The sequence below is a fragment of the Motacilla alba genome, chromosome 3, assembly GCF_015832195.1.
Source record: "Motacilla alba alba isolate MOTALB_02 chromosome 3, Motacilla_alba_V1.0_pri, whole genome shotgun sequence".
NCBI classification, from domain to species: Eukaryota; Metazoa; Chordata; class Aves; order Passeriformes; family Motacillidae; genus Motacilla; species Motacilla alba.
Window position 1 is genome coordinate 47,143,101 of NC_052018.1, and position 144,179 is coordinate 47,287,279.

The following is a 144,179-nucleotide window of genomic DNA, read 5'->3' on the forward strand; positions in this document are numbered from 1 at the left end:
TGATGAAAGCAAGAGTGGAGAAACAAAGTTTTCAGGTGATCTGATGTCAGAGGACCTTGCCACTGTCATTGCTGATGTATTTTGTTGTTTCCATTCACAGTGGCAAATCAAAACTGAGAAATCTGAGAGATGTTTAAAAAGTATGTACGGTGATACTCCATGTAATGTGATATAGCAGTCTGGATATGTGGCATCTCTGAAATTGCTTTAATAGTAAAATTAATGCACCTCTATCCTTCATGAAGAGTCCTGCTGACTGTTCCTAGTGACTTGAAAGGAGAAATAAATTTGCATTAAGAAATTAAGAGTGATAAATGGGTAGGAGAAGATAATTCTGTTTTGAGAAGATAGTTCCATTTTGATAGTTCCAGAATAAAATTTGGTCTGTTTCTCTGTGACCCTATCTCATAATTTTCAGTTGATATCTTCACTTCTTGTTTTTCCACAGGAAACCAACACATTGTCTCCATTAAGCTGTCTAATATTAAAAATGAACCCAGTAGTAGCTGTCAGTCCAGGGCACATACATCTCTAGTAGCAGTGAACCTAATTAAAGTGATGTATTAAAACAATCGCAAGGGACACCCGTAACACAGCACACATTAAGGCGGGCTGGGGGCTGGGAGGGCTTTCAAACACTTTGGATGGCTTCAGAGTTGAGATTAGATTGCCAGGCACCAACTACTAAGAAAAAGCTTTTACTGGACTGCAAGCAAAAAGCAGGCAGCAGAGACACAGCCCAGGGGCATGCCCAAGCTGTCATGCAACCACACTCCAAGCTCAACTTCATAGAACCACAGCACCATAGAATTGTTTAGGTTGGAAGGAACCTTAAAGATCATTTGGCTCCAATCCCTCTGCAATGGCCAGTGGCATCTTCTATTACACCAGGTCACTCAAAGCCGTATCCAGGCCTGACTCTGAACACATCTAGGGATGGGGCAACCACAGCTTCTCTGGGCAGCCTGTTCCAGCTTCTCACAAACCTCAGAGTAGAAAATCTCTTCCTATTCACATTTTTAGTTGTTGCCAAGCTCTGCATCACAACGCCCAAGTTCTTTTGAGAGCTAGAGCTTTTGTCCTGAAAAATCAATGTATATAAGCATGTTTTTGCAGAAGAGTTCAGAAAATGTACAGAAGGAATGAATCTCAAACATTGCTCCTACATGGACTGGAGGAAGCCTGTTTGTTCCCTCATGTTGGATAACACGGAAGAAACACATTAGTAGGAAGAGTGGGAGACTACACATGCCATCAAAGCTAAGCTGAAGAAATTATATGGACCTTTTGCTCCCTTCTACAATCTCAGTGGCCCTTTTAAAGCCCAGGGAAAAAGCAAGCACAGATTCACTCGGACACAGTGTTTTTCCTCCCACATATACTGATCAAAGAGAAAACTGCATCACCCACAGCCACAGTAAAACATTTGTTTTTATCTGTAGCTGTTTGTTGGCAGAAAGTGATCAGAACGATTGCACTTCAACAGTAACAGAGTTAGAGTTTATTATTATTATTATCATTTTTAATGTAAAGCAATTGTCCTTGCAGGGTGAAATTTAAAGATAACAAGCTGGAACCATGCACAGCTTTATTAACAGAGAGCTGAATTCCTCTCTCCCTTCCAAACACAAACCCACGCTGGGCCTGTGAAATGAAAGCTGTCTTTAATGAAACAAGGAAATGACATGACTGAATGAATGGAGCTGCCTAACAGACCCATGTCTGGTAACTGAAGAAACTCTTGCTGAGAGAAATGAACTGTGAATAGTCATTACAAAAACACCGATTAAGAGATGAAGGACAACAATCTGACTCCAAAACAAATGTTGTTTAATATCTGTCCTCAATCATCTTTTTATCCTCACCTATATATTTCTCTTGAAATATTGGAGTCATGTCATCTAAAGGGCTTTCTCAAAGAGTGCTGGCAATTTCAGCAAGGGTCATCCTTAATTGGGGTTATTGTCTGGAAATTAAAGTTAAGTACATACTTCTGTGTGTTTTAGGAGATTACCTCTAATTATTGGGAGAATATATACTTATCAGCATCTCAGACATGAATATACTATATTTTATTTGTTCACATATGGATTTGCTCTTATTTTTTTTTCCACACCTTCTTCCTTCAGGGCTGTCTTGAAAAATTAGTATCAGTATGTGCAGCTATACAATACCACTGTATCCAGTACACTCTTTTCATAGAATAAGAAGGGCATAACCCTGGTGGTTATGTGAACAAGGAGAGGATTGGATCCCTGTACTGTACTCACCCATCCAATTTGGTAAATCATAGCATCCTTTATTTATTTATTTATTTTAAATGAATTATTTGGTTTAGTTTCTCTTCTTTAACAATTCATTTTGTGATAGTTTTTATCTTTTTTTAGAACAGATTTTTTTTCACAGCTTTCCTGATTTTATAGATTTCATTAATTTCTTATTTCTCTTTCTTTACCATCTGCCCGTCAATTTTCACTAAGTTTTCTTAAGAATATAAGTAAAAATGAGTGCAGTAGTTCTGACCAAATATTTAATTATCTTATTAACCCTCTGGTAGTCATTGGTAGTGAATATTAAAGAAAGCAGGTATGCAAGAGTATGGCATTCACATTCTCTGAAAAAATTCCTTTGCCCAGGGTTTTTCTTCTGGGAAGCTGAAAGGCAGTGAGAAAGGCCTCAGAGAAAAGGAAAACAGCTCTTATCTCATTTGCTTCTCCTGTGCTCGTGTGGAATGTGTTTGGGGATTGTTTACCCAAAGGCAATTGCTTCATTGGACTCTGGTGTGAGTTGTTTAGACTCATTGGCCAATTAGGGCCAAGCTGTGTCGGGACTCTGGAAAGAGTCACAAGTTTTCATTATTATCTTTTTAGCATTCAGTAAGTATCTTTTTTGTATTCTTTAGTATAGTATGGTATAGTATTCTTCAATATAATATAGTATAATAAAGTAATAAATTAGCCTTCTGAGAACATGGAGTCAGATGCATAATTCTCCCCCCTCGTCAGTGGACCTGCATTTTACAATAGAAGAGTTCTTCCCTCTACATGGCTTCCTGGCTTGTAGCAGTTAGCAATTTAAGGACTTCCTTTGCAGTAGATTGTGTCCAGGCCATTGACTTTATAAACCTGCTCACAGCCTCTCTTCCATCTATTATTTTTCTAGTTTATATCTATTTTTAGTCTACACAACATCCTGATCCTGTGGCACTACTGGCACAATGTGTGCGAAGAAGTTATTCCTTTTATTTTGATTGTAATCATGCTACTTGCTAATTTAATTGGATGACTTCATACTTGGGCACTGTGGGAAATACCACAACCTCATTCATGATTTTGTGAATCACGATTTTCTTGACCTGTACTATACTAACTTTTAGATATTCTCTGTCAGATAAGACTTTTGCGCTTTTTGCTTTTTACTTTGTGATTCTTCTTGGATGAAGTCTGCAGTACCTCTGGTCATTCTTGTTTCAGTGTTGTTCCTTTTGCGTATAACTGCATCATTTTTGGGATTAGGAAACTAGAATTGCATGCAGCATTCAAGAACAGCTGCAAAATATTTTTTGTGTTTTCTTGCTTGAATGTTTTCCTTTATTGCTTCTTAAATGTATCTGAACTTTGTGTGTGGCACTTTTTAGCAAAAATGTTTCCCTCAAACAGTGCTCCCTGGAAATCTTTTCTACCTCCTTTAATGGACATCATCATAAGTGTATCTAAGTAGGATAAATTTAGGATAAATTTGTCTGCAATGTACATTGATTTGCACTCATGAATACTGAATTCAAATTAATATTTTAAATAGTAATTTCTAAGTTTGACTACCCTGAAAGATTTTGTATCCAATGTGTTGTAATGAAAATTAAAATAATATGCTAACCCTATTGGTAGATAATTTATTTTGTATTAGAATTTTGTTTGACTTTTTTGGTAAATAATGTCTGGTAATTATGATCTGATAGCATTCTTTCTGTTCATTTTTCTAAAATCCTTTCTATAATTGGAAGGGGGGGTTGTGGGGTAGAAATGGTGTTTGGATCAGATAACCTTCAGAGGTCCTTTCCAACCTCAACCATTCTGTAGTTCTGCACTTCTATTACTTATTTTTGACATTTTTTCACTGCACAGCCAGGTAATGGTATGGAAACTCCCTATATCCCTCCATCAATAAATAGTCCACCTAATTTTTCTGTCTTATTTTCCTTTAGTTCCTCTTTTCAACTGAATTGCCCATACCAGCTCTCAGCAAGCTACCTACTCATGAGAATTTAAAAATGACATAAAATAGATTTTATGCCTCTAGCAAGTTGACCAGAAAAATATTTTCTGGCTGACCTTATTATAGTTTACATTTAATCTCTTTTCCATTTTCTTCAGTTAAATATTACTTCTGATTTTGTGGCATGCCTTTTATTCTTTTGGTGGCTTCATGGTGAGCATATTTACTGTGAGATTCTAATTTGATGACTTTTACATCTTTTTTGTTCTCATCTTTCAAGTAAAAATGTCTCTCTTTATATCATAAAAATCTTCTTGAAGTAAAGATTCTAATGAACAAATGTCACGCAGTAGATTTCAGACTATTTTTTTCTTCTTCATTTATTAAGACTGTTTCATTCATGTATATGATGGTTACTGTTAGAGAATAAATCTTCCAGAATAGGATTTATGGTTTTTCAGTTATTTTCTTTTATCTCTAAGAATTGTCGAGAGTGTCACTTGGGCTTGTTAGTCCTCAGGGGTGTGACTGTAAGTTAGTTCTTCAACTAACTCCAAAAAGCAAAACACCACCTCCTTCCATGTACTACAACTGACTCCACAGACAGTTATAGCCTTCCCTGTTGAGGGATTTGCTTCTTTATCATATAAATGGAGTATATAGTAGGTAACATGTACTTTTACTGAAAATTCTACCCAAATTGTATCAAGAAATGAATTTTTTAAATTAAGACAACATGAAAATTCCTTTCAAAATCTGATTCATGGTTCTTCCTAGCAGCAAACAAATGAGATTCCTTCCCCTCCCCTCATTATATTATTTTTGGAGAGTTTTTTTGTTGTTTATAGAAAAAAATAAGCTAATATAACTTGCTGAGTAAAATGTCCCTTTGGCAACTATCCTAGAACAGCAACTATAAACACATGTTTAGGTTTTAAGTAGTGTTATACACTAGATAATTTATCATCTCCCTGCTATAACCATTTCACTTTAAGTCATTAGTCAGACCAGTATAAATAAATCTCAACTAACAAAATGTTAATAATCCATATAAAGGAAATGGCATTCTTGTCTTTTCTGTATTTGCAGAGAAAACTCATAAGGAAAATTTAATAGAGGTGTAAAATGCTTACTTTGCTTTCTAGGTTATTAAATTAAATTCCTGGATATTTTGTTTCTCCAGGGAATTTGGCCTTTCGATAGCACCGGTCTTATTTCCCTGATTTCAAGCACACATTCCTTTGTGTTTGGCTTGGCTGAGGAACCCTTCCCTCTCTCTTCTATCTTGTGGGTTAGTCATCGTATTTCCCCAATTACTTGGAGAGCAGAATATGCTTTTCAGGGTGCATATCATATAAATCTAGCAGGTAGGCTGATGAGAAAGAGTTCGACTTCTGCCGGCTGAGGTTTTTTTCACCAAGAATCAGTGAAGATTTAGAGCACAGTTCATCTCCAGTTTGAAAGAGAAATATAGGCATTTGAATGTGGCCCATTGCTGATTGCTGTCTGCAGTATTGTGCTGATTGTGTGAGCGCTCCCAGCAATAATTTTGGGGTTTGCCTTAATAAGAGAGGCTATTATCAATAATTTAAAGGAAAATGAAAAAGGAATATATAAAAACCCCAAACCCAAAAAACCTTCCAAGTCAATTTCAACCATGATTCTCAGCCATGGGATAGGTTTTTTAATTCTTTAAGCAAAGCAAATGGTTTTACAAACACTTTCTAATTATGCAACCATAATCCTGTCTTTATTCTTCAGGGATGCCTTGTTCTAGAAAGTAGCTCTAAGAAAATGACTGCACAACTTACGAAATCTCAATTTTAAATACACCAAAAAGTTTTTCAAATAGCTTAAAGAAGTGTTTTTATCCAAGCATTTCAAATGAGACCAGGGTGGGCTAAGGAAAAGCCTATCAACCCAAACCCATTAAGACTGTCATGAATGAAGGGAGGGCAGTGGAGACGACAGGGGGATTGTCTTTCATGAGCCTTCTGTTTGATTGTGATTATATTTAAGTTTAAGCGCTTATTATATTTACAGCTGTGGCTACGTTGCTATGACAGCAGCAACACTACCACCCCTTTCACAGTAAAAGGGCCACTACTTCCATATCCCCTCACAGAGCTTGAATTTCATTCCTTTCTTACAGAGATTTCCATTGTGACTTATGAATGAATACACTTTGCCTCTCCCCCTCACCTGTCTTTCTTTCCCAGAAACTGGGGAAAGTTTAAATAGCTGAGATGGAAGTAGTTGGGCAGGGAGCAGTAGTTGCTTAAAGCCTTCTGAGGTTTTAGCTCTCAACACTTTGCTTTAATTTTCACCCTTTCTGCCCTGGCACCCAAACAGTGCTGCACGCCCTGCTTTCAGCCACACATGCTCCTGTCCTCATCATCACAATAACCCAGCTCAAGAGCAAGCAAGACACTCTCTTGTTTCTTGGAAAGAGAGGCCCGTCTGCCTGTCGGTCTGTCTGTCAACTGTGTGAGCTCCTGCTGCTCCCCAGAGTGCGAGCAGAAAGCAAATCTCATTTGGCCTGCCATTTCCTAGCCAACACCAGCACAATGGAGAGCATGTAAACAGTTGGCTGGGCTGATTGTTACAACGACTGAAGCAAATCAAGGGCAGCTTTGTCATGAACAATGAAATCTGCACTCTGTATGCAAATTCCTCCCTGCTTTCACTTCTGTTTCTCATCTGTGCCAGCACGCTCTTAGCGAACCTCCTATGAACTACCTAACAAGTTGCAAAATCTTGCAGATCACTGGACTTTTATTAAAAGCTTTCAGTTTCACTTTACACAAAACATGCCTGGGAGCAGAACCGAGGCTGCACAGCTGTACTCTTTCAGGCATCTCTAGTTTCCCCACCCCATTTTTTTTTAATACTGGGCTTAGTCTTCTTATTTGCAGTGTTATTAAATTAAGCGATAGAAAAATGTGACAAAGAAACGGTGTCTGCATTCTGTGAATTCCAAGATTCTCCCTATTTTACTGCTAATCACAGCACAGACTGGCTATTAGGTTTACCAGAGTCATTATGGATCAGAAATGCCTTAGTCATTTTGGAAATAGCATCATTTTTACCTTTCTTGCAGAAATAACCTGATGTGTCAGTGCTGAGGTCCCAGCACCTGCTTTACTCTTTGCTATGTGTGAATGGCCACATGCCAGGTGCTGAATTTAAGCATGTGCTCTGCTCACTGATGTGAAGCTTGAGAGGTTCAAGAGGCCAATTTGCTGGCTTTCAATGTTGAGCTAAACTGCCCCATGCAAGCTGTTCTTTTGTGCTGCTGGAAACACATTGGTCATATCAGGGCCCTTATGCTGAAATAGATTTATATCCTCAATGCAGTTATAATTATTTCTGCTTTTTCAGGATATGCATTTTCACTCAGCCCCTTCTTTTATGTAATTGTAATTGGGATGGTTTGTTTTGATTGTTAGCAGTCATTGCTGAAAGAACTTCAACGGGCACTCTTTGTTATTAGTGTGAGTTTGAAGAAAATGTTATAATTTTGTTTCTAGGGATTTCACCTTCTGCTGGAAAACTATTTCAAAATTTTTGCACAAGTGAACCACACGTGAGGGTTATCCTCACTTGGTACCACACCTGGTGACATATATGACTGCTAACAACCTGTGTTTGCTGTATTGCTTGTCTTAGGCTCATAATTTCAGCTTTGCAGATACGCTGCTGTGCAGGTAATTGAATATTACAAAACATGGGAGCATCTGAGAACGAACAAGAGTAGGAGAACAGTACATCACACAATAATCAATGGTTCCTTGTTTTGGTTCTTGACCAAAGAACTGTTCAGCTTTGTGCTGTTTGGTTTCATTTGCACACTGAGATCTCATCCAGACAATCAATTTTTTCCCTAATTTTCTGGAGATGGCATGAAAAGCCTGAGGAGCTGAATCAGATGTCTCTGAATGAAGGCTCTCTAAAGATTTGCAGGGGTGGTTTTTGGACCAGTCTGCAACATACAGAAACATGATTTCTCAGGTGCTTTCTGTCTTCAGGGGTGAGGCTCATGTGGATGCAGAAACATGGCCAATGCAGGGATGTAAGAAGATCACTGATTTGAATTGAAGGGAAAAAAAGTAGATAGTAGGCAGAAACACCCATCTACTGTTGGAAGGTAATAGAAGATAGGAATCCAATTCTCTCTTGATAAGAGAGAACCCAATATTGTTAAAGAGGTTAGTCACAAGCCCACTTTGTGTTCATGTTGTAGCTCTGATCTATGGTCCTGAAGACATCAGTCAGCCTAATCTGAAAGCCACCCTAAAATAAACCTAGATGTTTTGGGGCCTACACAGCACAAAAAGCAAATCAAAGTTGTCTAAATTTTCTTTCTTCTTCTTTTTCTTTTTCTTCTTCTTTCTTCCTTTTTGCTTTTTCCTCTTCTTTTTTTTTTTTTCTTTCCTTTTTCCTTTCTGCCTGCAAGAAGATCTCTTGTTAAAAGGAACTAAAGTGTGTCACATGTGTGCAGCCATCAACAGAGTGCCCATACACAAAGTACAGCATCTTTAATGCTTTGTCTAAAAGCAGGTTCCCATTGTTAGTGTAAAACTTAGCACAGTCTCAGATGTGTAGTAACGTGACCAGCTTTCACCATCATGGAAACATTTGCTGAAGGTGTTGTGTACATCTGGCTTGGACATAAACATTAGTTCAGTGACAAGCAATCCTTTCTAGTCTTTCTGTATAAACAGAACAGTAATGAGACTTATCTTGAAGAGCCTCTCAGCTAATCCCCCTTAAAGATATTTTGCTTGATATTAAATGTCCCATTTTCTTTCAAAATTTATGGGTATAAGAAATCTTTCAGTCGGTAATGTTTATATCATTAATGTATTAAGAAATGAGTGACCAATTAGCCTGTTAAAACCTGGTTTCCCAAAAACCTCTACATAACACAGAGTTTCAGACTTTGTTTAATTTTAAAGAAAATAAATAGAAGGAAGTAAATCAAATGCTTTAGTTAGACCCTTCCTGATGACATTCTGCTTTACTTCGCCTCCGTTCTTTTTTGCTTTCAGTCCAGACATTTGATCTTTATAAAATATACTTTCCAACAAAAGAAAATATTGTACATTCTTAGCCACAAAACACCCAGACTGTTCATTACTTAATCAGTTATGAAAGCAAAGTCTCACAAGTTGGATTGTTTAAAGAAGCTGTATTTAACTTACGGTCAGATATTGCTCTCCCAAGACACTTTTAAAAGAGCAGAGAAAGGTCTGGAGCTGTGTATTTTTTATATCCAAATAACAACTGTAAATAAAATAAATAAACTTTTTTTCCAAGGAATTATGATTAGCACGCTGCAATATGGATTGAAAAAAGTAAAATTATGAAGGCAGTATATCAGTTCTTTACGAGGTAAGTTTTTCAACATAAATCAATCCATTAACCAGTGTCCCTTGGCTGCGGTTTATGGCAGTACTGACAAAAGTGCAGGGCTTTACAGAAGAGAGGGTGTGTAGAGCATGCAAATAGATAAGTGGCTATTACCTGGAGGAAACTATGGCAGCAAACGAAGTTTAGATTTTTCCATCAAGTCAGCACTTAAGCAGGGCAATTCAAGTTTGTGACCTCCTGTCACATACCTGAGCTGGAGCCAGCACCAATTGGCTGCAAAAGTGTAGAGATCATTTCTCTTATAATCTATCCTGCTGTATTTCTTGGGATGGAATTTTGACATATGTCAGGCATAATTTCCCCTTTTGAAAAAAGCAGAATTTCATTCAATTTCCCCCATGTCTCTTGGGCTTTTTAGAAATAGGAGTTTATGCAATTTAGACAACTGTTACAGAGTTTTGACTACAATAGCCTATATTTTTTTTTGGTCTGGTTCTTCAGGAACAAATATATTTTGCTGCAAACTGTTCCTTGCTCTTTACTAAGGGCTCTTAGTGTTCAGAAATATCCTCTGAAGTGAGATAGATTTGTGCTTGCTCTTTTTAGACTTCTGATTTTTAAAGGTATGTTTCAGGACTGAAGAAAAAAATATGCTTCCTATAGAAATTTATATTAGATTAACACCACTTCAAATGTTAAAAATTTTTTTATTAGCATGCAGAGCAGTAAACAACAAAATCTGAAATATCCATTTAAAGTTGAATGGATTAAAAATTGAGTAAGTATAATTATAACAATTTTGTTTAATTAAAATATATTGACATCTGAATATTTAGATATTAAAGAGAGGAAATCTCCACTAAATTCCAACTGACCTAAGCCATGGCAACTATTTTCAAAACCAAATAAATAGAAATATTTATTTTTTTATTTATTTCCTAAGCACATTATTTTTCATTCTTACTCCTATTTCCAATCTTTTGAAGTGTATTAGCTAAAAACAAGTTTCTTCAGCATATTATACAGTCTTATTTGATTTAAGGAGTAGAGGTTTTTTTTATATATTACTTTTGAGTAGGAAATGGTGAAAACTGTGGTTCTAAAAGACTTAAAATAGACTTATACTACTACAGCATTTATAGGTATATTACTAATCGAGCCCATTGAATACTTCAGGTTGAACTTTTGTCTTTAGGTTTTTTTTTTATATATTGCTGATAAAATGTATTTGATAAGATTTCCTGTATTAAGCAAAGAGTCTCGACTAGTGTAAGTCAGTATGTTTTCACTGCATGCAGTAGAGGATAAGGATCTAAACAGTAAAAAGTTCATAAATATTAATCTTGCTAGGTGTGCAACTCAGTTTTGACTGGGTATAAATCACAGGGCTTCTTTTTCTTCATGGAAAGATTGTATAAGAACTTGAAGAATCATGTGTTTCTGACTACAAAAGTGCATAGCAGAATGCGTTTTAACAAAAGCTTCTGAATACAGCCTTGTTGCTTTTTTCACATCTCTTCATGTCAGTAAAATTGAGAGCTTTAAATTGTATGGGATAAACAAAATGGCATGAGAGCCATGGAAAATAACAATTCAGTGCAAATTTGAATTTTTACCTGAAAAACCTCACCAGCTTTCAGTTCTAATGAACAAAGTAAAATTTTATAGGTATTTTCTTTGCATTATTGAATCTCCAATATTTTTTTAGACTGATGAACTACCTTGTTATAATAACTTTTAGACTTTGGCATTATAACCAATCAAATAAATTAGTAGAAAACTGTAAGAAAACACTGGAATCTTCTTGCTGGAACCCCCTAGCACTGATCAGAACGCTATATGCAATCTGAGCAAAGATGAGTGCTTAAAAAGAAAGAACTCCACTTTGGTTTACAAGTCGTCATTAGGAAAGAGACTTTATCTCAACTTTTGCCAGGTTTGCCAATGCTTTAATTGTTCCTTAAGTTGTGTCTCTTGGAAATAAATTTTCTGCTTCTTATTACCTAGAATACAGCTGGGGGATAAAGACCTGTGCAACTGCTTCATTTTTCCCCTTCGTAGGGGTAAAATTTCACCCAAGATATGTGAATGGAGAATCTAAGATTTCTGATTCAAATTGAATAAAGACCTCAAATTTCACACTTATGAATTATCCATAGAAGTTAGCCTCCCATGATTTAAAGAGGTCAAAGAAATTAATGAAACTGGGTACTATTTTGATAATGGAATTTCACAACTACCCATAAGAAAGGGAAGAAGATGCCAAGTTATCTGTATGACATTCAGTGTGAATCAAGGAATTTTTTCTATGGGAAATTAAGAAAATAAGAAAGATATATCTATCTTGCCTTCAATAGAAATGTGATCAGAAACAGCTGTGATTATAGACTAGCTAGATGAGGGCACAGCCTAGAGTATCAAGTTAAAGCAGTAACACAAGGACAACAAACTATTCGGGGACTGTAAGACTTTGAAATCAATGGAAAAAATAATTAGGTTCATTTGATTTGCCTTTCACATAGTAGGGGCATTTTTCTGCCCTGAAACACAAAACACAGAGCCTAACAATGAGGCAACAAGGACTTCTGACTTGCTTACCAGGTCTTCTTCTAAACCTCTAAACTTTCACTGCACATTAAAATCTAAATCTCAGTATTCCGCAGTGCTGTGGTTGCATCTAAATTTACTCAGGCTGGAATACTATTCCACAATGATTTCTTTTTATCCTTACCTGTTCCCATCCTTACTTTTCTTCATCCCCAGCCTGCAGTAGGTAATTTTAGGTTGATTTTACCTTTAAGTTGATAGCTTTTAATCTGTTTTTTCCTCTGTGTACTTTAGTCATCCAGTACATAGTAGATGTGAACCGTGACAATGAACTTTGCTTTCATTTTTGTATTAAACATGCTTTTGCCTGTGATCCTTTGGGGGACCTAAACCATTCATTCATGGCACACTGTATCCTACCCTTTCTCAGGAGTACTCCCAGTTGCAAAAACACAGAGGAACTCTGCTGTTCCTAAGGTGTGGCAGACTGCAGATCTCTTATGTGAAGGCACAGGATGAGCAGTCCTTCCTTGACATCTTCTATGGATGGTTCAAATTTGTAGTGTCCTTCTCCAGGTGGGTATGTCTTGGGGAAGAATGGAGCACAAACTAGTGTATCCAACCAAAGAATGAATAAAATTCATATGAATTCAGTTTAATGAAGATTACTTGCATTCTTCAAAGGGGAAGAGCATTTTGATTTCTATTCCAGATATATCTTGCCTTTCTCATTGAGATGTTGCCTGCTCTGGAGATTTTTATCAGATGCTATCAGTGCCTGTGTATTAGGATTAATAATTAAGTACTAATATATTTTTAACTGTAAAATTGCAAATGCAGCCATAATGCAGTTGTACAGAATCTTCTTAGCATCCTACTGCAAAAAGGGTTCCATGAATGTTTCATGAATGTTTTATATTACAGACAGGCAGAATCATTCAGTTCTTAATGTTGCTTAATATTAGGATTGCAGTTTTCTAGGAGGAAATTGATGCTGCCAAATTTGTGGTGTCACCCATACCACCAAAAATAAGCCTTCTGCTGCTTCCAAGATTGTTCTGTGTACAACACACACACACACACACACACACACGCACACACATGTGCCCTCTCATCTCTTTCTCTCTGAACTTGCAGGCCCTCATATGGAGTAAGCAGCAAAGCATGATGCTCATCTTTTGAAAGGGTAACAACTTCAGCCTCACTGAGTTACCATTTCCCCTCTACAACTGTCTGTACCTATCTGATTAGATGATAAAAATGAGATAAAAAGTGAAAGATAGAGCAATCTGACACTTTAATCACTTTTTCTGCTCTAGTCTCATTTCAGCATTTTGCTGAAGTGGAGAAACTGGAAAGAATGAGAGGTAATGAGGTAAGGAGAAATACTTGTCTTGACATGTGCCACTCCTTATCAGCATGTTCTCAATTAAGCAGACACAATATATCTCTTTCAACACTTTCTGTGTTGCTCTTACAAATATGCTAGAAATGAGGGAATCATTTACAGGGAAAAAAATGTACAGTAACCTCAGAGTGTGTTTTTGTTTTTGCTAATTTTTCAAAGTGTTCTTAACATTTGTGTATGTCACATGAGATTGCTCCTGCTTCCTCTCTAAAAGAATATGACTTTCCAATCAGGATGGGGGTAAGAGGAAGTCACTGAGACTTCAACTTTATGGAGGATTAGTCAGGAGGTGATTAGTCAGAAGGTGACCAAAACCTGAGTAACCTAAGAACATTTTTAATTTCTTTTTCCCCCTAAAAGATATTTATTTAATCCAAGAAGTCTTTTTAGGTATTCAGACTGTTATGACACTTAGTGGTTTGAATGGGAAATTTCACCAAGTTCTCTCATCAGATAAGTATTTGACAAGCAGCTGTAAAAAGAACACAACTAGATTTCTATCTAGCTCAGTGTGCCAAGGCTCTGGCCAGAAATCATTTTGCCAAACCTTATCTTAAAAGCAGACAGTCACATTCCTGACCTATGACAGGAGAAGTAGTCTCCTCCTAAACACTGCCTTGTGTTTTGAGTATTTTGACTGAGCGAATGTAGAAGGCAACACCAGCTGCTTTGTTTATTTTTCCAGAATGTCTTACATAATTGTTCACACCCATCTATTTTCCACTGACCAAATGAGAGAACAGCTGAGGCATCCAAATGAGAGATCTCACAGAGTCTCCATCCCTCTCTAATCCATGACAGAGCTACAGTCTGCGGGGGTATGCTCTCTAACCCGCTTGGAAGCAGCAGATTCCTCTGCTTTTTTTTTATTCTCTGCAAATAATTCCTCTGCTTTTCAAAATGTTAAAATTTATTGCTTTGTACAAGAGCAGATACCAGTCTCTTTTTTTTCATAATGAACTTACCAGATAGTTTTTGTTCTTCAGGATTCTTGCTTGTTAAAATTTAATTTTGTGGTCACCATTATTGTTTTTCCTGCCAAAACCTCCTCTGATTTGGGGTCAGACAGCGCTGTTTTATAAGAATCTTTTTTTTTTTTCAAACCAGAAGACAAATTTTTTTTTACATAGACAGTGAGGTGTGGGGATGTCCTGAAATAATCTGTACTTAATGGCCCTGAGCATTACAAAATTATGTTGATTAATTCAGTGAGTTTCATTTGGTTTGTTGCTCATTTATTTTTTTTTAATTTAGTCTGAATGCATCCCAATGTGCTTCCTCTATAAGGTTCAAAAATTGCTTAATATTTACACCTTTAAATCAAAAGACTGTTTTTGTTGAGACTTCTACCAATGAATATTTATATCCCATTATGACTTCACTGCTGTGAAGATACTTTACATTCCCAATGCCAACAATTATCTCACTTTATCCATGCACTGCTATGAAGTGATACTAATATACTGTACAAGAAAATAACGTTGGGTTGCCAATGCATCCAGAAAAAAGCTCATCTTATAAAACTGAGTCCCAGCATTTTTAATGTTTTTTAATATTGTCCTGTCTGTCCTGTAGAAAAAAAAATATTCAGTGTGGAATGATTTAGAACATGTATGTCTGGACAAGCTTTGAGAATTATACATCATTGATTGGAATCAAGTGCAATTACAACTCAACCATCTTTGAACACTCATGGTAGCAATGTTCCTAGATGAACATTGTTCATAGCTCACCTCAGTCAAAATATTAGTTGAAAGTCTTCTTTTCCAAATACATATTTTGTGTCATAATGAAATGAGCTAAAACCCAGCAGGATTTTCTTCCAGTTAGCGCATACATTCTACGCCAAGAATTAGGATCCCTGATGGGTCACAAAATACTTGGATTTAGAGTCACTATTGAACATGAAAAACTCCAAAGAATTTAATAGACATTATACTAATAGCAGTCTTGGGTTTATTAGATTTACCCCCCATTATCTTCCCTCTAGCAATTCACACAAAATTGGCTCTTTCACAGCACTTTAGCTGCTCTCTGCCTCCTTCACAGCTAATGAGACTTTATACTGCTTTGCAGCAGCTGGAAATGTGTGTCTCTGTCCCATGCATACAGATTTGCACCATCCCGTGTTGCAGTTGTGTGTGATTTGCCATGCAGAGTGGGTCTTCTACTGTGGGATATTACCTGAACCCAGGAGAAGGAAGAGGGAAAAGTTCAGCTCAGCCTGCTCCTGCTTTGGTTGCGTGCACTTCTGTCCAGTAGGACTTTAGTGCGTGTTAAATGTGTATTAGAGCACTATAAAATATCCTAAGTTCAAAAGAAGCTGTAGAAGATGGAGGATATCAGGCATATGTCCTGAGAGAAAAACATACCTAAGTGGGAACAGTACTTGTACTTTCATTTGCTTTACAATCCTATTCCTAAATAAAACCCCTTAGATATTTTCAATCCTGTTTTAAAAACTCCAGAAGTAAAATTTTATCTGATTCTAGATGACAAACTGTTTAAAATGTCTCATAAATTCAGTACAGTGTAAGGACTGTACTAGTTGCAGACAAATTGAATTGTTCCCACTGAACTATGCATTGATTATTAAATGATAAATCCATGGCTGTTTATCTACAGCCTCTATTGGACTTCTATTCTTTATCTGCAGAATTTTTCAGCAGTCTTCAGTAAAACACAAAAGACCATTGTAGTCCCACAAAGGCCTTATGGATAGCCATCATAGAATTAAAAACAAATTGCCTTGTTAAAAATCAGCCAACATTATCCTATATTTCATTATCATCTTCATATATCTGAAAAGTCTTTGTTAATGGGAATCTGAAATGGAGAGTGAAAGTGCTGTGCTCATTTGACTTTCATCCTGCCTGCCACCACGAGGTCTGGCCTAGCCAATAACATAGTAATTGATTTTACATCATATTTCAGTGGCTTAAGGAGCTGTAATTAATCTCCTTACAGTTTTGTTAAATGCAAATCCCATAAAGCTGACTAATATGCTTATGAGACCAAAACACCATGCCAGTGGCTTAGGATCTGTACCATGCTGCTGAGCACACCCCTTTGTGCCGCTTTTCCTGACGAGCTTACAGGCAGGAGCAGTGAGATGGTGAAAGCTGAATGCTATGATCTTATGATCGTGTCTTACACAAATGCTACCAAGTGTAAACACAACAGGGCACATTTTATTTTGGCTGGTGTTCAAGACTTTGTGTTGTTATAGGATGGCCAGTTAATGAGTGTTTCTTCTGGCCTAATATCATCTTGGCAGAAGATTCAAAGGATTTACATTAAAACCCAGAGGCTTCCAGTTACTCTCAATGCTGAAAGCTCTGCAGACATTTCAAATATATGAGGTCAATTGTCTTGAATTTGGAGGTGAAAAACTAAAGGGGTAAGTACAAATGCAACCTCTATCTTGTTAATCTACAGGACAGTAACAAATAAAAAAGATTCTCTTGCTAAACTGAATGGAAGACCCAATGTACCAATTTACCAAAGGCAAAACAAATCCTTAGGTGGAGAAATAAGACATAGTATGTGGTTAAAGGTTACTGAATCACTCGCTGTTTCATCACTGAGATTGCACAGAAAATGTAAAATTGACATGCATGCATTTTTATAGTCTAGGCTTTCTAGCAGAGAATCTTTAAATAGCATTAGTAAAAAAAATAAAAAGAAAGATCTGACAGGAACACAGAGCAGTTTCAATGTTGTATATAGATTTGGCTCCTCCAACTGTGGATTAAAGTGAGCTTGAAATGAAATAAACAGACCAGCTTCAGAAGTGTAGAGCTGAAGGGAAGTCATCCATCACAATGGAGAAATGTTTGATCTGATGTACAGTAGTTTAGCTCACAAACTTCATTGCTAAAAAACATTCCTCTCTGTGCTCAGTGCAAATTCTAATAATATAAAGCATGTCCTGAAGAAATTCGATATACCAAATAATTGTGAGCATCAGTCTAATGGAATGTGTAAAAAATAGACACAGTAGATGTGCAGATACATTCTGTTTCTGTCTATGCTTGACAAGAATGAAAAATAAGTCCCACAACAACTCTTACATAAAAATCTCAGTTGTTTAAGAATTTTTATATGATTTTCCATTCTAAAAGAAGATATTTATATGTTAGTGTCTTAACTATATGTTGTTTGGTAATGAATGTTTCATGGAAACTTTACTTGTCTGTCCTTCACCTTGTTCTAGACACTCCAATCTTATTAGTCAATTAAAGCTTCTTATCATGCTTGTTGCATATTGTGATTTCCATAGTATTCACACGTGTTGAGAAATATAGTCTGCCCCAAGGGGCTTGTCTTCCAAAAATATTAAGCAAGTAACAGTTCAGAAATAACCTGAGATAACTGGTTATGTTCAGCCTCGTCACAGATTCTTTTGGAATACATAGTTAAAAGTGTCATCCACAAATAGTCCTCAATAACGGATCTGATAATTTTATCAACTTGTCTTTTTCCTCTTCCTTTTCAATCATTTTAATATATAATGTGTGAACAGAGCATCTTCCTTCCAGGCAACAAAAAAGAAGCTGTTTTGACATTTTCAGGGTAGAAAGAAAAATGCCATTTTTTCTTTGGAGAATATATTTATTATAATTTTTGTGATACTTCAAGGGTAATTCCTGCTGTTTGAAGGAGATTACACTTTGACAATGCTGTATGTTGACCTCTAATGCACCTGTAAAATGTGATAGCCTACAGAGAGCACAGAATTTTATAATAAATACGCAGCTTCATTGCAGTATCAACATTCACTCAAATCTGATGTATGAATCCTTTTTCTCCAGAAAATATTTCAATGAGATATAAAAACATGGGAATGAGCAGTATTAGGACTCAGACCTATAGATAGCATAGACCTATAGATTGGTGAAGATGTAGAGGACTAGACAGACAGATAATCTTTTTTGACTGGGTGGTAACTTTAACTAAAGGGTACAGTGTCCAAGAAGTAAGGTGTCTCAGAAAATTAAGTTGAAAGAAGTTGTTGCAACTCCATTTATTCAAGTTGAATTAGATTCACATAAGATTAAAAAATATATATATATTGGTATTTAAATTAGAGCAAAACAGAAAATATCATAATGAATACTGTAATTTTAACTGTTGTATGACAGTTGTTCATAAAAAAATTCATATTTCCTCAAATTTAATATGGGTGTCTTGTGGCGTGTTTTGCTTTTTTGCTAGATTTTGTTTATGTGTAGGATTTTTAAAATGTTTTAAGACTTGAAAACATTTTTTGCATGATCATCTTTATTGTAGAGTAAAATATGCCTTGGCAAAACACATAGCCTTTCATTTTATTGGTTTGTTCATGTTTTGACATCTTCAGACTTCATGGAAGTGGAAAAGGTAAGCTTTGACCCCTTTCATTTTCATGAGTCACTGATTAGCTCTTCTTTTTCAAGACATGGCCCTCAAAATCCCTGGGGCAGCAGCCATAAATATAGACATGGCTGGGGTTTTTATGTGTATGTATATGACAGACATGTTATTTAACAAGACACTAAAAGGATCTGAGTAAAATTTTAAAAAATCTTAATAGAGATGAGCAACTACGTTTATTAAAAATATACACAGTGAATCCATATCAATCATCTTTTTAGAAGGTATTTGGAATTTTGAAGTCTTTGCAGATGCTCCTTCTTCCAGATAATTTTATCTTTTTGAGTCATATTTATCTATCATAGTGTAGATAGTAACTAGTTTGTTTATTGCTTGCCTCTACCTCTTTTATAAAGGCATGTTTCACATGCTTTACCCATGAGGTAGGCTTTCAGAACACTTAGACTGCAATTTCCTACTCTACATTTTTAGCTACAGAGAAACATGTCTTCTTATTGAAAAGAACAATCTTTTTTATTCTCTTGGGGAATGTGATTAGTTTCAAAGGTAAATGCCAAACCTAGATTTTTTTTTTCCTCTTTTATCAAATACTTTTTAGCTGGAAAACCACTTCTTTTCAGCACAAATCTTCCAACCAGCTGTCACCAGTGCACACAAGAACATTACCACCTTAAAGCTTGTCAGTTCAATTTTGCATTTATTTTCTTCACTTGCTATCTTATGAAAGTCTCATTACTTTTCCCACTCTTGTAAGTCAGGTCCTAGATCAACACAACAAAAGAGGAAGTAATACAGCTTCCAGAAGGCAAAACACTTAAAAAGTTTTAATTTAGAATTCCATCTAGTGGTGCCATATTATCATCAGACTGTAGAAAGCTATTGTATAGGCAGTTTTAAAACAGTAGTTTGTTCCTTGGTGTTGCTTAGGAGTGAAAAGGGGGTCTTATTAGTGCTCTTACTTTAGCACTAAGGGAGGTGTCACTGTTGGAGACAGTTTGTCCTGAAGTTTATGACAAATTAAATAAATCTGCAAATTTTAATACTTGCCTACTGCTGTAAAAAAAGTTAAAACAAATTCATCAAGTTGGTAAAACTACAAAAGGCCTTTCATGAAGGCTTACCTTGATAATATTTTGAACGATCAATCTGCTTTCAGTAACAAAAAGCATCTTCACTACAAAATCAGGTACTATGTCAATAAGAAGAACACAAATGGAAAGTTGATCTCATGAACTGGGCTAGCTAGTTTGAGTACTCAGAAGCAGTATAGAAGTATAACCTTTGTCAAATCTGATCTTGTTGTCTGTGCACCCTTCATAACTCACACAGGTAACAGGGAAATCCTGTCAAAAGATGGTAGCAGTATCTCATGATTACAATGTCATGATTGTCTGTATGCCTTGCATAAACAGTTTTATCTTAAAAAGTGTTGTGTCTTAACAGAGGACTTTCAATAGTGCTTTCAACAACTGCTGTGTCAACAGTTGCTAAATGCAAATAATGAAGTAAGGTAACTAGTTGAAATGCAGGCAAGTGGCTGGCACCTAAGCTTGTTCTGTAACCCAAATATTTCAATAGCAGAAAATGGAAATGTGAATATTGATGTGTTTTGTGTGGGGCTTAACAGAAGCAACATTGATGGACTGCACAAAAAAAAAATCACACTTTATTCACCATTTCTTTTTTCACTTTGCGTCAGTCTGTCATTACAAAGCAGCTCTAAAAGCACACAGTATTTTTTCCCAGCCACTTAAATTTTTAATAGGTAAGTTGCAAAGATCATATTAAGTAATATAGTGCTGTGATAGGAACTACAAAAACATGGCTAGAAATGCAGAGTCCTTTTTGTCACATTGCTTTCAGTGTACATCTCAATAAATTAAAGTATGAATTGCGTGGATGGAGCCAGAAAGAGCTCATAAAAATGAAAAATATAAACAAGTGGCTCAGGTGTATCCTTTTACTGAAGATCCCAGCAGTAATGGTTTTACCAGTTGGTGGAGAACTGGCTTCTCTATTAATTAAGAAAAAAAGGAAAATATGGCAGAGAGAAATATAGCTATGACTGGCAGAAAAGACAGCATAAGCTTAAAGAATCTTCCTTGTGATCTGAGAGAGAAATAATCCTTCACTGTCACTGCAGATGAGTTTATTTATCAGCTCTGTTAAAGATATAGAATACCATAGAAGCAATAAATGACAGAAAAAGCAGCAGATTCATCATCGCAAAGAGCCATATACAATGGATGAACTAGCTCTGAAAAACAATTCTCCTAAGAAAAGCAAAGTAAAAATTGCTTTTGACCACACCTGAGCAGAACTTAAAAATTGTTTGACTGATCTTTTTCATTCTGTATTTATCTTTGAAGTATGCTGACTTTCTTAACAGAAAGTTTTTGATTGCTGGAAAGTGTATCTATTTTTTTCCACTTAACCTGATGATTTTTTTTTTCTCTCTTTCTATGAACCCTGACTTGTATCATGTAGACATATCATCTCATTTGGAGCTGTCTCAGAGCAGCTCTTAATATAACTCTGCCTTAGCACAGTGAGATCACCCTGAGTGAGTGGTGACAGCTGGATTCAAATGTTTGAACGGTCTCATTACTTTCCAAATTAGCCTAAAAGACAGAAGGTTTTTGTATCCATCTTAATACATGGCAGACAACGTTTCAGAAGATTTCCCCCTGCAGATAGAGTGGCTTTCAGTATGTGACTGCTAGGACAGGCACTTCAGTACCTCTTACTGGAATTTCCAAAGAGAAATGCAACCATGACAGAATGAAGATCTACTAAATAGAGTCGGTAGGAAGGTGTCTGATAATGCCCCATCATGCAAAAACTATAGCTACTAGCTCCTTAAAATTAGTGTCTGGAGACAGCTTAGTTTTTTACTGAGGCTGAGAATTTTGCTTATGAGAGCCCTTGTAACAAAAGCTTCAAAAAAAGCCAGCAGGGGTAAGAGGTTCCATTAGGATCCTTCTGTTTCTGTGGGATTTAAAAACAAAGGAGAAAATCAAAACTTTTGGTTATAATGAAAGGTTTAGAGACTTCTGAGAAAGCTAAAAAACCCAGTACAGTACCTATCCTCCTCCCATGATGATAAAAATAATACTATAATTTAGCATGTGTAATCTGTAGCATTCAAATTGATACACACCTAAAGTGTGGGCACTCATCTAAAGAGATCTTTTAATCTTGACTGTCTCAAGATCATTGTTAGCAGTAGTGTCAGCTACAGATAGGGTCATCTACACCTTATGTCTACTTTATAGAGCTGAGTGCTGTTTCAAGAGCTACTCTGCTGTAGTAGTCTCCCAATAAATCCATCCAGCAACAGTGTCTGAGAGAAATAACATATTATCATCAATAGTGCTACCACTTTTGTATGAACAAGTTTTTGTGTTCTAGATTTAGAGATTTGTTTTTCTGCTATGCCTCAGAAACCAGTTCCTTATTCAATGGGAGAAAATTTTTTAAGCAATTATTTTTTTTCTCTGAAAAGAGAAACAAAAACATGTCAGCATAGGCATATCTGAATTACTTTCCTTTCATTTGGCTTTCTCAATCTCTGAGCATTTGCTGAAGAAAAAGCCAGATCATAACATGATTGAAGGACCTAATTTTTTTCCAATTTACATAAGGCACAGAAAGAGAAGAGCACTAAGCATCTTTGAACAGACACTGTTACTAGGATTACTGTATGTAAGCATCTTAAAAGATGTTCTCACTTGTTAAACTAAAAATCCACTGTAAAAACAGATGTAGAAAGTACAAGAACAGTTAGACCTAGCAGGACCTTGGCTTGCTCTCTAGATCAGGTAGACAGGTCTATTTAGAGTACCACTCAACCCCAAATTTCACCTATGCAACCCATCAAATTTGGCTGTCAAAATTTTTGAGAAATCAAATACAAATTTCCCAACAATGACTGTGTATTAAATACAAGTTTTATACACAGTTTCAGTTTTCTTAGTCAGAGATTTTTGAAAACATTGCATTAGTGGATCTGTAGATTTTTTTTTCATATCTATGGTGGTCCAGCTGGGGAAAGAGGTTGTGATAGTCCCCAATAGAAAGGAAATGTCTTTTCCTCATATTAAAGTCTTATAAAACTCCAAAGTAAATTGTTATCTTGGCCCTAATATTGAAATCCTAATGCCATTTGCAATGCCAAGAAGGAAAATAATGCATTCTTATGAAGAAATCCGGTGAGATACCTCATTGCCTGTCATAAAACATACTTTTTCCACCTCAAACACATTGGTTTAATGACCAAAAGACCCATGCAATTACATCAAACCTGCAGGCGAGGTCTGGAATGAGAGGTGCAGTTATAGTTCTTCCAGCGAATGTTATAAATAGACCGAAGTATCCCCACAGCCCTATGTTTAACCACAGCATACTTCATGAGAAAAAAAAATAAAATTAAAAGGGGTTGAAGAGTTTTATAGAAATGTTATACTATTTATTGGAATACTTTAAATTAAGGCATGTTATTAGCATGAAAGAAAAAAACAGGATGAGGGGTTATGGTCCATATTATAGCAGATGTCATAAAAGATAATTCAAATGATTTTTCTGGCCTTAAAAACCTAAAACCTGTGAACCTGTTGGCCACTCTCACGTCTATGCTGTGCTTTCATTGGCTACACCATGGGAGACTGACCCCAATTTATTGTTATTCTTAATTTTTCAGAAAAAGCAGATATGTACTGCCACCTTAATCTTGTCATACAAGCTAAAAAGACATTATTTTTTCTTTTATTTAGTCTGCTTTTTGGCAAATTTACTGATAAATATAATATTTTCTGGAACTTTTTTGCAGAACTAGTGCTTTAGAAATTCTATTAATATTGTATTAGTCCTTGTTAATTACTGTAATCATAGATTCTGCACATTACCAATCAATATTCAAATGTGAATGTGACAAGTTATCTTTGGATCTGAAGAGATTTAGAAATAAATATTTAAGTGATTTGAATGTGAATTCCAGTGTTCGAAAAGCTCATCTTGTGTGGTTTTTCCTTCTTTTAAATTTTGAAATTTAAAATTTGAAATTTTAGCTTATTGAAAGAAAGGTATCAGAGTCCATACTTGGACAGGAACAAAACATTAGCTTTCAATGCTGTCCGAAACAATCAGAGATCTGAATTTTACCTTACAGGTTCTTCTGTAATGAGGTAGTGTTTGTTGTTTAAAGAAGCCATTACTGTTGCTAAAAAGTGTTTTTATAATTAAGATGTCATGGATATGTTTCCTTGAAGTCATCTCAACAGTTTCTCATGCATGGTTCCTACTATCTATAGCTGTCTGATACCCACTAAAGCAACTGTTTTAAAGTATGACACATTTTTTATGATACTGTAAGTTACAATGATATGACATTTAAAGTCCCAAGTGATATTTTCACCTAGTTCAATGTGGATGTGACTGGCAGTGGAAACTGAGACTGAAGGGAAAAAAGAAATTGGTCATAGCTAATTATTGGTGTAAGGTATGAAGCAGCTCTGATGTTATCTTCATTTGAATACTAACATGGAAGAGCCCAACTTAGGTGTGAACATGGACACAGAGTTGTGCATAAGACCCAAATGTTCATCTTTTGTCTGCTCAGGACTCAGATGGTTCCACCTTTCAATAATTGCCTCTCATGGATTTTTATAAGAATTTTAACAAAATGATAAAGCTGCAGCTACCATTCAAGGCACATCTTGATTCCATTTCATCACTTTGTTGTTCTTTTAGACAATAAGCTTTGGACAAATATGTGTTTATTTGCTATAGTATATATCTCATGTAATCCATTGTGGCAGCAGGTCTTAATTGACTCTCCATTGACTTTGTTATTGTAGGCCTTTTTTTCCATCTTCTTTCTGACTTCAACACTTTGTATGATAACTTCCTGGTCCTTACTAGACTTTGTAAGGGATAAAATGAGCTACACAACCCAATCTCTGCTTTTCTTTATACCTCTTCATCCCACTCCCTTACCACAGAACATGAACAAACCTTGGCCCTGTCTGTTCAGATGGAAGTTTTGCTTCTAATAGAAATGTCTTTGATTTCAGTCCCAAAGATTGCTGAGAGTCTAATGCTGACTCTTTAATATCTCTTTTACACATAAGTTTGGAATTTGATTGTTAGACCAAGAGTGGTTTATTTGAGCTCCGTTCTTGCCTTGCTGGCTCCTTTGATGCTGACATTACAGATTGGTATGATCTAGCTGTGCCTGTTTCCTGATCGTTGTATTTTGTTGGAGTGGGGTGTTTGGAGCACACCAAACTCTGACAAGATATCTGAAGATGTGTTTTGCAAGGTAACATGAAGCTGGTGTTCTCTGCTGAGACAATTAGCTACTGTACACTGCAGCAAATGATTAAACATCAAGGTGCTTACATTGGGTACTGACAAAGCAACAGGGTGACTGACTGGATGAAAACATCAATTAAAAGACAAACTACAGAAGCAAATAGGAAAGCAAAGAATTATTGTACTCTAGCAACTAGGTGGTACTTCCCCAAGATGCCCTCTCCATGAGGCAAAAATCTCTTGCTGCCCCTGAGAAAAATAGGTGTAGCTCATGGGAAAGTGAGACAGATATAAATGAAACCAATGGAGGTGTTGGTCCATGGAGTAATGAGAACAAGAATAGAATTTCATGGGCGTGGGGTAAGCAACTTTTTAACCCCATCCCCACAGGGCTGAACAGATAAACTCAGAAAAGATGTTTCCAGCTTTGCCCAGATGCCATCAGAAATAGTAAGCATGGGGTAATAATAAACAATAGTAAATGGAGAAAGATGCCAAGAGGTCAGGAAGCTCCAGGGGACCTGAGTGAGGCCATGCTTCCTCTTTCATTCCTGGAACCCTTTCATCTTTTCTTCAGGAGTAGAGTGTCCATGTTCCCATCTTAGTTCCTCTTTCCCACTCTTGTTTCTTCCCTTTAGTATGATAGCCCCCACTAAACACCAGTGCTTCACATCCAAATATCCCTACTCTCCTAGGTTCCTAAGTATTGGCAAGTATCTGGAAGAGGTCCAGCTTCCAGTGTGGGGGAATCTCAGGCCCAGGCCAGGGAAAACAGCCAGAAGAGTGTTTCAGAGGAAGAGCTATTGTTGTCAGGAAATACATCCTTCATGTTTTTCCAGTCCTCCCTCTTGTCTTTGGCAGCAGCAACAGAAATCCTATTGCAATGATGAGGTGGGGATTTGCTGATCATCCTGGAAAGGCACATTTTTCTTTCCTCAGGCATACTCAGAGCAGGCAGTTTGCCATTCCTTGTTGGCTCCAACTACTTTAGCATCCGGCCTTACTCTGGGATTTCATGGAGTTGTATATCTACCTTATACTATTTTAAAGAATCATAGAATGGTCTGGGTTGAACCAGTCACCTTGCAGACCATCTTGGAATATTATTTGCCATAGCCTTTTCCACGGTATTTCATGTTGGTATGAACATACCAACACACCAAGTAATGGTATGAACTTGTGTCAGGGGAGGTTTAGGTTGGATATTAAGAAGCGGTTTTCACTCAGAGGTGGGTTGGACATGGGAGCAGGATTCTTAAGGAAGTGATCACAGCACCAAGTCTGCAGAGCTTAAAAAACATTTGAACAATTCTCTCAGGCACATGCTGTGATTCTTGTGGTTGTCCCATGCAGAGCCAGGAGTAGGGTCCCTTCCAACACAGGATGTTCTATGATTCTTTATTTTATGTTTTTTTTCAGTTCTGCATTCATGCCTTGTCAGCCCTTGAACCTCCAGAGAATTTTATGTGCCCCTGTTATCCATCTTATTAGAATTCCAGTGTAGCTTCCATAAATTAAAAAAGAAAGCAGGATGCCAGGAAACTTTTGAATTTCCTATAGACCAGCAGGAAAACACATACACATAGTAAGAGTGACAAGCCTGCAAGAATTATCTGTGAATACATTTTGTGGTCTTGATGACAGATTGACATTTGTTCTTGAAGGGGAAGGATAGAATGGGACCGGAAAGGCAAGATTTCTTTCTTTTTTTACTGTAGCTAATAAATTTTCAATGCTTCACAACTCTATGATTACTTTTGGTGACCTCTGGAGAGGCCATGACTTCCTCACTGAGGAGATCCTGGATTCAAACATGACTTTACAGACTCAAGGAAATACTGTAACTGGCTTTTCATTTCATAGGGATTTCACTATGAACCTCTGTGAGTCACTGCTATCTGGGTGACCCCGCAAATGTGTTAGAAAGTCCTTTTTCCTAACCCGGCTGTCGAAGAAGGAGTCAGAAGTCTTCGGCTGTTGTTCTCAACGTTGTTTATTAATTGTTATCTAAAACATTTTCTGTCTGGCCTGCTGTGATCTGTTCAGCAGGTCAGCCAAAGGCACACTCCCTGCCCACGAGGCTGGTGCTATCTTTTATACTAAAAACTATGTGTACTATATTTACAATTCTGTTCCAATGCCTATCACCTATATTAGACAGTCAGCTTCTATTCTAAACCAATCTAAAAGTGCCAACATCACCCAAATCATGGAGGCTAGGAAGAAGAAGGAAGAAGGACAAGGCATGCCCTGATTCCTCCATCTTGGAGCCTCAGACCCCCATGTACGAAGTCCCAAACCCCCATGTACAAAAAACCAAAATTTTTCCCTTCACCCTGTGATCACTATTATTGTGCTATCTAAACTTTTGTGACTTCTAATTCTTCATACAGAGTTGGTAATTTGCTCCATGGGCTAATATCAAAACCCCACGTGTCTTTGGCTGCATGCCAGGGTCTCAGAGCCCCCTGCCAGCAGCTCTGGCCATCCAGGGCACCCAGAGGAGTGTCCTCGTTTCCGACATGAACTAGTTGTGAGTTTTCTATTTGATTTGTCATCTCTGATCCTGACTTTCTTAATGATAGCCTGCTGCTGGAACTTTGGAAAAAGCTAGACTAAGAATCAATCCCTTGCTTAGCTTTTCAGACCTTTTCCTTTACTTCATTCTTTCTGCTCAGAATTAGTGTGATTTAATTAAGTTTGCTTACATTACAACACCAAAATGAAAAAGAGTATTGTTTTAAACAGGGTTGTTTAAAATCTGTGACTAAAGTATGAGAATGGCATGGATCAAGAGAATGAGTTTGACTTGATCTTCCCCGAGGGCCTGGACCCCCAGCTGTACTGAAGGTGGAGATAGTCTGTGCTTAGACTGAGCAGGGGAGATTCCCATGATGATGGAGTTTGGAAGCTGGTAACTTCTTATACTGGGGATGGATAGCTCCTGCACAATCTGCAGATTGTCTGAAGTAACCATGGTTTGTCTTATACAAAATTTGATTCATTAAACACATTTTAATTTGACCAAAATTATCAGGTCCATCATTTTCTCCACAATTGGGCCCAGAGGCTAATTCAGGTGTGATTAGAAATGATCACAAGTATACCCCTAGGAACAGAAACTGTAAAATATCCAGAGAGAGCGCAATGCCATACTTAAGATTTGGTTGGGGATATGATATGAAAATGCCTCTTGCTGTTCTAGTTACTGATTTCTACATTTGAACGCGGACATGACATTTTCCTCATGTCTACTCATTTATTCCCATTTACTGTTTTAAGATTCTGCTTTCAGCTTTCTGCACTCAGTGCCTCTCTCTTTTCTTTTTTCTTAAAAAAAGTGCATTTCTGAATAACTTTTTTCATCTTCTCTGACCCAAGGGTCAGACCGTCTTTGATTTTCCGCTCTCAGTTTCTTTTCCCTTGCAAGATTGCAAAGTTGTTACTTCAAACCCCTCTTTCTTGACATGAATTTTAGGCTGACTTGTTTTTGGCTGCTGTGCTTTTTGCTAACTTATTCTTAAAAAAACACCTTATAATAATGTACTAAGTATGAACAGACCATTATATTCATTAGATCAGATGGCTTTCATTATTTACATCTTAAAAATGAGATGACTCATGTAGGTAAGGATTATACACAGTTTTCTGGAGTTTAGCATTTATGTTATAAACCATTTACTATTACAATCTCTCTTCACTTCCTAACCAGTTATCCAAAACTTTCACTTTTCTCACTGAAACTTTCAACATCTCTATCTTTCTGAAAAGGGACTTATTTTTTAAAGAATATTTAAGCACAATCTCCTTGTTGTTTTTTGGTTTTTTTTTTTTTTTTGGTTGGTTTTTTTTTGTTTTGGTTTTTTTTTTGTTTTTTTTTTTTTTTAAGTTTCATCATATGGCTTATCATTCTTTTAGTTTAACATGGATTTTCAGAAACATAGTTATGTTTTGGCTCCATGGCAGACATGGGGCAGAGGGACAAAGTAAATAAACATGAAGGACCTGCATCATTTACTGAGAGTGTGTGAGCACTCCGTAAGTTTGTGAGCATGCTTGTAAGTTACCTTAACATAGCCATAGTAGGTCTTGGTGCAATCCTGTCACCTTTTTACTGCTCACTGACAGTTGCCAAGCCTGTACAAAGCAGGTATTCATAAGACCCATCACCTCAAGACTTTTATAGGATTTTTAATAATCAAATATGTATATGTCCTTGAAATATTCAGAATATATTCACTCTTCAAAGAGATGAGGGTATGAATACTAAAAGTACTGAAATTCAAGAGCCCTGGAATTCGAAATTTCTTTCTCTGAGAGAGAGTCACTGAGGAACCCAGCAGACCCTTGTACAGAATGCTATTGTTGATCCAGAAATAGGCTGATGTGGTGATTGATGAACAATAACAATTGCTATTTCCATGTGACACCACATATATGACTGCTAGTGCTGTGTTGGTTCAAGAAAGCATAAAAAGAAAATTTTAACCAAAAAGAATTATACTAAAAAAAGAAAGTATAATTACTGGTTTTAGAGATTCTTCAACAAATTCAGCTGAAATTGTGCTACAAAAATTCAAACTCTAATGAAGAAAAGGAAATTATATTTCTAATGTCTTCTATGAAAAAAGATATTGTCTGAAGATTTTCCAGCCCTTCTTTTAAGCCCTAGGAAATTTAATCTGATTTTATTTGTTTGTGTTCAAAGAAAAAAGTGAAGGCTTCCGAGGAGAAAAAAAGAATCATAATTCACATCTGCATTGTTGTAGTAAGTGGACTTGGAAATCTAGGCTTCTACAAGAAGGATCAAGATGTTGGTTTTTTTAATTGCCACTTTGTTGTAGAATTGTCTGCAGCCCTGAAATTTTATATTTTGTCTTGGCATCATATTGCCTGATGAAACATAGTTCTGTATCTAAGATTCATAGAAACTGGTCAGAATACTAAATATTTGTTTTAAAGGCATTTATCCATCTCTAGACATGTTTGAAAATCTCTGTCACTCCTAATGACTTTGAACTAAAGTCCACCATAATTTAAGTTTCTGACTTTAAGGGTTTGTTTTTGGTTTTTTTGGGGTTTTTTTTTTTTTTTGTTTTTTTTTTGTTTTTTTTTTTTGTTTTTTTTTGTTTTTTTTGTTTTTTTTTTAAAGAGAATTATCTTTTCTTACAAATAATTTACTGCAGCATCTGGGAAACAAAACAAAACAAACAAACAAATAAATAAATAACAAAACCAAAAAACAAAACCAAAAATCCAGAAAACAAGAAAGAAGAAGCTATAAATCTTTGGTTGTTAGAAGAACAAGCCAAAATTGATTTTGGAGTTGTTCTACAAAATAACAATGAGAAATATTTAAAAGTTATTTTTCAGATGGTGTAGCCCTTCCTTTGTTTTTCTTTTTTCCTTAAAAAATTTATTTGTCATTAAGAAGCTTTCAAGCAAACCTTTGAAATGCACTTTATTTCTTCTCTTTAATAACTGAGTTCTAAAAAGTCTCAATTCATCTTTTCCTTTTCCCACCTTTTTTTCCAGCTGGGTCAACCGTTGCTGTGGCACAGTCTGCAGAGAACTGATGCCACCTTTCTTGTGCCTGGAGCCTGCCAAAGCAGCAGTGAGAAGTGCAACCAGAGCCTCACACCAGGCAGTCCCACTGGCAGCAGTGGTACTGAAACTGTCAAGCAAATTAAGTGCTCAGAAGCTGTGATTGGCATTTTGAGGGGGCACGTTTTCAAAAATACTGAAAAGTACTTCCAAAAGTGTGCTAACCACTTCTAAGCTTAAGTCTCATCTAAGTAATTTTTGCCATTTTTAGAAAAGAAAAATTGGTTATATTTCTGTCTCAGTAAGATTTCTGGAAGGTCGCACTCTAGCACACACGTATGTATGTTTAACTTCCTGAATATTTGGTTCACACTGACTCTAGCATGTGTTAGACCTTAATATTTGCAGGGTGTAGAGCTCATTTTTGAATAAGTATGAATGAAAGATCAAGGAGAAGGATGAAAGTTAAAGGAATTTCTTGCTCAAAGGTTTAGTCCAACACAAATATTTTTATCCTGATACCATTTCCAATATTTCATTTTTTATTTATATATTCAATCAAAGTTTAAATCAGAATACCAGACTACAGTATTTTTATCTCTACTTATTTGTTTTGAAATGCTTCACTAAGATATTTCCTAGTTAAAAATGAAAATTACAAAATGAAAAAAAAAGCATCTCTCATACAAAAAGATATTTCTTTGAGTTAGACATCATTAGACATCACAGTAGTAAATGGCTTGTTGTTGCAGATCTTATAAGTCACATCTTATTTATTCATCTTATCAGAGATGTAAAATTTATGTATACAAGATAAAGAAATGAGATAGAGAATAGTTATGGGCATGGCAGAGGAGAAAGAAAGTACCTTCAAATAAATTGTTAATATTTTTCAGACAATTGGATGGATGGAACCAATGAATCAGAAGAAAGACTCCCACTGCCTCTGGTGCACTATTTTTCTCCTCATTCTTTACTAGCCCCACAATCCAAACTTTTACTAAGGACACATCTGAGGCCCTGACTTACGTTCAAATAAAGAGGAAAAGGTCTATATTGTCAAACCAATTGAAGGAATTTTCTTCTGTCTGAGAAGCATTATAGCTGTGTATCTGTAGAACATTTATTTAATTTAAAACACAGAACATGGTTGTTACAGTGAGTCTTAAAGGACAAGAATATTGGTAAACTGCTCTTGGTGTTGAAGTTGTTGTAAAACTGTTACCCATGGGTCAGGCAGACTTCAAAGGGAAATCACCTCATTAAGGTGACTGTTGGAAACACATCTCTCTAGGCGCTAGAAGTGTTTCATTCCTTCCAATTGCTAACTCAACCAGTTTGTTTGCTCAGACAGTTCATCTTGTGTCTGTTTCCTATTGCAAAGGAAAGGAATTCATCTTTAAAAGAAATATCAAGAAGATAAAGGCAAAATGTTATAAAATACCTGAAAATGTGAGTACTTGCACATATTATTGACTTGCACCAGCAGATTGAGTGTAAGAGAAATGTCTTATTGTGTATTTATATTTGTTAAAGACATTGTGCAAAAAAGACTATAAAAAAATGAAAAATTTTAACTTTATTCCCTGTTGCTCAATCATGTCATAATTCCGTTAAAATAGTTATTTTCTAACTTGTTACAAATTTCCTTTTTACAGCATTTCTGTGTTGTATTTTCTGCTTTAGCTTTTCTCATTCTGAGCACTACAGAAACCCACAAGCTACACTACAAATTACTTGTAACCAACCACTTAAACAGAGGTGATTAATACCATCTAACCTGTAAATCTGCCATAGACAGAACATGCTTCACTACCACCTGTCACAGCCAAAAAGCTCCAACAAGATATCTGGTTCTCATTGTTGGGGTTTATGATATATCAGAAGAGCTCTGTTTCTTAGCAGGATATTCTTCAAATCCTTTCCTAGGAGTTGGTGGGTCAGATGCAAACCAGCTTCCAACCTCTAAGCTTTTCCAAAGCCATAGTTAGGGCTGTCAGAGGAAGCCATCAATCACCCAGGCTGAAACAGAGAGGATACATCTTCACAGCTGTGCAGTCTTCCTACCTCTGCATAAAGGAATAGTTGCAGACTAAGTATCAAAATGATTCTTCAACATTTGCCTATCCAAGGAAAATTCCAGCTCTATGTTTCCTCTGTAAAGATGATCCACACTTGGCTGGTATACTGTGCTCAACCATATCCCAAAGCAAATATTAATCTTTTAACAATATTGTATTAAGCCTCTTATGAAGTTAGTATTCCCTTTTTAAATTATGATATTAGGGTTTTTTGCACACTTTTTTTCTTCTTTGAGGTAAGTAACTTTAGCTATCTGGAGAAATCCCACTATGAACAAATGCATGATAAGAATTAAAGAATTAAGAACAAATGTTGCAAACACTTCCTTGGACTTGGATGGAGAAGTTTCTTGATTCCTTCAAACAATTAGCTTGGGAAAATAACAAAATCAGACAACTAATATCACGGAATTTGCTTGTCCCATGGAATTTTAGAGCTATGTTTCTGTTTGCTTTTTTTTTTTCATATCTTATCCTAGGGAATATCGCAGAGAAGATGTTTATAGAGCTCCAATTTTCCAATTTTTCAAGACTCAGCTTTGCTTCAGCTGGATGCTGCACTAAAATTACTTCATTTTTTTTATGGAAGCAAAATAATTTCTTTTAAACCTTAAATCTTTTTGTTATATAACAGATAAGTAGGAAAAAACATGAAGGACCTTGTTATGAGTTGCAGTTCTATTTATGATTGTAATTTGTGTGCAAAAGAGTCAACATAAGCTAAATGTAACTGTTGCCAAAACTTTGAAAGGGGTTGGGTCATTGTCTGGTCTGCATGGGTTTCAATGTCAAATCTGACTTTACAATGCAGCACTAAATATTTCAATCCACAGTGTAGATATCTGGCTGTTTTGAGAAAATCTTACATGTCCATCCCTATTATTTAGTTAAATAAGCTCCTATCACTCTTTCTGGAACAGAAAGAGTGATAGGATTTTTAGAATTATTTCCAGCATTATTTCCCATATTTGCTGGAAAGACTCACTGCATAAGACAATGGTAAATTTTAGAATGGCTAAATAATATGAATAATTTCAAGTTTGGGATGGCAATATTCAGGGCCTGTTTTCCAGAAACGCAAATCCTGAGAATAAGCCTTCAAGGAGCATCTGAGGTGTGAGCAGAATGAAATGTGAGAGTGAAGAGGTGACATAAAAAGGTGGAGCTGCACTTTCCTTAGTTCAAAAAAGTATTACTTCCTTCCCCTCTTCCTGGCTGTGTTATTCCCTGTCCTACAGAGCGGTTTCTGCCAAAGAGAGTTCCCCAACAATTACTCATTCCATCAAAACTACTCAAATGAAGACAGCTGGGAAGGTTATCAAAGGTAATTTCACTGCAGCATTTCCCTTTTCAGATAATAATGGGGTTTCCAAATTACAGAAAGGCAAATGGAAAAGAACAAACCTTCAAAGACACCAAGTGAGTGAGGACTCCCCCCACATGGCAACACAGGCAGTTGATGCTGTGAAAACAGTCCTGTATGGACTAATTTCTTTTATTTTACTGCACATATGTAGACGTGTTTCTGTGACTATTTTGGTATATTTTTGGTACATCAGGGACTTTGATGAAATTGCATTAAGTACTATTAGAATAGTATAATATGATATAATACAATCAGGGCATTTTAATTATGTACGATGGGAGTGATGGTAAAAAGAAATTATTTAATATAAATGAATAAGTGTTCATTCCTGAATATGCAGGAAACAAGAAAATAAAGCTAGGAAAATTAATAAGGAAGTACATTTGGAGGATATTGGAAGAGTAGTTTTTAGAACTGATTTTCCAAAGATGAGAGTTTCACCTCTTCATCACAGTAATTCACTCTTAAGTAACAGTATGAAAGAAATAAGAAACTGGGGGGTATTGTTATTATTATTTGTAAGAGTTTGGCTCCTATTGTACAGGTGCACAGAGACTGCAGTACTAAACTAAATGTATTATTTTAGAAAATTGAGTTTTGTAAAGGCACTGATATGTAATCTACCTGTACCTGCAGGTAACACTTCACTAGAGCAGATATTTGACTACTTTGCAATCAGCTAGAAAAACAATATGTGACACTGTGTCTGTAACAGGGGCATAAATCTCATCTACCTAACATAACTATGGAAACATCCATACTGGTGTCTTAGAACAAATCTCCCAGTTACCCAGAATTTACTGAACATCATATCACAGAGCAGCCTCAGAACACACAAATGGACTTCCTCAGCTAAAGCAAAATATTATTCCAAGAATGCGCCTAATGTACTACACCTGCTAATGGTAGACATGCCAATGTACGTTCCTGACAGTGAGACTAGGAACAAGCCACGTAAAATACTTCAGACACAGAGGACATATCAGTTCCTCAGCATCAGGTGCTTTACTCCACAAATCTTCTCCTACTGTTCCATGTTACTTCCTAACCTACTACAGTACACATATACCACATATCCCTGCATCTGTGGAAATGATGTCAAATTTTCTCTATAGGCAGTAGAAAGAAACACAATTTTGGGGCATAATTGAAATTTCTAGTCAATCAATTCATTTTCTTTTTATTTTGAGCCTTTTCTGAAACTGATGACTAGCATGATCTCTGCTTTACTTGGGCTAATAATTGCATAAGTAAATTATATGTTGGCATAATGAGCCTCTCTCATGTCCACAGCCCCTGTTGGCTGAGATCCTGGGGTCTGCATCAGCTCTACTTTTACATTTCTCAGCAATGATATCTGGACCCAGATATCCACTCCCAGTCAGACATCATGCTGCAGATATCTCTCGTGATTTTGTGTCTGTAAGCAGCAAGAGTGGGCTGCTCCTGGAGCTGGCAACAGGGCAAGGACAGTGATTACTCTGACAGGAGCACTGTGCCTAAGAAAGACCAAGGTGCTGCACCCACCAGGTGCCCAGGTTTGAGCCTAAATGGAGCTCTGACACCATATGCAAATGATGACCTTGTGGGAGTCCAGGCAAGATGGATAGAGCGGGTCCACATACTCCAATCAACAAGTTTTAGATTTGCAGGAGAATTTTTTTGCAGCTGTTGTAAAATTAGTCACATAGGAATATTCTTGAGGAATAAGAAAACTCAAAGACTGTCATAGCTCTTAATACACCAGTAGGTGCTGGCCTCAGCCTGAACATCCCTACAAGATTCTGCACATTGATCTGGGGGTCTATGTTTTGCTTCATGCCTCCAGTTCCTCCTTGCCCAAGCAAGTACAAGTATTTGTACTTGTAATTGTACAGAGTACTTGTGCTTGGTCCTGCCTTTTCTGGTTGGACTCACTGGCTGCTCTTCTGGGAATGGTCCTAGACCCGATGTAGGTACCCTTGACTCCATTCCTGTTTTCAGGCATCTTCTTTAATTCTTTCCTGAGATTCCTGCCTGGGACTAGGCTTCTCTATCATCCTTCCTGGGATCCCTGGGAGAGGTTGTACCTCTGATTTCCCTGGCCTTGCTCTGTGGAGAGGACACAGCCTGCCCTGGGGCCATGCTTGTCCTCCAGCTCATCCCTTTACGTCAGGAGCACTGACAACAGGGACTGAATACATACATGAGCCTGCAGTTAGGCAGAGATTAACCAAAACCTTCTTATTCATGCAAATATGATCTATTTATACAGATACGAATTTGACAAGAGAGTTCTAGAGCAACTCAAAAGACTCAAATGTAAATTGGAAGAGTTTGTTTAGTTCTACTTTATGTAGGGATGTCAGATACACAAATCTAGCATTTTGAATTTGGCTTTTTTTCTGTTTTGATACAATTTTCTCTTTCCCTGTTTGGATTAGCTGCTGCCATTGCTTCTGTATGTATACTCATCCACAAATCCCTATTTTAATGAGAAACATCATCCCTAGATGGTCTGAGTCTAGAGAGGACATGGCTTCAGGGCTCAGATCATGCTTTGGCTTATGTATAATATACACACAGAACATGGCTGGTTATCACACTGCTTTTCTAGCAGGGGCCAATCACTTACTAGCAACCAAAATTTTATTCAGTGACAAGAAGTGTCTACACAGTGGATATTTTTTAACTTTGTTTTTTATGCAGATGATATTTCTAAAAGCTTGTGGTTTTTGTTAGCTACTGACTCTTTGGAATATGCCTTTAAAACAAGGTTTAAGCAAAATTTCTGCTGGTTGATATATGGGATTTTGCTGCCTAAAACCAGATGCTTTTCAGATTACCTGGTTTTAAGTTTGCAACCACTACTTGTTCATAATTTATTTTCATTAGGACCCTCTTCTGCAATTTAACAAAACACTATAGATAGCCCCACCTCTCCAAGATCAGACAAATAATTCCATGGGATTGACTACAAGTCTACTATCTGTAAAGTGCATTTATTTTGCCTATTTTACCTGAATTTTACACACTCTTATCTGCTCTGTTTCTTGCTGTCATGGTGTATCAGCCACATAAACTACAATGCTCTATCAAGGGCCTTGAAAACTCACAATGGAGTGCTTGATCTGTCATTGATAAGGTCTTTGACAAATGTATTTAAGACTGTTCAGATACTATTACACCTCGGACTACATGGGAGATGGTTATTTGCTTCATATTTCCTATTATGCTACCCAAACATACCACTATGAACCAAGACAGACCTATGAGTCTCAAAGCAGGGAAAACAGGATCAAAGGAGTGTCTTCAACAGCCATGTACAAATCTAATGAGTGTACAAATAAATATTATAAAGGAAATCGACTCATGTTAGAAAACACCAACTTTTAACTTTGGTGGAAAATGTAATTGCTTCTTAGCAGCATTTTTACCTGTTTACTTTCACCATGTACCATACCCAGTTCAAGACTTGAGTCCTCTATTTGGAGGGTGAGCTCCTCCAGCTGATGTACTCTAACACATTACTCTCATCCTATTCCCTCTCAACACAGCACCTGGGTTCCCAGGTGCTCCCCATGAGCAATTTCCTACAATCTTTGTGGTTTTTTGTGTTTCCTAAACTTATAAAATTAGGAGTAGGAGCAGGAATAGGGTAGCTTTGATGATGCTTTGCTTAATTACAGCTCAACTTTTATGTTCAGAAATAAATGGGTGGAGCTTAGTGGAAGCTGATGGAATTGCACATGCTTTTAAGGGGGCTGTTCTTCTGTGTTCTTTTGTGTTTCCTACAGTCTCCTACAGGAGTCTGGTCATATCTAAAAAGATAGCTATCTCCTCATGTCAAATAATCTGTATTCTTGCTGTAGGAAAATTAAACAGTTTTGTTTCACTTATTAAATTATAGTAGTGCTACAGTAGCAGCAGTATTTCTCATTTATTGTGATCTTTTATCTTCTAATTGGTGATTATTTGTTTTCAACTTTCCTTTGTAATATGACCTAATGCTCCATACCCTTCTCTGAGTGCAAACCAGGAGTTATCTGCTTCAGCTGATTGATTTTGTTTGTTTGCACTAAACACTTTGCTCCTTTTGTAAATATATAAGTGTTTTTATTTCAGAAAGAATAGGATTAGAGAAGTGATGTGGTGTTACTATTATGTGAGCCAACACAGAATGGCTTTGGATTTTAATTTTATTTGTTTATTTTTCTGAACCACTACTAAAATGACAAACATATTAAGGACAGCAAATCCAAAGAGCAGTTGCCATAATTCAATTGCTGACTTTTAAAACTCTAAGTAAATGTTTGTCTCCAGAGAAACCTCAGAAATCAGCAATGAAAGTAGTTTATCTCCAGCTATGCATTAATTTTCATACCCTTTAAACTACATATGCTCAAACACATAAGCATCCCCCCACATAATACACTAGAACAATTATGGCTTCCCACACATTTTCAGTCAGAATGTCTTGAAAACCACTCCATTCGCTGGAGACAGTATTATGAGGTAGAGTAGGATTTGCCTTTGAGGACCAATATTTATGCAGCCCTTCCCCGTATTTCCTAGCTGAATTTGGTCCTGGAAGGACAGACCTGAAGCCCAAATACAGAAAGATGTTCAGTGTTCTGGTGAGGAGCAGCCCTCTGAGCAGCTTGCTGAAGATGCCTGCATATAGAGGCACTGCAATGGGACCTTTAGGAGAACATGTGAAAATCACTGGTTAAGATTGCCATCTTTGAATGGCAGCTAAGTAACAGCTGGGAGTGTTTTGCTTGAAAAAGCCCATTAGGGACTAAAAGGCATGTGCAAATGAACTTCTAACCTCCAGGGTTATTTGGAGCTGGGAGAAATGAGGGGAAGAAGGAGAGTTTACAAAAAGATATTTTGTGAGAGGGAAAGATAGATACAAAGATCTGTGGTTCTCTGTAAAATGGTGAAGAGATCACAGCTGCCAAGCAGTAACTGTTGCTTTCAGTTGCCACATGGACATTCTTAAGGAAGTATATTAAATATGAGCAGTGGAGCAATGAAGAAACACCAGCTGTGTCTGTTAAATGAATAAAGTTTGAAGAGATTTTTGAAGTAGGATTTTCACCACAGACTGCCTAGCACCAGGACTGCAATAGCTCAGCTGGTGTAGTCAGGGGTGCCCTTGAAAAATGCAGTTTTAGTAGCTCATATCTCACCTGTGCAACAACTGGGATTTGTTTTGGGTTTGTTTTTTTTTTTTTGGTTTTTTTTTCCTCATCTTGAATAGCCACAGTGAAACACAGGAAGTTCCATCTGAACATGCCAAAGAATTTTACTGTGAGAGTGAGAGAGGAGCAAAAGAGGACTGGAACAGCTCATTTGGAGTGGTTGTGGAGTTCTCCTTCTCTGGAGATGTTCAAAAGCCATCAAACCTCAGCAACATGCTCTAGGGTACCGTGCCTTAGCAGGGAGGCTGGACCAGATCAGAATTATTCTTTCAGACCTTTCCTTGTCTTTATGTGTGCGTGAGTGCATGCTAATTTGTCATGAAAGTTCATATATTCCTTACAGAAATCTGAAGTAATCTAAACTAATCTGAACTGGCATAAGTGGCTTTATTTAATATCTGTATTGTAGATTATGAGGTATATTTAAATGAGGGACATTAGGTTCAGATTTAAGCAAAAAATATTTTTAGTATAATTTTGTAAAGTCCATAGTCTTAGGTGCACTAAATGCTATTCCTAATCTATTTTGGGTATTATAAGCAATAGAATTTCCCAATGTAGATGGTCCCTTGTTTATAACATGGCTCATTGGTTTTGTTGTTCCAACATTTTAGAACTCCAAAATTGTTTCCAAAGTAAAGAGTAAATCTCTACTCACTCCTTGACATGGTTTCTTGTTTTCCAGTGTGTGGCCCAGACAATAGCATTTATTAGACAGAATTAAAAACAATCAGAATAGTGAGTACTAAGAAGTCCTGTCCTTGTAACTGCACCTACATTCTTATAAATGATGATTTCAACCCTCCTAGCAATGTTATAAGGAGGACATATAGGGATAATCTCCACACTAATAGATAGAGAACCCGGGAAGCAACTTGACTTTTCATGTCTGGCTGGGGCTGGATTTTGTTCTTTGCAGACCAAAGGTTGTGTCGTCTCACAAATACCTGCATTCACCATGAGAAGAAGTCAGTAGCAACTGCTAAATATTTCTAATTATAAAGTTGCTGTTATATGTGAAATATTTTGTAACCTAAATATTCCACTTGTAAATGCTTGTGCTATGAATTGTTTTGCAATTAATTTGTTAAACAAAACTGCATTAATTATTCTGCATGTTGCTGTAAAACAAGCAAGAGAAATTATTCCCATTTGGAAACTAGAGGAAAACCTTATTTGTGATGGCTGGGTTAGCACACTGATTCTATTTTCAAGAATGAGCTACTGTTTTTTTGAAAAAGATCATCAAAATAAGGCACCATGTACAGGGCAAAGCCATTTCTAACAAGGGCTTACCAGGGTGGGAAACAAACCCTGGGAAAATATTAATTTTGGTCAGTGTTATATATGTTTCTTGATCCACTTTGCAAGAGACTTTATTACTCAGTAAACTTTGAAAGATTTTAGAAAAACTTCTAGTTTTGCCCCCAAAGGAAACCCGAATGATTTCAATATTTTTAGCAGATATATAAACTATATATGTGAGATATGCTTTGTATGTTTCATTACATGCTTCCTTCTTTCAGTGGAAGCTATTTTTAGGCATAGCTATTCTATGGAGGTGATATTTTCCTTTCCAAGGAAGCAAGGAGGTCTCATGAGTTTTCCTATAGCCTTTGGAATGCAAAGAACAACAAAATGCCAAGTCAGAGCCCAGAAGTGAGGAACTTAAAGCCATATTTCTTCCTCAAGAACTTTTTCCAGAAACTGTCTTGCTTTTAATTTATCCATCTGTTTACTGATTGCTTGGCCTAGAACCGTGTGAAGTTGCCTCATTACATTTGTTACAGGACACAGGTAATATGTCTACAGAATTTGCACTGCTGCCTAGTGAATTGCAGTTCTGCTAAAAAAGCACATTTCTTATGAGGATAAGTTCAAAAAAAAAGGATCATACTTCAAACAGTGGTGAAATTAGTTATATAACATAAAAATAGGCACTCGTGCAATCTAATAATAATAACTCATTCATCACACTTAGTGAACTTCAAAATATTTGTTTTATTTGGATAGCCACCTGTAGACATCTTTCATCTGGAAATTGAAATTTCCATAGGGTGCTATGCTTCTTGATTATTTTTTATTATTTTATATTTTGCTTCTCAGAACAGAAATGCCATGGCCACAGCCTATTTCAGATTACATTTTGATCTTTATTTATTTTCCCTCCTTCTTTTCATAATATTTGAGTATTTTTCCAAAAGAAAGCAGAAAATCAAAGCCTTACAAAATGAAAAGCAACCAAAGAAAAAATTATGAGACTTCAAGTCTCAAGACTACCTGCTCAGAACACAGTAAGATAAGGTTTCTTTGCTTTGTAAGAACATAACCTACCCCATAGCTGTTGCTTGCCTTGTTGTTGCTCTGCCTCTCTATGTTGACAATAAATACTATAAGACAGTAAACACACAATTGGAAGATTTTGCCTGCCAGTTTTATGAATCAATTATCTATTTGTCAGTGGATTTTCTTATGGTGCCTCATCTTCTATCTTCTACAGGCAAATTTATTCTCTAGTAGTGAGATCCTGAAGCGTGACTTTGCATTGACTGTAGTTCAAATAGTTCAAAATTTTTGCCATCATCAACTTCTGTTCAATTCTTATCACCAAACTGAATCATTAAAATGATTTTGAAGAATCTTCAGAATGGAAAGAGAATACAAGTTTTGTGTGAGTTTAATAAGATCTACAAAGTAAATTGAGGTATTATTATTATTCACCATCTTTATAAGTCTAGCACACCTTCTCTTTTTCTGAAACCTTGACTAACGTTTTTCTACTGGACATTTGTGATTACAAAATACTTTCGTAAAAGCACTATTTTATAATGGTCAAGGTCATTTTGTGCTCTGTTTTCTATAGTTGATCCTTAACAGTGTTTGCAAAATGCAAGATAGTGCAAAGCTCAGTCACTTAAAAATCTTGGACAACAATCAAGATTTGTTGCCCAAAAAATGCCCCTAAATGGATAGCTGGATTCATCGTATTAGACAGTAGAGTTAAATTAGTTTTTTTTTCAGGCAGAAAAACACCATTGTGTACAAGACTGTACCAGTAGAAGAGTGTCATGAAAGAAAACAAACCCCCTGCTTTTACTTTTTTGAAATCAGTAGAACATCAAATATCAAAGTGAGCTTTGTAGCAAAAAATGCATTTTGCCTAAAGGAATCTTTTTATGAACCATTCTGATTTAACACAGGAGTGTTTAAGTAACTTCCTTAATAGCAATAAAAGTTTGACTTGTAAGGAAAAAAAAACCAACAAACAAAACAAACCCACCCACCTCTAGAAGATTTAAAGTCCTCGTTACTGTACCCCACCCAAGCATTACAATTCCAGGCCCCATTCAAATTCTATCTCCTCTAGCAAATTTTTAAGGCCTCCTGCTGTCAGCCGTCTTTACATGCTGATGGGTCTTTGCTGAAACATCTATATTGCACAGTCTTTGCATTGTCTGCTTATCATTTTATCAAAGAGTAATCCACGTCTCTCACAGAACATCATGGTGCCAAAAATGGGAACATGTGTGTGACACACAGTGGTGTGGACAATTTTGTTTGGATGGCATGTACCTCTGTAAGCATGGGTGTAGGGTGTGTGTGGCTCTGGGAGTTAATTGCAGAAAGGTTTTTAGAAATGTGTAGCTATTTATTAACATTTTCTGAGGATCTAATACTGAGGTTTGCTTGTGTTACTGCTATTGAATTTTGAATGTATAGTTAACTGGTTGGTAGTAATTTTATGTCATTAATACATTAAAAGCCTCTTCACTCTTGATTTGGTAAAATATGAGAATTGAATATTTCTTCTTTCATTGTGACTAACCTCTGTATTAGTAAAAAAAAATATTTAGGAGACTATGACAGTATTGTTTTAGGACTCATTTCATTCATGATAGGGAAAAAAGCCTAAAAGTTGTTCAAACCTGCTCAGATTATAACGGTCTACGCATCACGAAGCCACCAAAGCATTGCAGGATTACTGAGGATCATTGGAGCTTCTCTGGCAATTCCTTTTTCACTTCAGATTGTTTTGTGCTGAAACAACAGGGTGCTAAGACTGGGATTCATTAATCAAGTGAAAAGCATAAAACTGGGACAGAAGGTAAGTAGGCATTAATACCTGACACCACTGAAGCAAGAATGAATATCATTCCTGGGTATTTACACCTCAGCCTGGTTTTGTGGCTAGCACCCTGTTACAGGCTTTGACACTGATTAGGACCTGATGTTGTGCTTGGCTTGGTTCCCTGTTTGGGATTTGCTGTTAGAGCTGCTCATGAAGAAGGCAGGGAAAGTCACTTTCAGGTGGGGCAGCCATCACAGGGTTCCAAATTCCTGTCTGTTGTCACTCACCCATAAAGCATTTCTATGCCGTGTTCCACTATTGGTACCACTTTTATTTATATTTCTGCACAGATATAATCATACTAGGATATTGTGAAGGAAGATCTCCTGCAAACTTGATGACTCGAGTAGTACCATGAAGCATATTACCACAATCTTTTTCTGCTTTTAGTCACACCGTTTTGCACAACAGACTTGGAAAGGTACCACATACTGAAACAGTCTCCTTATAACACGTTATACTTGGTTCCCTTTAACTTGTGCAGATGAGAAATAATTTTCAAAATGTCTCAACTTCATAAGTTTTCCTTCTTTTTCCTTTTCCTGTATCACCATGTCTGCACCTCATCACCAAAATTTCTCAAAACCTGCCACATGAGGCAAAGGCTTTTTGTTTGAAAAAACAAAAATCAAAAAATCTGAGTGTAAATGTGGCAATATGATGAATGGAGAGTTAGTTGGCTTAATGCAGGTATCTACTTGAGGCAGAGCTCAGTGAACCTAGTAGCTTCCCCCTCTAGCTTGAGTAGATCTCCATGACCCGGCAAGGACCTTTGACACCCAGTAACACAGCTAGACACGCATTTTATCCACTTAATGTAGAATATACACACCTATGAATCTGGAGCAGAATCCCCAGCCCCTACCCTCAGTAAGCACTCCTTAGAAAGGACACAGTTTATTCCCACAAATGAAGCTCAGGGACTGCCATCCAGCATTTTTTCTTTAATTGCATTGATAGTGAGCATTATGTACAGGAATACAGCTTTTGGTGAATTGAAGCAAGCAGAGCCTACATTGCAAGCATCTTTTGTTTCCCAGCATCTATTTTGCACAAAGGAGGTGATGTGTCCTCTAGACTTTGATCATTATCTAATTAGGATTTTTGTTTGTGTTTTTTTTTTTAGTGAGAGGCCACACGGCCCCTTTTTGGGGTAAATAAAACAGCATTGACAGGTTTGCTTTGCTGCTGTTTTCTGAAGCAGTTAAAAGGCAAGCGATCACCAGTCAAACACCACTCAGCAGAAGATCTGAGAGCAGTGCCTGCCCCTCGGTGACACTGCTACTTCAGAGACTCTGCCAGGAGAGAAAACTGATGCAAATTGGAGCTTGTGTTAATGTGTTTTCCTCCTCGTGTAGCTTATTGTTGTTCAGAAGTGTCCCAGAAAGTTAAAGACAGTATTTTGGGCTGCCTAATCTTCTGGGGAATGTAGGTCAGCCTAAAGCAGCAGTAGGATCTGTGATTTTCTGCACCGGCCTGCAGGAATTTTAGGATCACAGCAGATAAACAGAGGCCAAGGAAATTGACAGAGAGTCAGGAGTGACAGAAAGATGTCAGACATTTATCTGCTTGACAGAAAAATATGTCTGATTGCTGACACACGCTGACTCATATTTTCTTTTTTGAGGATGGCTGAGATAGGATGCAGGCTTGCCATGAAGCTAACTTGTAAGATTTTTATAGCAACTTGGCACTTTTCTTGTAAATTATTCTTCAAACACTCAGGAGCATTTTCAAATGATGAGAGAGGTACTTTGCAAAGACCAAGAACTGGAGAATAATCTCATATGAATGCTGACTGAATTTTCAGGCTTGCCTGGCTTGTTTTTTGATGGGCTCCTGTAATTTCTGATAATCTTTGGAAGTGCAACAATAGCTGGAAGTGTGTAGCAACAAAAATCTTTTATTGTGAAGCAATTCCAGAGAGCTGTGGCTGCATGCTCATGAGTGACACCCCCAGAAATGATGCCTAGTGATACTGATCCATCCCACTCAAACTTGGCTTTGGTGTGAAAGGAGAGGAAGGAGATAGAGATGGGAGGAAGCTTTATCTGTTCTGATTATGAAGAGACATGATGGATGTCTATTAAGCAGAAATACTGTAAAGAAACTCTGCCCTGTAAGAGGATTTTTGCTTACTAATTATTCCAATAAATAGTATTAGGAGGATGTGTAAACAACACTAGTAGTTGATACTTGCAAGGCTCCTGAGAAGGATCATGATATTCAAGACTGTCACTTTCACTGCTTTGTCAGATGACTCCAAAGGCTGAGGAGAAACAGTTCCTGCTCTTCTGACTCATGGTTAAAGATTCTTATGAATTTTAAAAGCATAGTGAGAACTGTCAGAACTACCTGATCTGCACTGGCAATTTCCAGTTGCTCTCAATGTTGTGTACTCACACAAATGTATGGAGTGAGAAGAGCTAGAAGGAAAGGAGTTCCCTTAGGAATGAGCTCCTTAAAAATTTAGCTTTTTCACAGCACCTGAAGTACTTTTGCTGTCTTAATGGTGTTTGGGCAAATAGAGTATGGCATGAAGTGTATCTGCTCTCCTGACTTTTTGGAGGGAAGCCAAGCATGCATCAGAGTCTACAGTGATTAATGACATTGACTAAAATCACCCAGTATATATAATTTATATGTTAATGGCAATAGTCTACATGAAAGAGGCAAAAAGAAGATTTGCTTTGTCGCACATTCTTGTCAGCTTTTCCAAGCATTATTTTGATGGCTCATAATTTTAGTAAGCACTCAGTATTACTCAGAACAGTAAACCATTTAACTCATTAATGTTTGTCCTTATGTGGTTAATAATTGGTCTCTTAGAGTTTGCTGTTCTCACATATGAAAATGCTAGTACCACTCCACAGCATCTTATCTGATTATTGCATGTTTTTATGTTCATCCCTAGAGCTGATTTTTAATGAATATGTGAGATATTCCTTTCTGATAACTACAAGCAATAGGTCAGTGCATGCTGAGTTTTATTTGGTATATTTTTCATCTTGGTTTCTGTTTATAAATTAGAAAATTAATATATATTACAGCTGATTTTATGATCCTTTTGGCAGTTAATTGAAAGAGATGAGGTTCCATTGGTCCTTCATTTCACAGTATTTTCTTTTTAAATAACTATGTGCCACTGCTGAAAGGAAGCTGGTACATTCTGGTAATAGGATGGATGCATGTGACTATTGAAATACATTAAAGGTCCTCTCTCTTTTTTTCTTTTTTCTTTTTTTTTTTTTTGCCTAAATAGCTTCTGCAAATTTTTGTCTCATGTATACACAAACATATATATGCACCCTGCCATATGAAAATAGATCCCCTTTTCTGTGAAAGATTTCAGTCAATAAAAAATTATTGACCTAATTCTCATTTTACTTTAAATTACTTTTAATAGCTGTTCCTGTATTTATTCAGTGAAAATATATCCAAGTATCCTTAGACTCTGCAGACAACACTGTTGAACTAATCCCAATGTTTCAACTAGTTAGCATCAGAGAATCTTGCAAATTCAAAACACTTTGGAGTTCATGAGAAAGTTGGAAAAACTATAGTTTTACACAGCTTCCTTGCTAGTTACCTAGAGACAATAAAATAAATGTTTGAACACAGAGGGAAATTTGTCTTTTCAATTTGCCTGACACCTAATTATTCTGTAAGACAAAATAAAACAATTTACAGTTCTGTGAACAGAGTTAATTTTTTAATGCATAAATATGTTAAGCTACCAGAGTCAGGCTGAAACAGCATGATAAAAATAGTAGCATTGTGTTTTGATGAATTAAAAGAAATAACTTTTGAGTGAAGGCTGGATTGAGTCTCATGACTAGTTTCAGGCATCTGAAGGCACTCTAGTGAGCCTCCATAGTGAGATTTCCTTTTCTATTCCCTTTGGCTACCCTCAGGAAAACATCCTTGCTATGTCAGCCTCTCTGTAAAGTCACTGCTTGAGATAGACACCTCTAGATGGCAATTTAGCACATTAAAGGTAAATAAAGATAGATGTTTGAGATATGTGACAAATAATTGTACTTCAGAGGTATTTCTCTAATTTCAGTATTAAAGATAAATCCTGGATGATTTTAACTGTTAGTTGAGCCTTTTCCCAGGAAATTGCTCTGCTTGTCTTCTTGCAGTGGAATATGTTGTTCAGTTCATCAAAAAAAATCCACTGTAGTTACAAAACATAGCAAGAAAAAGATTATTTTTTCCCACTAATTTAAATTTAGGCATAAATTCCATAACATATTTTATGTTGACTATTTCCAAGTCTTGCATCTGAACCTCCTGGAGTACAAATTTACCGTGTCTTAAAATGGGAGTATTAGACTATGCAACCTGAGCTGATTTGGTATTTTAAGGGTCTTGCTGCATCCTTTAGTTTCTTTAGTTTGCTATTAACATTTTTTTTTTTTTACATATTACTTGACTGGCAGATTTCATGTTTATTATCACCATGGGTATTACCTTCTATTCCAAGGCAAATTTTTATTAACAATACCATAATTGCTATTGTTCTATCATTATTTGCAGGTATACATAAAAATAAAATTGTAATGCCTTATTTCTTTTAGTTTTCTAAATATATTGCTATTAAAGAAAGTATCATCCAATTGGGGCTTTGTGGTCAAAGCTTCTGTTGTTTTAATTATATGGTTTGAAAAGCATAAATATCTTCTGACAAAACAAATTCATAACCTGTGAAAGACAAAGACAATGAATTATTCAGTCTTTCTTACTAAAGTCATTGTAGGTGTAGTCCCCACTGCAAAAATTGTAGCTAATCCTACCTTAAAGTTCCCACAAGATGCATTTTTTTTCCTTTCTGTCTTAGTGGCCAACATTACTTTCTCTTCAAGTTCATTATCAGAGTTAGCCCTTTGAACTCACTTTTATCATATGTTGACGATATGTTTGGATATTTTGAGAAAAAATAAATTCCACTCTGATAAATCATGTATCTTGTCTCATACTTCCAAAGGCAAAAAGAAAAAGACAAAGGAAAAAGAAAAGAAAATATAATTAATTTAGACTGCTGAATTTGAAGAGAGTGTTATAATCCTGCTATATTAAAAGTCTAAACTATGCTAATCCCACTTCTAATGTTATAGATATAAATTGATTCGGTCTCCCAGAGCAAAGCAAGCTGACACATTCCAGTCATGGGTGGATGCACTGATGGGAGTTCAGGAGCACTAATACTTTTTTATCTTTGCATTACAATATCTGGTTTCAGATGAACATTTACTTAGAGCTATCTGCTACTCTATCCAAATGCAGATAATTTTATAGTGGTTTCAGTCCATTTTCTGTAGGAGGGATGCATTTCTTTGTTAAATATAATCTTGACTACCAGTAATGGCTGAGGCATTAATTTTAATTTAAAACCCCTATATAGTTTGAAGTCTGCAAATATTTCCTCACATGTTAAACCAGATGTTATGCTATTTTTTTTTTCCGTGACACCTTACATGATCAGCATTTGAGCAGTTTTATAGGAAGGTCTTAAACTTTGAGATTAATTTTTAACTCTTATCTAACAAGGTGGCAATGTATATGCTCCTGATGCTGTCTGAGATATCACACTGCTGAAAGTTATGGCACAGGACCTAGAGGAGGGTTATCTCCTTCTGAAATGGCAGCTGGAGCCCAAGAAGGCTGTCCTAAAATGCCTAAAATTCTGCTGGACATCTCTGTGTACCACCCTAGATTTCTCCCTGTCACAGCTGGCTATCTCTTCAGTCTGAAGGTTTACTCCCGTAAAGCTGGTATGAATTTTGTGATGGGGTAATATGAGGAAAAGGGGTTATGACTTGAGAAGCTGCAAAGATTTTAAAAAAATTAGTTATTATAAGTTGGTTTAAGTGTTTCAACGCATGCTTCCAACTTGTAGCACACTTTTTTTTAAGTTAGAAGTAAATCACAATGAAGAAATAGTGAAAAAAATACACCTGAATCAAAGAATTAATTTTTTTTTATAATCAATGGCTTTAGAGGGACTGCACAGTTTTAGGATTGGTTCTAAAAATATCTAAACCCAAAATAGGCTACCTACTCACATGTGTCTTTTCATGTATATTTTTTTTTTGCTTGACTTACTGTAAACCTCATTTTTCCTCAGTAAGCACTTTCTGCAAAAAAAATTTTCAGATTATTTGCTATCACTTTCTTATTCATTTCCAAATGTGCATAAAGCAATGATTACTATTATGGGCCTGAGTTTCTAGAAATAGTTAGTTATGAATTATAATTTTGTAGTTTTATTGTCTATTTTTCCTGGACCAAATTCTCAGCTGATGTCAGCCATGTAGCTTCCTGATTTCACTGGTGCTGTTTGACAGGCTGGACCATTTGAAGAGGTTTCATTTGAGGATCTAATTTTCTGTATGTGTCATCAACAACACACTGCTATAGAGGGTATTTATGCACATTCCAAACTGAATTAAGGTGCTGATACGACAAGACAGTTATTGACATATTCAAATTTTATGGGGCTTTAAATGTGGTCGTGTAGGTAATGCTACTTAGCATTAAGTAGGTGCTTTAGTGTTCTGCAGAGCATGAACTAAATGCATTTGTTTAGAGGCCTGTAAACTCTCCCAGTACCCTTTAACTGGGCAGTAAATACAAATAGTATGTAAAGTACAAGTACTAGTATAAACAGAGAAGGTACCATTAAAAATAAAGGTCTGCTTTAAAGAAGGGATTGAAAGTGTGCTTTGCTATCCTGACAATTCCCTGCTACCAATGAAGTAGTTGAGTGCTGAGTGAATAGAAGGGAATATATTACTTAAACAGCTTGTGGAATATCCCAACACAATAGTGAGGCTTGTAATGAATCTTTTGGAAATGAAATAACCCAAAAAGTGACATAGGGAAGGTCAGTGGTCCTCCAGACCTTAATATCATCCTTAAAAGTGAAGTTGACCCATCATTATCAATGTCTTGTTCAGCTGTTCCACTGATCTAATAAGTGTAAACATGTAAATTTTGAAAAAAAGGAGCCTAAAATCCAATAAGAAGAACACAGAGCATGCACTGGAATATGAATTAAATATGCAAAACCTTGTAGCAACACCAAGCAGAAATATAATCTGGATAGCAAGTTCTTCATCTTCTCTTTGTTCCCTGTATTCCCAAAAATTTTGTTTTACCCTCTGAACTCCATTAAAATACAAAGGGAAGGAAAAAGAACTGTTATCTAAAAGTATCCCATGAAAAAAATGTAAGCAGTATTTCTGAGGAACTCTTGAGGTGATTTTGTTTAATCATTTGGTCATTTTAAACATTTTAAATTCTGATTACTCCAGCAGTTATATGAGGCCAAATTAAGGTTCTATTGTATTTATAACAAAACATTCTCTTTGAAACAGATAAATCAGAAGTAGTGAAATATGGATTAATCTGGGTTCCATCCAGTGCTTCTGGCTCCTAATTATAAACTCAGAGTGTTAGTAATTCAAGTTTTACTACTCATATTGACAAATATTCATTTGTAACAGATGCTGGTTTTTTTTTTATAATTTCTCATAAAGTTTATAAGGTCTTTAAACTTTTAAAAGGGATACTTCTTACAGAATTTTTTTCAGCAAGTGTTCAGCAATATGAAATCAGGTTTAAAAGAAGGAGCAGTGATATGGAAGGTGTGATGCTTTCCATGTTACTTTTCGATGAACTATACCCCAAGCATTTCCCTCTACCCACTTTCCTATGTTTCCTCCCGTTTGTAAAAGTAGAGATTAACTACTGTTATATTTATTAAAGTTTAATTTTTTTGTTTCCAGGAATAGTTTTATTACTCAAGCACATCTTAGCAGATATGACTAAATATTTACACTTGTTATCTATATTAATTAATTTATTGTTAAGAAGCTTTTCTAGAGCAGGAGCACAACTAGACCGTGAACAAGATGTGTCTCATCACTATGTCAAAATACAGATTACAGGTTTCATGTGAAATGGGCACAAATAGCACATAACTTTGATGACAATATCATCTGTGTTCTAAGATGAAAGGTTCAGACCAAAAATATACAATTTTCAGTCTTGAGACTAGGTTTTAAAGTTGAAGATAAAAATCTTAGACAAGCTGGATTCAAGCTGGATAAATGCCACCAAAAAGTTGTAAAATGCCTGCACTGAATGAAAAAAACAAAGAAACCAACCAATCAACCAACAAAAACACCCAGCCAAGCCAAACACCAAATCAATGATTTTTCTTTTTTTAAGTATAGGCCAGTGTATTTAGCAGAACTTTGCATCTTTTTGCCTGGAAACAGGATATCAGCAAATAAAAGAGAAAAGGGGCCTACTTTTCACAATACGAAAGATTTTATCTTTGTTCTATGACAGAACCTATTCCCAGAGAAATTGTTTTCATATCTGCGGGAGGAAATGTTATTTTATCTGTGCTTTACTTTTGTCTAACTAGAATGCAGTGTAAAATAAATTGACATCTCTTTCAACAATTATTTTTATACTAGGTGGTTTAATTTTTTACTTAGCATAAACATGTATTTCTCCACGGAGAGAAAGTATACCAACAGGGTATACGTTTGAGAGAAAGATAAGTGGAGGATGGAAAAGCCTAAGCTAGTTAACATTTATAGAAATTTTAGCATCAAAATTGTTCAAGAGCTCATCTTATGAGATACTCTATCTCCCAAGAAGTGTTCACTGACTCCTTAAATGCAACTTTCAGTTTTATTATGCAAAAAAACATAGAATGATAAAATTATCATCCTTACAATGGTAACTGATGAGGTTGAAGTTGTGGAGTCTAATAAAGATTTTGTCTCACCAGAGTACCCCTGTATTCAGGAACTGAACACATCTAAACATTTGACAGATCTACCCACAGGTCAATTCTTCTCTGTAGGTTGACACAACCTGGTTTAAAGTGTCTTACAACAGCAGCAATTCATATTCCATTAAGCACCCTCAATTTTGTATTTATATCTTTTAATGATAACATATTTGATACTTTTACCACTTCAGACAAGAGGAAAAGATTTCCATAGGGATACGAACATTGTGTAAATGTCCTGCAGCGCTGACCTGAAGAGACTATGATGAAAGCTTTCTGGATAGCTTCAGACATGAGTCTTACGGTACCATGTTCCAAATGGAACAAACCCTCAGTTTAATTTTGTTTTCCTAATTACAAAGCCAAAATTGGCTCAGATTTTGGTTTTAGACCCTTGACTGATAGAATTGAATCCCTTTTTTTTCTGAATGATACATTTTTTTCCAATTCACTTAACAGACAAGTTAAATCAATGTTATTTTAAAAGAGATAGCCTGACTTTCTTTTTGACATTTCAGCTGACATCTTAGTTAAAATTACCAACTTTTTCACTGGAAGGTATGTTCTTCTGCTAAGTTCGTGGAATAGTTTATCAAGTTAACATTGTATTACACAAGTGATAGAAATGTTTTTGATTGTAGTGTTAACACATAAATCATTTTTCCTCACCCTGACAAAAAGCCAGAACAGACCAGTCAAGAAATTACATAAAATTAAAACTCTTTCTTATGTGTTACATTTACATGTCTTCCTCAAAAATTTAATTTCCAGTATTAAGACAGCAAGAACAAATCTTGCAGCTTTTAAGTCTGAGAGAAAAATATGATGTGTCTTAGCTATGGGATGACCTCATCAGACTGAAAGTAAGAACCCAACACTTGAAGTGTAGTGAAGTTTTACTACTTATCAGATGTCAGCCACCAGCAGGGCAGCACACTCTTGGCTAAATTACAATCCCCTTAACAGACTATTATTTCATTCTCTGGTGAACTTCAAAGTAAATGTTTCACTGATGATTCTGTGAAGGCTGCCATTTGACAGCTTAGGTTGCTTCTTTGTAAATGAATCCATTTCAATTTAGCTTTCTAAGATTCTAATTATTTCTTATATGTAGCATCCACTCAAGAAATAGGAATTTCTTTTACAGTCATAGCCTAAAATCCATTTAGTGATCTTATATGAACACACACAAAAGGATAAAATAAAAATAAAGCAGCAAGAAGCTAAAACTATGCACAAAATTCTCTCCTTTGTGTTTCACACATACATAAGCCACATCTCCAGTTATCGACACTGCTTTAAAAATAAAAGTACCTGAAGAAAAGCAGTGGATGGCCTGCCTTATCACCTAACCTCTACACCCAGAGATTGGGAATGGGGGGCTGAAAGGTTGTCAAAAGATGACAAAATATCACGAGCAAGCAGACTCCACAGTAGGATGACTTTTCTCTTGTATTACCTGAACTGTACTGCTCAGTTACATGTCTCCCTACATATAAATTCATGCTTCATATACAAGTCATATACGTAGTATATAAAGCCCATAATATACTACACACACACACACATACACACACACATATATATATAGATAAAATGCATATAATGTGTATTTTCTAAAAATTATAAGCTTTATATATATTCAAAAATATATTTTTCATGCAGCTGTTCAGATCACGAATTTGCATTATGTCTAAGAAAAAGTGTCCAATATAAAAAGTGAGTCCATTTAATTTAATCATAAAAGTTTGCTGGGTAGGTATTTTATCGTGTTATTTTTATAAGACTTTTCACAAAGGGGAAAAAACTATTTGCAATTTTATTTCTTAGGATAATTAAAGGATTGTCTAGCATGATCTCATCCAAGAAATGTCTCCAAACACCCCTGTTCAGCAATTTGTGCTGTTACATTTTAAAACTGGTTATCATATTCTCCTATTTCTGTCTTTGTAAAACCATTTAGAGCTTTACCCTCTGACGCTTATGAGAATTTCACTATATTCCCACTTATCCATGGACAACTTAAGATTCTTTGAGTCCCTATTAATTTTCTCCCACTTTGTTCTCATTTTGTTTATTTGAAGAATGAAATGATACATGCACTGAATTGGTAGAAGTGTTGTGACAGCCAAGATTCCTGAAGAGCATGATGTCTTTGGCTCTAAAAGATGGACAAACCCAGAATCTCTTTACTGATTTATGCCCAAACACATACCAAAATATTGGCATCAGTTAGCACTTTATGAAATATTTCATTCATATTCAAATAAAAAGGTTGAGTTGACTTTTTCTGTGTTTGTTTAGGTAATGCTTCTAAAAATCTTTTATCAACCACACTCATTGTAAATTCATTAATCCATTTTTTCCCAGCCTTGATCTCTGACTATGATTTCTTCAGCTTTACACAATATAAAATGTACTAGTTGATTGCTCTTTGGAAGTATTACCTTATCTAAGCTTGGCCTCTAATTTTTGTTCAGTGATCTCAGATGTTTAAATTAATATGAGGTTGTTAAAGCCACATAAGGTCTAAGGAATGCCTGAAGAATGGTCTGATATTGCAAAGAGAGGGCGTGGCAGCTCTGCCTTCTTAGCCAATACGACCTCTTAATTCTCAGCACACAAAAATCTCTAAAATATTGATCAGGGATCTTTACTATGTCGGACATTTTCATCTCAAAAACTTTGCCCCTGTGAAACAGACCAGGGCATGGGAGCTGTGTATGTGTGGTGTTTGAAAAAAAAATAATTAAATAAGATTTCCACCAGAATACAGATTTTTCCTTAGAAGTATTTCCTCTATGCTGCATGGATGTTACAAATTTGTTGTACTTCAGGATGGAAGATAGTTCCTGAGCTTTCCCAGCACTGTATTCCAGAAAGTAAAGACAAAGTTCGTTCTCTAGGAGAGAATAGAAACACAGAGAAATGACACAGCTGGACCATATTTTCCAAGATCTGTATCTATTTGTATTTATAGAGATACTTCTCTATATAATATTTCAGATGTCAATCAATGATATTGCCACTTTCAAAATAATAGCTAGTTTTACTATTATTTTAAGAATTTTCTATTTTGCCAACAGCAGCACAACAGCTGCAGAAGGAAAGCCAATTTGGGGTAAGGTGAAAGTAAAATACCATTATATTAAAAAGCAAATTTTGTGTCAAAGTGTTTTCCTGGATATATTTAACCAATCTAGGTGAGATGATGACACGAACAGGTGCCTTTTTCTTGTTTGGAATCTCTATTCTTGACTAAAATTCACTAGAAACTCTATTTCTGTTCTACTCTGTACTTGACCCTGACCCAAAAATAAGAGCAAAGCTCTTGACTATTATTTAAAACTGTCCTCCATATATCTTTTCATGACAATCCAAAAACTTGTTTTACAAAAGTATACAAACTCTTTTGATATTAATGTATCCTCTTGAAGGTTTTTAAAGGTGGTTTACAAGGACTTACACTGCAGTATCAAAACAGGCAAAAAATAATTCTTAGTTATTATTTTTACAGAGAAATACAGAGTTTAGATTGTTGTTATTGGTAGAAATCATTGCATATGCTATAAAAATGAATTAGCATTTACATAACTTCAGAAACATTTGTAAGTCCTCAGTTCCATGTATTTTAAGCAGTTTATTATTAATTCATATAGAAGTGAAAACTTATACAAACTCAAAAATACGTAAAAAAGGCACCTGGAAAAATGACACAAAAAATGACCATAAAATCTGAGATTTGATAAAGGCTGGGAGCCCCTGTCTTGTTTGTAAGATTTCACCAACAAGAAAATATCTGCAATCCAGAAGACTCAGCATCTAATTACAGCCAGGCAAATAACCTATTTAAGACTGCTGTATCTGTTTTTTAATTATTCCTTCTTATAACTAGGAAGCGAGAGAGAACACAATGAACTTAGCTGATCTAGCATCATGGATTGTGTCATGTTAAATCCAAAAGTTTGCAAAAAATGTTTAACCTGAATATTGCCCATGAAGATATTGAATAAGAACATTAAGACTGGTTAATGAATAATCATTTTAGTTACCTAATATCAAATCTTTTGATTGTGACTCTTCACCATGTAAAAGGAACATATGAGGCTTGTGCATTTTGGGAAGCAATTTCTTTTTGTAAAGCACCTCCTGGGAAATAGGCATTTTTGTGAAATAATCAGGAGATAATGTACAAACAATAATCTGTGGAAGTCACACACATAGAATTTCCCATGAGTTTGCTTGTTTGTTGTTTTATGGGGAAATAAAATAAAAATTTTTAACAATGCTTACTGTCAAAATGACTATCCATGACTGGGTAGTGAAACACAAGTATTAGGAGATAAAATTTGTGGTATCAGCCCTTAAAAAGTTTTTTTTTCAGAACAAAACATTGCTACAGAGTAAATATCTTGCAATGGATGACTGCATTATAATCTATTTCAGGATTGGTGTTTATCTATAACATAAATATATTTAGGATGGATTTCATTTTAGCATTGCAAATTTGTTCTTCATTTGCCAGGCCATCTGCAAAATCCATGTTATGACCTGCATACTGCTCAGCAAAATCCATTTCACTCAAATCACCAATGCTCACCCTGTCTGGTGAGGGTTTGATAAATTGATTTTAGATTTTTTTAGTCTTAATATATTACTAAGTTTGTTCCATTTTTTTTTTTCTGTTTGCTCTGTTTGGAAGCTAGTTAATAATCTTAGAGGTAGTGTTGCAGTAAACAAATTGATCTGATTTTTGCCTGGTAGCACTTCAAAAATAATGCTACCCTTGAATTCCCTACTGTCTCCTCTGAAATTCATTTCAATTAAAGTTGTAAGGAATTTTTAAGACTTTAAACCATACCATTTCCACTGTATGGAACAACATAAGTCAGTAGGAGGTTTTCCCCCCTACTTCTGTATTAACACATGTATATACATGAATATATATGAATACCAGATTTTCTGTTTTACTGTGCATTACCAGCCCAGTCTATAATCCAAGCATTTCTTACTCACATTTTCTTTGTAGGCTCTTACAAAGTCCCTTTCTTATACCAGTACAAGCTTCCCAGACAATTGATGAACAATCAAACTGACAGGGTGGAAGAGCAAATGCCCAGTAGTTTTTTTCACACAGACACTGCTACAAGTTTTTTTTAACCGATAATTTCCCTTCTGCCTTGACTTTCTGCAAAATTAATGATTTTATGTCTTAAAATATTAAAATCTCTCACCAGCCTTGTGCATTTGAAATGCCCATGCCATAGTCTGCCATCATGTCAGGACAAAGGGTAAGCTAAGAATGCTACATTCTTAAATTATAGTTGTCTTCATATTGTTATTCAATTTACACAGATTGCATTTATTTTATTTTTTAATAGCTGAAAGGGAAAATTACATTTACTGCACTTCTGAAAAGTGAGCCAGACCTGACCTTATGTACGGGAAGACATTTTGGGCAAGAGGTTTTCTGATCAGATACAGTTTGCTCTTCTTTATAAAACTTTGCAATAGCCTTATCCAGAAAATGTCATTTTGAGTTTAATTAATTCTGGCATGGTGATTACATCAACAGACAACATGGCTCTGTACGAGCTGTACAAGGCACTGCTTTGTAGTGTAAGCTCCCACAGAGTTCATAAACTGTGCCTTACTATTATTTGGCAAACAGAGGGACAAAAACACTGTTAGTTGATATCTTTTTTAGTTTCATTAATGTGGCAGTAAATTTCATTGTAAAGTGATGTCATTATCGCTACCTCATCAGGCAGTTGGCCGTGTTGTAAAGATGGAGCTAGGGCACAAGCGCAGCATGGACATACCAGCCTTGGACACTGCTGAGTCTACTTTGTTGGCCACAAAACAATCCCAAACATGACATGTAAGCCCAGAAAGAAAATGTCTAAGAAGTGAGAAATAGAAAATGAGCTCCAGAACGTGAAATTGTACTAAAATGTGCTATCGGATCTTACACCCATTATACAAGAGTGAGAATATATTTGCTTTTGAGCAATAGTATCCAAAAGGGGACGAGCCACACTTTCTTCAAGAGACCAACTCTCATTTTTCTTCTCAATATTTCATTTATTCTTTGTGCAAGTTGACACACATTGTTGGTATCAAGTATGATTAGAGATGAAAGAGCATGCTTGAACAATTGCAGGGTTTTGTTTTGTTGTTGTTGTTTTGTTTTTTTTTTTTGTTTTTTTTTTCCTGGAAGCAAAGATAAATCATAGTCCTATTAAAGGAAAAATGTTAGTGTTTGTTAGTTATATTGTTAGGACTTCCATCCTGGAATCTCAACACATTTAACTGTTTCCCCAGCCTCACAGTGGAAAAAGAGTTCAAAACAAAATCAGGAAATGGGAAAAGAAATAGAGAATATTAAAAAAAAAAAAAGAAATTATGGAGCATATAATTTTCTCCTTTTTAGAAAGCAGTGCTTAAGTTTTTCTCCTCAAAATAATTTTTGTGTATTTAGCCTGCTTACTGATTCCAGTCCACACTGGAGCTCATGGGCACAACCACAGCAGTAGGCTAATTTCCTCACTGCTACAGTGTATTCTCACACATTTCTGATGTGAGTGATGCAGAAATCTTAACTCTGTTTCTAGTTCCATGTGGAGAAAGGTCTGTGAGAAAGTCACAAAAATGAAAATAAAAAGCAAACCCCTACCAAACAGCTTTAAATATATGGATAGCAGCCAATACTGTCTTGTTCCAGTGCATATCATCCCAACTTATTGGTAGAAAATACATAGATATCTCATCAATGAAATGAGCTATATGCTGTCAAAGACGTAGCAAAAGGTTTTCCAGAGATCTCAATGAATTATGGAAAATTATGAATATTTATTAATACCATCATAATTAGTGTGCACTGGAGTCAATTACCACATTGGAAACAGGTAAAAAAATGTATATAGGGAACAAAAACAGGAGTAACACAGGTTTTGAGACAAGTACCAAAACTGTTATCTCTCCAAGACCTTGATGTATATCCAGTCTTAATAGATTAGACATTTATTTTCTCCAAACAGTCTAACAGCGTGCTCCATTCTGTCTACATGGATGAGAAGTCTTGAACTCAGGGGAATAAATACCTGAAGGTTGGTCACTGCCTGAGCTCTCTCAGGACACTTGAAAACCCCCACAGTGGTGCCTGAGGAGGTCAAAAGAGAGATGTTCTCCCCATGGACCCCACATGCATGGTATGATGATGAATTCTCTGTGGTTCTTAACACTTGGACATTTAAATAGCATCATGCAGGTTTTTTTCCATTGCATTTTATCAACTGACTGGTTTATTGCCTAGAGAAAGATGGAGTAATGTGGGTATATAAATACATGGTAAAAATGGTACTACTTTATTTAATGCAATTATAACTGTTCACTTTGCATGCTTCTGCCTGACTTGTGTATACATGATGTATGACCAGTACTGCCCTTTTTGACTTGGTGAGCAAGTTTCATGCAAACAAAGGAGTCCCAAAAGGCTTACACACCTTACTGTTCAGGTGAAGAGAAAAATGAACTTATTAAAAAGGAAGTAGAATCACAATAACTTATAAGTGTATGTTAATGAGGAACTCAATCCACACAGGGTGAGCTGGAAATATTTACATTGTTGGTGACACATTTTATAGGCATTCAAAATTGATCTAAAAGATTAAAAACAGATGATGATATTTTTTCATCAATAAATCATTTTTACAAAATACTTTCCATCATATACCTGTTCTAAGTGAACCAAGTGTGGATTTTGAACCAAGTTATATTTCTTTCTTTCTTTCTTTCTTTCTTTCTTTCTTTCTTTCTTTCTTTCTTTCTTTCTTTCTTTCTTTCTTTCTTTCTTTAAGTAACTTGGCTACTTTTATTTAGGAGGAATTTATATAAAAATCTGCCCATATCAACGTAAACTCTTCCTCACTATGTACAAAATAAAGAATAGTTTAAACTTGTGATCTGATTCAATACTGAAATATAGATGAGTTGCCCTTATATGCACATAATGTTAAAATCACAGACATGAATTTAACTATAGTAGTCAAGCTGCATCCATAAATTTGTCATCTGCTGAATTTCCTTAAAGGAGGAAGACAAAACAGTTGTTATGAAAATATTTTATGATATCTCAGTCCTGCAATGTGAAAATAGTTAAATACACAATAAAAGGATATTTCTTCTTGGCTAAAACAATGGCTATAAAGCTGAAACAGTGCATGAAATGCAATCAGGCTGGAAACTCCTGGAGGGTTAGGTCTGTATATACAATACCAGCATGAGCAGAAGCACTTATAAAGATGGGGGATTTTTTTTTTTATTTCATACATGAGGTACATATAAAATCTGAGTGCCATTCTTAATTTTATCATGACTGAAAATTTCTTACTACAAATTTATTCCTTTCTCCCCTCTGTCAATGCTTGTGTCATCTATGTCCCTTGCAGACAGAGGGGGTTTGCAATAGCCTTCTAGATCCTTGCACCCACTCTGTTTCCCTGACAAGATTGGGTTCTACTTTTTTTCTCATCTTTCAGCTACTATTTTAAGAGTTCATATGACTGTCATCCAGCATACCAGAAATCTGTCAAAGCCCAAAGGCAGGAGAGTTTAATAGCAGATAGTTATGAATTGCTATTGCAGCAGAGTTTAAATTTCAGACTGATTTAAGAAAACTCCTCTTCTCTTCTCTTCTCTTCTCTTCTCTTCTCTTCTCTTCTCTTCTCTTCTCTTCTCTTCTCTTCTCTTCTCTTCTCTTCTCTTCTCTTCTCTTCTCTTCTCTTCTCTTCTCTTCTCTTCTCTTCTCTTTTTTTATAATAGCAGTGTGAGTCTTAGCTTCTACACCCAATCCTCATTTAGGAAATTGTGCTCTTATGTGATAATTAGGATCAAATGTTCATGTCTGGAAGCTCAAAAAGGAGCATGATGTTGCATCCCTGAAATTGAAATGCTTTAATTCTTTAGTTATTTATAAGCATGATCAGTTACTGGATGGTAATGGATTTAGGCTGGATTTAGGCAATCAGATGTCAAATCACCAAGGCTTTAGGCAGCTAGCATACTTGCTCTCTAATCATATTTGAATGAAATATTTATTAATTGACTTCTAATAGCAAATCAACTAATAAAAATGCACTTCTTGCACTTAAAAGCTACCAAAATTTAAAGGAATATAATTACTTACTGCTATAAATAACTAGGTTCTTTCTCATTTTGTCTGTTAAATGGATAGGAGATGTTAGTAAGAGGCAGAGAACTTCCTCATGTCTTAAGTCCCATTTTTCAGTTGAGATTATTGGAATAATAGCACTAAATATATACCATACCTTAGCTGCTGTTGCAAGATCTTCTGCATATTTATAAAGTAGAATCTGAAGAGTTTTTTTCATGAAAAGAGCAGGAAGTTGGATTTAGTGCTGCAAATAACAGTATGCCTCTCTTGTTCTCCTGCACACTGTTCCAGATTATCACAGCTCCCTAGGCTGCAAAAATGTAAAAATCTGTTTCAAGAACCCCTGGCTCTGTCTTTTCAGTGTTCCTCAAGGTGACTGCCTTCCTTATGCCACCCCCCACAGAACATAGCCATTAAGGAATCAGCACAGCAGAGAAAGCAGTCAACAGCAATGAGCACTAACCTGCTCTTTCACTGATTTCAGTCCAAGACGTGGCTGGTAACAAGATCATAAGTTAATGCAAACAGGACTTGAGAGCTAAGAGCTCTGGGGAATAGCTCCCTGCATCTGTGGTTCCATCAAAAGAAATCAGGTTGCACTCCAGGAGTAAGTGCAAGATCAAAGAAATGCCAGACTAGGGATGGAGAAATGATGGTCCTCAGGAAAAAAAATGTAATACAGGCAAAGAAATCCACATAATATAATTTTTTTTAAAATAAAAACCTGTTAATAGCATTTTCTATTTTGAATCAGAGATCATGATGTCAGTAAACACAAGTGTGAATTGTTAAAATAATGATTAACTAAACCATTTAGACTAATCTAAGATATGGCTTACATTTAAATGGCTCTTGGTCATCAACAATAACAAAAAAAAAGAATAAATTGCTAATGCTGGTGAACAAGAAGAAAATTCCAGCCTAGTAAGGGAAATGCATGGGGTGGGCACATTAAATAACAGAAAAAACATCCAGAGTGTGCTGTATTGTTTCCATGCATCCTTATCTAAGTACCTTAAAAGTGGTAGTACACCTTAGTGTTGGAATACATGAGAATGAAACGACCACTGGGAAAGCCTAACATGAGCATGATGCCTTGATTTTGCTGCTGTGCCATTATCAGTGAAACTGAGGTTCATGATCTGAACATTTTCCTCCTGTCCTCAAGAAAATGTTTAATTAGTTTTTAGAAGTCAGTAGACCAGTCATCCAAAAATGTAGGGCCTGACTGCAGAGCAGCTGAGTCTTCATGGTCTAGTCTAGACAGGGATTATTTCTCAACCTTTTGTTTTGCAGAACAAAATTTGATGCTAATTGGGTTATCAGTAGGAAAACATAAGTAAGCCTTGCTCTATAGTCTGAGGAGTATTAATAAAAGTTAGTTTAGTTAGTAAATTAATAAATTAGTTAGTTTATTAATAAAAAGTTAGTTTTTATTAATAAAAGTTAGTTAGTCAGTTTCCTTTACTCACATTGGCATTACATTTTGTGTTTAAGACTCATCAGATAAGGTACTGAATTCAGTGGCCCTTTTTGCATTCACAAATTATTTCAGAAGTCCCAATTACTTGAATAACCAAGAACTGAAAAGTAGAAGTTATAAATGCTTTAATAGATGTTGCTGTAATCTTGTACATTTTCCTTCTGATTTTTGTTTTATTTGTATCAACAGTTTTTATGTTTGCATTTGACTAAATTTATGGAGATTTGGGGTTTTTCCTTTTGGTGTAATATGCAAGAACAGAAGAGAGGAGAAAAGGGAGGAAGATTGTAAAGAGGTAGCTGAAGGTCCCTGGAGATTCCCTATGCTTTTGGAGTACAAAAAACTATGGCACTGAGTGGCAGAGAGTTTGAAAGAAATAACAATTTTACTATTATTAAACAGACTAGATATGCTGTATTCTGAATCTAAAAGAATGACATGAGTAACACTGCTAAAGAAGGGAGCTGCTAGACCTAACAGCAGCTGTTTCAGAGAAAAAGTCTGTGGTATGACCTGAGATCATAACAAGAAATAATTTATAAAGTACATTGCACTTCTCACATTATCAACAATTAAACTACAAGGAAAAGATCTGAGTTTCCAGCAGCTCAGTAAAAGGCGCAGTATAAGCAGGGTAATTTCTAAAGAAGTTCCACAAATATCTCTGCAGGAAAGCATTAATTGTGGAATCCAATTGTATTGAGAAGTGCATAATTGGGCAGTAATAGTTTTTAAAAACTTATCATTCATTGGTCAAAATCTATGCTTCTTACGATACTGTTTGAAGCTGATTTCCAGGAAAACATTTGGTTTTGTAAAGAGCATTTTACAGAAAAATTAATAATTAGCACAAATAAACACATTTTTCATATTTCATTTTGTTTGAATATTTTTAGGTAAATTTAAAATTTTAATGGTTATTTTACTGGAGATATTGATTTAGCAACAGGATTTTTGTTAGCTCTGATTTTCACTTGTCTTTTCAGCTTGTCACTTTACACTGCTGTTCAATAAATCGTGAACAGAAGTAACATTCTAATAAATTACTAATTGTGAATTTAAAGTTCAAAATGAGCAGTTAAAATTCTTTTTTTAGAATGCAAAATGGATAGAGACTTGCAAATAATTTCTGTTAGGGAATACTTAAGAGAGCCTTGTAATCTGCTTTTGAATATTTCATGCAGAAAAAAAAAGAAAAAAAAAGGCAGCAAAATCCAGTACATAAATTATTCATTTTGAATTATTCACTCATCTGTATCCTAGTAAAAGCTTAAATATAGTTTCACTATGTTGGACCATGATGTGATGACATCTAGTGTTGCAATATTGAAATAATCTATTCTATCAGAACATGCAAAAAATCCCAGCAATTTTGTGTTTGGGATGAAGTCTCCCTTCTGACTCATTTAATATCTAAGCCTGAGACCAGTTTGACATGTTTTGTAACTCTTCTTAATGTTACAAAATGCAAAAGTATAATTGAGTTCTCCCAGAGGGTAAAAAAGAAAAAAGAAAAAAGAAAAAAAAAAAAAGAAAAAAAAAAAAAAAAAAGAAACATGATTAAATCTGGAAATGCTTCCTGGTCTGCTTGATTCAGTTTTCAGAATTATTTTATATAGAAGAAACAAAACTGCACCAAGTTTTCTGAAAGGATGAAAACAGCACTAGGGGTTAGCAAAAATTATGTGCTACTATACTAGTCCAGAGTAGGTCGCAAAGATGATCAGAGGGCTGGAGCACCTGTCTTGTGAAGATGGGCTGAAAGTTGGGGTTGGTCAGCCTGGACAAGAAAAGGCTCTTGGGAGACCCTACAGCACCTTCCAGTGCCTAAAGGGGGTTGCAAGAGAGCTGGAGAGGGAGTTTTTACAAGGGCCTGTAGTGACAGGACAGAGGAGATTGGCTTTAAACTGAAAGAGAGTGGATTTAGATTAGATGGGAAGAAATTCTGTACTGTGAGGGTGGTGAGGTGCTGGAACAAGTTGCCCAGAGAAGTTGTGGATGCTCCATCCCTGGAAGTGTTCAAAGCTCAACTGGATGGATCATTTGGACTATGCTCTCAGGCACATGATGTGGTTCTGGGAGTGTCCTGTGCAGGGCCAGCAGTTGGACTCAATGATCCTGATGTGTCTCTTCAAACTCAGCATATTCTATGACTCTACAATTCTGTGATTTGACATTCTGGTCTAGGAGAAGGTGTTTTTCCCAGTGGCAGGGAAGTGGGAGCTAGATGATCTCTAAGGTCCCCTCCAACCAAAAGATTCCATGATTCTATAGAATTATAGACTGTCTTGAGCTGTCAGTGGCACAGAAGATCTATTGAAATTAAACTGGACGTACAAGAGGTGACAAAAAATTTAAATCCTTTTAAATGAATGTTTGTCCTCTTAACTGGAAACAGCTACTGAAATCAAAAGGAAATTTTCCACTGATATGCCTGGATTCTAACACATTCCAAGTGTACTGATTTTGAAAATGCTGAGAATTCATGATTCCTTGTCAGTAAATAGACTTTTCTGTTCTCAGTAATGCTTCAACAGATTTTGATTCTGACATCTGTGTTGAATAAACTCAGTGCACAATTCCAATATTAAAATATGAAAATACTTTGTGCTTTGTGCATAAGGCTGGTCAGTATAATGGAGATTCAAACCAGTCCAGAATGCAAATATAGAAATCCAATGGCTTTTAAGAAAATAATTTCTGAAAATACTTTCAGATGTACCAGTGAAACCTAGTTTTACAATGGCCAAATTCTTCTGTGATCCAGTTGAATACAAGCTTGGTCATGGAAAATTTGGAACCATTCAGCAAAGCTAAGCAGAAAACAATTTAAGTTCTAAATATCCATATACTACCTTTAATATAATGAATGGCACTACCCTAGTGCCTACTGCTAAGTGAACACTTAAGTCCTTTGTTAAATTGAGCTTTAGCTAGCAATGAAATTAGTGCCTACTCACCCAGTCAGACAATCAGAAATGTGCAAAAATAAATACTTAGCCAAAGCTTAGGCAAAACCAGTACAGCTATAGAAACAGCTACGCATGTATTCAGAAAGTGTCAAATGACTTCCAGACCGTTAAATATATCTGACAATATATTATCTTTTTCTTTCAACCAGTTTTAGTTTTGTTTTGCTTTGTAATGGATCTCTTGAACTCCTGGTCACTTTTCCATGTTTTAAAAATAGATATTTAAAAATAAAGAATAAATGAAAAACCAATTTTGCCTCAGAAAGCCTTGAATTGTAGAGGATGGAAAGACACTAAACACAAAGTTCAATTTGAAGACACAAAAGAAGCCACTGTAAATATAAGGTTGAATTTGAAATAAATATGCTTCTTCCAAAGGAGAATAGATCTCACATGACAGAGAGCACCATTTGTCACAATTTGCATAACAGGTTCTTACTGCAGATACCAAGTGGTGCTCCGGTTGTGTCTATCACCTTGCATGATACAGACCTACTGAGTCTTATGAGGCTTATCATCCTTATGGTCTCTAAAAATCCCTTACAATGTATTTCAAAACCTAGTCTAACTTTCCCACAAAACTTTGGCTTAGACTGGAAGTTCTTCAAATATGTGGAGACAAAAAAAAAAAAAATCTATATATCTATATATCTATATATCTATATATCTATATATCTATATCTATATCTATATCTATATCTATATATAGATAGATATATACTCCTTGTAACTTAGTTTTTGTGCTTGGTCTTCTAGAATTCACAGAGGGATGCATTTGTCCAGATCCCCAATGTGTCAGTTAGAACAATGATACACCTCGGACTGCCTCTGTAACTCACAGAGCAAGGCAAAGCAGCTTTGTGATTAGAACTTCTCCATGGGTGGCTTGATGCATATGAAGAGAGGTAAGCCTAAGCCAGCCAAGAAGCATGTTTTGCGTTGCTTCCTCAGACTAAAGCACTAGCTTGTGGCTTTGTCACTCTTTTGAGCTGGAATTGATAGACAGAAATTCCTTTATGTGTTTAGGAGTCTGGAGAAAAGCCACGTGATTGTCATCACAGCCTGGTGATAGAAAGTGTTGACTGCGGTCCTTGGTCCTACTTTTCTGGGAAATAATACCACCCAGAAGTGGATGCACAGTGACATCATTGAGTTGCATTTTCTTTCTATTCCTCCTTCTAAAGAATGGACAGATTTTAGGGCCTAATAAAAACCAAAAAGAATTGCATTTGGGTTCAGGAAATGAGCACACAATTCTGGAATGACAAGTCCTGGATTCAGTTCTTCCTGTCAATGCAGTTTTTGCCAAAGACTTTTTAATTCCAAAAATATAAACATCTCCCAAAGTAAAGAGCATGGACTATGACTCTGGTACAATCCTACTGTTTTGTCCTTACTACTCTGTGGAAATTTTGCAAAGATTTTTCTTTGTATTTTCTATTTTGTCTGTATAGCAAAATGGTTGGCAAAAAGATATCGGACTAGTTAGAACTGCTTGGTGATAGAAAAAATGTTCATTTCTTACCTTTGTGACATTTCCCCCAATGCTATTAGGAAAGCACATAAATCAGAGAGTCTTTTATGTCAAAACTGATCAAGGTGCTTTTGGTTTTAATTCCATATTTATTTCAGCTTCTCTTCCTGAAGTCAGCATTTACAACATGAATCAATCGTATATGCAGACAAACCCTGCTTGAAAAATTGGTCCAGGAATTGTCTTTGAGTTCAAAGCTGAGTTCCACAGCGTCTTTTCTGGAAATGTCTTCAATGAAAATGGTACAATTGTCAGCAATAAAAAATACTAAGTTTTGAGAACTTATGTGTAATCTCAAAGACAAGACTTTTATTATTATAAAAGCTAAGCAAAGCACTTAAGATTTTATTTTGACAAGACATGACATATATCAGCACCTAAGTAACATGTCTTAATTTTTTTTAAAATAAAATACCAACACACTTACTTATACACACAATTTGAAGTATTAAGCTTATATTTGTATGGCTTCAGTAGTTTGAGATATGGTAACATGATAATTAATGTCATGTAAAATGAAATAAATCATTAAAAGTTCTAATGTATTGCTTAAATTTATTTTTATCGTACCAGTTCACCCACAAACTGATATAGAAATTGTTTTATTCTGCATTATCTGGAGAAGCACAATAGCATTTGAAAGGACTTGCCTGTGTGGTACACATGTGAGAAGATGTGGTAATGCTGAGGATACTACTACTCAAGGTGTCTTTGGATACACTTTTTGCTCTAATTTGCCCATGATACTTGTTCAATAAAGCAAGTTTTTTTGGTTTGTTGGGTTTTGTTTGGGGTTTGATTTTTATTTTTGCTATTTAATTTTTATTTTGGTATGCTTTGTGTCTTGAAAATCTACCCCAGGCATCTGAGTCTGGAAATCACTTCACAAGCTCAGTTTGCCAAAAAGTTTAATACTGCTTCGCTAGAACCTGCCACCTGCCAGGAATCATTTGCTATGCAAGTGGTGAAACATTATCTCACTGATTAAGTCAAGCCCAGTTCATTTGCAATCTGATTTTTGTCTTGATAACAGTGTACAGAAATGTAAGTTAAACCCTTCAGGGGGTTAACCAGCTTGATAGTCCAGACAGTAACATTTTTCCAGTTATTTCCTTATTCTCTTATTTCTATTTTTTTCTGCTTTTAATGGCAGACAGATCTCTTAACCTTGAAAAATAGAAATTAAAGATGAACAGTCATACATGATGAAACTGAAGGAGCTTGAGCTTAAAAAGCAAGAGACTTTTTTATTCTTTAAAGTTTTGCAAATGTGCATATTTTTGGATATATTTTCCTTAGTGCTTCCATGGTGTTAACATTCATGTGATCAAGATAGGAAAAGAACACTATAATTTGCAGCATTTATTTTGTATATAATTTTTATTTCTATCAGCAAAAGAAATTCTCAAAAAGGGAAAAAAAAAAGGCAAAAAAATAAAGCAATGAAACAGGGCTATCCTGGGCCCACCAGTGCACTCCAAAGAGGGCACTGGTTCATTCTCAGAGACTTACTTGGCAAAGATTGAAATTTCAAACTGTAGTCTAAGAGTTGAAAGTAGATATGGGAAAAGATTTTCATGACCTGGTTTGCTAAACAGAAGTTTTCACTACAGGCAAGTTCAAATTATGTCACATTTTCCTACAGCTGTAACTACACAACTGCCATCAAATGGTGGAAGTTGCATGATCCTAATAGCGTCATATCGGGGGAATTTTTGGAGAAAAAGTGAAACTTTTTTCTCATGTGATGTGTTGACTCTGGCCAGCAACTAAAATCCAATCAGTCACTCGGTCACCCCCATAGCAGGATGCAGGAGAGAATTGGAATAGGAGAAATGAGAAAAACTCATGGGTCAATACAAAGGCACTTGAATACATGGAGGAAAAGCTGAGGAAAAAAATCCAAGTGATTCAAAGGCAAGCATTCAACACCTCCCACTAGCAGACTGATGCCCAGCCAGTGTCTGAGCAACCGCTTCTTTGGAAGGACTAGAGAGAGATAGAATCTGCACCCAGAGTCTTAAATGAAAAATAAGGTTTTAGTGAAGATGCAGGTAGAACCTTCTGAAAGGAAGATGAGCAGATTGAGTTTGATAAGGAAGAAGGGTAAGCAAGCAGAGGAATGTACAGAGATATGTGACATGATCATTGCAGAAAATGTCTTTTATTGCAGCATTCAGCATGGATCTAACACGATAATATGCATCAGGGAGAAGAAGAAAAGATGCAAGATGTTTTGAATTTGGAGGAGTTTCATTCTTTAGTTGCATGCTTTAGTTTAGTTTAGTTTAGACAGGAATGTTCTTAAGTGTATTTTTCTGACAGAGACTAATATTTGGGCAAAGCCTAGGCAGAGAGACCTACAGGAGGGTCTAAGTTAAAGGGGACTAGAAAGATACAGATCAGAAAAAATAAGCAGTGGAAATACTGTCAAATGAAGGTGTGGGAAGGGAAATGAAACTAGTTTAGCTTTCTCCTTGAGTGACTCTTGGTCTAGAGAGAAGCAGATCAGTCTAGAATACACGTCTGGGAGTCAGTAAGAAAATAATTGTATTTGGTTTTGTGATGAGGTTGCAGAGAAATGAATCACAAGGGAGGATAAACAGAGAAGCTGGTCAAAGAAGATGCAGCAGAAGTACTGGTTCTGAGGTTGGCTAACAGCCATTAATGGCTGTAATAAGAGCAGCTTTATTTTGTGTAAAAGATAAAAGCAGATTTGGGAGGGATGTAGTGCATGTCTAACAGAGAGACTGTCAGCAATTATAAGCAACATGTTGAGTTGACTTAGAGAGGCAAACAATAAAAGAAGAAAGACAAATAGCTGAAATATTAGCAGATGATGAGATCTGGAAATGTGTATCAAGTACAAAAGTATTTCACAATAAACTGTTCATCAGATAAATGACAATTTCTAGTTTTCTCAAACTTATTTAAGCCTTGTAGTACTCTGAAAAATTCTTCAGGCTGTATATCCTTCATAATCTATGCCCCTCTGCATCTTTCAACTCTTCAAGCCCTTGAGTGCTTTCAGATCTGGCCAACACTTTTTACAATGAACCTGTGCAAAAGTGAAATTTTCAGTATGTCCATTGAACATATTCATGCATGGAACTTTTTCATTATTATTTCATTATGTCTCATAACTCTAATACCACTCTTTTAATTATGAAAACATTTGCTTCATAGCTAGAAAATTGAGTTACTCAGGGAGAAGATTTCTGCTTTCACAATGAAATCTGAACTTTGTGAAAAATGTGAAACTGAAAACAAATAAAAACTCTTTTATTTTTTACAAATTAAACAAAAAAAATTATTAGGAAGTATTCCCCTGTAATCACTTAGTCAACCAATAATATGCCCATTCATTTAGTACTTTCTTCCAGAATAATATGTAAAATGGTGAAATTTCAAAATTTGTAATTAATTTAGACTTTTGGGATTTTTTCTAAATACTTCTATTGTTCCTCATTTAGACACAGATTTTATTTTTATTTTTTGTTAAACTTTTGAAGCTTTATTATTCCTAGCTATAGTTTTTGTCATATAAAGATATCACAAAACTGCAGCTTCTAAGACATATAGTTGTTACTGACTGTTATGAGAGAGGTTTAAACAACAGTTTTTTACACCCCTTCCCTATTTTTTTCTTTTCACGTTTGATAGTGATCAAGCTGCAGGAATGATTTTGCCTGTGGATTTCTTTATTTTGGTGCCAGTACATGTGCCTCTGAACTTGAGCCAAATGGAACAACTCTGTGGTACATCCTCTGTGCTGGGTGAATCTGGGACAATTGTTGTCAGTGGCTGTTCTATACCACAGTCCTCCTGAAAAATCTGGAGAAGGAAAGGAAATACAAACAAGCCTGAGAAACCTCAAAACCATTCACAAAATTAAGATACCACCCCCAAAAACCTAGTTCACATTGAGCCAGTCAACCACACTTCTTTTATGGTCTTTTGAGAAAAAAAAAAAAAATTGACATCCATCAGAACATACTTGGCTCTATCTTTTGTGGTACCTTCTTTAGATGTAGGAACATATCAGGGCCACATCCATCCATCTTATGAACACAGGGGTTTGAGGATGTGCTACTCTAACCCTGGCCAAAAGCACATGTGTCTCCATGCCTGTCACCTTTCTAGTAAGCAAGGAACAGTAAATTAGGTGTGGTTTGATTTGTTTTCCAACAGTTATGCTAACCCGGCTACAGTTCCTACTTCTCCTGGGGCAGACACAGAAGATGCCAATGGAGCTCTGCTTAAGTTAGCATTCTGGAGTTAGCTGGATTGATGGCCCCCTAGAAAACCATCTAGATAAAGAAAAAAATGTTATTAAAAAAAATCTGAAATTGTTATGAACATAAAAATAGGATTAGGTCACAACCAGAGTAATTCCAAATCTGAAAGGGAAATGGTTGAAAATTAGAGGGCGAGTGAATAAAATCATAATTCTGCAGAAGTACACACCTCTCTCTACTCCAGACAAAATATTTTTGCAAACAGAGATGTCTTTTCTCCATCATATCTTAGTAAGTATATGGGTACAACCTTTCATTATCTTGAAAGATTCTGAATACAGCAAATCGTAATAGCATGAGGCCCTGCCAGTTTATTTGCATCAATTACAAGAGGAAGTTGGTACTGGAATGAAGAAACAAACCCATTTCTGAGGCCTCATTCAGCAAATAAATTACAGAAACCTTCTTCTTCTAAAGCAAGGCAGTTGAACTGTAATTTATGTTACATGCTTTGAACAAATTGCATGCTAGAATAATTTCACAAAATTGCAATGTACATTTAACTTTGAGGGAATTTAAAATTAGAACAATAGAAGAGAAATTAGGAGGTATTATTAAAACTTTCAATTTAAAAATCTTAACTGGAATATACTGAATTAAAAACCACAATTGAGAAGGATGTTTCCCAGAAGTTTATATAAACCAAATATATCTAACAGACTAATCTTCAATAGCTGCTGGTGCTATTGGGCAGTTATACTCTTAAATTGGATTCTTTGGATTCATTTGGCAGCAATCCAAATGTACAATGTATCTTCATTTTCATACAGGATATATTGTCCTCTCAACCCAAGTCCTACTGTCCTGAAGTTGCAAAATGCATGAAATATTATACTAATGCTTCAATTACAGAGTGAACTGGATATTATGCCAGGGAGTTTGTGACAAAGTGTCTGAAAGTGCTTGTCAAGGTGCAGGTTGAATCACCAAATGCTTCCTTCCAGCCCTGCTTGGATGACTGGCTCATGAAGTATCTCCCTGACTGGAGGTCACCATTAATGCAACAGCTCTTAGCATAACAAAAGGAGTCATGTAGCAGCCAACACAGATTTGTCAAGAACAGATTTCGTCAAACTAACCCAATTCTATTCCATGACAGGATAACAGGACAGAGCAGCAGAGAAGCAGCAGTATCATACATCCTTACTTTAATGGGGATTTTGATACTCTCTCAGGTGTCATTCTCACAGCCACTGAACGGAGCTATAGTCTTGGTGAAACTACTGTTGGATACAATCCTGCTGGAAAAGTGTACCCAAAGAGCATCTGGGAATGACCCTTTGCCTGGATGGAGGGATGTAACAAGTGGAGTTCACGAAGGTTTGCCTTGGGCCACAGGCCAGGCCTGCTCAATGTATTAAGTGCTATAACAAGGGCCAAGTCTATTAAATATACAGAATATGAAGCTGGAACTTCATTGGGAAACATTAAATATTACCAGGAGGGCAACAACACTCTGGAGAGAACCATGCATTTTTCCAGTTAACCACAGCAGTCTTTGTCTACTTGCTTAAATTGCATTGGTCTCCAAATGTAGTCTGTCATCCCTTGATGCTCTCTAGCAAGGAAGAAAAATGTAGAAGTGAAATTATCTGTATTCATGTCTACAGCTGTTGGACAGGAAACAGTAATTTTAAATTGAAGATAGATGTCAAGAAAACACTATAAGATTAGAGACATTAAAGATCTGGAGGAGATTTTCTAGAGCTTGCATCTCCTTCACTGTTTCAGATAGCTGAACCTGTCAGGGTGGAGGTCCCAGCTGATCCTCCCTGCTCTGGCCCAACAGAGGTGAGGATGCTCCAAGTCCCTTCCCTGATGCCAGCCATCTGCTGGGTGAGTGTTCCTGGTAGGTGCACACACATGTACATGCATAGTACAGCAGCATGCCTGTGCACATGGATCCGCTGCAGTCAGAACATGCTGCTGGTACCAGTGCCTGTAAAGGGCTCAGATGGTCCCATCCTGCTCCTTCTCTCCTTCCTGGAGAGGACTGAAACTTTCAGCAATGGAATATATAGACAAAAACTATATGTCTCTTTAGCAACTAACCTTCAACACCCAGTCTATCTAGTTTCTGGCCCATGGACCTATGAGTCCTTAAGAGCCCACTCCAGCCACTGGCACTCAGATCTCTTGTCAATGTACCTTGCTAACATTCTCACATGCACAGAATAGACAGTACATCCACATGAAAAATATGGAAAATTTGATAAACTTCAAGAATGACATAATAATTGTCAGTTGCTATACAGGAGCACTAGACATTATCCTGGAGTCTACTTAAGGCCTCTTTAAAGGCAATATTATCAAGCAACTTTACTAGGCAAGAAAATAAACTATACCTTACCTCTAAGTCATGTTTTTCCTTTCAAACTCATAAAGAAAGCAATACGCTATTAAAAGCTCAGTCAGTGTGGGGGTTTTTTTGGCTGTTTATCTTTGTGTGGGTGTTTACTTTTTTGCTTTTTCTCCTGGTAAAAAGTGTTACCTAAACTAAGTATAGATACAAGTCATAGATCTGTGACAGTAATATCCTGATTCCCACATGCTGAATACATAAATGGCAGACTGAACTAATGAAAAGTGTCCCTGCCCACAGCAGGGGTGTTTGAACTAGATGATCCCTTCCAAAACAGTCTGTGATTCCATAAAAGGTTGAAGGGCTCCTGTCATTGCAGAGATTTTGTATTCTGTGTCCTAAGAGTCACAAAAAGTGAGAGCAGAATGAAAACTTACAGCAGGAATCTGAAACTTAATGCTTCAATATTTGGTTTTGTTCCTTAAAATGTCAGTGAAAAAAACGTTTACAGCGAATGAAATAATCAGAAGTGACTTGGTGGAATAAATACAAGAAAAGCAAACCCATCTTAAGTTTCAGACATTTACCCTAAGCCATAGCTTTTCCAAGTTCAAGGAAAAGCAATTATTTAAACCCTTTTTTCCCACATTTTGGAGTTTACCTATGCTTTTCAACCAGCGTCATGGTCTCCTATTATTTTATTTACAAGACATTTTGCCTATCCTTGCTGACATCCTACCACAGAGAAACAAAGGATTTATTTCCTTTTTCCATTTTCTAAGAATCTGTGTTTACATACACTTCAGTCCCCACACCCAGAATTTACTTGCTCATTCTAGGTGTGGAGAATTTCAGGACAAACATATTTTGCTGAAAGGACAGTGGTAAATGCCTGAATTAATGCTGCTCTGGCCAAATACTCTGCAGTATTTGGGTGAGATGGACAGAATTCAGCTAACTAGGCTGGCTACTAGCACAAAATGTGTGACAACCTGCACAAAGCTCAGTGGAGCTAGATCAGAGTACATCTGAAAGCTTCCACATAAAGCTTTTTGCTCAATATTTAAAAGTGACCTTTAAAAGGGAATTTCAAATGTGTGGTTTAGTTCAGGTAACACCGTAATAGACACTATACTTGATTTCTGGAAATCCCAACCAACACTAGTACTTAAACATCCTATTTTAATCCCCACAGAAATTATTTCTATGCTCCTAAGTTACCACCTTCTGCAGACAATAATGGTTTTCCAGTGAAACCTGGCAGGATTTCAAAGCCCTTCTCAGCTTGTGTCACCTTTCAGACACTGCCGAGTTACAGTCTCAGGGGCAGTGACAGCTCAGGCTGCCCAGAATGGACATGCTCAGATCACCTCTTACACTGACATGATCTTTAATCAGAAAAGGCTTTGGCAAAAGCAACCACAGCAATTACCTGTGGTCAAAAGCCAAGCTGAGGCCCTGCTAAGGAATGTTAGGTACTTGAGCAAGTAATTGCAACATGCTGGTGAGGGCATGTGTTACCCCCACCTGTCATAGTTCCACCCAGGTCTCTCATGGATCTACTGGTAGTTCAAATTCTGACTCTTTAAGCTATCTAAATACCAATCTATGCATGACTAGCTTTTAATTTTTCTCAGAGAAGAGTAGAAAATCAAAGTGTTGTCTCATGCACTCATCCTGTGGTGCAGGACACGCTCTTTGATAATAAATATGCAACATAAATATGACTTTCACCTCCCTTCAAACAGTAGTTCAGGGACCACCTACCACACAGCCAATGCCCTGGATAAATGAGATTCCTTCATCATTCCACATTGCAGTCTGAGCTCTACTGGGAGAGCAGCTGAAAGAGCTTCTTGCTCTCTTGCTCCCACCCCTCCTCCACATCTATCAAACAGTCATATGGTTCCTGGTAGAAAACCAAAAGGAAATAAAGTCATATTTTTGATCAGAGCCAAAACATTGTTTTAGAATAACAGCTGTCAAAACCTGGCCAAAAATCTTGACTTTAACAGTGTATAAAATTTCAGTCTTCAGTGTGTACAATGATTTGTAAAAGGGTCAGTGGCATTGTCTAGGATTATAAGGAAGCACTGTTGAAAGCATTTAAAAGATCAGGGGGAAAAAAGTTCCTTGTCAATCAGCTTTTCAAACATTCAACAATTTTTCTCCTTTCAGTAGTAAACTGGGCTCAGCACAAAAGTCTTCAGTCTACATGCAATTAAGGACAGGGCAAAACTAGGGAAACATGCTGCGCATCAGGCCTGAACTGGAAAGAAAAAAGATTTCAAGCTATGAGTTTTACTAAGGTACATTTCAGAATTGTTTTTGTTAAAAGACAATAAGGGCATTGTCCCCTCCTCCTCCCCCTCTGCAGGTACTCTAGGCTATTCTCTTCTACTTTGTTCAAAAACATTACCAATCCACAGAATATTAAAGGAATCATTGTTAGGTTGTGAACTCTTAATTCTCTTTCCAGACTGATTTTCCCAGCCATCACATGTGCCTGGCATTTTTTTCCTGATGTGATCTATATGAGTCCTTCCAAGGCTCCAAGCCAAATGGCCAGCCTTCACTGGGGAGAGGCCACAGCTGCCTGGCCCTCACTGCAGAGACGTGCACTGGAGCATGGCTGGCACAGCTGTGCTGAGTTTATTCACTGGCAGACAGAGAAAGGAACCTTTCTGGCTGCAAAAGGGGAGGGAAGGGTCTATCAATGGATAGAGGTCAGAATCCAGAGAAAGCTAGGATTATCTCCATGTTTTGTTGTCTTGATTAGAGTCAGTGGCTTCTCACCTGTTACTTAAAGACTGAAAGTGACGGGAAGAAGCTGGGGAATACATGTACCCCAGCTTTGACAAGAACAATTGTTAAAAAAACATTGTGAAATGTTAAAACATTGTTTTCACAATCTACACCTATGAAGTCTTCAGACTTATAAGCAAGTTTTCTGCTGAACCACTTGGGCTGCGTATGACACACCATCAAACTTTTTTTCACTGTCCAAAGATAAAGGTTTACCTTTTCATTATTATGCACTTGTTTTGGCTGGGGTGGGGTTAATCTTCTTCACAGGGCTGTCTTTTGGTTTTGTGCTGAGTACAGTATAGATAATATAGAGATGTTTCTGTTATTGCTGAGCAGAGCTCACACAGAGGCAAGGCTTTTCCTGCTGCTCATACTGCCATGTTGGCAGGGAGGCTAGGGATGCATGGGAGGCTGGGAGGAGACTCAGCTGGGACAGGTGACCCCAACTGACCACAGGGATATCCCAGACCATGAGCTATCATGTTCAGTATATAAAGTGAGAGGAAGAAAGAGGAAGTGGGGGATATTTAGGACTACAGGTTTTGCCTTCTCAAGCCCCTACTATGTGTGATAGGACCCTACTCTCCTTGGAGATAGCTGAACACCTGTCTGCCCATGGAAGCAGTGAATTAGTTCCCTATTTTGCTTTGCTTTTTGTGCAGCTTTTGCTTTGCTTTTTGTGCAGCTTTTGCTTTCCCTGTTAAAGTGCTGCTATCTCATCCACAAATTTTCCCTTCTGATTCTCCCTCTGATCTTGCTGGTGAAGAAGAGAGTGAGTGAGTGGCTGTGTGGAGCTTGGTTGCTGGCTAGGGTTAAACCACAGCACAGTATCACAAATATGAACCACCCATGAAAGACCTGTCTTTGTTAAGCTCTTGTGTCTCATCTATATCACTGTAGATTTTCTGCAGTTATACTTGGCAAAACACTGGAAAGGGCTTGTTTTTTGATAGTAGTGTTGAGACATTTTCCTAAATTGACTCAGTCATATTATGAACCAAACTGTATTTGCAGTACTATTATTTTTCTTTTTAAAAGTGTTTTGCAGTGTAATTTTGTTCATAAATGCAAGTGAAAAGTTTATACTGGCATCATTTTATAATGCAGACCTGTCTGTGGCCATTTTCCCTCAAATGGGACAAACTGCAAGTTAATGTAGAAACTGCTAGTGCTGCAATCTCAGATTTGAGAACGTGAGAGTGAGGTTGAACTTCTAGTGCTTAATCATCCACTTAGAATTGGAAGAAAAAAGCCCCAAACACAAACCACTTCATCTCTCCAACAGCAAAGTAAATGTTGTTCTCTTAAGTGGACTTTCTCAGCACGTAATTGCTCAAAATTTGTAAACAAGCCAGTTGTTGCCATACAAGATGGAAGAGGCTACAGCTCTGTTAAATTCTTTCTGCTGTGATAAAAGGGTTTAACAAGGCAGTAAATTTGTTTCTGTCAGCTAATAATCCTAACCAGATACAATTTTTAATACACAGTCTTATTATATGTAAGGGAAAGACTTCTTAAATTAGAAGGTGCCACTTTTACAGCCAATTATTAAAGGCAGTGTGATGTCTTTAGTTCTTTGGAAGAGAGTGATTGGCTGCACTGACTGATAGTATGTTTTTTATATTTCTCATCTTTTATAGAAGTTTAGAAAGTCTAACTTTCTCAGGCAGCAACACACAACAAAATGAAATATGATTAGAAGTTATCACAAAAGCCCTAGCTGGACAGAAAAACATTTATTTTTTTCCCCAATAAAATAATGAGATTAAAAATTCCCTCAACTTTTCTGTCCAAATTTTCCATCCCAGTTCTTCATTAAAGATGGTCTCTTGTCCTTTCAAGAAAGAAATACTTCAGAAGCAATGAAAATTGTATAGATGTATTAATATCTGGTGAAAAAAAAGCTTTTTAAAAAATTCTGTTTAAATAAAGAAAAAAACCTAAAACATGCATCTGATAAATAAATAGCTGTTAAATAACAGCTACATAAGGCATTTGGTGGATAAACTCTTTTTTGACACATCTAGCTTAAATTAAGAATACGAGGTCTTAGTTCCTGTAAAATTAATTCACAACTAACTTTTTTTCTTTGTTTCTCTTTTTTTTTGGTTTGGTTTGGTTTGGTTTGGTTTTCTTTCACTTTGATGGACTTTGCTTAAACAATCATGTTTAAAAAGTGCCAGATCTTTTTGGCATAGGGAATAATTTCAACAGTCTTGCAAATAGCCTGAGTGAACTAAATCCAAGTTAAGTTCACAGAAATAAAACATTATGATAAAAGTTTGCCAATAACTTTATTGCCCAAAGGCTGGTTGTACAGTACACAGGCTGTTATTGCTAATGCTCCTCTGAAGATTCAGGTCTGATTCCAACACCTGTGGCCAAACTCCTATGGGGTAGACATGACAGATGGGGAATTTGCGGATTTCTCTCTATTGTGGTCAGTGATTAGTTGGATGACACAATCAGTGTCAAGGCCCAGGAACTGGTGAGGTGAGGAGAGCATTATGTGCTCTTAGTACTTACATGGAATGAAACACTCCCTATCTGTCCAACTATAAGTTATTTTTTTGACTACTTGTCATCTAATATTCTACCTTCTTTGTTATGTCCATAGCACATTTCAAGAGGAGTATAACAAAACAAACAGAAAAAAAAGAAAAAAGAGAGAGAGGATACTATATAAGCATAAAAACATTAGGGCAAAAGTTAGAAGTAGACATAAGGTCAGGGGGATAATATCTTCTTCAGATGGGTTTGGTGACAGATAAAATGCTACATGGAACTACACTTCTGAGCTTTGGTCTCATGATTTAAAGCATTTTAGTGGTAATGTGACCTTAAGGACTTTCTGCTCCACGATTTAATTTCCCATACTTACTTTAGTAAGTGTTAAGAACAGGTTGAAGGGGAAATAAACCTCTTTTTGGCTCATAGAATTTCACTGAATTTATTTCTGCAATGCTGAAAAGGAAACAATAATGATGATAGGAAACCAGAGAAGAGGCAGAAAAGAAGAGGAATGTATGGAAAGACCTTACTCCAGCTCTGCCCTTTCTGCCATGGAGTGAAAACCTCTATGGTCTCTGACAACAGTGTTGGAATTAATACCTGAAATCAGATAAAAGAGGTGTTTTAAAAATGTTAGCTAAATTGAATTTACCTGTATCTCTGTGACTCTAACAGGAACAGTTTAAGATTTTTATATATTATTATTTACTGAAATATATTTCAAACTCAATGCACAGCATAAAAGGGCTTTCTTTCTCAAGATTAGGTGCCTTAATACAACCAGTTTTAAATCACCTGTAATTCAGCAGACGGAATACCTTGTGTAGCTTTCAGAGGTCTTGAATTTATGGTCAACTCTTTGGATTAAAGTCTACAAAGCAGAGTAAACCCCTGGGAAATATTGTTAATATTTTATGTCTGGAGTAACACAGTTCAGTTGTTCATCCTCTCTGAAACAAAGGCAAATAAAAATGTGTTTCTTTGTGGTTCCCCCTATGTTTGAAAGGCTAGAAACAATTAAACTGAGGTCTCAGAGACACTATTACTCATGTGATTATTGTCTCAACAGAGTTATTTGTAAATCTTAAAATATAGTTCAGTAAGATATACTTAAAGTGATTTCCATACAACAGAAGAGGTATGGCTGATATAGAAAAAGGTCCTTGTGTCGATGTGTATTCTTTTAGTGAATTTAATTTTTTTGTTTATTTCCAAACCCACATGTTTATATAAAGACTATGAAGAGATTAACTCATTACTCACAGAAAAATACCAAATGAATTGCTCTGCAAAACATACCAGTCAACATTACAAAAGGTAGAATTCCTAAAGTTCCACTCCTAAGTTCAGATAAGGGGCCTGGTTTGCAACAGAAGGTTTTGAGTATTAAATAGTCTTTTATTTTCTAATCATTGGCTAGATTTATTTCTGAAGTTATATGTGAGGAGTTATGCTTGATTTTTATTGTTTCTTTTTTTTTTCAAGTTGATAACCATTATTTTTTCCATTTGCCTCAAAAGCCTCGTAAAGTAGAAACTGGTTCTCACAATTGGTCTGCTCTAACAATAAACTAAAATCCTGTCTGGATTTATTTTTTAACTTGAACAGTACAAGAAGAGGATCTGAAAATCAAGAGAAAATTAAATACAACCTTCATGCCAGATTCCAGCATCTTGTTGCCACTCACGGTGTGCATGAATTTTGTTATTAGAGATTTTGCTACGAGTAGGATAGTTTTGGTAGGCCTAATGGAGTTGCCTACATTTTCTAGTATGTTGCAGTAAATTGCAGATTCTTATTAGAATCAGAGAATCAAATAATTTGGAAAACAGTTGTCCTAGTTGGGTGACTTTATGATGCTTGTATCCCCAGTCATCTGTTCGGCTTATATTATTGAGTTCTGTGCTTTTAAAACTAGATCTGAGAGCAAAGGTGGGGAGAAGAAGAAGTGGTGGAATGTCTGAGGTGGTTATATTCAAAAACACGGAGATAAGAGCTTCAGCACTCTCTCTCACAGACTGTGTTGTCTGCAGCACGGACAGACAGTGGGAGAGAGCTCTCCTTTGCTTTTAGTTAGGTTTGTTTAGTTAGCTGAGGCAGAGAAGTTCCCTGTGCTGTGGTTTTTCTTCTTCTTAGAACTGATGAGGCCTGCTCTGAGCCAAAAACCCAGAAGAACACTATGAGCTCACACCTGTGGCCCATCAGGGCCCGGGACGTGGCATTTTCCAGCACAGGAGGGACTGATAAGAGAATGAATGAACTGAACCACACTCCACAAAAAGGACTCTCTCTGAATTTGCCATCTCTTCAGAACAGTGAGACGTTCCATTTTTTAATGTTATTCATTTGCTTATGTTTGTGAGTACTTTGCTTGTTAAATAAACACTTTTTCCCACTTTTCTGGAAGGAAATTTTTCCTGAACTTGGGGGAGGCGCCACTTTGGAGGGGATCCCTCTGGAGATTTCCTCCTTAAATTTGCCCCAAACCAGGACAACACCATAATGACCATTGAGTCCAACCATTAACCAAACACTACCAAGTCCAACACTAAACCATGTCCCTAAGAACCACTTCTACATGTCTTTTAAATACCTCCAGGGACCATGACTTCACCACTTCCCTGGGCAACCCGTTCTAATGCTTGACAAACCTGTTGGTGAATTATAGGACAGTAGCACACAGCTGTAGAATTCAGGCTCTGAAATCAGAACTTTTTGTATATTATGAATTTTCAAGATTGATTAAAAAAAAAAGATTACCTCTATATCAAGTAAACAGGATTCCTCTGTGCTTTAGGTCAAATTTCAGCTAGGGTACTGATATTTTCCAAGGCAGATGATCACAAGTAGCCATGACATATACCCACTTACCGGCAAGTATCAAGTGCTAGAGAACTCACTCCTCTTCTGTGGGTTTCTAGCCCTCAGAAGCATGATGAGTATCAGCACCACTGCTTACTGATAAAGGCTGGTCTCGGCTCAAGAAATGTACAAGCATTCTCTTCAATTACTCTAGGTGATCATGTTCCAAGGAATCCAGATCATTTCAAGGGAAACAAAGAAGATTGAAGAATAGGATTATACTGAGGTAATATATAAAGAGGTAGTCTGATTAAAAAACCAAATCAAAATCCTATCTCCTCTAAGAAAATAGCATAAATAGTGAATTTGTGTTCATTATGTGTGAAAAACAGACCTGTATATCGGACCAAGGGCATGTTTTGCTTTGTACATAGTGAAATGGAGAGGTCAGAATACAGGCAGTTGGGAAGATGTGGGGAATTCTGCACTGACTCAAGGCAGAGAACAAAGAGTGCCCTGGTAGAGAAGATTATTGTTTGCTTTCTTGTCTGCTAAAAATGAGCTTCTGAAACAATACATGAGCTGTCTGAAAACATGATGCCAACATGATCTAAGTAGAATATCAAATTGAGGAGACGTGGAGAAAAAGTCTCGTGACATAACATGCTTCAAGCACTTGAGAACTTTTCTTTTTGCTTTGGAATTTGGTTTTAAGAAGTTCCATAGAAGAGTGTAAAGTAAAACAGGTTTCTGAAATGCATTGTCTTTTCCTTTGCTTCATACCAAAGACCATTGCCTGTGGGTTTCTGGTCTCCTAAGGAACTGGGACAAATTTCACTTTAGGGGAAATTTCTAATTCCAAGAAAGGGAATCATTAAAAACATTGCCTGGCTACTCGGGCCCCTTAAGAGTAGACCAGACAGACTGTTGATTTTACAGCTTCAGTTTTAGGTCAGATGCCTGGGTTTGAACAGGGTCATTAAAAAACCACACCACAGCATTTGCAGGATCTAAAAAGAATGACTCCCAGAAGCAACACCTAAAGGCCACATGGGGTAAGGTTAGCACAGGTTGGTTTGGGATCCTGATAGGTGCCTGTACTCCAGGTTCATTGCACATTCTGACTGCATACTTCAGCATCTATTTCACAGAATATGGAAAAGGTTGAGTTGGAAGGGACATTTTAAAAGTCATCTAGTCCTCCCTTCCTCCATGAATGCTCACCAGCAATGAGTGTGGCTTAGGCTTTTTATCAAAAGACTGCTTAATGAAAAATCCATGGCAACAGGGACGAGGATGCAGTCCCAGGAGAGTGCCTTTCACACTAGACAGCACTAGACAGTGAGAAACAGGCCCCTGCTTACTTTACTAGATCACTCTGAATCCCATGAATCTTACAACATATCTGACTGCAAATTAGTCTAGACTTCTTTTCTTTTTTTTTTTTTTTGGTAACCTCTATTATAGGTTTCCAAAGTAGTGGTCTTAAATGAAGCTGAAAGAGAAAACCAGAACAGGACTACCTCTTAAATGTCCTATAACTTTCTTGTCCATTATCTGGAGTACAATTTATTGTACTTTATTTACAAGCCAATTTATTGCTACCCAAAGTTAAAGATTTTTTTTTTCCTCTCAGCTGTTCTTTATTTCCAGCTCCAATCATCACATAGTACATATTTGGAACAAATTTAACTGATGCGCGGCATGTACACAGTATCCTCCTCTGAGATGTTGTCGAAGTTGAGCTTTTATCTGTCAGTTTTCATCTATTATTTGGTAGTTAGGAGAGACACATGCAGGATTTCTTGTCTAAATTATTGAATTTGTATTGGATGAGACTTAGAACTGCAGGCTGGAGATAGGCTAGAGTTATCACTGCTGGCTTTCCTCAGCAGATGTGCAGTCTCAGAACAGGTATATTTGGATTTTGACACACAGCTTCAGCCAAATTTGTCACTCTTTTGTGGGGTTTCACAGCAATTACTTGGTTTGTAAAATAATGAGAAGCTCGCATAGTGTGTTGAAGTTGGGGGCCCTTCCCTCTGAAATGAAACAGCCATAAAATCTAAAATCAGAGAGATTTTTGGGCCTGGATATTAATTGATATTTCATCAAGCATTTTTAAAAGGAGCAGGAAAAGAAAGCTCTTGCTTTTCAATTTTCCTTTCTATCCCAAACCCTCATTACCTGCAGAGCAATACTGCTTAAGCTTTTGAGCTCAAAGAGAGTTTCCAGTCTGGTTTTGGCAGATCTGGCATAAAATACTCTGTATCTTACTCCCTGATCATGCTTGGAAAAGTATACGGAGAAGCCAGGAAGGCTGGTACAACAGAATCCTTCTGTGATTTCCTGGCACCATGCAGCAATACTGATGAAAATAGGTTTTGCACCTCAGAGGTTCATGGAAGTTGGTGCCATGCACAAAACAAACCCACTGCCATAGACCTTGTGGGGATGCTTGAACCTCCACAGTGCCTGCCATACAAACACGGCTGTGTGTCTTCTGGCAGAGAGCTGTTCTAAGCCAAATCAGTTCAGAAGGCTCCTTAGGCGAGATGTGGCATGTCTACTTCAGTGCAGACATGCCCTAAAGGAAAAAGTGCTGAACCGGAAAGATTAAAATGCGGAAGCAGGAGAAGAGTAGAGTTCTTGGGTTCAAAACTCTCTACTCTGCCTTAACTAAACCACCAGTAGAGTCAATTTAACTCTTCAAGGGCCAGACATCCCTAAGATTCAACATATTCCTGTACAGTATGACCATTTAATTCCCTTGATATTACTAATACAAATGTTTTCATGATGTCTACTAATGTACTTTATTTCTTTATTTACGTCTTTTAGAATAGGACAGTTCAGATGCTAGAGCTGTGTTGTGTGCCATATGAAAACAAATGACAGGCTATTCCTATGAAATAAAAGAGTTTCATCTGAGGATATAATAACAGTCAATCAGATGATTAAGATGATTGCTCCAGTCACAACAGGACCAGATTCGTCTTTATCAACACTTCTTTGATACTTCTTGCCTTTTATTGAGTTTTGTATTTTTTTGTTTTTCCTTTGTAAATATGGACATGACGTCTTTTCATACCACTGAGGAATGAAAATTAATTTTGAAACCTTTAGCATTTTCAGGAAATGAATGTCTTGATTTTGGCCTCCTCTTTTATTCCAGTCTCTGTGGGAAAGTTATGCCTATCTTTTCCTATTAACAATGCCATTGATACCACAAAAAGTCTAGAAAACTTTATTCTAATCCAAGTTGATACTTTTTCATATATATTTTTCTATTCTGCATATATCTTATGTCTCTTCCAAGACATAGGGGCCAAATATTGGTTCTAGAGAAAAGATAATGAAAAGCTGATGGACTGAGTGAACAGTCCTTGAACAGAGATGTCAGGAGAAAGAGAAAACACATATGTTTAAAATGTTTTCCTGGACATTTATACAGCTACACATAACTGAAAGGAGGAATTTCATGATGCTAGGGGAATTTATACAAGTTCCTGTCCCAGTATAGATGAAAAAAAGTTAATACTGTCCAAAGTATATTCTTTTAATTAATATGCTTTTCAGAATAGACAAGCTTCAATCCTACTTGATATTATTATGATTACTTTGAACTTTCAGGCCAGACTACAAGGAAAAAAGTGACTTCTTGGAATCCAAAGGCCTCCTTCAGAAATGCTCCTTCAGGATGCACTCTTAAACTAAATGAGAACACTTCTTGAAAATAAGACAAAAAGTCACACTTTCACCACAAAGGGATGGCTTCTTCTGACCTGCTCTGTGTACTGAATCACTTCATGGGATCTACTGTTGCCAGGTTTTGCTGACACGCTCATTAAATGAACATGTTTTGTCTTGCATTAATATTTTAAGCTAACATTTGCTCTGCTGCAAGAGCCATGCAGTTCGTGTTGCTTTTCTGTAGCCTAACCTCAGGCTGCCTATCCAATAATACTATGGATCTTCAATTTTTTCCTAACTGAAATTCATGGGGTGGGATTTTGAGAGCCATAATAGACTCTGCAGTAATGCTCTGCTCATTTGATAGCAGGAATACTGCTTAGCAATTTTTTATAGCTGGAACCTGTCACTATTGAGAAAGGAAATCTACTCTTATGCATGAGCAATGATTTTGAAAAAACTGATTTTTATGAGATGTATTTGATCTTTGTGTGTGTCTACTATAACTGCAGCATTTTATTCAGGCTCAAAAAAATAATTCTGACCTATTTTTTTTTCTCAACCTGTGAAATTATTTTCAGAACATTCAGCTTGGAATAAAAGCTTTATGATAGTTAAGAATCAAGTTAGAAGCTGAAACAGCCTTATACCTGGACCTCATCAACTCTAATATGTAGGGGGAAGAAAAAAAAAATCCAGCTCTCTAACAGATTTTGGGAGGAAAAAGGGATAATGAGAGCTACTGTGGCACTGAAAGATAATCTGGAGCATTGGTTTATCTTTCTATGAAGAACAAGACTTCAATCTAGCCAATAGGATACTTCTGAGATGTTTTGACATATAGTTAGCTAAATAATTCAAAATAAAAATAGTAGCAAATTCATCAATAAACAGTAAAATGCCATCATATTCTCCAAGGGTTGCATTGTAGTTCCCAATTACCAGTGCACATATACTAATGATATCTCTAATCTGTGGTTATCTCTGAGTACTTTGTCACCATCATGGACTGGTGTTCTGTTTTCTTCTTTGCACTGTAATCAGATATAAGGGTAGAAATTATTCTTATCAGCTGTAAGACTTGTAAAATAAACAGTATTAACACCTAGGTAAAGTTCACAGCAAAGCTGGGCTTACACATATAATTCCAGGGAGGACTTAACATTCAGGGCTCTAAAAAAAGAAAATCAGTTTTCAATTAAAGGACAAATGACTCAACAGGACTAAGATTATAATTTTTTACTTTAAGAGGGAATAAGAAAAGAGAAAAGGAGAAAAAGAAAAGCATTCTTCTGAACCACAGAGCTTGTGTACGTGAGCATGTCATGATTCTAAAGACCCTTTCTTTTTATTGTGTTTGGCAGAAATACTGTGGAAAAATATGACCTTTTACATACTCATATGGAGAAAGATGAGTTCCTGCAAACAAAACAAAGGCATTCTCAATGAAATTAAAAGGAGAGACTGTCAATTCTGAGAAATCCCAGTCCAATGTTTGCTCATATGGAAAAAATCTGGACATCAAATTTGTTTGATTAATAGTATTTTTTTAATATATATTAGAAAAATTGATATTTTTCACATTATAGGAGAAGGCAGTTGTTACTTAAAACAAGACTTAGTTCTACTTTACTGCAGAAAGTGAAACAGGCCAAGTGGGACTCTGGGATCAGCACACAACATTTTCCATGAAAGTTCATCTGAATTTTTTAATAAAATCATGTCAGAGATATTAGTTGGCCTTTTTGTTTTTTTTCTGTCACTTGTGTGGTCAAATGCAACCCTGGCATAAGTCCAGTTAATTTAAAGGTGTTCCATTAGGATGGACTGCTTTGCTTTTTGCTAATTTGGGATTTAATAAAGAGGGACAAGACAAAGGACTGACCACTCAGCAAATCTCCTGAATTACAGTAGGGTTCAAGATTTGTTTTGATCACAAATTATTCAGATACATCACTCCTTCTTTCAAGTCGATTCAACTACTTGTCTGGTTTAGTGAATCTTAGAGATTTTTCCTTTTAGAAAGAGTGAGTATAGTTTCTCCAATGCCCTTTCATTATTTAGAAAGGATGTACCTAATCCTAAAATATTGACAAAGGTGGGCCTCAAAAAGAGCTAATTTCTGTGCTCATGTCTCTGAATCTCTTATCAGAGGACACTGAGTCAACACTTTTACTGGGTCCCTTTATCTCTGAACACCTTTACTACATATGAGCTTTGTTTCATTCTCCTGGAGTAAATAGGACCCTTCTCTCTCACACTCAAACACACTAATCTGTAATTGAGCACCCATACCTGCTACATCAGCCTTGAAGGAAACCTCTGACACAATGCCATAGCTCATACATTACTGTACTATGGGTTGTGGGCCCTGTTATTGGAGCTATTAGTTCTGAAAAACTTTTCTTAATTTACGTTAAGTCCTTGAAGTTCTTCAGCTTCAGAGACACTAAACAACCTTATAGTTAGTATTTCACATGGACAGAAACATGGAAAAAATTTATGCATACGTTTGCTGCAGCTTCATCAGTGCACAACAATAAGTGCAATTAAAGAAGTTGTTTCTGTGTTTAAAGCTGTAAAGCAAACTTCCCAAAACATAGGCATTGCAAGTGATTATATTGACAGGTTTCTTTCCTAAACTTAGATTTTATGTTTATTTATACAAATTTCACTATTGTTTCAGAAACATCGTATGACTTACTAAAATTCAGTGTCAAGGGACTTCCTGTAGAAAAGGTGAATGCATCTCTAGTACACAAGAGCATTACTAGTCCATGCTGGTTTGGTTACCAGCTGGAATTAAGTCTGAGTGACAGCCTGCCCATTCATTCAACTTTTAAACTCCCAGGAATTCTCTGTTTTATTTGACTTACTTATATAAAACTATTGGACTACAACAGAAACAGGCAAGACTGTATTTTGCAGGGCAAGATTTGGTGCTACAAAGAGAATGATTATAAAACACTTACCCAAATGTATAATATCATTAATAAATCTTTTTTCTTATCTTTCTTTCAGTCAAATTGTTTAGACTTTGGGATACACGGAATATCTTCACCTGTATAAAGTCACTAAAAATAATCTAACATGATCTAAAGCTGTGATTCGTACCTAGATTTTCCAGACTTTGTTTTAATATCCACTTCTCCCTCTGTCCCATGTTTCTGGGAGAGGAAATCACATGCTCTAACTTTACTTTCACTGCACAAAGGAGTGGAGAAGGGCCAAAACTGAGGTTCTTTCATTGACATTCTTGTTGGAACCAATTTGGATTTTACATCTAAAGGTTGGAATTTTGTGGCTAGTTTTCATGTTTGCTCATTTCAGTTGCTCTGCCCCAACTGTTAGCTGCTCAATAGCTTGCTGAGGATCTGGAACCACGGCTGAGACTAAATATCTTTGTATCTTGCTGCTACACACATGCTCTTTTCCACACACATGAGCATATCTTGAAAACCAAATGCATTATTTGCAGTGTGCCAAAAAGAATCGGTGCTTGGCAAGTTTCAGCATCCTTTTTTTTTTCATACCTGATCCTGGCATGCTTAAAACCCTGGAAAGTCACAATTTACATTCCACATAGGAGTCCTGGATGACTGAGCAGCCGAGCCATACAACAGGATATCCAGCTATTGAGTGCTGCTGTCACAGGTGGCCAGCAGTGCAGCTGCAAAGAGCTTCCTGCCAGGAGGGCAGAGTGGGTCCACAGGAAGAAATGTTCCTTTCCTCTTCCAATCTGTTTTCAACTATAAAGGAAGGCCAAGGCTCACACTCCTACAGTGGATGTGCCTACGCAGCATTTTTCAGCCAGAGCAGAATTTCAGCTAACTTTTCTAACAATAACTGCCCGAAGTGGAGCAGACCATTCACAGGGCTTCAAACAGTGGGGAGCCCTACCTTTACCACAGAGAGGCTCTTGAGAAACATTTCATCTTGATTCTATTACTGCTGTGCATAATCGTATCATCACTTTATAGCTCACTTAGGAGCAGTCAGCGATGTGCAAAAACAAGGCAACAAAAGGAGAAACTACCTTCCTCTGCAGATACCACAAGTAGGCAATTCATATGTTTCCTCTTTCATCCCACAATCAGCCATAAAAACACTTAAAAGAGCAAAATTGCTTCCAATCAATTGTAGATTTTTACTGTAAAAAAGGAAGGAGTCAGATGACTTCTGTCTGTGGATTTTACAAGCTAACTGCAAATCCTGCACACTAAAATCCTGGTTAAATAAAGGCAATGAAAAAGGGAGAGTGTGCTTGTTCATAGCAGTGTTAACAGAAACAAGCATAAATAAGTTCACTGTGCTCTGAGGAAACCTGAGCTTCTTCCTAAGGAGCTCTTGTGCTGGAGAAGCACTAAGAACAGAGATTGTGTAAGGAAGGGCAGGTTTCTGAATACTGCTAGTAAGGTTAAACTTTTACTGAGGCTAAAGCAGAACAGACAGATGAACAAATGTCAGACGAGAGAAGTTGAACATTTTCAGTGAATATATGTAGAGCTGATCCATCTAAAATGAAGAGCAATTATAAATTTCTTCAAAACTGGGGACGTTGATCCTAGTCTGAAAGACCAGTGAGGTTACAGAAAAAAATTTGGCTGATGTCAAGAGATTTCCTAGCCCCTGTCCTACAAGCTCATGCGCTGCTGAACACATGAACTCTTATCGCTAAGAGGTCCTGTAGTCTACTGTACTCATAAGTGCCTACTCTGTTTCAGACTAAACTTCAATTTTCAGGCTGTAGATCTGGGACTCTTAAACTTATACTGCAAAAAATTTTTGTTCTCCAAAAGGTGAATTATCTATACCCCAGAATAGCTCATATTAATCTGCTAGGGTACTGGGAAAAGTGACACACAGTCATTATTTCTAAAAAGGCTGTAATTAAGACCAGTTATTCCAAGAGACCATCTGGGAACCCGAAAAATATCTTAATAGACTTACTGAGCACAATCAATTTATTTCTTGATTAAAGGGTTCCCTTCTCAACGTTTATCACATTCATCATTGGAAAATTCAAAATATGCCTCTTGGTGAAGGTAGATTCCTAAAGCACTCAAGGAGCTGAAAATGTTACAAACCTGGATGGTCTTACCTTACTATACTGGAACACCGTTAAAAAACTGATTTAAATCAATAAATTACCAAATATTTTTACATGTTTGCTTTGAAAATTGTATTTTTTAAAGGTGGATGCCAAGAGCCCAAGTGTAAGATGAAATAAACTATGCAATTTACTGTGTAAACACTCCTGATTGCAGAGGAATTACTTTTCGATTGGTATTAATGTACCTGAGAGAAAGATCTAAACCTTATAAGTCCGGATTAAGGTAACAGTGTCCATTAATAAAATGAATAAGACTAATTCCTACATTCTTCAGTGCTCTCTCTACTGAAATTTCAGAGAACAATGTTCCCTAATGATGATTATTAACTTGAAACTCCTTTAAAATACAGTCTCCCACTTCCTTTGAGATATAAGTAGCTACTGACTTTCCCTTTGATTTGATAGCTACTAGGTACCTTCCAGCTGGTTTTAGCTTGTCATATACAAATTAGCACTGTAAGTCTGAGAGTTAGCTGTTCCTTTTCTCATCTTCACATCTTAGATGTCAGACAAGAAGATGAGGAAAACAGGCTAGTACTATGAAATTTCATGTCTTAAAAGCAGTTGGGTTCTAGCTGACCTTTTTCAGCACTGGAAATCTATGCAAACCTCAAAATACAATGAAACTCAGTTATGCAAATTAATGTGAGACAGAGCAATTGTGAGACAAAGCCTGTCTGCAAAGACCCAGGCTGGGCACAGGTCTGTCTGTGGCTATTCACTGACTTAGCACTCAGTTCAGCCTAGCACTAAAGCGTGTACTTCAATTCTACTGACATCAAATGATATTACACTAGGTTTAAAGCACCCTTCAGAGGTGGAAAAGCTTTCTCCGAAATGAACCACAATTATCAGGTTGGATATTCATAATCCACTTTGATTGAATTATGAAGTTGTTGAAATTGGTGCATCCACAGTACCCACATGTTTTTCAGATTTGCAACCTTGCTGTTTCCTTAGTGATGTGAAATTACAAGGAACAGCCAGACAACACCTGAGTGTCTGGCATAGCCAGTTTTGTCCTCGTTGTTTCTTTTTGACCAAGGACAGATTTTAAAACCAGCTAGGTTTAAAATCAGTCTTCAGTAGATATTGGATTCTATTTTTATATTGGGAAAAGCAGGGATCCACTTCCCAGTGTTCTTTATTATTTTACCTTTTTCTCTTACCTCTTTTTTCTTCTAGAAACCAACAGTTTTTTTGTAGGAGAACAGATAATTCTTGCTCAATAAGGAAAATAAAGAGGAATGATAAGGACGTTTTCTTTTGTGTGAAAAATTGGTAATGGTAATTAGTTTAGTCGAGGTGCACTGAGCACAGTAGAGCATGATAAATGCAAACATATGCAACCTACTTCACCATTCTGTGACTCTTAGTCATCACATAAATTATTTGGAGAAAAAGGTTTCACAGATATCTAATGTATTTCATACTAAGAGAGTGGATAAACAAACACTTGAAACATTGTTAGTCCAGCATCTCAAAGCTCCCCAAATTTTGTAAGCCAAATTAATCCACTCCATAAATACTATTAAATGATTCTAGTACATCAGCAGAAAAATAATCTTCCCTATAATTTTTTTGCAGATTTTTTTCAGTTGGTGCAAATCAAGAAAAACAAACTAGTATGGTAATTATTCATATTCTCTAAGACATAACCATGAACCTCTTCTGCAGATTTAATTAACCTTCAGTGTCACTTTGGAAAGATAGGAGAATATAATGACTCCCTGAAATCATCTTCTCAGTAAGTCTACTGGGAATTAACAAAGCCTGCTCATTTGAAAATATTAGAGTTGGCAGCCTAACAGTGCTGCTTGATCTTAAGGCTGCTGGACAATTTGCCTTATAAACCCCTTTGTTTCATTTCAGAAAAAAATATAGAAATTTTGATTGAAGACATTTTCTTGTCTACATACAAGTTATGTGTTCAACATACAGACTGAGAGAGTGAATATTGACAGTTGATCCCTATACCTATCAGCTATGGAAACTGATATTGATGCAAAATACTAAAAACACATTAATGATGCCCATCAAAGATGTAAAAGCCTGAAGATTTTTCATTTTTTGATGCGCCTCAAAATACAGACAAATTAATCAAACAATTTAATTACTTTTTACCTTGGTACTCCAAACTTAACCCTTGTAAATCTGGACACACTGCACTTAACTGAATCAGAAGTACAAGATTATCTCTGGTAACATGTTCTGAGCCAGTGGGAGCTGAGTTTTGCCAGCTGGCTTTACTGTTAGGATTAATTCATATCCTGAATGACAGGGTGCATTTTGCAGGTATTTAGAAAAGTCTGACTAAAAAGCCTGCTTGAACTGGTAGTCCACATAGACTAGACAATAGCCCATGATGTTGAAGGATACTACTTGCCCATGAGCTCTATGATTTATTTTCTCTCAGTGTGGAAACGGTCATGAAAAACAACACACAGTGAAATATGCCCTGCAGAAACAGAGTTTCTCCAAATTTTCTTGTGCTCACACTTCTGAATAGTCTTTTACAGTGACCTTACATTGTTCAGTAGTCTTTGGAATGCCAGATGGATATAATTTTCCTTGATGGAAAGAGGGATATTATAATTTACCTTAACAGGTTTCAATTATTTTGATTTTTGTGCATTGCTTTGCTCTAAGAACATTACCTTGAAAAGTGTCCAGAATTGGCTCTTTCAGTACATATTTAACTATTCTTAACTTTCCAGATTGCCTGACATTTTTTTATCATCGGTTGCAAAAACCTGCAGTCAGTATCATTATGTTACTTTTTATTAGTTTTATTCACCAAATTTTAGCAGGGAAACAGGCACCATGTATCACTTCCAGTAACTCAATGACAATCAAATGAATGATCAGCTTAGTGCTGGAACACAATATGACCAGATCCAATTGAGTTTTTAAATTCCTGAGAGCAGTGTAAGGCAATTCTCCCCCTGAGGGTCTAAGAAAATAAAATGTGTGCGAGGAAATGCTGTAATAAACTGGTAATATATTTCCATAGGGGATACATAGGAATTTTCCATACATCCTCCTAGGATGGCAGTAAACCAGACACAAGAGCAAAATGTAAGACATTTCCATAGTGAAAAAAAGAAAATAATTAGCTGCAGAGCAAGGACAGAGGCCCAAGCTCCCAGCTTGATTTTCTGTTGAGAGATGTTGTCAGTTGTGCCCAGGGAGCTGCCCAGTTTGAATGACTGATGTTAGCACAGAAGGAAGTTCAGAACTGTACCAGCCTCATGGATGACTGATGGGCATGTACCCATCGCACTCTCAGAGAATTTTATGCAATCAATATCAACATTGAATATTTGTTGGGTCAGTAAGCCCCTCCATTTATACAGAAGTTTCTGGTGGTCACCAAAAAAAAGTGAATTATTTTCTTCTCTTTTCTTTTCTTTTCTTTTCTTTTCTTTTCTTTTCTTTTCTTTTCTTTTCTTTTCTTTTCTTTTCTTTTCTTTTCTTTTCTTTTCTTTTCTTTTCTTTCCTTTCCTTTCCTTTCCTTTCCTTTTTTTTCTTTTCTTTTCTTTTCTTTTCTTTTCTTTTCTTTTCTTTTCTTTTCTTTTCTTTTCTTTTCTTTTCTTTTCTTTTCTTTTCTTTTCTTTTCTTTTCTTTTCTTTTCTTTTCTTTTCTTTTCTTTTCTTTTTCTTTTTCTTTTTCTTTTTTTTCTTTTTCTTTTTCTTCTTCTTTTTCTTCTTTTTTTTCTTTTTCTTTTTCTTTTTCTTTTTCTTTTTCTTTTTCTTTTTCTTTTTCTTTTTCTTCTTCTTTTTCTTCTTCTTTTTCTTTTTCTTTTTCTTTTTCTTTTTCTTTTTCTTTTTCTTTTTCTTTTTCTTTTTCTTTTTCTTTTTCTTTTTCTTTTTCTTTTTTTTCTTCTTCTTTTTCTTCTTTTTTTTCTTTTTCTTTTTCTTTTTCTTTTTCTTTTTCTTTTTCTTTTTCTTTTTCTTTTTCTTTTTCTTTTTCTTCTTTTTTTCTTTTTCTTTTTCTTTTTCTTTTTCTTTTTCTTCTTTTTTTCTTTTTCTTTTTCTTTTTCTTTTTCTTTTTCTTTTTCTTTTTCTTTTTCTTTTTCTTTTTCTTTTTCTTTTTCTTCTTCTTCTTCTTCTTCTTTTTCCTCTCCAATTCTTTAAATTTTTTATGTCTTTGAACATTAACCTTAGCCTGGATAGCTGCACAGGGGACCTGACTTAGCTGTTACTGCTGATATAAGCATCTAATGATACCCCAGAGACTCCTTAGCATGCTGTGTTAGGGCTGGGGACCTAAAGTTTCAAAAGTTCCCAGAACAGCACCCAACCAGCCTGGAGATCAGAAGGTTTTGCTCCTAAACTTGTCTGAGGTAGCAGAAGTTTGGTGAACCTTTAACAGTCTGGTCCAGCCGTTTTGCCTGGAATGAACCAACACTTTTAGTTCAAATTTGGGTTGTTGTTTGGGGTGTTTTGGGATTTTTTCACAATTTTTCCAGCATTAATTCAGACTGTAGTGAACTTACAGAGACACAAACAAAGAGCTGTCTTGTGTAGTTTGCTTTCCCTAACTTGTTCAATTGGCAAATTAAGGCATATTTACCACAATGGTAATGGTTCCCCTTTTCCCCACCCACGGCCTCCTGACTGGAGCATCTGGGATGCAGGAAATACCTACTCAATTCTCTCTTTCCTGGAGAGGATTTGGACACTCAAACCTCATTGCAGTTTCCAGAGTTAGTACACTCTGAAGAGGTGAGACAAGGGAAGCATCCTTCTTTGTACTTTTTCACACTTGTTAGTCTTACAGTTTTCATTCCTATTTTGCTTGGTGTTTTGAGGCAAGTAATTCTCCTTACATACTGTATATAAATCCTGCTATGCTGGAAATGCAGTTCTTTGCAGGATTTAATGCCAAATACCACTATGGAGAACAGAAGGAAAAACTAAACAAATTTTATTTCCTTCAGCATTTGTTCCTTCAAATTTCCAAACATTGAGACGTAAGACATAGGTAATCACTGCAAAAGTAAGTGGATGTTAGTAACAATGACGGCACAATACTTGTTCAGGCGTGCTTCAAGGATTTGCCAGTGAAGTTGCCATATGTTGAACCATTTCTGTCTTTGCAGTTGGTTTCCAGTGCTATTCAGCTGATTTAGAAAGCGGAAAAACCCACAAACCCAAGGCTTTTTACAGGAAGCCAAATTCTGGATATCAGCCCTGGGATTGACTGTAAGGTTGAAAATGCTGTACAACATGTGAAGGAGAAATGCTCCATTGGCTTAGAGACCTTACTATTCAAAGGGAGAGAGCAGAGGAATGTTTGATTTGTATAAAAATTTAAAACTGTTAAAGAAAAAAGCATCATGTTTATTTTTTGACAAAGTAGTAATTATAGCCAACATGAATAGAAATTAAAGTAATACCACTTGCTACCAGTTGAGATCCTTTGAATTTGCAATTAACATATTGGTATATGTGATGATAGTTATAATGTCTACCAGTACATACAGCTGCAAAAGTACTTATAAATTAAAAGCTTTTCACTACTGTTGAAGTGAAATAAAACATTATTTACTGATTAAAACCACATCCTCAGTTACTATTCAGTTGTTACTGTTCTTTTGGCTTTTGGTGGCTTTTGGTTCTTTTATATCCTTTAATTATGTCATGCTATTGTCCCATATATTAAATAAAGAATTTATTTTCATGATTGCATTATTTTTAAAGGACAAGAAAAATGCTACTTCACATGCTTAAACAAGGTGCACAGACATTATGTTAATAAGACATCAAGATAGAAGTTATTAGTATTGCCTTTCCTGAGATTAAAAATTGGATGAAAGAATCAAAGCAACAAATCACTGGGGAAAAATAAAATATGTCCTTAGCTACCAGCTACTAGAATTATATAGTATAACCCTATCCAAGCCAGGAATTTCCAAAAGAAATCCATCTATCTCCTCCAAAAGCTGGAGGTCAATTGAATTAAGAGATATGAGCAGACCAAATTAATCACCTTTACATATACCACTTATAAACTATAAACAAATCATTTTCCTGTACCTCAACAGCATTGTTCAGTTTATAATTTCTTGCAAATACTCACCCCAAAGCTTCCTAAAATCATTGAATCACTCTGGCTGAGACCCTTGAACTGTGACATGACATGGATTAAATCCAGTTAGTGATATGTAACTGTAGTGGCATCTTTACACATGACCTTCAAAGAGGCAAGTAAGTTATTTGCACTTCTGGTTTTTTCACATAGGGCTTTATGTTAAAATGTCTAAAATTAAATATATGCATTATTACCTTTAAAACACAAATGACCCTTAGGTGGCTTTGATCAAAGTGGTTGCTTTCAAGGAGATGTGGATATTTCCCCTTGAAAATCATGCTTCCAGTATGTTATTATTGCTTGTATGAACACTTGTACGCAGCAGACTGTGATGTCACCATGGATGGAAATTTACATGAGACTCAAAGGAAGAATTTGAAAAAGATAATGTAAATTACTTTGTAAACAAATTTGTAAAATAACATTAGAGCCTCATTGAAAGAGGTTTTAACTTTCTCAAACTCTAATATTTAATCCATCAACATACACTAGACATACTCTGAGAAACTTTGAAGAGATGGCACATGCCACAAAGACAAAGCAGTTTCTCTAAAATATTTTCTATATTTGATATTTGTGTTGTGAGAATATTTTCTAAAGCAATCGTTGCTTTAGGGTTTTTCATGTTTTATGTCCTTCTAAAAGAAGAAAACAGGAGCAAGAATCCACCAACATGATAAGTAAGAATATGAATTAATATTTGCAGAAAAAAGTAAAGAAATATTCCAGAGTGTTTCTGTGTCTTCATTGATGGCTTCTACACCTACCCTCTGAGGGAGATATGGAGAATAATTCTTACAAAGACAACAAATACAGAATACTTGGCAAGATACCAGTTCCTTCATTTGTATTCATATTTGATTGTGATAGATTTGAAAAGAAATATCATGATGATTTCTTACCTCTGTTTAATTCTAATATGATGAAAGTCTGCTTTTTTTTTTTTTTTTTTTTTGTTAAATACTTCTATCAACAATTCTGTTATTTTTAGAGAGTACACACAAATGTAGGGAAACTCTACCATATTTTCTACCATAAATTCTCTTGACAGAAGAAAGTTGGGAAGAAACTCAACCCACATTCAATTGGCCTTTATATGCAAATCAACAATCACAGACACTGGGTTTTTTTATATGACATCATACAGAAAGATAAATTTTACCTGGAATACAACCAAAATCCCCTTGGATGCTTATCAGCAGTCTTCAGTGGAGGAAAATGATAATTTCTTTTTATGCAAAACAAGCAAATATCAGTTGTTTTCACAGCTCTGACCTAAGGTGTCTCCTGCTGTATCTTACAGTGTTTTTCATCTGTTTTACTAGACCCAACAGCAGGTGTGAGGCAATTGAAAACAATGTAAAACTGAATTGTTTCTTTCACTTCCATGAGAATTTCTGCAATGTGCATTCTTGGAGAGGAATTAGTTCAAGGTCAACATTACTGTCATGTTATGAGGCTGTTTGCCACAGATGAACATTTGTCAAGGTTGTGCAAAGCCTAAACTGTCAAAGGATGTGCACGAACTTTAGAAAGGAAAAAAAGAAAAGCAACCAGCAGACCTGAAAAAAAAACCCTGATTTGACACAGAGCTGATAATTTTGAAGTTAAACTTTTACATCCTTATTGCTAGGAGGCAGGAAAGCATGGTTGCTAAAATTTTCAGAGCAATTTTACATGTTTTGAAGATGCAATACAACTCACTGTGCATTCACAATGCTATTGGTGCACAGGCTGCAAAAGCATGAAAAGTTTCAGGCTGTGCAAGGAGGAACCCAACTACACAGCATCCTGCTTTTTGAAGGGCTCTGAATGGCTCAAAAACATAGAGGATCTCTTATGAGGGAAAGCAGGAGCGTGATGCTCTTGACCACAGGATCCACAGCTGGTTGAGCTCTTTGGCCTTGTGTTCTGCCTGTTCCACACCCCCCACACCCCATGTGTGACTGCACAAAGAGGGTGGGAAACACCCTCACCCCCCCCCCCCCGCCACTCTTGCAACTTGCCATTCAGATCTAAGGCACCTGCAGAGTCACAGACTTCTTCTATGCTCCATATGATAGTCTCATCCTGTCTTTTTTGGTCCAATGGAGTTGCAAGCTAAGTAAATTTTCAGGTCTCTTTTGGACCTCTAGAAAAATGTATGAGAGATTTTCCTCCATTAGAGGAAGTAGAATGGGAGTAAAACATATAAGTACCCACAGATGAAGATGCCAGATGTACCCCTCACAGAAAAGAAATGTTGGGTAGAGAGGGTTGGAGCAAATATTTCCATGCTCAAGGAACAGAAAATGCAGTTTTGGTTTGTTTTGATTTTCGGGGGTTATTTAACTAATTTATAAAACAGTCAGTGGGTGCTGAGTGCACTAACTACTCTGTGCCCTGCTTTGTAACATTTACTTTTTAGCCTGTGGGTTTTCATTTAGCTAGAGTTCCATTCAGCTGTATTTCAAATGTAGTCCAGATGACTGTCCACTGCAGACTGTTAACTAAAGAGCCAATAAAACACAGTGTTTAGTCAAGTTGGGCCGTTTCCATTAATCAGACTGCATAATCTTCCAGTAACAAAGTAATGCTGATTTTATAGGCTACTTACATAAAGCCTAATAATTCCCCATTCAGCTTAAGCTAACATATACTTTAGAATGGATTATGTTCTCATAGTTAAAAAGAGAAAATGGTGGTATTTTCAACATAATTGATACTGACAAGAATTAACAGTTCCTTTCCATTTGCCTTTATTCCAAAGATTACTGTATAAATGAATTGCTTTCACATTATATAGCTGTGTTGGCTCAAACAGTCTGACTGAAGAAACCCATTTGTGCTAGTCTTGAATCTGTTTCTCATGGATAGAAAGACACTGAAGTTTCTATCTGTGTCTGGCTAAAGCAATTCAGTACTGTTCATCTGTCATTTTTCTCATAAAGTTTTGGCAAGTTCTTTGTTGTTATCTGCTCCTCTTTTATCTTTCTTTCATTATTTTTCAATACATGATTTGAGAAAAAACAATATTTTGCTCTCCATCTCTCCAGCAATTTTCTATTAGGTGATATCAAGATATATTTACAAATTGAATGAAAGAATTTCCCTAGCTGTCATCCATATGTGTTGCACTACAGGCATCAAAATAACCAGAAAGTTCAGAAGGATTTAGTATATGTATGTTCTAAATCGTAATAATAATAATTATAAGAATAATATCTACAAACTTAAACCCTCTCAGTTACAGAATGTCTTACTCTTGCATTTACAGACCTCTCTATACTTTGGCCTGAGATCTCATAGGCAAGAAATATAATGTACCAATTTAATTTTCTAATCATTGTCTTTAAAAATACAGTTATATCATGAACATATGTATTATTTGCAAATAATTTTAATGTCTTAACTTTCATTGCAGTGACATTTGAAAACAACCATGGATCAATTGGCTATTTTTCCAGATGTCATGTGAAGTCAGGATACCTTTTTGTATTTACAGACTAAATTTTTCATATGTGTCTTCAAGCACATAGACTTATTCTGACATTATATTAGGCAGCTCCCTGGGATTGCTGGATTATGTCTCAGGGATCTGTGAAATGCTGCTAAAGAAAATAGGTTTATTACCAATACACTTCATCTCTACAGGGAGCCATAACTTGATCGGGAAACTAAAAAATATTGAAATAGGCAATAGCTCTGCAACGGCTGACAGAATGGCATATACAACAAAATTTCTCATTATCTTCCTCAGACTTTACCCATCTCTTGTGTATCCACAGACTGCTTTCTTGTGCACATTTCCTTGAGAAGTAGATTGAAATTGTTTTCACACTATATATATATATATATATATATATATATATATATATATATATATGTATGTATATTTTTGTCTAAATAATATGACTGAATAGTGAAGGATGTACTTATCTTAAAAAAAACCAACCAACCAAACAAAAAAAAAACCCAAATATTGCCCTTTAGTTTTTCCTTGCTAGGTGAAATCCCAGCTTCCTGAAACTTCCTTACCCAAAGCTGAGTACAGTATTTTAGACATGGCTTCATCAGTTTCAAGTGTGATTAGCTACAGGGAAAATAATTTCTAAAAAACATTCTTATACTGGAGAAACATTAGCAGTAGTATAAAAGTTGGGAACCTCTTATCTTATAAAATACTTAATGAGAGATGAAACACAGTTCTTTCAGCAAGCACTTGCAATAAAGTTTTCCCCCCAATAATCCAGGCAATTTAACATCTAAATATTTCATTTCACAAGCAATACAAGAACTGCTACAGAGACTGTATGGGACATGTGAAGTTCAGAGGGGTAAGAAGTCATTTCCGTGTTCTCCTTACCATACTCCAGGCTACCTCAGGTTTCAACTGTGTGTTGGCTGAATATGCCAGTAGGCCATTCTTGAGATTTAGGCAGATTAGCTTTGCTAATTTGCAGGATTAGAAATTCAAGTATATTAGGCCAATCTTGTCTTTGAGATCTGATACAAGTTTAAAAGATTGAACTTACTGAATAATTTGAGTGCTAGTATGGTATATATAGAGCTTCAGACAGTGAACATTATCTGTGCCACCTTTGTTCATTTTGGAACTGTGGTCACTTCCTATGCTCTTCCAAAGCTTCTTTTTGTGTCATCCCGATATGAGAGCTTGCATCCTTTACAACTGGGATGATTTTTGGTTATGCCAGATTAGGTTTTGACTAGAAACATTTAGAAACATTTTTTACATGTGTTGGATAAATTTCTTATGGCTTAACTTTTACTCAATGATGTCTTTCAGAAGAAAGCCTTAATCCATTACCTTAGATTGACTGCTGTATTCAGTACATGCTATTTTAGTACAGTGTGCTCAAACCTAATGCTCAGCTGTATGATGTTTTAATGAAAGTTTTGAGGTTCTTTGGATAAAGAATCTACGGTACTGTGTACAAAATAAATCTATTCTTTACATATTTCATAATTATGTGAATACATAATTGATCTCAGGAAAGTGAAAAAGAAAACTGCAATATTACAAAAACAGATAAATTGTTATACAAATGTTAAAATAGGTGTAAAGAAAACTTAGCTTGAAAAAGTCTTAGTGATAACATTGAAATATTAAACCATGACCTCTCACTAATATTTGAAAGCTTCTAAACATTGTTCATCACTACTGCTCATTCTCTTCATAGATTTCATAATTCAGGTTTATTTTTCTGTGTTATTTTGTTTATCTTTGTTACTGATATATAGGTAGCTGGTTCGGAAAGAGAAGACTGGGTTTTTTTTTTGGTTTTTTGGGTTTTTTTTTGAGAAGAAGAGTAATAAGATAAATAGGAAGAGTAGGAGAACAGGTGTCCTCTTTCTCTCTCTTCTTCCCCTCAACACCCCATCCTTTCTCTCCATTAAGAAAGGAAAATCTACTTCATATTTCTGAAAAAGTCATACAAGCAATATTTCTTTTCCACACAGTTCTGAAAGCAAAATGAGAAAGTTACAGGACTGCTAGCTTTTTATAGCAACATTAGATGGTGTGTACATCTGAACTTCTAGCAATGACTGCTTGACTTAAAGACTCCACTATGTTTGAGAGTTGTTTTACTGAACAAGTGCTCTAAATTGTCTTTCTTTTAGGTGATACATCATCCATAGATTAATACCTGTTACATACACAGAAACCTTGGTGGGGTAGAAAAGGCTGAATAAAAGTCTGTCATCAGCTGAGTTGGATGTTTTCAAAGGAATTGCTCTTAATAGTGAAAACAAGTAAATCAGGAGTGAAAGATTTTGTTTGTTTCCAGTGTTTTTTAAAATTTATTTTGTTTAGTTTGTTTTTCTTTGTGTTTTTGCTTTTGGTTTTGGGGTTGTTTTTTTTTTGTTATTTATTTGTTTGCTTCTCCTTTAGTCTAAAACTTAGACTTACTTTCTACTTTTTTAAAAAAGTAAGAAAGAAGAAATCCAACTTGTGACTTCTTTGTAAAAGATGTGGTAAGGACCCTTGAAATTTATAAAAAAACATCTACTAATGCTGGAAAGTGAAAACACTGTAAAGGGAATCTAGAAGAGAAAAAATCATTTAAGATCAATAGCCTTTACAAAATCCAATCCAGCATGAGAAAAGTATTGAATTAGCTTGGAAGAAACTCTATAAAATCCTGGTATGAACTGTAAGTTCTCCTTATTGAACAATAAATTGGTACAATGCTCTGAACTGAGACAAAAGAAGCAACTGTATCAATCTACTGCATTCATTTGTAAACTAATCTACCAATACTGCTCCTGGCTATCTGTTGATATGAGAAAATGTGACAACAGAATGCAGACAGAATACTTGGACATGGGTAGCTAAGTATGTCAAATTTTATACTATAAGATACCATGGATGTGCTTTGGGCTGTGCATGACCCAAAGGCTGAACTTAAGAGCTTGTCCCAACAGTTGTGTTTATTAGTAATAGTATTAATATTAATATTAACATTAATTCTTTTAACAGTGAAATTAAGGTTGTAACAAAGCATTTTTTTTTCCAACTTTTAGATATCTCCATTTTCAGCTTGTTTTGAATTGGGTCCATTTTGCCCAGGAGAATTAATTACATACCAGGAATACTTCATATATGTACTGTTGATGCTTTGCTTTCTTACTGGACTTTTGATTTGCAGCTGACAAAAACAGAATCATAGGAGCAGCAAGAGCTTCCGCCTGTGCCTCTACAGTTTCTGGTCTTTTTCCATGGTCAAATATATATAAAACATCAGTTTATCTATCAAAACTGCAGAAAAAAAATTATAGTCCAACCATGAGTGGATGTTTAATTTCACCCTTTTCTAAGCTTCAGCAAGGAGCTCCCACTTTTCTGTCAGGAGACATATTCAAAACCCATGGAATCAAAATAGGATCATTTTCCAAAATCCACATTTCCCTTTGGAAATGGCCAGGACATTTTTAACTAGCAACCATTACTTAGGCATGATGTTTTTTAAATGATCGTGCCTAAAATGTACAGGGAACACCCTCACACATGGAGTGTAATCTTCCTCCTGTCAATGCTACCTAGCCAGAAATGGACTTCTTGCCTCCGGCCAACTCAAACAGTCATCATAGACCTGGTGGTTGTGTTTTCAGCCAAGATTAAATTGACCGAAGTGTTTAAAGAAAGCTAAGCTTGTATACAAAAGCATTTGGACAGAGTGTCAGCAAAGTCAAATGCTGACATAAGCAGACAGCTGGCTACCCAAAGGCTGTCTCTGAAGTTCAGTTCTATCTTATTTGAAACAGCTCCTATTTTGAAATTGAAGCAGGCACAGAACAATACTTACTAGATGTTCATTTTAATTAATTCAGAGCAAGAGGAAAGCTCTTGGTCTACATTTGAGGAAAAGCTGAGTCCCATGTTATGACTTCCTACCTACCAAGTACATTGGAATTTTCTTTGGTTGATCAACACAACCATAGCTAAAATCACAGTCAGTGTAAGGTTTTTAGCCTCAAAAATGTTGCTATTAAACAAGAAACTAGAAGAACATTTGTCTTGTTCCCTGATAAATTGCTTTTGTATTTTATGCATAACTTATTTTTAACAGTTTTATTTTAGTAGATAAATAATAGCTGAGTTCTATGGCAATTAAATTCTACCCTTCAAATAAAACAAGTTTAATAATAGCTCTCTGCCAGCAATGATTCAGGCACTGTGTGTTTTGGTGGGGTGAGGGGAGGGAAGGCAGACCTGCATGTGTTGAAAACAAAGGCATGCAGTTGGTGGTGTAATATTATCTAGCATGTATCTCATGTAAAGCCAGACCTAAGGTCACACCTGAAACCTCTTCATAGCCACTGTGGCTTTGATGTGCCAGCATACAGGTAAGGCTATGCAGGGGATGGTGGTGTGGGGTCAGTACAAGAAGTGAGAGAAGGGATGAAATATTGGCCAGTAACAGAAAATGACAGGCTGGAACTGTGCCGAACAAGGTCATCTCACAGGGACATTTGATGAGGAAACTCAACAGCTTTACAAGCATCCTGAGACTGTGTGGCTAGTGGACAGGCAGTTTGTCCAGAACTAAATATCCCTGAGATCTCAGGGGGATGGAGCTAGACACTTGAAATTCATACTTACAGAATTCATATTCAGCTGTGGTCTTAGAGCTTTAAATTCAGCTGGAGAAAGGCAAACTTCCCCATAGCCTTACCTTTCCCGTTACAGCATAAATGAGGTAATAAAGATTTAACACATTCCATAATTAACTCAGAGGCCAGTAGCAGTCTGAAATGAGTGAAGTGAGATGGACACTAAATGATGGGGCTTTGTAGTTATTACTAACTTGATTTGTAAGAAATGACTAAACGTGATTCAGGACCATGAAAGTGATCTATAGCTTCATAAAGTGGTGCATTGACACAAGGGAACAATAAAAGTCTTTCCACATGAAAAATGACACCTAATGAATATGATGACCAGTGTTTCTTCTACAAGTCCTGCAGCTTCAGTATATATATTCTGTTTATAACACAGGTAGATGAAGATACATATTGGTGAAGCTGTAAAAAAAGTTGTATCTTTTAAAATGCTGCAGTGATGTACTAACAGGTTTATCATTCTGCACAGCTCCTGTACAATGTCAGGGACTGTATACAGCATACAGCAACCTGTAGCTACTTTTTGGTAGCTTTTATGATTTTATTGCTCAAATCAAAGAAATGAAAGATTTTTTTTTTAATATAAGAGTGTGCTAAGAGAACATAGAACATCTGAAGCAAATTATCAGAGCACAAAGTCTGTTGTTTATTTAGCAGGACAAAGAAAGGATGATAGTATTTATAAGCAATTCTAGATGTGCACATATTTAAATTTTCTAGATGTGAGAGAGCATTATATTATTCTGACAATGTAGACATGATGGGGAAGAATATGTGTGAAAGAACACAAAAAATAAGTGTATATAGGGTGTTGGTCTCTTTCAGCATGTAACAGAGACATTAAGGCTTTTGAGCGAAAAAAAAACCCCACAACACTTTTAAACATTTTAGTTATTTAAAGACATAACATTTATTTAAAGCAATGATTTTTTTTTTTTTGTTTCGTTAATATATACTTTAAGGATTAGCATCAGCCACAAAATTTTGTTGGTGGGTGACACTTAAAATATTCTAAAATCAGTAATACCTCAAAATAGATTATAGAAAACAGCCATACACTGAAGCCACATAATTTGTCCCCTAAATACAACAACACATTAAAAAAAAACAACTATTATATACTGACCGTGCTTCTTGTGTGCTTGAATTCACAAATCAGAAAAGAGGTAACAAACTGAATCCTTTGTTGCTTTAACTCGCTTTCTCTCCAGAGACTGCGAATTTAGTACAGCCATTATTTCAGCCCTTCTAGACTTTTTCCTTTTGCTAGGCTTCTGTGCCTGTTTTTTGTAATATGTGATTACCTCTGTAATATAGGGTGTAAAATTGGATATGAGTGGCCCACTTTTTAGATTGTAACGCCACATGTATGTGCCTGGAATGATTTCCTCTGTCTTATTTTCTGCGTCCCTGTACAGGCTTTCTGGTGCTCTCCTGTTGGACTGCAGAAATACATTTTGCTGACAGTTTTGTAGCTCTGTTTGTGATGGTGTTTGTGATCCCAGGTCCTTTCCCCGCTTTGTGCCAAATCTGCCCATTTAATATACACTGTCTCTGACTGCTTTTAACCCCAATGCTCTTAACCTTGCACTTACATATTTTTAAAAAGGCAAAAAATACGGATCTCCCTCCTTCTGTCGAGCTAAATACACATTGTGGGTTTTCACATGGTAGTAATTATAGTAATTATATTTAGCAGTCATCAAAGAACACTGCAGATCTGATCAATTCAGTGTAATACCACACACAGCAAGGATTTGTTTTGGGGTAAAAAAATCAAGGCATTATAATAATTTTGATAGAATATATACATCATTTAATGGTGTGCACACAGCTGTTCAATTGCTTAATCGAACATACACAGAACAGAGGAGTATCTTTAGATCCTGAGAGGATTAACTGTAGGCTGTGCCTATCCAAAACTGCAGACCACCTCCCTAAAATTTTACATTATTTGCTAGCCTGTCCAAAGTGTACTTTGTAATATCTGGAATCAACTGTCCTGTTGCTCTCACTTTTCTTCTTTCTCCTTTCTCATAAACATCATGATTCTGTTGTTCTGTTGCAGGATCTCCCCAGCAAAGCTAAGAAGGAAGGAATGCAATCCCAGTGCACGTATCAAGGGTGTGAAGCTAAAGAAACAACGTATTCAAGAAGATGCTTCTGTACTCTTGAAATAAATGTGGTGTTATTGAAAAAAAAAAAAAAAAAGATAACTGATTTGCAAGAAAAGGAGAATAGACAAGCTGTTTCTCTGGGTTTTGGCAACACCTTTACACCATATCCTCATTCACACAGAATTACAAAGTCCTATTTTTCTGGCCAGAGGTGATAAACTTTCTCTAGAAGAAGTATATATAAATATTTTCTGTACTTTTTTTTTCAGCTATCAGCATTGCAAACTGGAAAAATTGAACCAATGGTTACAATAGTAATGCAATGAATGACACCTAGGCTACTCCCCAGCTACAGTTGTCCTGAAGATCTCCATATTTCAATGCAAAAGACTGTTTCAGAACCCTCTGCATTTGAAGTGATCTCTGCTTTTTGAGTATCTCATTGCCTCACAGATTTTCTCCAGGACACTGACCATCCTCCTTCACTCCCCTGGATCCACTTCAGCCTCAAAAACTGTTGGCTGGGTTGCCAACAACCTCTGCTAATTTTAAAAGACAATATGGCTGTGATCTGCACCACACTGCACTGCTCTGTGGACAAGTCACCATTCCTACAGACACTTTAAACTAGATCCAAGTCACTTCTGTGAAGACTAAAGGATACCTGTCAGCTTGAGGGGCAGATGTTGCTCACTGTGACATCCACAGGGAGTGACGTGTGGTGACAGAAAAGCGATCACAACACTGGCCTCATGCAGTTTCAGAAGAGATGCTTCCCTGCAAGGAGAAAGAAGCAAAAGAGACACTGGAGACCAGTTGGATGTCAGGGAGAAGCACAGATGACTTTCAGAAGAGAGAGAAAAGCTATCAGAAATAGGAGACACCATGGCCTGTAAATATGCACATTCACTGGTTCTTTAAGTAGATTGACTAGCTGATGTTTAAAGCACAGGGTGTCTCAGGAAACACTGTATGTCTGAAAAACTACAAAACTACAATAAAAATCCATGTATGTAATGACATCAGAGAAATACTCAATCCAATCTCAGTCATACAGCCTTTTAGGCCAATTTTACAACAGGTAATGCACTGGATGGGGGAAGTTGACTGCATAATTGCTATTAAGTAATTATTAGGGAAATGGATGGAGGTTCAGCTTAATTTCACCTCTCCAAACACATTGGTGATTGGAATAAATTAGCACCATTGCTGCTTGTGCCTACAGCTTGTTTTTAAAAATCCCTGCCAAGTGGCAGTGGGAAGAAAACTTGCAATGTTTCTGTCAACATTGAAGGAAGGGCACTTTACTCAGAAACAAGGACTACTTGCCTGGGGGCAGCTTCTGGGGTGGAAAGAAATAATGAAAATGGGTGTAGACCTGATCAAAACTCTTAGCCTCCAAAGTGAGTATGCACTCTTTTTTTACCCTGAAAAGTCATATTTGCTGGGCCAAGTCATGGTGAGCCCTTTTCCTTCTCCATGTATCTACACAGGTACAATCCATAGCTGCCCAATATCAAATTCAGGTCACTTAAAATCCAAGCTGCATTGGTGACCATTCAGGTCAAATCAAGGCCTTGAAGAAGTCTATACAAATACAGCCAGCTCAGGTCCCAGGTTTTGTATCTGCTTTAGACAGGTTCTTCATGAATTTGGCAGGAATTTCAGGCAAGGTGATGTGCCATGTCTGTATGTCTTCAGGAGAGAAGTTGCATGCTAGGGCAGACCTAGCATACAGCATACAGCAACACATCCCTAACATGGATGCAACTTAGAAGGGTCACACTGCAGCAGTGGATTTCCTCATCTGTTTCCTCCATGGAAACATGGCAGATGAGCCTGGGACAAAGGCTCACTCATGCAGGATCCCTTCACAGACCAAGCCAATGGCTGTGGAACTGGAGAAGTCCAGCGTAAGTCTTCTGTCCCCTATCTCTCTGACCCTGTGTGTGCTTGGAGGGGCCTCAAGAGCTCAGCTCCCTGGCATCAATATTTTTGCTATACCCAGCCATTTATTTCTAAATCAGAAAGTAGCCCTGAGGTTGACTTCATGTCTGCTTTCTTATTTAGCAAATGGGACTGTGAATCATTGGCAGTATTTGCTTTAGGATCCAGTCATGAACAACCCATGCAGACAAGATCACGTCAGATATCTCATCAGTTCGGTAATTGGACTCAGGATGGATTTTGTTTCTGCTTGCAGATAGAATTTTTTTTTCTCTAAATTTCAGAGATGAGCAGAAAATGGAAAACACATTTTAGAAGCATGTTTTGTCAAAAATGTTTTCTTCATTTTTTTAATCAAATTTCTTCTTGGTCAAGATTTTCCAAGTAAACATGAGAAATTATTTGGCCAAATTAATCCCGAGAGTATCTTAGCCTCTTGCACTGAAGGATTTAGCACAGAGCCAAGAAGTTCAGGATGTCGGAAGAAAATGTTTTCGGAGTTACTAAATTACAGTCTCCATAATGATTTTCTTGCCATATGTTAAACAAGCAAGAAGACAAAACACACTGGGGAAGATTCTCCTCTTGCAAAAATAAGCAGAATTATAATGGAACAAACTTTCACTCACTTGTGTGTAGACATTGTTTCAGTGAAGTATAGATTATACCCTGACAAAATAGCTTCAGTTTTCTGTGGAGAGGCATCTCACAGTAATTGTGAGAGGGTGTGTAAGGAAAGGTGTCTAGGGAAAGGGACAGGAGAAGTAGGAGTTTGAGGGAGGGAGAGCCATGGCAAGAGGTAGAGAGAAGGAGGTTTTTTTATGATGTTTTTTGCTATGAGACATAAAGTTGTTTAAAGCTGGAATTCAAAAGTGCATAAGGTTTCAAATAAAGCCTTGCTGCTAACATTTTAAAGGACTTTGCTTAAATTACGGCAGCTGCAAGCACCACCTGCTTCCCTTGTATAGCAGAAATACTAACATTTAAGTAGTTTACTGGAATATTTTGAAGGTCAATTACTTGCTATCAGCATATCATTTTAAATGTCTGGCAATAATAGAGTTATGTATGCTTATATTTATTTCACAAGTCAATAATAATGTTTTATATGGACTACTAGTGTAGTCCAAAAACTTTACAGATCTATTTAATACTGACTAAATGCTTAAACATAGTTTTTATATTGAATAAAATAGGATTAGGATGCTTTGAAAAGTTCTTATTTAGAGATCTGCAGCTGGGAAGAAATAGAGAGGTGAAGCTTTTACATGTGTCCTTTATTTTATATAATGCATTTTAATTGTATATGCACTAACATGTGTTGCTTTTGTTACAGTGGATTCCAGGGCATCTCACAATACTTTGAGAATTCCTAAAGAAAGCTTGAAGTAACTTTCAATCTTTCAGTCATCATACTGAAAGTTACATAGAATACTTGAGATTACTACCTGAAGTATTCACACTCTAAAAAACAGGGATCTATTTTCAGAAAAGCTTGGCAGGAAGTTGGTGTCCTTTCTTATTTTCTGTTTTGTATTGTTGCAATATGATGAAGGAATTATGTGGGTTAGTGAGTTATTTGCAGAAAACCAAAATTTTGCTTGGGTAGTAAATAATGAGTGAGGACCAAAACCAAGAAAAAGATAGAAAATAGAATTAATTTTCTGGGAGCATATATACAGAGATTTCATCCTAACACCTGTTGGAGGGAAAAAGATGTTTGTGCATATTCAAGACATGGTCTTAAACACTACTGAGACCCTCCAAATATTAATCAGGATTTTTCTTTTGCTATTATTTTCTTTCTAAGACAGCATTTTTTTCTTTTTCAGTTCCCCTTTACCTCATAATACATACCTCCTGGAAGGAAGAAGGGAAGGAAGGGGGGGGAGCAGAAGGAAGGGTTTGCATTATTTTTCATGAATACCAGTGCAAAGGAGAAGGAACTTCTCAGAAGTCATTGAGACTATGCTGCAATAAGCAGTTTTGAGGTCATGATCATCTTAAGGAAGTGTCTGGCTTGAAGAACACACAAAATGTGTCTGGGTGGATTGGGAAAACTAGAGTCTGATTAGGTTTTTGCTTTGGTGCAAGGAACTGTCTGGCTAGATCTAGCTGTGTTATAGCTGAGGTAAGGACATGTGTGTTCTCAGAAAACAGATTCAAGAGAAAAGCATCTCAGGAGCCTCTCAGACTGCTGCCTCCCTGGATTTTGAACAGTTTTGCTATTTTGTGGTAGATTTGTGTTGTCATCAAGATGTCCTGTAATTTGAACTATCTGTACTGCAAACTAAACAGCTTATTTACGCATTTAAATTTTGCACTAAGTTAGTACAATGGGTGCTGGGCACGTGGATGGGCAGCGTGGGGAGGGGAAACCAAAAACCAAGTTTTAGGCTGCACTAAGCTCTTCCAACTAGTAAGAAGAAAACAGTTTAGAAAGTCAATTGTGAAGCCACAGGCTTGGATCTTAGGGTATAGAATGCTCTTCAAATGCTTGGTTTACAACTTTCAGAGAAAAATCTCTGGAGTTTTCCAGATTCTGGAAATGTTGAAAATTCCTGTGAATGGCTTTGCTTACAGTATATCACAACTTTTCATCCTCTCCAAAGTGCAGATATAAAGTCACAGTGGGGTGACAGTAAAATAGCATTGGTATAGTATTTAGAGACTTATCTAGGTACAGCTAGCAGAAATAATTTAAAATATATATATATTTAATGTTATGATTTTCAAGCCAAGTAATCAGTGTTCAGCCACTCACAGCTCTAGGAATACCACAAAATGGTTAGAGTTCATGTCCAAAATTACTACAGTAAAATACTAATTGGAAGCACATCACATCACATTGGGAGAATGCAGGAGAAATATGAACAACAGTAATGAAAGAATACATGTTTAGCCTAAATAGTTGTTATATGGGCATAAAGTTTTGTAACACTGCAAGATATTATCCTGCTTTCATGTCTTAATAGCTAAACATAGACAGCTGTTACTGACAAAACCAATATTCTTCAGAAACATTATTGTGTCTTCGTTCGTGTATTTTTTAACCAAGTTGTTTACATCCTGAGATAATTCTTTTGCAAAGTCCAATTTATGCTTGAATAGGCATGCTGATGAAAAGCACTCACATGATGACACAGGGCATATGTTTATTTAGAGTTGGTTGGACTAGAGAAAGCATAACCTGCTCAGAGCAGAGGATGGTGGGAGTAACAGAATCACTACAGCCATCAAATTGCCTCTGCCTGTACTAGAAAAGGCAGAGTGCAGACATTCAGCAGTACTTTTTGCCATAGTAATCAGTCCCTGCATCCTCTTTTTTTCCTGCCATGGTCATGTAAATGAGACACCAGCTCCCATTGCAGGAGGAGGTGGTAGAAGCATGCAGAGCTCATCCTCAGGTCTCTAGCAACATTGCAGCAGGTATGGGAGAAAGGTGTTGTTGGTTGCAAAGAATAGGTTAAAGGAGGAAACTTTCTGCCTCTCACAAGTTCCTACAGCCATATCCAGCCCTTGTAAGCACTCTAAGCCTTGGGTTAGAAAACCCAGGTTTTCTAGTGACATGCTTATTTGCTGAGTCTGTGCTTATTTTTCCTTTCAATGTTGTTATTTTTACATTTGCAATGAGAAGTAAAGGTGGAGAGCATAGCCCTAACAGATTCCCTTTGGATGGGTTCCAGAGTGGTTATTTTTCAAAAATGATGCAAATTTATGTTAAATGGTATTACCAATAACCTTGCTCTCCTTATGTTCACAAGTTTGCAAACTGGTGGCCATGTTTCAGAGCAATCATGGCCTAAAAAATAGTTTAGCCAAACCCACTGAAACTGACAAGATAAACAGAAAGAAGACCTAAATTATATGATTCATAAATCTTTAAGCATATTAATTCACCCATTGGCTCAGATATGTTAATAATATTCTACATACTCCTAGATTTAGAACACCTTATTCCTGAAAAAAATCTCACTGAAAAGCAGTAATAAATTTTGTAGCTTTTAAAATGCTTACATATTCTAAAAAAGCTTTCAATCCCTAATTTAATGGTTGCAATGTCATCAAAATTGATTATCAAAAAGAATCACAGTCACAGTCATAGCAAAAACATTACTTGCAGTATGAATTCACTCATATGACTGAAGCAGTAGAGTAACTGAGCCACAAACTGATGGAGTTCAAATCCAAATGGAGCAGACTATGTGATTTTACAAGCATTTTGAATATTGTCACCTAATTTTGGCCCAGATCTCCCCCTTCCCATCAATTCATATGCAGAAACTTCAGCTCCAAAACTATCTGGGCCAGTTAATACCTGTAATATTTTTCTAGCAGAGGTCACCTAGGGTTTGGATGAAGTCAGATAGTTGCATACTTCCTACACAGGCTGTGAGATGGCTAGATAAGAGTTTGTTCATGGACCAGAGTGTATGCACAAACAAAGCTTGCAAAAAGACCCAGGAAGACCTTTCCCCATCATTGTCCTAGTCTTTAGTTAACAATACATCTATGAAAACAATTTAACTTGACTTGTTCAGGGATCACCATTTTAAAACAACTGCACAGTGCAGATAACCTCTTATGTGAGTGCAAGGTAACCTAAAAGTGGCTTAAAATAAGCTATGGCCTTGCTCACATCTTCTTCCCACTTAAAAAAAGTCAGTTTAGGAATCAGGAGTAGCTTCCCTTGCAGTTTCTGCCTTCTCAATATTCTGTTCACAGTTCACACCACTGCTTCCAGGAGTCCAGCAAATGTATAGCTGAGCCAGTTCAGACACAATTGCCCCTTGCAAACTGGAATCGTTCTCATGAGCTTTGGATAGTTGACTAATTCCTGCTGAGAATAACACTGCTTACCCTTTCTTTACAGTCTATTTATACTCTCACTTTTTTTTTTCATGTTTAAGAGACTTATACTCCCTAGCACTCCCAAAGACAGATGCCCTGCAATATTCAGCCCAATATGTTTCTGATTTAACTTTGCCTTCCTTTATTTTCAAAATGAATAGTTTCATCTTCTTTTCACCCATGAGAACATTTTTGCAGTAATTTCTCACTTAATTTTGTTCAGCTAAGAGGTTCAGTGCTCTCAGGTTAAAACAAAAGGTGAATGGGGCCGTTTGAAAGATTGTTTAAATGCTGCCTTCTGCATCTCACATTCTAAAGTGACCCTCTGCATTGTTTCCAAAGAAAATTATGTGAAAGAAAGTAGAAAAAAAAACTAATTATCAAACCCTAATTAACACACTTCAGTAAGAGAACTACAGCTTTCTACTATAATTTGCCATGTGGTGCCTCTTTACCTCTTGTGTTAAAACATAACAGAAAAAAAAGCTTTCTGATTTGCACCGCCGGAATGATAGGGTGATATATCTATATAGAGATTATTTGTTAACTCCTGTTAGGTCTTACACTTGCCATGCAAGGTGAGTGTATCTGTTTTTGTGTTTTGCTCTGCACTCAAATAGAGGTTAGAAGCATTTATCAGAAACAAAATGACTAGATTTATCACCAGGACCTTCTTTCCCCATTGAGCACATATTTCTGTAGAAGTATTGTTAGAGACTTACATTACTATGTTTCTTGCTACACTGGGAGTCCAAAAGCAAGAACACATTAGTCTGATGAGCTTGGGTATAGTTTCCTGAATCAATAGTACTTCTTCAGCGGAGACCTAGTAACAGACAATTGCATAATGAAGCTGTCTGTCTTTATTTACACAATGTATTACTGTATTCAGCAGGCCAGAAAGAATAGTTCTGTGTAGCAGCTGTCATTGTGTTTTTTTGCTTATCTCTGTCCTGTCTGCCAATGTTATAATTCACCAGCTGACACCCGTCTTGGCAGAGACTGAGCGCGGTGACTCAGTGCCAGAGCGACAACAGCGCTCTGAACTATGACACGATTCATCCCCATCCCAGTCAGCAGCAGCATGCTCTTCTGGCATTTTCACTTTTTTTTTTTTTTTCTTCTTTTTAAGTTTTGCAGCTATAGGGGTGCAAAGCAAGCAAGCTCAGGGCAGCAGTTATGGTTCTGTCACAGACCATGATGGAGGTACAACAGGAAAGAAGGCAGGGTCAGCTGTGAAGAGTGATGGACACCCAGCAGACACTCTGGATGGTCTGGTTCTGAGGAATCAGGAGGGGAGGAGGTCAGACTTCAAAAGCAGCATTCAAGGCACTCTGTCACAAGACCTGAGTCACAATGTTGGATGTTTCTGACCTTGCCTTTGCGCAGGGCGGCAGAAGCTCCTTGACTCCAGTGAGAGTGCTGGCTGAAGTGAGAGGGGTGAATATGGGGAAGAAGGCACCAAGTAAAAATTCTTGCATACTTTCAAAAATGAAACATGGAAATCTGATGCTTTTTTTTAATCAAAATTTCCATTAACACTATTCCCTAACATTCTAGTTCTGTTCTTTGAATATTCATAGGAAATAAAAATATATGATAACAGTGATGAAAAAAATACTTTTTTTTCACTTGTTTGGGGTATGGTATGCCAAAATTTCTTTCTGTATCTGTTCTTCAAAGGATGTAAAACTACAACAACTGTCAATTGTATATTCATAGACTTGTCTGAGTGAGAAAGTTGCACTTCAACCAGTATATTACTCACATGGAATGTTATTTCAGTTTAAGAAGTACATTTGTTAACCAACTGAAGTCAATCAGAAACATAAAAGCTTGAAACTGAAATTTCACCTCCAGGAAAGTCTGTGATTCAAAATGTAAGAAAGTTTTTCTCATTCAAGCAGCACCCTGGTTTAGTGAAAGAATTGAGGCGGATCATGCTTTCATAGTCAGAAATCGTATAATGAATCATAATAGTGACCTAAGTAACTGTGATTTTTTCCTCTGGGCATTCTAAGTCCTTTATGTGAAGGAGGAGCAGGAAAAGAATGGAGATAGAGAAAAAAGAAAAAAAGATAAGGAGAAGGAAAAGGAGAAGGAGAAGGAGAAGGAGAAGGAGAAGGAGAAGGAGAAGGAGAAGGAGAAGGAGAAGGAGAAGGAGAAGGGAAAAAGTTAATTAAATTAGAGTGAGCAGCACAGTCAGAAGAGTGGTTACCCTAATCCTAGGGTCGCATTTTGCACTAGGACTTGCCTGATCACATTTAGAACTATGCTAAAAATATGTTAAGAGAGGAGGGAAGTAAGAGGAGCAGGATGTCATTATCTTGGAGAACTTCCATTGTGTTGCATCCTGATAGGCTTCCACTGCCAAGTGTACAACAGCATCCAGGTACCCAAGCATGGTTCAGGGGAAAAGGGCTACAGTGAAAGGAGTGACATCAGGCTGGTGACCTGTGACTAGTGGGGTTCCAAAGGGCTCCATCCTGTGCTCTTCAACCTCTTCATAAATGACTTGGATGCAGGGCTGGAAGGGACACTGAGCAAGTTCACAAATGATACAAGATCAGAAATGTCAAAGAAAGGGCATGGGTCCACATGGATGAGAAACAGTGATTGTGGAGGATTTGCCTTATGCCTTTCATAAACATTTCCTATAACTAACTCCTGGGAAAAAAAATGCTCCTTAAATACAGGAAAAGGTGTTAGATGTTAGCTTACCTGTAAGGGAGAGGAGTTGGATAATTTTAAATGTGAGTTGGCTCTGCATACAAATCTGTTTGAGGGAGGACGAGGGGCGGCAAGATCATCGCAGACTAACCCTAATCAGTGACCCTTTCACTGGCAGAGAAATTTAAATGACTGAATTAATCTAAACCTTTAAAGCAAGCTGTGGCTAGTGGGTGGTCAGCACCTATTAATACTAAATGATTAAATATTATATTCTTCAGAACTGACCCTTTTTGTATAAATGCTGTGAGACTTCAGTCTAAGTGCTCCTTTTTGAGGATATCAGTTAAACCGTTCAGCCTGTACATCAAAGTTGGATGAAACCAGACTTATCCTATCACCTGGAGAAAACATGGAGATCTATGAAAACACTGTATCTAGAATCTGGTTCCTTGAGACAAATTAATAATATCCTTAAATGTACTGAATGCCCTGGTCCCCCTGCCCAGGATCAGATCTCAGAATTTTATTTACTGTAGGCATTTGGAATTGATTTATTTTGTCCAGAACAATTTCTGACATCTCAGTTAAGTGGAAAAGGTGGCTTAGTTTCTGTTCCTTGTCAGAACATTTATTTTTAGAGTTTGATGGAAAGTGATATTGCTGATGTGCTGGTATATGCAGGACAGTTGCCACCAAGACCTCTGACCTTACAAATGTAACAATTATATGAGACACCACACCTGCATTAAAAACAACACAAACAGAAAATATAAGCCTCAAACTGTAATGAATGGGACAATAAAGTGACTGCATTGAAAATTATCATATAGTCTTGCTTGTCATCTTAACAGTCCTGTATTCAGAGAGTGTAACATGATCAGGACTGGAAGAATAAACTGGAGAAAAAAACCACACGAATCACTTAATTGCACCAGTTGGCAACACATTATCAAAATTGCTCTTTTTAATTATGAATTTGTGCTTTTAAAAATGCCCCCCCTATATCTTTTATTTTCAACATTAGAGGATTTTTATGTCAATTTAATCACAGTCTATAACTAATTAAACTTCACATTTATTAGATGTCTTTGCTACTCATTCTCATTCCTAATCTAGTTTAACTGAACGAAAAGGATTGGAAAATTCTTTTACTTCTCCATTTTGGTGATACTTCCTAGTAGTAACAGCAAATAAAACAGTCAAATGCCAGAAGAGAGACCTGGAAACCATCAAAAGAATCTAGAGGGGAAAAAATAACAGTGGAAAAGGAACATTTGAAATAGAGGGTTTCCCTGGCACACACAGCTTCTCAGTGACTCCCAACATTGTTTCACTCTCCCAAAGGCACAGAGCCCAGTATCTGTGGCAGACTTTTGTAGAAATAGTGACTCCCACCATGCCAAGGAGAAAGAAAGGAAAAGGGAAAAAAAAAGAAGAAAGACTATGCTGACGGTTTTTGCATTATAGGCCATGTTGGAAATTTTAGTTATTGAAATGAAATATTGAAGGACATATGGAAATGTTTGGGAAAATGAAAATGAAGATGAGAGGAAACAGTCATGAAGAACTAATCATTCTGGCAATATATATATACATATAACTCTTATTGTTGCCAACAGAAAATGACTGGGGAGTCAGCAACTCAAGTGGAGGATGAAGAATGGAAAGAGAGAAGAAAGGAAAGCTTAAAAAGATGCTATTGGAATGTACAGAAATATGTGGTTTAAAAGACTGTTTGAGAGAGGAACAAAATGACTCAGCATAGGATGCTCTTGGTGTGAAGAGAAAGACACTTCCACATTGGAACTGAACAATGAAATCCTGCAGGAAGTGAGTGAAACAAGTTCAGATGCCAGACTTTTTCTTTCTTCCATTCCTATTCCTAAGGTAAGAGGAAATAGCTAATGATTAGCATGCAAGAGCCATGCTCAGGGAACTGTGCTCAGAGAACTGTACAATTCTGAGACACATACATGGAAGGAGACGGCATGACAGAATACAAGCCAAAGAATATACTCAAAAGCAAAATGCATGATAAAAGGTTCACTGAATGAACCTCTAGGTTTATTTTAATTACTTTACACTCATAAGGACAGACTTTGGGACTAAGCAGAGACCTGAACAAGGGCTGATATGCAAGCTACACAATCCCAGATCCAGAGATACTGCAATTCAGTGTTACTAAGATACTGGGAGATCGAGTCATACTTCAGCCCAGCTGAACAAGCCCTTGCTTGTGTAAGCCCTAAATTAAACATTTCAATTTCACTTTGCAGTAGTCCAGTTATTCACTCAGGCAACTGCACTCCAGCAGCTGAATTGACTAAAATCAAAAAGTATCAGCCATTTCCTTTTGATCTGCTCTGAAAAGTAGCAGTACAGGTCATTAAATATCCTCATATCCAGGGCTAAAAGCTGAATAATCTGGATGCATATTTTCTCTTATGTTCCCTTGCAACAGACCAGTGATTTTTGCCTTTAAAGATTGTTGAAAAATTATTTCAAACCATTCAATATCCAAAGAAGTTTATCTGCATCTCCACTACGAGATCTCGTGAGACAAAAAAACTTGTATGGACATATTATGCTTTATGTGATGAGTTCTTAGACATCCAAATATGGAAATTTCCTTCATGCTAGTCTAACTTCCCTCCTCATGGGATATAACTTCATAATCCCATATTGTTATTGATGATGTGGATATGCTTCTGACAATGGATTCCTGGACCTTAGTGAGAGGCGATAAGTCAGAAAGAAATGTGTCAGATTCTCAGTGGATGAAAAAGAGCACAATTTGCTTATTTTAGTTAATTATCTGGCTCAGATAATGTAAAAGTAACACAGGGACTGAGACCAGAGCTGAGGTCTGAGGTTCAGGTTCAGATGTCCATCTGCATTTAGGTGATTCATTGACCAACACAGTTATATAATTTCCCCAGGCAGGGTGTCTAGGCAATCAGCCAGTATAGCCAAGAGTCTTAAACTCTAGACTACTGATTAACTATTCATTTACAGCTATTTAGGCTGAGAGTGATCTTGGACATGAGTGCAGAATGAAGTTTAATTTCAAGCATGCAGAGCTGTAGTGAGATGTCCAACTGTTCTTTCCTCAAACCTTGTAGGTGAGCCAAAAATATACCGTTCCCTGTGGATGGGGTTGCTATGCTATTGTGTTCTGTTCAGCTCCATCTTGTTCTGTGATTATAGTCTTAATACTTGAAACCATCCAGCTGCTCTGACAGCCATACCTGTAATTCCTCTTGTCTTCCCAAGGGAAGAAGGACAGATAAGGTTATTTTGGTTTTGGGATGTGAGTTTATAGTAAACACAGAAGATAGAGGGAGAAGGAGGTTATTGAAAGCAGTTTTTAAAAGCCTTATGTTCCCCAGGGAGTATATTCTAGTCTCTGAGAAAATTTTTTGTCTTGGAAAAGTGCATTTTACTATGGTTTTTGCTCTTTCAAAAGAGTGAAAATCTACATCTCCCAATTTTAGTGAATATTAGTATGCCTCAGACCTCCTGAATGCTTAAAAGACAGCAATGTGCACTTTGAACTTGATTCAGTACCTTCTTTGAAGCCAGTAAAAACAAGAGAGGATGCAACTGATTGCATCCTGTTTCTGGGTCTTGAGAAATGCATGTGCATTTTGTACTCCTTAGCATAGTGACACAGCTTTGTTCCCAAATCTATCTTGCTTTTGCTAAGATGAGAAATCATAAAGAAAGATGGAAATGAGGTGATAATTTATAAAACTGCAGATGATAAGCAGTATTAGTTGCATAAACAAAGAGTTTTGCTGAACATTAAAAGCACTACAAAATACATGTGAGTATAAGTTTTTCACCAAGTGAAGCTATAATATGGCTACAAATTTCTTCTGCAGGACTTCACATACTCCCCTCCGAAGACCTGAAAGAAGGCAAAACATGACTGTTGAGAGCAAGTGTCTGGAATACATCTTCCTTCGCTTGCTCACTGTCTCCCTCCAAATCTCACAACTACAGTGGGCCTGGCTGCAATCTGTCCCGTGCCAATGACAAAAATTATGAAAATTGTAAAGTATGTATGGTTCAATTCCTCTCTACAGGTGCTACAAGGCTACAGGTGCTACAGGTGCTACAGGTGCTACAAGGCCATGAGTTCAGTCTATGAAGAGTATGTGTTCCCCGCACCATGCTAGGAATACAATATTCACCCTGTTCATGTGGACAATTCTTGTGGATAAGCAAGGTTTAAACACTTACAGACAAACACATGATGTCTGTCAACAACCCAGCTCTAGAAAGCATTAAAAAAACTTCCAAAGACTTTCTTGTAAGACCCTATAAGCAAGCTTCCTGCAGAAACTTTCCACAAATATGGCAAGTATATAAACAACAACAAAAACGCTAAAAGTCACATATTTAGATCATGCTACTTAATACCTGGCTAAAAATGTACTCTTCTTTCCTTCTTTGACCTCACAATATGTTAAATTCTTTCTCTTATGCAACTAGGTGACTCTGAAGTATTTGCATATAGAAAATTTTCCTAAATCAGTTGGGTTTAAAAATATAAACTGGAATTTCTTGATAAATTTCATCAAGCTTAACCCTTAGTATTTGTTGTTTTACTGAAATATTTGCACCATAAATTAATGCTTAAAAGTTTGAACATCTTCAAAAATAAACTGAACATTGTTTTTAGATTTTCTTCTGAATGATTCTTTGATTAGCTTTCCAAAGAAGAACCTCACTGGGATTATAAGTAGGAATCTTTCTCTTTCCATCAAGCTCTTTATGTTTGGTTATTTACTTCTGCAGCTGTTCATGTTAAGAACTGCTAAGATTCACAGGGATCTGTGAGTATGTGGTAGGTAATAAATCTGCCAAAGATTATCAAGGTTTGTGTATTTTAACATAGTGTGATGTGACCTTAATCTCTCTAAGTCTTAAGAAAAAGAAATTCTGTCACTTTATAAAAGATCAATTATGTACATGAAGATAATGCTGTTTGCGAGTTAATTCTTATGTCAAACCTTATTTTTGTTGATGAATTCTTGGCGTGGACTACAGAAAGGTCAAACAGGAGATATGTCTTTGCATTGTACAATCAGACAAAACCAGATATTTTCGATGTTGCAGAACTGCCTCTTGAGATTCCTTTTCAAGCTGAAATTTTAAAATGAAAACTAACAATTTTAAAATGATAACTAACACATGTAAATGAAAGGAATAATTTTCAAAATTACCGACACTTGCCACAAGCAAAATATTTGTTTGCATTTTTGAAAGGATACTCAGATGTGCATTATTTTGTTCCTTTCTGATCCTAGGCTTAGTGTAATAGTAGAGGTTTTACTGCCTTCATGTTTTACAAAAAAAAGATGATAAGCCTTAAATCCCTGCATAGCACTAAAAAACAGGGAAAACAATCCTTCAGGAGATGAAAAAGAAATGAGACCATTTCTCTATGGCTCCATATAGTGTCTTTTAAAGTTTAGAGGCGAGATGGTCTTTACAATGTGGCTTCACACTCTTTCATCTTCACTGTAAATTCATAGCTTTCATCATGGAGGTTAATCTGCAGAAAAATAGTTAGAAATTCACATTAATTGTACTATAAATATGTTGTTCTATTGTCATATTTTGAAATACTGATTCTTCTCTTTGTATGAACTAGCTCTTTTCCCAGTGCATGGTCAAATCTGATCTGTGTCATATCACATGACAGATGCGATGTGTCACATGGGAGAGATGAGACGTGTGCCCCATGTCTCATGGGACACAACAAAATTACAACAAAATTGGGGTTTTTCTCCTCTCTGTGAAGGAAATGAATATTGGAACTTGCATGTCTGCATCTCCCTTTTTTCCAACCTTTTATTTGCATCTCATGATTTTAAGTCCATAACTGTCAATTTCATTTTTAAACATTTACAAATGTTCATTTATTTTGGTGGTATTTTTGTGCAGCATTGAGCATTATCCCACATCTTATTGGAAATATGATAAATACTTATTTAAATATTACTTCTATCTCTATTAGCTTATTAATAATGTATAACTAATATATCCTGTCCTTGAAATCTCCTGAATTTGTTATGTCATGTCTTTGATTAAGGTAAGAAATTTAAATGCAAACAGATATTTCTCCTTTATTTATGGTTCACTTTTGAATAAAGGAAAAATATTTCCCAGTAACATACAGGGCAAAAAGGGAAGCTTCTTATTTCTGCTATGGCTTTGCTGGTACTCAGCCATTGTCACTACAAGGAAACCATAAGAGTTTGATATCAGTTTACCATTGCATTTTTCCATATAATATTTCAAACACAAACTGCATCCATTTCAAGGGTAGAGGGTTTGTGCTTAAAATTCATAATTTCAATACAAACAAGTCTGTTGTTTCAGTCATGGATTGCATTAGAAAAGTAGTTTCCAGATCCAAATCTACATGCTTCCAAAGATTGAGTTCAACGATTTTGTTCCCTTTCTTTTTATTTTTTTGCTAGAGGCTTCCCTCTTGCCCAAACACCTCCAGTTTCCTACCTCTGATTACTGCTGAGGATGACTCCTAAGTCAAAACTGACTATATTTCTCACTTTTGTGTTGGTAGGACTATTCAGATCAAAACACCTGTTCTCCATTTCACCAAGAAGTTTGTAGTTATAAGGCAGACAATGTTATAAGGAACACAGGCCTCAGGTAAAGACTCATAATTCATTCCACTTCTTGCTGAATTAGGCATACCAATCTTGCATCTGATGACATGCAATTTACACATAGAAATCAGTAAGCATATGGGAACTTAGTCATCTTCAAGCCTATTTCTCTGGTTAATACTTTGACATAAATGGCCTCTATATGTTAATCAAGTACTACTTTTTTTCTGATTTATTACCTAAAGATGGATGACATAAAGATAAAAGGGAAATATTCTTATACCACTGTTTAGATCCCACAAAACTACCCTTGAAGCAGAACTTGTAGATGTATGTGTCTCTTCATATTTCACTTCTGTGCATCTCTGTATTTTATTCCTGGAATTCAAAAGAATACCATACCCTTTAACACTAAATATTTCTTGTGTTGTACTTCTGGTTGAACATTTTTCTGTTGAACTCTCAGCGAACTACTTCACTGAAGCTACCCAAAGCTGAGCAGAATTCAGAACTGAGTGCACCTTTAGTCTACAGACCTGCCTAATGGGATGGAAATAGAAATCAAAGACTATTCCACTGTTTGCAAATAAGTGAGGGTTCATATGGAGAGAGTTCATTGCATCTGTTGCAGGTAGAGTGAAATAGATCTCACAGGAGAGACTTGAGAAAGACACAGAGGAATATTTAATGTCCAGAGTCAAGGGACTTAGGTGATGCTCTGCTCCACAGAAAAACAGATAGTGAAATGGACATGGTCCTCAAGTGAGTTTCTGAGTCTGGAATCAGGTGTGTGAATCAATTACACTCTCTATATCTGAGGCAAATGAGCAATACAAGCAAATAAGGCACCACTAGTGTTTAGAATAGTCAGCCTAAAGGCAGTTCTATTGCAGACAAACAAAAGTTTGAGAACTAAGTTCTAAAGGCATTTGCCTCAGGACTACTCTGACGTACCGATATGAAGTTGAAATTTAGAATTTGAGTCACTTATTTCATGTGTCTACAAGGTATTATTTCATACTAAAAGGGAAACAGCCATCTTCTGAGACACAAAAGCAGTGAAAGTCCTTTTCCAGGGAGTGGGAGATCACATTTCCGCAACTCCTTTGTCCACCAAAAGACTAAAGGGTTTTTTCAGCACTCCTATCTTGAAGCTGTGCCTTACTTGCCACCAGGGAATTAGAAACTGCCTCTGTTGATGTTTAGGAAAAGTAAACTTCAGTAAACTTTTACAAATGGAGAGATAATTTCACTGTTTCTGAAAAGCGCAGTTTGATTCTTTCTATCGGTGAATGATAAGCAAATCTGCCATTGCTCAATCTGCAAGGAAATGTGTCAGTTGAATAACATGAAGGCTTCTGCACAACACTGAGCGTCTAAGCTGCTGCTACAGCTACTAATCCTAGTGCCTTAGCAGTTTCTTTAGTGAAGTAAAAAAACATTAGGAAACAGACAAAAAATATTCAGTTTAAGATCTCTATAAAATAGTTGTTCTTTGTTCACTGGAAGCCAATGTTTCTCATTGTTCATTGGTAAGAAGTGGGGCTTTTTCATGTATAATGCTTTTCTCATGCGCTCTAACTCATATTTGTGTGAATATCCAGAAGAAATTGCAGAGAACCTCTTGGACAGTCTGCAGGCAATTAGTCCTGTTTCAAAATAATTGATGACTGTAACAGCTATCTATTACAGACTAGGAGGACATTTCAGAACCTCTTGTAAATCAGAAAGAATGTTGTGACATTTAATGCATCTAGCTACTATTGTCATATTTTTACTTAGCATTTGTAATCCAGTAGTCCTAGAGGCACTGTGGGGATCTGAATTGCACTAAACTAAACATTCTGAAAACGGAATTATGGTCTTCACTGAAACAGCATGTAGTTAGAATACTTGTCCCCCAGGAGACACTGGCAAACTAAACGGAATGAACTCAATGTGTGAAATTAAACCATGTTTGTTAAAAATATATACCAATATATATACCAGGCCTTGCAGGCTACCCCTTAGAAAAAAGTCTGCTTCTGCTCACTACCATTTAAATCATGGAGGAGTTAAGTGCAACGTTTTAGGGTGTTCCTTTTACAGTATCCAGATGAATGCAGGTGAATGCAATTCAGCCTGAATCCCACTAAAAGATAAATCAAATCACTGTTTGGGTTGTGAGACTTCAAAACATGAACTTGGAAAGATAGGGAAGACTATAGCAAGAGGTAAACAATTAAAACCAGACCCTTCTGCCTTCAGTATATTGACTCCCCTACTTATTTTCTGGATGGGATCTTTGCATGTGTATAACATCTTTGGGATAATCTGGTATGGATTTACTGACAGAGTCAAGATGTGTGAGAGCCCCTTCCTAGCAGCCCCCAGCAGGACAACCTGCTCAGAGCTGCTGATCTTCCATGGGTCCCAGCCAAACAGCCTCAGGGCATGCTCATGAGCCCTCTCTGTGTGGTTAGAATAAGCCAGACATATACAAAGTGCAGGTGATTAATGCTGTGCTCAATATGCACTTAACATAAAAGAAGTCCAGTGCATCCCAAAGGTGTTAGAATCTCAGAGCTGCAGAGTCTCATTTTCTTCCCAGATATACTGGATGAAGTAGGGGAACCATATGAATGTGAATGTGATCATAGATTGGTGCAGAATCCTGGCCTGCATCCAAAGCAGCGTGGCCAGCAGGATGAGGGAGGACATTCTGCCTCCCTGCTCTGCTCTCAGAACACCCCACCTGGAGCACTGCATCCAGTTCTGGAGCCACTAAGCTAAGAAAAACATGGAACTGTTGGAGCAAGTCCAGAGGGGTTGATAAGAGGACTGGAGTACTTCCTCTAGGAAGACAAGCTGAGGATGTTGGAGCTGGAGAAGAGAATGTTGTGTGGAGACTTCATAACTATCTTCCAGTATCTGAAGGGGACCCACAGGGAAGCCAGAGACAGACTCTTTTTTAGAAATTGTAGTGATAGGACAAGGAGTAACAGGTAAAAATTGAAAGAGGTTAAATTTAGGCTAGATATACAGAAGAAATTCTTTCTGTGAAGGCGGTGAAGCACAGGAACAGGTTGCCCAAAGAGGCTGTGGAAATCTCAATCCTGGCAGTGTTCAAAGCCTGGGACCAGATGATCTTTAAGGACCTCTCCCATCCCTTAACATTCTAAGAGCCTGTGGGTTCCCCCATCAGCTATTCCTGCTAAATGTCTTTACAAGAAGATTTACCTTGTTCTAAGCTACCAAACCAGTCCTCCAAGTATCCTTACAGAGTCCTCTGTATATTTTCAAATATTCAGAGATGTTATTCACACAGATGATAGTAGGACTACCAGCTGTCTATAGACTTGTATGCAGAGTTGTGATTACATTTTTCATGGGTGTAATAGATAGATAGATTGATTGATTGATTGATTTAGAATTGCAATGGTAGTCAAGTAAGTGGGGTGCTTAAAAATATTACTTTTGTGAGAAATATGATAAGCCTGCATTAAAAGGTTGTCCAGAGTAATAAAAGGCATTAACAGATATGATAAAATGAAGGGAAACAGAGCCTAATGAGGTACTTGAAGAATTCAGTGGAAGTCTGTTGATTCATTTCAGTGTGATGTGGAACAATCCCAAAATACAGATCACCACAGAAAATTATGCCTATATTAATTTCTTACGGGGAAAAAAAATCCGACAAAAGCCAAAACAACCAACCAGCAGCAAAGAAAGAGGAAAAACAGGAGAAATCAAAGCTGCAGAAAATCTCATAAAGGCACTGGAGATGTGTTCAGAGAGTCTTATCACTAAGTAACCATGTAACACTGCATAAATACATCTCCTGGTATTTGTTGGATCTGGGGATGTATGTACTTTGCATATGTACTGCAAAGTCTTTTCTGAAATAGCCAAAGTTTTTCCTGCCTGCAATCTGTGAACCTTTCCCAGCTTTCATATCTATAGTTAATAGAAGATCAAGACAGCAATACTTTTTTGTGTGTGTGTGTCTCTATATTATGCTGAAGTTAATATTAGACCACAGAGTTGCCTTACAGCCTTAAAACCCTAGTCAAATACATCAAATACATTAAAAAAAAAAAAAAGATAGCAAATGACAGTTAGTCAGATGTCACTGAGTTAGATACTGCTACAGACTGAGATCACTCCACTGGGATAACCCAGGATAATCAGGCTGGAATATGAATTTTTAGGATTCATAAAACTTAAGGCATGGTCAAAGACACTAAATACATATGTACGTGCAATATGTATGCCTTGACACATGTACAAGGTCTTATTCTCATCTAATTGACATCTGTAGGATGAGTTCCTTTCATGGTTTAAGTAGACTTCTCCTATTTTATGTCTAATAAACCAAATTCCTCATCTTCCTCATCTTCCTCATCCTATGGCTTTTTCTGTTGTACCCAATTACCAAAGGAAAATACTGATTTCTGAATGCCTAGAAAAATAAGAATAGCATGGAAAAGGAGATTTTGTAAAACATGGGAGTAATGTTCTAACTGGAGGTACTTTTCAAGAGAAAAGATGTTGACAGCTTTAACTTCTATTAATGGAAAGAAATCAAATGCTTGTCAGTGTGGTATGCAATCATGTGCATGTTTCTGTTTCAGTGACTGAGATTTTTAAAATCTTATGTTTGGAAGAAGCAGAGGCAGTGAGGAAGATTCTACATATTCCCATGAGACAAACCCAATATCTAGTCATCATATAAACACTCAGCATAAAACATTTCATTTGTTTATTTGTCTGACATGTCTCCCCGACAATAACCTGGGGCCTAAATGAATTTTTATAGTCTCAAATAAACAGTTTCTTGCATAGGTCAAAGATTAAATGTACTCTTGCATCAGTTTCAGTACTCTGTAATTTTACATCTTATATTACGTGCATTATGGAAACCTAATTTCAAAATAAAGACCAATGCTTTACCACTGGTAGTAAGTAGTTATGGGAAAGCATACGTGCACTGCGGTGTGAGGTATCTGCCAAAGCAAAGTGGAAAAATCATACTCCGTCTGACTAAGCAAAATGCTAGGTTTTCCACCAAATCCACAATCATGTATTGAAATTGTTCACAACTTCAGCTCAACACACTTCAAACACTCTTTCTTTCTGAGTATGATGAATTCATAGGCTAAAGGGAAAAGGTGTTAAATTAAAAAAAAAAAAGAAGAAAAATTTGCTTTGTAGGCGGAGACGAAGTATTTTTCATAAATGGAAAACAAAAGAAGAGGAAAACCAGATGCATGAAAATTATTAACTAAAAAACAAAGGGTGTCAGACAACTAGTGAATTACCTATAGCTTATGCACCAATCAGAATCGTACAATTAGAAGGGCATTTTTATATGCATGAATAGAGCTTTCTGTCTGTTGTAACTTTTTCATGTGTTCAGAGAAATTAAATAGTTAGTCAAAATATCACGCATCAGAGTGAATCCTGGGTAAAATTTGCACCATCCAGGAAAACAGTTTGGCTCTTATCTACCTAAGTGACAGAACTGTAAGGGATTTGCAGTGCAAGAAGTCAATGACAGTCAACTTTCCTTGTCTTTGAACTGCCTTGTGGCTGAAGAGCACAGTGCATGTGTATATATATATATATATAATTAGTGAAATTCTATCCCTAAACTGATTGCATGCCTGCATGACCAGAGTCATACTGTCAGAGATTAGATGGATTTAAAATTAAAATAATTATTTGAACATAGATGGTCTTAGTGCATACAGAGGAAAAGAAAGTCAATCCAGGGATCAGTTTATAAATGAAACCCCTTAAATATCTCATAAAATTTTGTGGGAAAAGCCCTAAAACTTTGCTCATTTTAAAATGGTTTTGGTCCTACATCGTTTGCACAGCACACGTGTCTTTCTGTTTAAGCATGAGCTGATCTCCCTGGTGAAATTAAAAGCAATCACAATCTACAGGCATTGCCTGGTTAAGGACCAAAACTGCTGGGAATCAATTTCTCTTTGAGAAAGTCTTACAGTTTCCAGTCTGAATGCTGGAAAACTCATGCTTCAATTCAGATGAGTTGATATGTCATGAACCCTGCTGAAGAATCTGTCATTTTTGGACTGTAATAGAAATGAGCACAAGGGAAATTTTATCCAGAGCTGTGGGGCTTTTCTCACTTTCTGGATATTCTGTCATTTGACTCATTCTAAAGGCTATCTGTTGATTGACATACACAGATGTACTCCTTTCCTCCAAGCTTTTACTTGTTCCAAGCTGCAAATAATCATCCATTTTGTCCTGCAATATTTAGGTTTCCCCTCACACTACAATAAAAGCAAAACAAAAAGTTTTCTGGCTTCTTTCTTTTCCAAAGTCTTGAAAAAATGACACGTAAATGGTAGAATGGTATACACCACACAAAGAGCAAAAAACATTTCCCACTTTTAGTCATTTCACTTCTTCAAATTCTGCATCACTACAAAAGCGTGAGTTTTCACCTTGGACTTCCATTTACATAAGGAACCTTTTTAACTTAACAATATTTTCTCTTGCATCTGGTGTCTGTGCCTATGCCAGCCTTAAAAAATATGCATGTCATTAGTGATTTAAACATTCAGTTTATAACAGGTTTGTAATTTTGTGCGTACATGGTTGCTTCTTAGGTACCATTGCTGTATTCATGCTTTGGTGGCACTTGTTTTTCATCCTTCTGTAACTGCAGATTTTGCAAAAGCCAAAATTCCCAAAGAATCCCTACTTATATTCTATCTTTTCTAGAAGACTCAAGCAGTGTGTATTGCTAGTAGACAGTAAAGCATCCTTTGTCTAGTTCATTAACATGAAATTGAGATTATCTCTCTAAATTACAGTGATTGATGTTTGTTACAATTTCTTGAAGCACAGCCAAGATGTTTATGGTGTATTTACAATTTTTAGTAACTCGACTAAGATGTGTTTTGCATTTAAAAAGTCTTTAAAAGCTGCAATGTTTCATCATTTAACATTTTTTTCATGCTACGTAGAGCTACTAGGATAAATGTTCCATGTTGCAAACAGGGATTTGGCCATGTGTTCCTCATTATCTTCAATGAGATTCAGATGGCTAACTCACCGCCTTGACTTTGAATATTTATATATATGTATACATCTACTGCTGTGTTTCACTGGAGCTGCTACTCTCTGAGGATCAAGAATACTTATTTCTACCTGGAAATCTGCTAGCGCTTCCTGATTTTTCTGAAGAACATGAGGCAGATTTTGATCCACCAGTGATTTCACTGCACGTGTCCTTCTTATTCACTCTTCATGAGTACTTCTCTAAGGAAGTTTATTTTGATTATTTTGGGAATGAATGCTCATTTTTCAAGTGAACAACTTGCTAAAATAATAGTAGTCACTCACATGTATTAATAGTTACGGTCTTTTCAAAAAAAGAGATGTACAAACACTGCTATGTGAGCCAGGAGATTAATCAAGCACCATGAACAAAGAATGGTGGATTTTCATGCAAAGTCACTATCAAAGAACTTGTGGAGAAGTTTCTTTGCTGCCTATGAAATTATGCAGCATAATAATTATGAACATGAAGACTAATTTTGCACAAACTGAAAGCAGAACAAGCTGCCTTCTGCTACTTCTTCCATGAAAGCTGACAGGTGAGGTGCAGAACGTGCTGACAGAAATTGTGCTAAATCTTTCTGCATTTGCTAAGCAACATCAGTCAGAGTTCTTCATTAAAGCAACTTTGTACTATTCAGTGGATGGAAAGGTGATTCAAGAGTAAAAACCACTGCATTTCATCATCACCGGTAGTCAATAAAAATTGAGTTCTCAAATGACATCAAGTACCTCAAGTCTGCATACCTGGAGATGGGCCCAAAAATCTACCTTGACTAATTTGATGAAAATGCTCTTAATTTTTTTTTAATTACTTAGGTTACAAAAACTACAGCAAAGTTAACATTAATCATAAGTACATTGGAACATGTAAACATGAGAAAACTTTCACTGAGATGAGATGGTGTTCTATAGGGACCAGAGTGGAACTACACACGCCCCACTTTTCTTTTGAAATGATTGTACCTGTTGATACCGACACTGTTTGGTATCTAAAAACATCCTTGTTTAAATAAAAAAAAAATTCCAAACAACTTCCCATCCCCTAAATTTAAGCAGAAAATACAGAATACAGAAATATACGCAGAAAGTTTAGTGCTTCCAACACAATAAATTAAATAACTGAAGAGACACTGTCTTTTACTTTATACCAGTATCTTTGTAAGGTAGGCCCTTTCCTTTCCTTCTATTTTCCAAGAGTCTAACTTCATTGTTATTAGTAAGGCTCAGCTATGAGCCTGTTCTCTGTTCTCAGAGAATCTTACATCCCTCCAGGCTGCTCACCCTGACCCTTCCAGCAGCAGTCAGGCCAAGGCTCATGAGTAGCTCTCCTCTCAGCTGCTCACTGTCATGGCCCCTGAGCTGCGTATCCCATACAGAGTGTTTACACAGAAATCTGAAAACAAACACACTATACAGTTTTGCTGTCTATTATAAGGTGCCTAAATATTTACTCAGGAGCTGAACATCCAAAAAGAACCAATTTTAAGAATAAATAATCCGAACAAATTCACAAAAAACCCACATTTTGCTTCTAATTGTTCTTGTTTGAGAAGAATAATAGAACTCTTACGGTTGGAAAAAAGTATCTAAGATCATCCAGTCCAACCATAAACCCAGCACACCACCCTGTTTACCCCCAGACCAGATCCCCAAAGTGCCACATCCCCATGTCTTTTGTATCCCTCCAGGGATGATAACTTCATCACTTCCCTGGGCAGCCTGTTTTAATGCCTGACCACCCTTTCAGGGAAGAAAATTTTCCTGATACCCAAACTAAACCTCCAATGGCACAGCTTGGAGCCCTTTCCAGTCATCCTATCACTTGTTACCTGGGAGAAGAGACTGATTCCTTCCTCACTACAGCCTCCTTTCAAGCAGTTGTCAGAGCAATAAGGTGTCCCCCAAGCCTTCTTTTCTCCTAAAAACCTGGGGCTAAACAACCCCAGCTCCCACAGCTGCTCCTCACAGGACTTGTGCTCCAGACCCTTCACCAGCCTCACTGCCCTTCTCTGGACAAGCTCCAGCTGCTCAATGTCCTTCTTGTACTGAGGGGCCCAGAACCAAACACAGGATTCGAGGTGTGGCATCACCAGTGCCAAAGACAGAGGGACAGTGAAAGGACATGACACTGTAATGCTGCCAGTAATGTGTTTTGCCCCTGAAGTTTCTTCAGCAATGCTTACAGAGCATGCTGGGCAGTGATGCATTACATATTTTTTTACAGGGAAGCCGAGGTACTCCCTTTCCCCTCAGATGAAACCCCAACCTTTTCCTGTCTATTTGAGGAATTTGCCCTCACTGGCTGAATTTCTCTCCCTCCTCTTCATCTCAGATATGCAAACTACCATGTGTATCTACAACATAATCCAGACATGATATTTGGTTTTCATAGGTGTTTTTCCCATCCTGTTTTCTGCAGCAGAATCATCTATGTCTGCATCTACTACACAGTCTTGCATCAATCACACAAACATTTAGATTATTTGCTACACTGACTAAATACTAAGGGAGGAAGGGAAACAATCTCCCTGTAATACTGACAGCAGGCACCATGTTCTTGAGAAAGCTCAAGTTTTAAAAGGAATTTTTCTTCACACAAACCCAGACATTTATATGAAGAAGGAATATTTGTTCCTTCTCTATCCAGTGCAAGAGCTACCATTCACCACAAAGACACCAGTGTTGCAGACAATTTAATTTTAAATGTTCCCAAGGGATTACCTTGAAGACTGTTATTTTTAGTACTGTATCCACATTTTCCTGTAGAGTGTGCTAGGCTTTATCCACAGACTTGTGATCAGAGTCCTTACACCTTCAGACACTGTTAAACTACCAACTGGTTGTTTCTGCCAATTTTCCCCTAATGTTCTGACCTAATTTCCTTGTTTTCATATCTGTTCTTGAATCCAAGTTCTAACCTTCTTGTTTAATCAGCATAATCTCATTTTTTGGATGTTGATGCACCCTTAGTATTTTTAATATGTCATCATGTCTATTCGCATCAGAGCAATGTATTATCACCTCAATAAAGTAATTTTTTGGGAGTCTTTCAGGACTTTCTGCTTCAAGGTACTAAGCATTCAAATAATTTTTTTGTTCAGAGGACAGACACAGAGAAAATAAAAATGGCAACTAAAAAGACTAATTTCTAAATATGTATTTATTTGTTTCACATTCCCGTTTCTGTGTCATATTTCTATTACTACAAACACATCACAATAAGTTAAAATTTTCATTTTTTGCATATTTCTCAAAAATACTATCATTCTCTATTAAAAAAATGTTTCTAGAAAATAAAATGTCAACCACAAAGTTTCACTCACGTGTAGAAATGAATATAGGGACTTTAAGAGTTTAGAGTTTTTAAAGTGAGTTAATAGTGTCATTGTATTAAATGTTATTTACTGTGTCTTTCAAGTGAATCAGTTAGTTTTCCTTCTAACCAACTTTTTTTAATTGTTGTTTTTGTTGTTTTTAAATCTCTGTAAACAGCCCAGTTACAATTTATTTCTTTTTTATTGATAACACGGTTTCAAATTTTAACTAACTACCCAAAGTATACATCCTGCAGGATAAGGTAAATAGGTATTATATTCCTCTTCCGTGGCATAATTTCTCTCCAGAGACATTTTAAAATTGCATTGGTGATTTTCCTCCATATCATGATGCAAAATCCCAATATACTTTTTTTGCTGTCTAGTATAATCTCAGAACTTCTTTTGGCATTCCTGTTTTTCGATTTCTCTTCTGCCATTGTCCAGGGCTTCTAATTATGTCTTTACATCTCTCAACTTACACTTTACTAATGTTGTTCCCTATCTATTTGCTAGCAGCTCTGGGACTTTGTAATCTTCTGTGTTTGTTGTATGCTTTTTTGCAAATTGCTATTGTATGGAAATTCACTATGATTCAGTAACATATTTGTACTTTTTTTTCTAGATCTCTCACAAGTTTGAAAGTTCAAACTACAACACTCTGATGGAATTTCTCAATAAGTAACAAATCCCAGTGGGATTTGTTGAGAGTCAGTTTTTGGTGATCATCATTTCTTCTTTTGATCACTATGTGGACCCTCAGATTATTTCTCATATCAATATTTTGGGATTTTGCCCTTAAATTAGTACTGTGAAGATATACAGTGTTCACATACACATGCAGTACTTATGAAATCAGAATCATACGCCAGGAAAGTGTGAGAACTGCAGTCTACTGGGTTACAACTTGTGTTTTCTTTCCAACTTTCAAGTATCAAACATATAACACAAAATTCCAAAGTGTTGAAGAATTGGAGAGTACAAGAATACCAGGGAAAGAGAATCACAGATTATACTGAGTTGGAAGAAACCCACAAGACAAAACAATGGAATTCCAGATGGGTTTACAACAATGAGAAAGAGACTGGATCAACAACTGAACATCATCTTCTGGTAGATATGGAAGAATTTTTGGGCATCTGTGGGAACAGGGTTAATCTCGTTAGCTTACCTGAAAGTTATATTTTCACTTTGTAAGTCAGATTTTCACTTCTGATCTTTGATTTTATCTTTAACTATTCAGTATTGCTTCATGTTGGACTTCTTTCTGAAAAAGGGTATACTTCCCCGGAGTTAGAACACAACCTTTTGTAAAATCTGTATCAGACCCTTTTTGATGTAATGAAGGTAGCAACATAATTAATCAATAAAGTAGTGATTTAAGCAGTCAGTTCAAGCCAGTTAAACAATGCTTGGTTACCTTGGGAAGATTGCTTTTTAAATAGACAGAGGAAAATTGTTATTATATGTGTATTTTTAATCTGTTTCTGGTATTTGAATCTATGCAGGTCTTTTTTTTTTTACAAAACAATTAATAAATGCTCAGCAACAGGCTTAGAGTAACCTTATGGACTTCTGTATTCACAACTCACAAACTTACTTTAAAATATTTCCCAGGTTTTGATAATATATTCTATACATTTTATTAGGATTCTTAATGCAATCGCCATGTTTACATATTGCCTATCAAAATTATATAAGACAGTTAAACTACTTTTGGCCTTTCTACAAACATATCACACCAAAAATTAACCATAAAAGATTAAGTCATGCATATATTAAAGCAGTTAATCACATGCATAATCTTATGGAATTTATCAATTCAACTCATAATTAAGACCTTTACTGGACCAGATCTTCAGATTGTAATCAGAAAAAGATGAAGAAATTTAAATAGGCTTTGTTGGGTTGCTTTTGGGCTTTGCTTGCTTATTTTTGCTGGATTTTGTTGTCCTTTCATTATTTTCAGGAGCAATTTCTGAGGAAGGGTTGGTTGGTTGGGTTCTTTTGGTTTGGTTTGGTTTGATTTGGTTTCTATTTAGGAGGAGTATGACTCACTTTTTAACACTGTATTTCAATGTCTTTCTGTCTTGAATTCTTTGTAGTCATGTTGTATTTAAAGGCATACCTCAAAAACTGAGAACTATCATAAGCATTCTATAAAAACAAGTGGACTGATCAGAGAAACCATGAACTGCAGTATTGTAGAGCCCATTCAGATTGATTTCTTCACCACTTGAAAGTCATAAACTTCCTTTATTAAAAATCTCAGTATTTCCTGAAATTTGTAAAGAGAAGAAAATTTAAAAAGTCGAATGTATAATTTCTAAGAAAGATTAATTTTAGTCTTAGTTTCTACCATTTAAAGGAATAACTTCCATAGAAATTTACACTATGTTTTGAAAACACTAAAAACTGTTAAGTGACTTCCTTCACATTCAGCCTTCTTATATGTATTAAATGGGGTACTCCAACACTGAGGCTGCAAAATCACAAATTACTCAAGAACAAGTATTCTGAGACATTCACATCAGTAAAATTTGTCCTAATTTTCTTATGATAATCTCGATTTGACATCAACATCACAGTTCAAGCTAAAATGTAATATCCAAAATATATGTCTTCTAAGACTTCAATATATTTAAGATATCCAGGCACTTTTAACAAAAAAAACCAAAAAACAAACAAAAAAAACCCACCAAAAACCAAGTAACATTTTAAAGATTCAGTAGGGGGAAAAAGTTTCTAAGTGTTTTCACTTTCTAGAAATTTAAGTTAATATAAAGCATATTTCCATGTCCATGAATGTCATTGCAGCCAAGATTTAAGTACATTCTTTGTAACAGAAGCCAATCTGAACCATTTGAACTTTTATTAGTGGAAAATTATAGCTGAAGTCAATGATTGAATGCAAACTCAGATTGCAGAGACATTCCAACTGCATGTGACTTCCCTCCACATGTTTAAAAAATGCCATCACAGTTTTCTCTACTAATTTGGTGGCCATAATACCACCAGGACTAAAATTACCATGGCAGCTTGGTCCTTTTTCATAGCAGACTTATTTGTTAAAAATGTTCTAAAAAAGTTACCATTATCTTTAAGGAAACAACAACAAAAAAAAAATTAAAAGCATGGACATAAGCACTTCTTGTTTTCATCCATTTTCCAGCTCAGGATTTTACTTGTGCTTCAAAAACAGGAGGAAGCATCTGTCCTAGCATACTGTAAATTCAATCATGAGTTAACTTGTTCAAATTCAAACATTCTATTTCTGATCTACTACAGAAATCTGTTTTGGAATTAAATTGCCAACAGTCAGCTCCACATATTGGCTTTGGATGACATTGAAATCTTCCCAAGAATACCAGAGTCGTTTCCTAATTGGCCAATATTTTACTATTCAATATGACATACAGCCATTTATTTTTATGCATAAATCATTCAGTAGCAATGAAGATTTTTAAGATTTTACCCAGGTTTTATCTTCTGAAACCTTCATCACATAGTTGCTTCCACAAGTTGCTACCAATTGAGCACAGGGAAACTCTTCTCTTACAGTAGACATTCAGAGGAATGTCTACTGTAGAGGCTGTGCAGAGGAATGTCCTTCCTAACAGACAAACCCTACTTTGCAGAAATTTCTTCTTTGATTACCAAGAGCTGCAGAATTAGACCCATATGACTGAACAAACACTGTGTGGCCTTTCCTAAAATCTTTTGCAACAAGGGGCAATTTTTTGCAGCTTTGTTATGTCAGTCATAAGCTGATCTTTTCTTCTTTGGGCCATTTTTCTGACTTCAATAAAGCGAGTGAGAGAAGACACTTTCATTTAGAGATTATACTATACAGCATGTCAAATATATTTAAGACTCTTCTTTCCAACGTGGAATTTAATCTGGAATTGAAGCCAGGTGAAAGAGAGAGAATCGTGGATGATAAACACACGTCTTTATGTCAAAACAAATAACAATTACAAAAAGAAGCATAGCTATTATCAGCAATAGTGTGGCCAGCAAAGCTATGGTAGTTATAATCCATCTGTACTCAGCACTGGTGAGGCCACAACTTGAATGGTGTGTTCATTTCTGGGTCCCTCACTAGACTGAGGTGCTAGATTGAGAAGGGCAGTGAAGCTCATGAAGGGTCTGGAGCACAAGACTTATAAGGGGTGTATAAGGCAGCTGAGCTTGAGCCTGAGGTAAAGGAGGTTCAAGGGGAACCTTACTTCTTTCTACAACTGCCTGAAAGGAGATCTTGGCAAGGTGGGGGTCAATTCCTTGTCCCAGGTAAAAAGAGATAGGATGAGATGAAATAGCATTACGTTGTGCCAATGGAGGTTTATACTGGATATTAAGAAAAATTTCTCCCCTGAAAGTGTGTTCAGTCATTGGAATGGGCTGCCTGGGGAAGTGGTAAAACCACCATCCCTGGAAGCATTTGAAAGACATGAAGATAGGATGCTTAGGGACAAGGTTTATTGGTGGATTTTCAGTGCTGGGTTAATGGTTGGACTCAATGATCCTAATTAGATGCTAATTAGAGGTCTCTCCCTAATTGAAAAATCATACGATTCTCTTACTGTGACTGTGGCACAGAAAAACTAACAGAGTTAATATATGTATTGGTTTGCAGGATTGAGATTGCTTAAAGGAGGTTAGATGCTTTACTTAGCTGTTAAGTAAGCAGTGTGGTAACTTCTTCAGTATTTGAAAAATATTAGATACATAAAATAGAGGAATCTTTTTCAATCGATGCAATATGTTCATTACAAGATGCATAAAGGCAAAAATCAATACAATGACTGATGAATCTGCCTGCAGGTAAGCACAGGAAAAGGGATTAACTCACCAAATGAATACATGTAACGTAAACATGTACAGCAGAGCCGGTCACAACATTTTACTCAGTGGAAGGAAATAAACACGCCTAGGATTTGTTTCACCCTATTGTAAAACAGATGTCAGAAATAGGCCACATGTTCTGAAAATTCCTTCTAAGCCTTGAATATTAAGATTTGGTACAGAGATATAAATCTAAATCAATGAAATGGTCATTTGTGGTGAATCTCATTTTCCCTTGGAGTAGTTAGGTTTGTGAACTTGTGCTTTTCCTGGCTCCTGCTGAGATCAGAATTTAAAAGTGCACAAATAGTAGGAGAAATGTCATGTTTACAATTCTTTTAAGCATGGTGAGAAACAGGAAGTGACAGAAATAGTATTCTGGGATGATATTGTAGCAAAGGGTTCTCAGACATTATTCTTCATGCTTTGTCACAAATGCCTGATATTATGGTTTTGTGAGTTTGCAGAGTGGGTGAAACGAAAATCTGTGGAATCCATCAATTTTGTTTTTTCCATTACAACAATAAAGGTTTCCTATGACAGGAACAAGATCCAGAAAGGAAGAAACACACTTAGAAAACAAAACTTACATTAAGAATGCTTTGCTAGAAATATTTATACTTTACTCCTGGAAATTATACAAAATACGACTTCACAGTGGTATCACTTGAATCAAAGGGTCTCTGCATGTTAAGATATTGAATGGAGGTCTAAGTTATCCTTTCTGATGAATTTTGTTTAAAAGTACTTGACACATGTTGAAATCTGCTTTCTTCCAAAAGTCAAACAAAAACTGGCCTTTCTAAAAATTGCATGAAGTTCACAAAACCAGTATTTTATAAGGCTGAAGCAATACACAAAGTGCACAACAAGGATCTCTTGCTAACAATCCAAAAATTGTTTTATCTTTTCATCATGTAGCCTACTACAATTCTGTCCCTCATTAATGAGGGTGTGTGAACATACTTTCAGTCACTTTGGTTAAGTGAAAACCTTTTGACATGGTAGGAGTATCAGCCAAGCTGTAGCCTGGGTTCTTCTAGCCAGATTTTGAGATGCTGGATGGGCGTGCTGGGATCACTTAGCTCAAGTGGGGTTGACTTTGGCTGGATGCCAGGTGCCCACCAAAGCCACTCTATGACTCCCCTCCACAAGTGGGAAGAGGAGAGAAAATATAATGAAGACTTTAGGGGTTGAGATGAGGACCAGCAGAGATCACTCACCAATTACCACCATGGACAAAACAGACTCGAGGATTTTAATTGAATTTACTACTAACATAATCAGACAAGGGTAATGAGAAGTAAAGTAAGTCTTAAAAACCCCTCCCCCTCTCCTCAACCCTTTTGCAGCTCTTCATCTTTTGGCCCAGCAGCACATGAAGACTGGGAAGGGGGGCTATGGTCAGTTCATAGCAGAGTACGTCTACAGAGTAATTCCTCTCACATATTCACACTAGGCTGTTCCCTGGCTGCAATTAAAACTGTGCAATAGCTTTTTTTTTTACCTTCTTTAATATGTTAATGTATAACACCTATCACAAAGGTGTTACCACCATTTCTAAGTGGCACAACCTTGGCACACCTGTCTTGGAGCTGCAAGGGATTGGCTCGGTTGGACATGAAGGAAACTTCCAGCAACTTCTCGCAGAAGCCTCCCTGTAGCCCCCCTCCACTACCAAAACCTGGTCATGCAAACTAAATTCACTGGGATGCATGTATTTCTTGCTTTCATGAATGTTTGGTTTTTATTCTGAGGTAGTAAACAAAATTATGCCGTAAGCTGCTATGTCAGAGGAAAATAAAACAACCCTCATCTAAAACTGCTCTCTTGTCACCTGCTGAGAAAATTGCCTCTTTTCCACTACACCTACTGAACTCCTTGTGGGAAAATGCCTTAATATGCTGAAGTAAAATTAGTAATTATTTCCTATTTAAACTTTTGAAGTTAACCTGTTGTGCCCTCAGAGTGGGTTGGAGAGCTAATGTAGTCAGCCAGACAGTGTAGGGCACCAGTAACCTCAGGGCACGCACGGTGACAAGTAGCAGGAGTGCAAAACTCTCAGCAAAACTGAGCCTGGAAGAGGACAGCTATTCTCAACCTACTCCAGGCAGGGAGCCTGCTAACAGCAGACAGACAGGCTGGACCTGGGTGGGATGTTTGTCTCTTCAACAACACATACACGTGAATTTCTAAGTTAATGGGAACACCACAAGGCATCCTGCATGAAGAAAAGTCTTCTTTATTTAGCTAAAAGTGCAAGGTCCCCTCTTGTTCCCTTTTGTCTTCTCTACCCACTAAAATTTCAATTGATTGGCAGAATTTTTTCAATTTTAAAGTATTTGGGAAACAGAAATGCTGATTTTTGTGGGTAGATTTTAAATAAAATGTCCTAATTTTGTTGGTTTTTTTTCTTTTGCATTTTCAGGTTGACAGCTGAAACAGCATTCGCACTGGAAGACCTGCATACTGTTGGGATGGGTTCTGGCACTTAACTTCATGTGTCTGCCATTGGCTCTCTATGTCTGTCATTGTTTATGAGATGGCCATCAGTAACCTCAGAAATGGGTCTGCACAACCAGGCCAACTGAGTCAGAAAAAGCTTTGACAACTCTTCCAGGTCTTCCTTCTCAGGAAACAAAGTTGGTGTGTTTCAGAACCACAGCAAGGAAAACTTTCTACATTTGATTTTATAATACATGAAGTGACTGGGGAAAGAAAACAAATAAGTGTATAAATTAATTTCATTAGATTTTCCCCTGTGTCCCTGATTATCCACCCAAATCTCTTTTACTGTTGCTTGTTAAAACTCATAACATACAAAACCAAAGTTAATTTCTGGCTACTCAGCTTCTCTTTCCACATCACTCAGGGCACAGATACTCTGTAAGTGATTCCTGACTTCAGCCCTTTTTTATTTCTTTCTGCCAGACTCTTCTTTTTTCATCAAACATTAGAAAGACTGATGCACTTTCTCTGAAGAACAAACTTCTGGTTTAGCTTTCATAGCCCGCAGTGAGAACTACCTCATCACTGGAGTTTGTTCACAGAAATGTTACACTCCAGAGGGATGATACTTTTTAGAAACAATTTTAAGCTGATGGGTCTAGTAATTATGACATGCATGATGTCCCACAAGTCATTATTTTGCTTCTGAACCACAATCCAAGTAAATTATTGTTACTTTATTTATGTGGCTTTGTGGGCATTGTATGAATGACAGGCATTTGAATATCTAAAACCACTATATTTAATTAACACATCTGTTGGGAAGTTTGGAAGGGGTTGGAAGCTGAAGGATTACTGCTTTACCACTAAAAATGATTATGATTGATGAAAATTAGCAAATTTTGGCTGCAGAGGTTTTCAGCAGATGTTTCTCCAATTTAATTGAGAAGTTTGGGTTTAAGTTTAAGAATTTCAGTACATATAACACAATCACAGATAAGTTTTTGAAGACGTGGTTTCACCACCTCCCATGGGCAGGCAGGAGTTCAGCCATTTGCAGGAAAGCAAAGATCCATTGCACACAGCAGTGACTTGGGAAGACAAATGGCATCACTCTGAACATTCACCTATTCCTCATTCTTCCTCAGCTTTATATGCTGGCATGATATATATATATATGTATGTATATGTCTATATATGTATACACACACATACATACATGCATATATATATATATATACGTGTGTGTATATATATGTGTGTGTGTATATATATATATATATATATATATATACACACATATATGTCTTGCTTGCTTGTTTTCTCTTTGTGGTCCTCTGCTTTGGAAATGATCTTATATTAAGATGGGCAATGTTTTTTTCCTTTTTAAAGTGAAAATTAGTGTTACAAAAAACCTCCAAACCCAAACCAAGTATTTTTCAGGGCTTATTTGCCTTTGATAAAGATCCTAAGGCTTGAGTTATTAGTTATTGTAGTTCCAGGTCCATAGAGCAACAAAATAAAATAATAAACAGAAAAAAAATTAAATAAAATCTTTTCACCTTGCAGACTTAATATTTCAAGAGTCTGAAGTTCCACTTGATAAAGCTGGAGCGTCTGTTTTCCTTTTTCTCCCAAAGCCTTGGGCCACAGTGCTGTTGGCTCTTGGAAATCAAAGCAGGTTTCACATCCACTTCTCTATGCTAAGCCAGCTCAATTACAACACTTAACAACAGCCACAACAGAGTATCTGACAAGTAGAACACAAGCAGATTACTTTGAAAATAGCAATTAGACAAACCCCTTTTTTTTTTTTTTTTTTTGCCAGGCGGTGCTCACAGTTTCTCACAAACATTCTTCTTTAACTTTCCCCAAACATCTATGTTTTGGTGCATATATAAGGAGAGAGGAAGCTGTATTTTCCTTTTTGATATTCTACTATATTTTCAGACAGTGACCTCTGTATGATCACAGGTACACTAGGAAAACCCTAGAAAGTCAGCAAGTAGAATGTAAATGGCTGACCTTCAAAATTATAAAGCAAACCAAGAAGCTCTTTTTGCATCAATTAGATAGTGTTTTCCCAAGAATATGTTGAGATTTATTTATCCTGGGATCAATGCACTTATGATTAAGCATGAAGAGAGAAGAATTATCAATTGTCCTCATTCAGGAGTTTCTCAGATTTTTCTTATGACTTTTTCCTTGCTGTCTTCATTATAATCCCAGGCAAACTAATACTTTTTCATATTGCCTTTGTTGCTGTGGTACTTGTGAAATTGATACCTTCTTCTGTGCACAGCTACAACTAGGTAATAATTGCCCCTTGACAGATGGTGAACTGACATGCTAAAAGAAGCTTCAATGCTAGAGTGCTGTGCACTGGGACAACCAGCAAGATGACTTACCTCCCCAGACCTGGGCACGTCTGAGAAGGAAATCCATCAGTGCACAGTGGCTTGGCAGTTAAAAGATCCTGGATATGGGCAGGACCTGAACCCTGCTCCCCATTGTGGGGTGTGAGCCTTAGTCCACAAAGTAGCCGTATGCCATCTCCTGAAGGAGAATATCTAAACATTGTATTTGAGAAAAAAAAGCAGTACAGGGTACAGGAAAGTAGAAAATGAAAAGAGGACAGAACAAAAGGAATTTTTTTTTTGTTTAAAAGCAACCATGGGGGAAGTGTTATCCTGCAGATTTATGAGAAAATACTCACAATCCACAAGCTTGTTTCCAGGGCTCATTCTGTGACTGAGGGATTTCTGACCCACATTTCCCAACTTTTTAAAATGTTAAGGCATAGATTCAACAATGAGACCACATATCCCAGCTGAACAGCTAGATTACAAAATAATTTGTGACAAGACAGATCCAGGAATGCCTTTCTGAAGCTGTCATGAAAAAGGGATAAATAATAGGAAAATACGTTCAAGTGCCTCATTCAATCTTTACAAACAATATAATTTTGATGTGATAAGAAAGTTCAAACTAAGTATA